The sequence below is a fragment of the Bos mutus genome, chromosome 20, assembly GCF_027580195.1.
Source record: "Bos mutus isolate GX-2022 chromosome 20, NWIPB_WYAK_1.1, whole genome shotgun sequence".
NCBI classification, from domain to species: domain Eukaryota; kingdom Metazoa; phylum Chordata; class Mammalia; order Artiodactyla; family Bovidae; genus Bos; species Bos mutus.
Genome location: NC_091636.1, coordinates 62,419,255 through 62,562,770, shown reverse-complemented (window position 1 = coordinate 62,562,770; position 143,516 = coordinate 62,419,255). Strand labels below are relative to the sequence as shown.

The following is a 143,516-nucleotide window of genomic DNA, read 5'->3' as shown; positions in this document are numbered from 1 at the left end:
AGAAAGGCATCAACTTCAGTTATTTACTAGCCCCTCTCCTAAATGGCTGCCTTCAGAACAGACTCTTTAGCAATCCATCCAAAAGCCCTCCCTCACCTCTGCCTTGTTAGCAAAATATGTGCCCTCGAAGGAAGCAGAAGTCCCCTGGCTTTTGCAAAATCTTTGGTGGCTCAGACAGTAAGAAATCTGCCCGCAATGTGAGAGCCTCAAGTTGGATCCCTGAGTCTGGAAGATTCCCCTGGAGAAGGGAGTGACTACCCACTCCAGGGTTCTTGCTGGGAGAATCCCATGGACAGAGGAGCCGGGCGGGCTCCAGTCCACGGGGTTGCAAGGAACACTTTTACTTTCTTGATAAAAGACACAGACGTGGTCAGAGCCTCCCCTTTTCCCTTCTTGCTGTCTTGAAAGAAGATATGTTGTCTAGAGCTGCAGCAGCCCTTTTGAAACCAAGAGGCAAATAGAAAAGCCCACTGGACAAGAGTCGGAGAAGCCTGGGTCCCTGATGGCTTTGTCCAGCAGTCTTAGACTTCTGGGCTTCTGAGCACACAGGAAGCACAAGGCTGTCTGCGCAGGTGGTCAGGCTCTCTGCACCCAGGACTGCCGGACCTCACCCACTGTCCACTCCCTTACTAATGAACATGTGGCAGGCCTAGTCGTCAGGCAGGCAGGTGGGCAGGCAGGCAAACATAGGCACTGGAAGCATTTCCAAGCCTGAGCTGAGGCTGTTTGTTTAGAGGAAGGGTGGGGAGAACCACAGAACTTCAAGGCTGATAATTCTTGTCTTGGAAGAATTCTAGAATCTAGAGTTCTAACATAATTACGAGTTTCTTATTTAAAAATGCATTAGAGCAGTTGTATACTAACATTTTATATTTGCAAGTGACTCATGTGCTTGGGAGGCTGTAATTTCCTTGTGGGTAGCGGGGAGGGAATGGGAGGCTGGTTAAGACCCCTTCTCAGGGAGGGGTGAAAGGGATCTGGTGTTTAACGTGGGCCTGCTCTGTGTCAGAGACTCCACCCATATCACTTCATTTAATCCCCACGCCCACCATGACAAGGAAGTTTTGTGCTCCCTCTCTCTTTTTTCTTATTAAAAAATTTTTTTTATTGTGATAAAGTCACATAATATAAAAACATACTATGTTAACCTTATTTAACTGCACAGTTCAGTGGCACTAACTACATTCATTGTGCAACTCTCACTATCACCCATCTCCTGGATTTTTCACCTTCCTAAACTGAAACTCTGACCCCATTGAACACTAACTGCCCAATCCGCCTCACTCCCAGCCTCTGGAAGCTGTCAATGAATGTACTTTCTGACTCTATGAATCTGATGATTCTTAGGTGCCTCTTATGCTCACATGTTGGCCGTAACTCTCAGAGAGGTTGGGTAATTTGCCCAAAGTCACACAGCTGGTGGAACAGATCCCTCCCACAGCCCTAACCTCTTATCTTGTGCCTGGAAAGATTTGAGTCACAAGTTTTTGATACAAATCTATCAGAGAAGAGCCCAACCTTAGAAGCCTACAATTTGGGGGTCAGGGGAGGGGAGCCGGGGGCAAATTTGATAACTTCTTGGAAGGCTCTCAAATTTCTCCTCTTGTGTATTAGCTTAAGAAAATCACTGCATTGCTCTCTGGAATATTTATGGAGAATGTGAATTAGGAACTGTTGAAAGAGACATTAATAGATGTGAGATTTCTATCGTGATTAAACTAATGCTGTGCTCACAAGGAACAGACTGAAGGGGCCATCTGTTTAATCCTCCTCTCTTCTTGAGAGGATTTAGCAGATTTATGATTAAGTAACCCCGAAGACAATCACAGCATAGTCTTTCTCATGTCAGATGTGTGGAAAGATAGCTCAAGGTCGGAGCCTCAGATACGGTGTAGAAATATCTGTTACCCTACGGTCTTTTCAGTTAGCTTCATTTCTACCAAATGAATCCTGAAAGCTGTATCATGACCCAGTGAATGGATGTAGGGTATTTGGAGGAAAGTTTAGCGAGCGGTTAAGAGATGGGAACGTACACAGTTTCTTCTGTGTTATTGTCTCAAACGGCCCACCTGGCGTGGGGAGCTGCAGGGGAGAGAAGGTGAGACGCCCACGTTGTTGTTGTTCAGTCGCCAAGTCGTGTCCGACTCTTTGTGACCCTGTGGACTGCAGCACACCAGGCTTCCCTGTCCTTCACTATCTCCTAGAGTTGGCTCAAACTCATGTCCATTGAGTCGATGATACCACCCAATCATCTCGATGCCATCCAACCATCTCATCCTCTGTTGACCTCTTTCTCAGCATCAGGGATTTTTCCAATGAGTCAGCTCTTCGCATGGGTGGCCAGAGTATTGGAGCTTCAGCTTCAGCATGAGTCCTTCCAATGAATATTCAGGGTTGATTTCTTTTAGGATTGACTGGTTTGATCTCCTTGCAGTCCAAGGGGCTCTCAAGAGTCTTCTCCAGCACCATAGGTCTAAAGTTGAATTTTGTCAAGCCCCCTCAATCGCTCAGTTAGGTCCAACTCTTTGTGACCCCATGGACTGCAGCCCACCAGGTTCCTCTGTCCAATGGATTTTTCAGGCAAGAGTACTAGAGTGGGTTACCATTTCCTCCTCCAGAGGATCCTCCCGACCCAGGGATTGAACTTGAATCCTGTGTCTCCTGCATTGAAGACAGATTCTTTTCCCACTGAACCATTGAGGAAGCTCTACCCCAAATTCAGAGCTGAAGCCCTAACCTCCAGTCCCAGAGGATGTGACTTGACTCAGAGATGGGCTGTCGGAGATGTGATTAGCTAAGATGAGTTGATTCTAGAGTCGGGGGTGGTCCTGATCCAATGAGACTGCTACAAAAAGAGGAAATCTGCACACAGACATACACGTGGGGGGAATGTCATGGGAACGTGAAGACAGACGCTGGGGTGAAGTGCCTGCAAGCCAAGGAACACAAGATGGCCAGCAAAGCTCCGGAAGCCGGGAGAGAGACACGGACCAGGTTCTCCCCCACAGCCTCAGAAGGAATCAGACCTGCCCACTGCTGGACCTTGGACTTCTTTCTTCAGACCTGGGAGATGATACATTCCTGTTGTTTAAGTCATCCAGTCTGCAGGGTTTTGTTATGGCAATGTGAATAAGCTAATACACCCCACAAGGAAAGAGATGTTGATAACTAAGATGTCACAAGGAGTTTTCCAAGTCGGAGATGTTTGCTCATTTCTTCATGATTTCTGCCTTCATCTGAGAACAGCTGTGGGGCCCTTTATACAGGCTGGGCACCTTGCTGAGCACTTCAGGAAACTGATCCTGGCTTCCCTGCCCCCCAGGAATCCTAATTCTTGGGAAGAGAAAGAACTCCCGAAACTGAGGGGTCCTGGAGGCTGTCTCCATGCTGAGTGCTGGGTGATTACAGAAGCATGTGTGTGTGCGTGCCAAGTCGCTTCAGTTGTGTCTGTTTTGGACTCTATGGACTGTAACCTGCCAGGCTCCTCTGGCCATGGGATTCTCCAGACAAGAATACTGGACTGGGTTGCCATTTCCTCCTCCAGGGGATCTTCCCCTCCCAGGGACTGAACCCGCATCTCTTATGTCTCCTGCATTGCAGGCGGGTTCTTTGCCACTAGGGCCACCTGAGAAGCCCATGTGCATATGGGGGAGCAAATGAGTATATGTGGGCGTATGAACCTGTGTCTGTTTGCATGTGTCTGTGTGTGCGCATGCGTGTGAATGTGTGCATGTGGGTGTGTGTGTGTGAGAGCGAGTCGAGCGGCAGCTCTCACAGTAAATCCGTCCCACATTTTGTTCCTGTCACTCTAGAAGTGAGGCTGCGTTCACCATTGCAGGAAAGGAAACCCACTGAGGGGTCTCCGCTCTCCTGAGGGATAATATAATGGAATATTATGCAGTCAGTGGAATTTCCGTCTTGAGGAGTTTTTAGCACCTGGGGAGGCTGCCTGTGGTGGGTGGGAGACACCAGGGGGTGGACAGTGGCTATGGGGTCGTGAGGCTGGACGCCTTCCTGGGGTCAAATTCAGGCTCGCCCTATGCTGGCTGTGTGCCCTTGGCAGGCACCTCAGTTTCTTCATCTGTAAAGTGGGAACATCAGAGTACCAACCCCACGGGCAATGGCATGAAGCTAAAGGGGCTCTCAATTCAAGGACCTTGACCTGTGGCGTCTGCTGGTTTCCATGGAGGTAAATATTTCCATAATGACCATTTCAAGCTCCCAGTGGTTTAAGAACTGAATCACAAAATTCCCGAGAATGTAACAGTTACTCTCCTCACATGCTCGTCGGGGTGATGGGGTGCTGGCGGAGCACACCACAGCCGGGGGTACCGCGGGGATTCAGTGAACATGTGCAGGAAACACAGGAGCAACGCCCAACACAGAAGATGAGCATCAGCCGTCATCGCCGTGCGGGTCTCTCCTGAGCCACGTGACAGAAGAGAAGGAGCAGAAGCAAGGCCCCACGATGATGTGCTGGCTTCCCTAGTGCTCAGCTGGTGAAGAATCTGCCTGCAGTGTGGGAGACCCGGGTTCAATCCCTGCGTGGGGAAGATCTCCTGGAGGAGGAAATGGCAACCCACTCCAGCGTTCTTGGCTGGAGAGTCCCACGTACAGAGGAGCCTGGTGGGCTACAGTCCATGGGGGTTGCAAAGAGTCAGACACGACTGAGCGACGACCACTGCCACGATGATGCGTGCTGAACCAAGGGTGATGATGGATCGGATTCTGTAAATCCCAGGTCCAAAAGATAGTTTTCATTTTTATCTTTAATTGAAGTGTGGTTGATTTATGATGTTCTGTTAATGTTTGCAGTATAGCAAACTGATTCGGCTATATATATATATTTATATGTTCTTTTTCGTATTCCTTTCCATTACTGTTTATTCCAGGATATTGAAAATAGTTCCCTGTGCTGTACACTGGGACCTTGTTGTTTATCCATCCTATATATACTTGTCTGCATCTGCTATTCCCAAACTCCCACGCCTTCCCTCCCCCAGCCCCTCCCCTTGGCAACCAAAAGTCTGATTTCTGTGTCTGTGAGTCAGTTTGTGTTTCGTAGACAAGTTCGTTTGTATCGTACAAAAAATATATATATTATCTTTTAAATAAATGGATGACTTCATTCCTTGACTTTTCTCTCTTTATTCATTTAGTTTCATTTTTGACCACACCCTGTGGCAGGTGGGATCTTCATTCCCTGACCAGGAATTGAGACCACATCCCCTGCTCTGGAAGGTGGAGTCTTCACCACTGGACCCCCAGGGAAAGTACCCACCCCCCAAAATAATTTTTAAATATTTAAACGTGGCTAAAGTGGAATTCACCAGAATGCTGAGTGGTGGGATGGTAGTCAAGCGTGGAGGTCTGAGAATTTGTCCAAGGTTTGCACAATGAGCAGATAGAATGATGCAGTCATTTCACTTAAAGATGGGAGAAGTTCTGAAGATGGGGACACCATCTCTTGGGGGGGACAGGGAAGGGAGCCCCCAGGGTGTTGGGAGAGGCCGGACCAGAGGAGACGGGGTGCCCAGAGTGAGGGAAGCTGGCTGCTGGAGGGCCCAGCCCCCGACCCTGGCCTTCAGGTGACTCAGTCTTCATGACCCCTCCATGCCCTCGGGTCTCAGGACTTTCCCTGGCCATGACCGGGCTCTTGGACACATCCTGTGAAAGGAAACCGACCCCTTTCTGTCTGGAGCTGTGGGTGTTACTGTTGGGTGTGTGGGGTTGACTAGTGTCCCCTGTACCTCCAACTCCTGTCTGCTTGGAACCTCAGAACGTGGCCTTATTTGGAAGCAGAGTCTCTGCAGACATAATCAAGTTGAAATCGCAGAGGGTCATGCTGAATGAGAGAGGGCCCCTCACCCAGCGCGACCAGCATCTTTGTAAGAAGAAGGCCATGTGAAGACAGAGCCACACAGAGGGGAAGGCCATATGATGCTGGAGGCAGAGACTGGGCTGATGCTTCTGCAGGCAAGGGAGCCCCAAGGATCGCTGGCAGCCCCAGGGCCAGAAAAGATGCAGGGAATCAACCCTGACGACACCTTGATCCAGAACTACGAGAATTCATTCTTTTAAGTGATAGTGACTGCAGCCATGAAATTAAAAGACGCTTGTTCCTTGGAAGAAAAGTCATGACCAACCTAGACAGCATATTAAAAAGCAGAGACATTACCTTGCTGACAAAGGCTCGTCTAGTCAAAGCTATGGTTTTTCCAGTAGTCACGTATGGATGTGAGAGTTGGACTATAAAGAAAGCTGAGTGCCGAATAACTGATGCTTTTGAACTGTGGTCCTGGAGAAGACTCTTGAGAGCCCCTTGGATCACAAGGAGATCTAACCAGTCCATCGTAAAGGAAATCAGTCCTGAATATTCACTGGAAGGACTGATGCTGAAGCTCCAATACTTTGGCCTTCTGATGTGAAGAACCGACTCTTTGAAAAGACCGTGATGCTGGGAAAGATGGAAGGCAGGAGGAGAAGGGGATGACAGAGGATGAGATGGTTGGATGGCATCACCGACTCAATGGACATGAGTTTGGGTAAACTCTGGGAGTTGGTGATGGACAGGGAGGCCTGGCACGCTGCAGTCTATGGGGTTGCAAAGAGTCAGACACGTCTGAGGGACTGAACTGAAGTCACCCAGTTTGTGGCCCTTTGTTACAGCGCTCGAGGAAATGAATACATGGGGTCCAAGTGGAGAAAGCTCCCATGTGGGTGCTGTCCCTGGCCTGGGCCCCAGGGCGGCGCTGGGGAGCTGGGGCCCCGGCTCAAGGCTGCCCTGAAGCAAGCAGGGGAAGCCGCTTGGTGCCTGAGCCCCAGGCAGGGACCGAGCACAGCTTTCTGAAAACATCTTCCTTTTTCTTTAGAACCTTCTTCTGATTTGCATGGAAAATGAATTCTTCCCGACCAACACGATGCACTGCCGGCGTGATCCTGCGTGAACGATCCCCCAGTGATGCTCAAAAGAGAAAGAGGAAGAAAAGATGCCTCAGGGTGGTGCACCTGATGCTGGCTCAGCAGGGCTTTCCCGGGGACTGCCGGGGATGCCGGGGGCACCGGAGCCCAGGCCACCCCCCCTGGCTGTGCCTTTCCGGCTCCCAGGGGCTCCTCAGAGGCTGGGTGATGTCTCCCTGAGCTCTGGCCCACACCCCGCCCCTTTCCCGCCTCCCCCACCTCGTCAAGGATGATCGTCCTAACCCAGCAGCTTAACAGTCACTTCAGAACTAGACCAGGCGGAAGATTAAGGCTTGCTAATTTGGAACCAGGACTGATGTTCTATAAAAAGCCAAGGCTTTGGGATCTGTTTGGCTTTTTTAAAAGTAAGCCATTTTAGAAACTCTTCCTACATGAAAAATGATGAAGTCAGTGAAATTTGTCCCTTTCCACGCCTGCTTCTTCTTCTGTGCACCCCCTCTTTTTCCAGCATCCCCCCCATATGCCCCTGTCCCAGGCTCAGGATGCTGAGGGCACAGCGGCCACACATGGAGGCTCATTCCGGGCAGGTCAGTGCCTATAAAGAGATGTGCCCCATCCTCACAGGAGTCTAGAATCAGAGAGCACGAGACAGGTTGGGGGACCTGTGACCCTCTGGGGTGAGGGCCAAGGGCCGGCGGTGGACGGGGCCACAGTGGGTGCAGGGAGGGGGTGACTGACCCCAGAAGGCCCTGCCCAGAGTGGCTGCCTTTCAGAAAAATGCTGCAGAGAGAGGAGCCCTTGGGAATGGAAGGAGCCTACTGGTATCACCGAGCCCAGGTGAACCATGAGGACCCTGGAGGCCTTCCTAACCCCTGGGAAGTCTCCCCCAGCACGTGCTCAGGGCCGGGCACAGAGTCAGGCCCTTCTCCAGACTGCGGCCTGGGCTGAGCGAGGCCAGGGAGACACACAGCCTCTTCACACTCTACAGCTCAGTTCAGTTCAGTTGCTCAGTCATGTCTGACTCTGCGACCCCATGAACTGCAGCATGCCAGGGCTCCCTGTCCATCACCAACTCCCAGTGTTTACTCAAACTCATGTCCATTGAGTCAGTGATGCCATCCAACCATCTCATCCTCTGTCGTCCCCTTCTCCTCCTGCCTTCAATCTTTCCCAGCATCAGGGTCTTTTCCAATGAGTCAGCTCTTCACATCAGGTGGCCAAAGTATTGGAGCCTCAGCTTCAACATCAGTTCTTCCAATGAACACCCAGGACTGATCTCCTTTAGGATGGACTGGTTGGATCTCTTTGCAGTCCAAGGGACTCTCAAGAGTCTTCTCCAATACCACAGTTCAAAAGCATCAATTCTTCAGTGCTCAGCTTTCTTTATAGTCCAACTCTCACATCCATACATGACTACTGGAAAAACCACAGCCTTGACTAGATGGACCTTTGTTGACAAAGTAATGTCTCTGCTTTTTAATATGCTGTCTAGGTTGGTCATAACTATCCTTCCAAGAAGTAAGGGTCTTTTAATTTCATGGCTGCAATCACCATCTGCAGTGATTTTGGAGCCCCCCAAAATAAAGTTAGCCACTGTTTCCCCATCTATTTGCCATGAAGTGATAGGACTGGATGCCATGATCTTAGTTTTCTGAATGTTGAGCTCTTAGCCAACTTTTCACTCTCCTCTTTCGCTTTCATCAAGAGGCTTTTTAGTTCTTCACTTTCTGCCATGAGGGTGGTGTCATCTGCATATCTGAGGTTACTGATATTTCTCCCAGCAATCTTGAGTCCAGCTTGTGTGTTCTTCTTCTTCCAGCCCAGCGTTATTCTACATGAACCCCAAATCTAAAGAGGAGGCAGCTCCATGGTGCAAAAATGAAGAATGCTGAGGCTGCCTGGGGAAAAGGAACTTGACTTCCTTTCTCATCTCTATGCATTAGAGAGCAATTGGGCAAGCAGAGTAACTCTGCAAAGCAAGCTATGTGAACACAAACACACACACCCACACCCTGAAGAGAAAATTTATGGTTTTCTCAGCTCCAGAGTGAGCAAAATTAAGTAGGATCTGGGAGCCTTGAGTGAACCAATTTCAGCTCCACTCTGGGGGCAGGAAATAGGTAGTCTTTTTTTTTTTTTTGGCTGTGGCATGCAGCATGTGAGCTCTTAGTTCGCCAGCCAGGGACTGACCCCATGCCCCCTACAGTGGAAGTCCAGAGTCTTAACCACTGGACCACTAGGGAGGTCAGCCTTTTTGTTGAGATTCACCCTCAACTTGTGCGTCTGTCTCACATGTTTTCCCTGCATCAGCCAAGCTATATCTCCCGGGAAAGCTCACACACTGCGAGCAGGCCTCCACTTTCAGTGGTAAATTCCAGGATGTGCTTTTAGGGGTGCAAGTGTCTGCTGTGTAGCTACCGAGTGAAATGATGAAAATGATGAAAAGCCCAGACAGCAGGAAGACCCAGGACACAGTGAGGAAAGCAGAGGTCTAGACCACAGGTCCGGCCACGATCAGCATCACCATCATTAGGAACTGGGACTCCTGGGCTGGGGGTCTCTTTGCCCGAAGATCTCCTGAAGCAAGCACCTCGGGGCGGGCCTGCCTCTGGTCCGTGGGGACTTGATGCCCCTCGGCCTTCTCAGATACAGCTGGGGGGTGTGCGGGTGCTGGAGGGGACAGAACCGGGTGGACGCCTTGGCCAGGGAGACTCTTGAGGGTATCCTTATTTATCCCAGTGTCCTTTTGTTCCAACTGGGGAGGGGTGAGTTGCCCAGATCGTCAAAGTCCCGCGCTAACAGCGTCCTGTGGATGGGGTGGGCAGGTGGCAGCTTTGCTACGAACAACTCTCCCCCGCCTCTGATATTTTCTTTTTCTAAGTCAGCTCATTGAAGTGTCAAACCATTTACACATCACAAATACAATTTATAGACTCGTATGATAGTATAATTTTTGTAGATACAACAATAATTATCTAGTATAATTTATACATAGATAACTTATTTATATATAATATTTTACATGAACTGAAAGTGCAACTTGCTCAGTTGTGTCCGACTCTTTGCGACCCATGGACTGTATAGCCTGTATTATCCAGGCCAGAACACTGGTGTGGGTGGCCTTTCCCTTCTCCAGGGGATCTTCCCAACCCAGGAACTGGACCAGGGTCTCCTGCATTGCAAGTGGATTCTTTACCAACTGAGCTATCAAGGAAGCCCCTGATTTTACATAGAACAATGTAATTTATAATATTATGTAACTTATACCATATACTGGTATATGACTTTTTGCAAATGTGGACAATTATGTAATGATGTCATAATCAAAATACAGACCAAACCCATCACTTTCTGCACAATGATGCCCCCTTTGGGGGGTGGTCTTCCCTGCCCTAAAGTCCCTCACCATCCCCCTCTGCTTTCTGCCCCGTCCTGAGGTCCTGCTGAGCCTGGCTACTCTGGGAGCCAGAGCTGTGGTCATAGGCACTGAGTCCCTGGATTTCCGTGTGCAGCTTTCTCTGAATCCTATCCCTCCTCTAACGCTGTTGTTGTTATGTCTTTTTTTTTTAAGCTTAAATATATTATTTACACCCAAACCAGACTTAATTTTAATTTTGCTTTCCAGGCTTTAAGGGAAGCAAATGCAGTCATAATATTTGAAAATATACTTCTTAGCTTATCTTGTTTTCAGCTGGGAGAACTGCCGTGCTTGACGACCAGTCAAGACACAGTGAAGCTCTTGAATCCTCTTTAATTCACTTCAGCTTTCTGAAATGTGCTTTGCAGGACCCTGCTATGATTAAAAACAAAACAAAAACAATAAATAAACAAAAACAACATAAAGCCAACAAGCCCCACCGAAACATCAAAGTCCAATTCCAATTCCAGATCTAAATTTAGATTGGAGAAGGAAATGGCAACTGACTCCGGTACTCTTGCCTAGAGAATTCCATGGACAGAGGAGCCTGGTGGGCTACAGTCCATGTCGCAAAGAGTCGGACACGATTGAGTGACTAACACATACACACAAATTTGGATCAGATCACTCTAAGCGTGGTTAGGATGAGATGGTTGGACAGCATCACGGACTCAATGGACATGAATTTGAGCAAACTCTGGGAGATGGTGGAAGACAGAGGAGCCTGGCGGGCTGCAGTCCATGCGGTCTCGAAGAGTTGGACATGACTGAGCAACTGAACAGCAACAACCCGAAGCAAAGGCTTCCCTCATAGCTCAGTCAGTGAAGAATCTGCCTACAATGCAGGAGACCAGGGCTCGATTCCAGGGTTGGGAAGATCGCCTGGAGAACGGAGTGGCAGCTGGTATTCTTGCCTGGCGAATCCCATGAACAGAGGAGCCTGCGGGCTACAGTCCGTGGAGTCACAAGAGTCGGACATGACTTAGTGACTGAAACCACCAACCACCAACCCTGAGCAAAGTTCCCGCAGTGTCCATTGTCTGTTCATCCTACACCTGACCAGAGCCACTGCTGTTCCTGAAGGGTCCCCTCCTGGAAGACGGGCCCCTCAGCCACCTGGTGGATGCTCCCTGTCTGAAAGAAATGAATCTCTCATTACTGCTAATTAAAGATCTCACATCACATGTTCCACTGAACTGTACCCGGAAAGCACTGCACACCCATCCTTGCTGATGTTCCTATCCTTGACTGTTTTAAGCAAACGCTTACATAAGGCAGCGCTGGCTCCGTATGGGCCCTGCTCACTCCCAGCCCCCGTGAGTCACTGGGGCCAGGTGACAGCCCCCTGGGGCTCCACAGGCGAGGGAAGGAGGCCTGGCTGCCCAGCTACTGCAGTCTCCTGTGATGGTCCCAGCTGGAAGGTCTCCTTTCAGGCCAGTGGAAGGCTCCTTCTGGGTGCCCCCTTCCCTCTGCCCCCTGGGGCAGCAAATGGTTTCAGGGTGAATCAAAGTCCCTCCTCTGGGGCTTCCCATGGGCGGCTAGTGGTAAAGAACCCACCTGTCAATGCAGGAGACATAAGAGATGCAGCCCCTGAGTCTGGAAGATTCCCTGGGGGAGGACATGGCAACCCACTCCAGTATTCTTGCCTGGAGAACTCCTATGGATAGAGAAGCTGGGCAAGGATTTACAGAATCCGGTCCATCATCACCCTTGGTTCAGCACGCATCATCATCGTGGCAGTGGTCGTCGCTCAGTTGTGTCTGACTCTTTACAACCTCCATGGATTGTAGCCCGCCAGGCTCCTCTGTCCATGGGATTCTCCAAGCAAGAATACTGGAGTGGGTTGCCAGTTCCTTCTCCAGGGGATCATCCCAACCCAGGGATCGAGCCCAGGTCTCCTGCACTGCAGGCAGATTCTTTACCAACTGGGCTATATTCCCAGGGGCACTAGGGGCCCTGGGTCTCTGGCTCTTTGCTGCTGCTCTAGGTGAGGATACTCACATCGCAGGGGGAATCTTCCCTGGCAGTTCCCCAGGCGCCGCCCCCATCCCCCCTAGATGTCCCACTGTCCTGCAATAAAGACCTCGTGAAAGTTGGGCTCAGCCTCCTCTGCCCTGGCCAAGCCTGCTCTGGGCTGTGTGAGGCTCAGAGGAGGGTGGGATTGGGGGCGGCCAAGCCTAGAAAGGAGAAAATTCAAGAAGGTGGGGGAGGGGAATGGCACCCACTGGGGAGTGGGGCGGGGAGGAAGAAAGACAAATTCAGATGCTTGTGACTCAGGAAGTTTGGCTACAGCAGCCTGGAGAGGAGAAGGGCGGGAGGGGCCATAAGGGGAGAGAGGAGGGAAGAAGGGGTGAAAGGGGGTAGAGAGAGCATCACTGGGGGCCGGGGAGGGGGAGGCGAAAGTGCGGAGAAGAGGCAAGGCGGGGCTGGGAGCTGAGAGGTCCAGCTGGGGAGCTGGGGGGTGTTCCCTCCTCCCGCCCCTTGCTTTTATTCTTGCGTCCCTAGGACCAAGCGAGGATTCAGGATGGGGGAGGGGAGCAGGGAGAGGGGGGCGGACAGCGGATGGACCCCGAGCCCCGCCCGCCAGGAAGCGCTGGTTCTAAGAAGGGAATAAAGTTCCTGCTGGAAGAACGCGCTGTGCGAGTGGAAAGGAACAAACAGCCGCTCCCACGCGGCCGCCCGCGCGCGCGATGCTGGCAGCCGGAGGGGCCGCTGCCGCCGCGGAGGCAAGAGCCGGCTGCGGGAGCCGCCCCCCGCGGCTCTGCCCGCGGGTTAGTGTTGATCCTTATTACTGGGCACGGTGCGCTGCTCCAAGGAGTCTCTGTAAACACGCTCGGTGTCCCTTCACCCCCACTCTCCTGGTGGCTCCGACCGGAAAGACTCCGCCTGCAATGCGAGGAGACCCGGGTTCTGTCCCTGGGTCGGGAACATCTCCTGGAGGCGGAGATGGTAACCCACTCCAGTGTGCTTGCTCGGAGAATCCCAGGGACAGAGGGGCCTGGTGGGCTGCAGCCCCTGGGGTCGCAGAGTGGACACGACAGAGCGACTTAACACTTTCACTTTTCACTTTCACCCCCACTTCACAGGCACAGACATGCAAAAGGACTCCTTTAAGAACAGGCTGATAAAATCCCGTCTGGAGGAGCACACAGTAGACAGTTAGCTTCGGCAGATTTTATCAAAGCAGATTCCCTGAAACAGGTTGAACGGAGGTTAACGTTGCATGGAGGAAGTTGGAGGAAGTTGAATGGAGAGGTGATGGAGTTGGGTGTTTGCAGGCAGAATCTTACAGTGGACCACCCTGCTGGTTGCTCCCCACCACCTCCCACACACACACACACACACACACACACACACTCCTCTGACTTCTCTAGATAATTCCAAAAGCTTTGTGACTGAATTTCAGCTGTGAATTAGGCCAGGCTGTTTCTAGGTGTTCAGGTAACATGTAAGCCAGCTTGCTGTCTCAGGGAACTTGCCCCCATTCCAGGCCCTTGCTGACCGCCTTCTGAGCCTCAACCGAGTTGGCCAAGGGTGAGCGGGCTGCTGACACAACAGAAGTGCCTCTGGTTGTCTGCAAAAGGATCGGCACGGAGGGCCTTGATGCAAAGAGAGCCCCAGGTTGATCAGCCTCCTGGTTTCTGGAATTCATCCAGCAGAGCTAAAGGTCAAGGTGAAGACATCATCAGCTGCTGGGGCAGGGCCATGGGGGCCCCAGGCCCATCAGAGTGCTGTGAGGGGGGAGGGGGGAGGACCAGAGAAGGATGTGGGGTGCAAGGTAAAGAATCCAGTGATGTGGATGGCTACGGGGAGATAAGAGAGAGATGGCCAACCTGCCACAGGCATCCCCAAGGCCAGTTCCAGTGTGGCCAAGGCCCAGCCCAATGTGTGTCCTGGCCTTGGACTTTTAGGAGATCCCATGGCTTCCCTGGTGGCTCAGAGGGTAAAGCATCTGCTTACAGTGCGGGAGACCTGGGTTTGATCCCTAGGTCGGGATGATCCCCTGGAGAAAGAAATGGCAACCCACTCCAGTATTCTTGCCTGGAAAATCCCATGGATCAAGAAGCCTGGTGGGCTACAGTCCATGGGGTCGCAAAGAGTCAGACACGACTGAGCCATTTCACTTTCTTTCTTTATGGCTTCCCTGGTGGTCAGTGGTAAAGAATTCACCTGCCAATGCAGGAGATGCAAGTTTGATCCCTGGATCAGGAAGATCCTCTGGAGAAGGAAATGGCAACCCACTCCAATATTCTTGCCTGGGAAATCCCAAGGACTGAGGAGCCTGGTGGACTGCAGTCTATGGGTTGCAAAAGAGATTCATTGCCCCTGTGACAATAAACTCCACCCCCCGACCTGAGGGACCTGAAAGAGTTTCTGCTTCTTGGTTGGGGTTGGGGGGCAGGGCGGGGCGGGAGTAAGTGAAACCCAGGTACCTAAGTCAACTTCTGCCAAGTAGGATTTTTAAATGCAGAATGGGATGAGGTCAGTCAAGATCAGAGCTCAGCAGATTTCTCTGTGTCTCTGAGATGTGGAAAAAAAAAAAAAAAAGATCAGAGCCCTGGCCTCTGGCCACTCCTGCGGGTGGATAGTCACCAGCCTAGCCCATCTCGGTCGGCTCCTGCGGCTTTATCCTTACATGCCTACCAGCATCCCGATTGGTTTTATTAACTCTCAGCTAAAACCCAGTTCTACTCCAAGTCTTCAAAGATTCATCAAGCGCCTACTGTGTGCAGGGCACTGGGTAGGGCCTGTGGGAGACGCAGGGATGATGGAGCTGCAGTGCCAACCTTCTACCAGCGCAGGTGGCATCCAGGGAGGCAGATGGCCTGGGGGCCCTAAAGCTGGTGTTAGTGGTCGCAGCACTTTATCACCTACAGTTCTCTGATCTCTGGAAAAACAGACTAAATAAGAACAGTACACAGTGGAAAGGGGGACAGGGGAAGAGTAATAGCACAGGAGAAAAACTTGACAGATGCTTCCTTGGCTGAGCGACCAAGGTCAACATCAACAGTGATAAGTCATGCTGACAGCGGGGACCTTTGGAGGTGATGAAAACGGAATTTACCTCCGTGACCGTCCTCCCCCAGCCCACCCTCCACGTCTAATCATGAGAAAAACATCAGGCAAATTCTGATAGGCGAGCATCCTACAGTCAGCCCGAGGAGTTCCTCAAAACTGTCAAGGTCATCACCATCAAGGAGAGTCTGAGAAACTGTCACAGCTGAGAGGAGCCTGAGGAGACCTGACAACTGAACGTGGTGTGGACTCCTAGATGGGATTTTTCAGCAGAAAATGAACGAGGTAAAATCTTCGGAAATCTGAATGATCTACAATCATCAGTTAATAATAGGTATCAACATTCGTTCATTATTTTTAATAAATGCCATTGTTGTTCGGTCCCTCAGTCGTGTCTGACTCTTTGCAGTCCCATGGACTATATCACGCCAGATTCATCTATCTCCCATTACCTCCCAGAGTTTGCTTAGATTCATGTCTACTGAGTCGGTGATGCCATCCAGCCATCTCATCCCCTGTCGTCCCCTTCTCCTCCTACCCTCAACCTTTCCCAGCATCAGGGTCTTTTCCAATGAGTCAGTTCTTCGCATCAGATGGCCAAAGTATTAGAGCTTTAGCTTCAGCAACAGTCCATCCAATTCAGGGTTGATTTCCTTTAGGATTCTAATATTAGATTTTATTAATAGGGAAAATGGTACAGGTCTTACAGGAACTCTGTACTTTCTGCTCAACATTTTTATAAATCTAAAACTGTTCTAAAAAGTAAAACCTGTTAAAAAGAACCCTGCAGGAATGAGGTTTGGGATGGCCAGTCTGTGAACCAGAACTGCTGCTCTCCAGGCATTCCGGTGACTTACTCAGTATCTTTCAATAAAGCCCTCTTCTGTTTAGGCTAGCTGCAGTAGGAGTTCGGTTGTTTGCAATCAACAACCTAGATGAATGCACACATTTACATACTTAGAGCATTTAAGAAAACAGCTGCAGGAGGTTTGGTGTCATTTTCCATTTTGAAGCACAGTCATTTTACAAAGGCAAGATAATGTGCATAAAATATCTAGGGGTAGAATCAGAACTAATGAGATCATATCTGCAAAACTCCCTGGAGCTACTAAAAGGCAAGGTACAGGTATTATCATCATGAGAAAAAAACAAGCTTTGAGAACTTTGGCAGAGAGGTGGCTAAAAGTGGAAATCAGTTCAATTACTTCTTTTAAAATAGACAAGTTCTATAAAAGTTAAAGATAAGTGATTTTTTTTCTTGGTAAATTGAATTCCTCCTTACTTCTTCAGTCAAACATTGCTGTCTGTTCTATGATCTCTCAATTATTTTTGGTGCTGGGCTCCCTCTGACAATATATCCAAGCAGCTTGAGTTTTCCTGCTTCCAGATTCTCCAGCACAATATTCTCAAACTTCAAAATCTAACCTCATTTTTGAGGGGAAAAAAATCATATGCTTTCCTTTAATGTTATTGGAAATTTCAAAACAAATAACATTAAAAAAGATCCAACCAATACAAATGGTAATAGTAGAAGAAAGGGATGCTTTTGTCTCTAAAGACGCATTTTAAAAATTGTCAGCTCATATAACACTGCAGTTTTTGTCCATCCTATAGGAGACAGAGACCGGAGCTCATCATGACCTTTAGACACCAGGTCTGTTGTGCTGTTTTGTTTTCAAAGTCTGTAGTAAAGAAAAAATAATGAAATACGTGTGGGTGAAAAATGAGGTCACAATAGGAATGCTTTCATATTTTTTAAAGATATTTTACCTCCAAGTGTTCGAAGTCATCGTGTCAGTGAAAATTCTGTCATGATTAACAGGGATTATAGTGTCTCATTCCTCCTGGTCCACCTTTAACCTGAGCTGTATTTCTTGTTTTTGTTTTTCCTTTTATAACCTTACAAGAGGCTATAAAAATCGGCCAACACATTTCAGAACATTCCCTCCTAAGTTCCCAGATACTATCTCGGTGGACACATGGCCAGTTTCCCAAGATGTAATTAAAGACAGTTTGACCATTTTGCAAGCATGTAGCAAGAACCGTTTCAAAACTGGGCTAAAGACCACTGGCGCCCTTCTCTCCAGGCCGTTTGGTGTCTTACAGTTTCTGAATTTGCCACACTCGCCCCAGGCGTGAAATCCAGATTTAGCAAAGATTCCTTAGGTGGCAAGTAATTAGCAATCCAGCTGAGAGGACCCAGGGGATTCTGTGGCTCCCATAATGGAAGTCCAGAGGTGCGCAGATTTTCCTAAAGGTTGATGTGGGAACCGCAGCTGTCTTCCTCTTTTGGAGACCATTTTGTTCCAAGTTTTGTTCCCCTTGTGGACTCGTAGAAGTCAGAGCCATCTTCTTCCTCCTTCACGTCCAGTAGGAGACACGGTGGGTCCCGTGATTGGATAGTTTCCATCATAGGCTTATTGCTGGTCCCAAGGTGTGACCGGGATGCTGTGCGGGTTAACCAAAGCCCAGCCTCTGGACATGGTATCCCCAGCCCACCCGCAACACCAGGCTTCCCCAGGACAGAGGGCGTGCACCCCGTGAAATCTGTCACCCCTAGAAAGGAGGAAAGGTCATCTACTGCCAGGACCTCCGTTGTGATTTTTGGAAGTTACCTTTGGCAGAAGCCTGAACAAGAAGCATTTCTCCTTGGCGATGTTTTCTGGCAGATACGGAATATGAAGGGAAAAGGGAATTTCTCGATGAACTCTGAAATGAGATTGTTCAGCCATGTCACCTAGAAAGTAGTTCCTGAATTCAGCCTAGACACACACTAGATGCGAGGTAAATTTTTCCATGGAATATTTAAAAGAAAATGTGATTATTTATTTTTGACTGTGCTGTGTCCTTGTTGCTGAGCGGCTTTTCTCTACCTGTGGTGAATGCGGTCTTCTCTCTCAGAGCAGAGCACAGGGTCTGGGGACTCAGACTTCAGTGGTTGCGGCTCCCAGGCTCTAGAGCACAGGCTTGATAGTTGGGGTGTACTGGGTTAATTGCTCCACGATATGCAGGTCTTCCCAGATCAGGGATTGAACCCGTGTCTCCTGCATTGGCAGGCAGATTCTTTACCACTGAGCCACCAGGGGAGCCCTCTAAGAAATATTTTTCAGAACCTTGTCTTTGAAAATTTTAGGTTGAAAAAATATAAAAAGACAGTTTTAGCCATGATTTTTCAACTTCCATTGAGAAATGGACTTGGTTGGGGCGGTAAGTGTTTTAATAAGGGGAAATTTATATTCAAACTTGCAGGTATAATTGTCAGATAGGACAAGATTTGCTCGAGGATATCATTTTAAGAAGTTCACAGTCGTATGTTTTTACCCTCGTATTCCACACATAAGACACCCGCCTCTCCAGCAGGTAAAAATGTTTATTTCCCTTTGCCAATCATCAAACCTCAGTGGAGAACTTTGTGACTGGCATTCAAATCTTCATAGAGAGCAAAGCAAATCATCGGAGGCAACCTTCAGATGCATAGCTGTTCATGTAATTGATTACCATTAGTTGAGTTTTGCTTATCAATTCCTGGGCAGAACTTTGAAATGTAACACTGGTGAAGTGCGATACAGAGCATTCCAAAAATGAGTGATTTCCTTTGATTTTCACTCGGTATCTGCAAAGCCCAGTATTTTGGGAGCACCGCCAGGGCAGAACCTCACTGATGTTTTTTGGCAGTTTGAATCATTTACTTTGGAGAACTTTTACACAGCTTCAAAACTGTCATCAGCTTTCTCGATGATCTCTAAAACCACATTTCTTTTCCAACAGTATCTTGAGCTGTTGTGCCTCATCAAATTATTAAGCTCTTTTCCAACAGTATCTCAAGCCATTATGTCTAACCATATTATTAAGCTCAATTTCCTCGATTGATTTAAGTAATAGGGAAAAAGAGGGTCATTAAATCAATATTTTGCAAAATGTGAAGTTTGATGTCCTAAGCTCATTCGCTAATGATTATTTGATTGAAAAATTGAGCTGGCATGAACAGCAATCTGAATCTTTTTCTTAGATTCTTCTCCAAAGGAAACTTGGGCGGCAGTCAGAATGCAAATTTTCACGAGTTTCTTCACCATGAAAGATGGCTTTGGTTGTTATTGTTGTTTTAATCTTAGTAATGGAAAAAGCTGAATCATACAAAACCTTCTGTGCTTTGTCAATTCCCGATATTATATTCTAGTTCTGTCCAATCTTATGTGCAGCTGAAAGTTCTCTTTTGAAGGAAAAATAAATGGATAAATATAAATGTCCTCTGAAAATATTTTGACTAAAATATCATCTAAATCAAGAATTTCTGTCATAATTACACAGTATTTCTGGAACTCCAACGTACTGGAAAAAAAAATACTCCACCCCTTTGCGTGAATCCGTATATGACAGTAAACGCTGGCAAAAAGTTTTGATGCCATCTTCAGTCACCCAAAGTTAAAAAGGGGAGTAAGCAAAAATGAAAGGTCTTGATGGAAATAGCTGGTCCCGCACTTGCAGAGTGACGAGGGGTGTGGCGGTGGGTCCAGACCCCCAGGGAGGTCTGAGGTTTAGAATGCTGAGATCACTTTCAATTTCCGAGCACCATGCCCTTGGCCTAAGTCCATGGCATTAGATGTCACATTGTTGTCGTTCAGTCGCTAATTGTGTCCGACTCTTTTTGACCCCGTGGACTGCAGCACGCCAGGCTCCTCTGTCCTCCACTATCTCCTGGAGCTTGCTCAAATATATGTCCACTGTGTCCTTGGCCTAAGTCCACCACATTGAGTGTCACCATGGTAAGATTTAAATAATCTCTGGATAGTAGTCTAATGTTGCCCACTCAAGTTCAAGGACAAGCACTAACTTAAACAGAAGACGGTCCCAGAGTCTCCTGTTTTTTCTTTATTCTGGAGTCTACTTCCATACTTTATTACAGTATCTATAAAATCCAATGTTATTATTATTGCTTTTTTTTTTTTGCCTCACCACATGCTTTATAGAATCTTAGTTCCCTGACCAGGGATCGAACTCATGTCCCCTGCAGTGGAAGAATGGAGTTCTAACCACTGGACTGCCTGGGAATTACTTAAATTAAAAAAAGGCGAGGGGCTGCTTCCCAGGTGGCACTGGTGGTAAAGAATCCACCTGCCAATGCAAGAGATGCAAGAGAAGCAGGGTCCCTCCCTGGGTGGGGAAGATCCCCTGGAGGAGGAAATGGCAACCCGCTCCAGTATTCTTGCCTGGGAAATCCCATGGACGGAGGAGCTTGGCAGGATACAGTCCACAGGGCCACAAAGCGACTGAGCACACACACATTTTTAAAAATATAGGCACACTCATATTTAAACAGCAGACTCACATACCGTGAAGTAGTAAGCAGCAGAACAAGTTAGATTTTATAATCCAGGTGAACAGAATATATGGTGTTAACATATGAAAGTGAAAAGTGAAAGTGAAGTCGCTCAGTTGTGTCCAACTCTTTGCGGATCCCATGGACTGTAGCCTAGCAGACTCCTCCATCCATGAAATTTTCCAGGCAAGAGTACTGGAATGGGTTGCCATTTCCTTCTCCAGGGTATCTTCCCTTTCCAGGGATCGAACGTGGGTCTCCCATATTGCAAGCAGACGCTTTAACACATGAGTTTCCTCTAAAGCCTTTCTTGCTTTATTTTCTGCCTATATGCACCATTCAGGAGACTTATTTGGTCTCTGTAATTTGTATTATGCAATAAATATGTTTTTAATTTCCCAAATATAACATTAGATTAGACTACTTAATATGTTTCACCAAATTTCTCATACCTGCCAGCCCTTATTCTGACATTTTCTCCAACTCCCACTAAACGCTTCTGAAGAAAGAGTCCTTGGGAATTAATTCCCTGGTGACTCAGTGTCTAGGACTCCACACTTCCACTGCAGGGGGCCAGGTTCAATCCCTTGCTGGGGCACCGAGATCCCAGAAGCCATGCAGTGTAGGCCAAAAAAACCCCCAAAAAACTGTGCTTAACATGGAATGACCCAGCAATGAATCTCAGAGAACCAAGTTATCTGGTGAATCTTGACTACCCTGATTTTTTTTAAATGGATGTAAAACCAAATTTTAAAGTAGGCAACTCTCAGGTTAGGAAGAGAGACATGTATCAAAACGCAATTTGTCATTTTTTTTTTTTTTTTTGTGGAGAATCATGTTTCCATTAAACAATATGTTACAAAGGGTACCTCTCCAGTGTCCTATATACATGGGAATTGACATAATAATCAAGGACTCAGGTAGATTAAAAGCAGGCTGTCCACAAGTTTGGATGCTAAGGTGCAGGGAACTTTAATAGAATATAGGAAAACCCTGTCTACCAAGGGCACAGCTTTCCAGGTTGTCTGATTCTAGTCTCTCATAGTCTTGGAGCTGTTTTCTATCTCAGTAAGTTGTAGGTTCCCGTGTTAATTTCTCAGGACTATTGTAACAAAATGCTGCCAACTAAGTAGTTTAGAGCAGAAATGGGTTGTTTCAGAGCTCTGGAGGCTAGAACTCAGCAATCAAGGTGTCAGCAGGTCCGCACTCACTCTGAAGGCCTTGGGAGACTCTCCCCAACTCTCCCAGCTTCTCACTCCAGCCATCAGCCACGCTTGGTGATCCTTGGTTGATAGACGCATCACTACAGTCTCCGCTTCACATGAAGTTCTTCTTGGGCATCTGTGTCCAGACTTCTTCTTTTTCTGAGGATAGAAGTCAAATTGGATTCAGGGCTCACCCTCATTCAGGAGGACCTCATCTTAACTCGGTAACAACGAAAAGATCCTCTTTCCAAATAAGGGCCCATTCACAGGTGCAGGGTGGAGGTGAGTTTTTGGTGTATGCTCTTCAGCCAGGCACAGTAACTGAGAGCAATGCAAACAGTTCGTGTTTACAGACATGCAAGTCTGTCCTGTTCAGAAGAGGTTCAACTGCCTTCTCTCCGTGGACCTGGAACAACCAGTGTTTCCTTCATTTGCACATTCATTTCAATATTCTTGATCTGTAAGAGGGTCAGCTCTTCGGAGTCTCTTTTAAACAGGTTCTCATGTGTGCCTAGTTCCTTCATTTGTTGGGTGATATCTTTAACAAGCATTTAATTTAATATGTATGTGAATTCATGGTATTACTTTAAAAAAAATTATTTTTCCCCCTATTATCAAAATGATTATTCTAATACACTGAACCAATCAAAGATAGTGCTGAATGTAATACAATATGAAGGAAATGGCAACCCATTCCAGTATTCTTGCTGGGAGAATCCCGTGGACAGAGGAGCCGGGCTACAGTCCATGGGTTTGCAAAGAGTCGGACGTGACTGAGTGACTAAGCACAGCACATATATGGGATTAGAGTCAGAGAAGTGGATTTGGCATCTGGAACGTTTCAAAGATCTAAAACTGCCTTAAGCCCAGGGAATATCCGTAGTTGCACCTTGGGTGGCTTTTCCATCTTCAGGGTTGGCAAGCAGTCCCTCTGGCAGGAAAGACTAGGCCTGCCCCAGGAAGGGATTGTCAGCAAGTGGAGAAAGGTCGGAGACTCAGTTTCCCCACTGAAAGCTGAGAGTAGGAAGTCACCGGAGCTTCTGGGTTTAATGGTGGGAGGGAGCTGGTAACTCCAGATCTGGCCCGTAGTTACAAAAGTGTGGAAGGTTCTGGAAGCTTTTCTATGTATTTCTGTGCTCGCATTCTGGGCCACACGGAGAGAAGGCAGGCAGGTTGGAGGTGACCATGTCCCACTGCACAGCTGTGCCCAGGTATGGAAGGGTTGCCAGGGTTGTGTTAAAGAGGGACCTACTTAAGGAGGGTGACACCACTTGCCACTGCTGCTGGGAGGTGGCCGTGAGCTCCCTCGAGGTATAGGAAGGAACCTTTGTATTCTGTTACACAGTTCAGTTCAGTTGCTCAGTCATGTCGGACTCTTTGCGACCCCATGGACTGCAGCATGCCAGGCTTCCCTGTCCATCACCAACTCCCAGAGCCTGCTCAAACTCATGTCCATCGCTTCGGTGAGGCCATCCAACCACCTCATCCTCTAAGTTAATCACTAAAGGGATGTTGCCTATAAGCTTATATTATACAAAACGGCCTATCTCTGGGAGCCCTGCCTCCCAGGAAATGAGCATTAAGCTAAAATATCTTTGTTTAGCTCACAGGAAACATTCTGACCAAGCCCACTTGTGAATAACTATGGGGAGGAGGAAATTAACACATTCCCTCTGGAGGCTGACTGGAACCAGGAATGTTTGAGTTTACTCCCCAACCCCCACCCTTTTTAGTATAGAAGAAGCCTGAATTCTAACTCAGGCAAGATGGTTCTTGGGGACACTAGTCCACCAACCTCTTACAAGCTCTGTTCCTTGCCCTCAGAACTCATCTGTTGGTTTATTGGCCTGTGGTGCAGTGAGCACTATGAGCTTGGACTCAGCAACAGAGATGACCCAGGACAGGTCCACCTCAATTTTGTGGCACCTGATGGCACTGGAGGTTTGGAGGGTATGATGATGATATGAGTGTGTGCTCAGTCATGTCTGACTCCTTGTGACCCCATGGACTGTAGCCTGCCAGGCTCCTCTGTCCAAGGGGTTTTTCAGGCAATAATTCTGGATGGGTTGCCATTTTCTTCTCCAGGGGATCTTCCCAAGGCAGGGATCAAACTTGAGTCTCTTGCATCTCCTGCATTGGCAGGTGGGTTCTTTACTGCTGAGTCTTCGGGGAAGCCCGTGACGATGATGTTCCTGCCTAATCTCTTTACCATCTTGTGCAATCAGTTTTCAGTCTTCCCAGATTGTACCTGGGTCTCAGGTGGCTGATACTCTTGGCGAGTTCCAGTCTGTGTCTCTAGTCCCTTCTTCCAGAATCTGGGACCACTGGAGTCTATTTGGAGCAGAGGAAGCCCACAGCTCACCCTTTAGGATAGTTAAACTGGAGGAACCATGAGCTTCTGTTCTGAAGAACAACAATAGTAATGCCAACACTAACGCATATATTCTTATTATGTGCCAGGTGCTGTTTTAAGCATTTTACATAAATTAGCTCATTTACTGCTCATTAAGAAAACTAAAAAGAAGGCACTATTACTATTCTCATCTTTACAGACAGAGAAACTGAAGCATGAAGAGGTTAAACAGTAGTTGGAAGATTATCCTACTTGCCAAGGGAAGCTCATTGTTTCCTTTAGGTGGGGTGGGGATTCATAATGTCCCGCCAACAAGACAAACAGTGTTTATTTCCACGGGACCTGTTGAGGACGGGGAGCTGCTGGGCACAGTCTTCATCGTCAATGTCATTCTTTGGGTTAAAATGTGTGGTAATAGGTCAGCGGGACACACAGTACTAGCATCCTCTCACCGGTGACCTGGCCTTGGGGAATTTGGGGTAAACAACAATATGAGTAGAATGAGGAATGGTTAAGTTTCCAAGCCAAAGAGAAATGCCTGAACCATGAGTAGCACTAGAAACAGTCTTGAATTCCAGACCCCCAGAAGACCTGGAGGTGTGAGGGCCCCACCTCATGCCACTCTACCACTGAGTGGGGTGGAGACACGAATTACATTCTCAGTGGGAGGTAAGGGGTGGTGTGGGCAGTACCCCCCAAGGTTCCCAGGAGGACTTCTTGAGGGGCACAGCCTCCAGTTACAAGGATTAAAAGAATTTCTGGGGTGGGGAGAGAGCTGGGACTCTGAGTTTATCCTTCCTTTCATAATAAATCTTTACTGAGGGCTAATAATAAGAATAGCAGTAGTCATGTATGGATGTGAGAGTTGGATCATAAAAAGGCTGAGTGCTGCAGAATTGATGCTTTTGAACTGTGGTGCTGGAAGAAGACCCTTGAGAGTCCCTTGGACAGCAAGGAGATCCAACCAGTCCATCCTAAAGGAAATCAACCCTGAATACTCATTGGAAGGACTGATGCTGAAGCTGAAGCTCCGATACTTTGGCCGTCTGATGTGAAGAGCCAACTCATTGGAAAAGACCTTGATGTTGGGAAAGATTGAAGGCAAAAGGAGAAGGTGGCAGCAGAGGATGAGATGGTTAGATAGCATCACCAACTCAATAGCCACAACTTTCTACAAACTCTGGGAAATAGTGGAGGGCAGAGGAGCCTGGCAGGCTGCAGTCCATGAGGTCAGACACAAGTTAGCGACTGAACAACCATCACAACAACAATAAGTGTACCCAGTCTCCTGTTGGTGAACATTTGCTTTCTTCTTTCTTTCCCACCTCCTTCTCTTCCTTCTTCCTCTTTCCCATGAAGAAGAAAGCTTCTCTGAAGAGCCCAGTCTGTGCCTTTTGGACATCTGCACGTTGTGCGGGCTACATAACCAGGAGTTGAATTACTGAGCCAGAGGGTTGATTCTAAGTAGCATTTTGAACCCTGATGTACCAACCCTAAACTTAATCATCCTGCTGTGATCCCACTCCCCTCACCCCGTGCAGAATGGACCAGCACCACGCTGGGGATATAGAGGTAAGACCCCAAACAGGTGTCCTGATGTGGGAGGAGCAGAGAGGGAGGGGTGGGGAGCACAAGTAATGCTAGGGAAGGCCTGGGGGTGAGGAGGAGGATCGGGTCTCTTACTTGGGTGTCTGCGTGGCAATGGTGTCACTAAGCGTAAGAAGGGCAGAAGCAGGAGCCAGTTTGGGGGAGAGAAGTATGAGTTCAGGATGGCCCAGGAAAAGTCCTGAGATGCTGAAGGACCTCAGGGGGTACTACTCAGAGCACAGAAGTCTCTGTGTGTTCATAAAGCTTAACTCAGGAGCCCCGTGTATGGGAGAAAGCCAGGGGGAAGATGTGATTACCTGGAGAGGATGGATACAGAACTAAGAGCCTTGGGCATCCCTGACCCTGGAGGGTCAGGGTGCCTGCTGAGACCAGGTAGGCTTCAAGGGGGAGAAAGTGGTGAGTGTCTAGAATGGCCATGGATTGGACAGAGGATTATTGAGGGGCTCTAAGACCCATGCCCAGCTCAGGGTGGAGACCACACCCACATTGGAAAGACCCCTTGATGGGTGGTACTTAACAGGCTTGGTGATGGTATGGGCAAGGGGTGGTGGGCATGACCCCAAGGGAAAGATGAAATGGTTGTGGGTGGTGGAAGGTCAAGGTAGGATCTGGAGGCAGAGTCTGGTTCTAGAAGACTTTGGGTGAGACCTCGTAAAAGTGACCTGAGACCAGGAAAGAAGAAAGAGCGGGAATGACAGTGCAGTGCTGGGTGAACCAAGAAGGGGTTGGAGGGTTCTGGGGTCTGGTAAGGTCTACGAACCAGATCAAGTGAGGCATAAGAGCTGGGGTGGGACTGAGACTGCCTGAGTGTCCACAGCTAGAATGAAAAAAAGGCAGCCTTAGACTTACAGCAAATGTGTTCCACCCGATGTGTAGAACTCTACGATCTCAACGTCAAGTCGTTTTTGCAGCATTTTACCTTTACTCTCTAGTGTCTGCTCCAGCTGAGTGGCAAGCGTTCACACATGACCCTGTGGCAGAACCAGGTGAAGTATTGTCACTAGAAGCATTTGCAAGGGGACAATCCTGCTTCGTTCGAGAGATCTGAGGCTCGGGCACACGGTGCCTGGGGGCAGAGAGACATGTTCCAATTTTCTGTTGTGTGGGTACAGTCCTATTTTCCCCCCGGCAAGAGTCATCCCCAGGGCTTCCCTGGTGGCTCAGTGGTAAAGAATCTGCCTGCCAATGCAGGAGACACGGGTTCAATCCCTGATCCAGGAAGATCCCACATGCCATGGAGCAACAAAGCCTGTGTGCCATGACTATTGAGCCTGTGTTCTAGAGCCCGGGAGAAACAACTTCTGAACCCATGTACCAAAAATACTGAAACCCATGCACCCTAGAGTCTGTGCTTCACCACAAGAGAAGCCACTGAAATGAGACACCCTTGCAGTGCAAAGGAGAGTAGCCCTGGCTCACCACAACTAGAGAAAACCCAAGAGTAGCAATGAAGACTCGGTGCAACCAAAAATAAACAATACAATTATATATATAACAAATAAAATTATATATATATATATATATATATATATATATATATATATATATACTGACCAACGTCCGTATAGTCAAAGCTATGGCTTTTCCAGTAGTCATGTATGGATGTGAGAGTTGGACTATAAAGAAAGCTGAGAGCCAAAGAATTGATGCTTCTGAACTGTGGTGTTGGAGGAGACTCCTGAGATCCAACCAGTCCATCCGAAAGGAAATCAGTCCTGAATATTTATTGGAAGGACTGATTCTGAAGCTGAAACTCCAATCCTTTGGCCACCTGATGCAAAGAACTGACTCACTGGAAGAGACCCTGATGCTAGGAAAGTTGAAGGCAGGAAAAGAAGGGGACAACAGGATGAGATGGTTGGAAGGCATCACTGACTCGATGGACATGAGTTTGAGCACTGACACCCTGATGTCGCAGGGGACACCTGTTCAGTTACTGGTTGGGGAACTGATATCCCACAGGGTACGTGGCAATGGCCAAAGATAAAAATAAAGAATAGAGGGATATAGTTCAGATATCTTTAAAAGGAGAGACTATCTGAGACGCTCCAGCTGGAGAGCGATTTGGTTCCATTCCCCTGACGATCTCGTGAAAGGCAATCTGGGTCCAAGACCTGGGGCTTGGAGAGTGAGTGCAGACTGACATGGTGAGGGGCAGAGAATCATGGTCAGAACTGCTGGGGTCTCTGGCCTCTATGCTGCAGGGGTGGAGTTCCGGGGAAAGATACTCCCCTCCCCAGTTCAGCACGAAAGCTCTTCTGGTTGAGACTGGAAGGTCTGGGGCAAGGGAGGTGGGGACAGCCAGAGTCCATCTGCCTACAAGACAGCAAGGACCCAGGTCCTCCATGACTCAGCAGCAGACACACACAAGCTGAGGCTCCCCTGAGGTTGAAGGGAGTTGAAATACCGACTCTCTTCTATTCTTCCAGATCTAATGCCCATTCATTCAGTCAACCGGCGAGGCAGCCACTGTCTGTCGCCCTTGCCTCCAGTTTGGGTCATAAAGATTCTGATTGGGCTGCTCCCCCACAAGACAAGTATTCGCTGGGCTCTACTGTCTGAGTCGGAGACAGATTCTGTGGGAGAGTTGCCATGGTTTCCTGCTTCAGTTGTGCTTAGAGCATCGGGCCCCCGTCCCCCACCCTAGCCGGTCCCTCAGAGCCAGACCTCCATCACCCTGCTCCCGGGACCCTGCTGTCGCCACCAGGACACCTACACGCCCCCGGTGCACCAGCAAAGACAACAAGATTCCGGATCAACCTGGAGTTCCCCGCCTCCATCTGTGCCTTGTCTACTTTGACCCGATGATGCAGCTTGAAAGAACTTTGCCAAGTACTTTCTTCACTGATCTCCCGTGAGGAGAATGAGAAACTGATGAAGCTACAGAGTCAACAAGGTGGCCAGATCTTCCTCGAGGAGGTCAAGAAACTGGGCCGTGACAACTGGGAGAACAGGCTGAATCTGCTGGTGGTTTAGTAGCTCAGTTGTGTCCGACTCTTGCGACGCCATGGACTGTAGCCTGCCAGGTTCCTCTGTCCATGGAATTTTCCAGGCAAGAATACTGGAGTGGGTTGCCATTTCCTTCTCCAGGGGATCTTCCTGACCCAGGGATTGAACTCAGGTCTCCTGTGCTACAGGTATTCTCTTGCATCGCGGGCAGATTCTTTACCAACTGAGCCATCAGGGAAGCAAGAATCCCCTGGAGCATGCTTTTGACATTGGGAAAGAAAACTGTAAACCAGTCATTACCAGAACTGCACAAACTGGCCACTGACAAAATAACTCCCACTAGGACTTCCCTGGTGGCTCAGACGGTAAAGCATCTGCCTACAATGGAGGAGACCTAAGTTCGATCTCTGGGTTGGGAAGGTCCTCTGGAGAAGGAAATGGCAACCCACTCCAGTACTCTTGCCTGGAAAATCCAATGGATGGAGGAGCCTGCTGGGCTATAGTCCATGGGGTTGCAAAGAGTCGGACACAACTGAGCGACTTCACTTTCACTTTCACTTTTGGGTAACTTCACTGAGACTCGTGACCTGAATGAGCAGGTGAAATCCATCAAAGAACTGGGTGACCACATTAGCAGCTTGTGCAAGTGTCCTGGCTCTGGCACGGCAGAGGGTCACTTTGACAAGTGCATCCTGGGAGACAGTGATGTCATGAGCTAACTAAGCATTACGCTGGTTTCCCATAGACATGGGGGTGACCTGGTCACCAAGGCAGTGCATGTGTTGTCGGGGTTACCTTTAGCTTTTCTAGAAGCAGGAAAAAACATCTACTTAAGTTCCTTCATTTACCTCATAAATAATCTGCTCCCCTGACCTCCAAAATAAATTAGAGAACTTTCTTGAGGTTCTGCTCTGTGATACTGTTCAACCCTTCCAGTCTGGGTTATCTACAGCCCCAGTGGCTGGTAGCTCTGGGACATTCGCTTCATATGTCATGAGCGTATCAACAGGTTCAGGCAGCTTACTGTCAGAAGCAACTGCAAGCTTTCCAAGGCTGTTCTATCCTCCCTTTCCACTGACACATTCTCAAGAAATTCTGCAGACACGGGGAACAGACTTGTGGACACAGGGAGGGGAAGACAGGGTGGGATGAATGGAGAGAGTAGCAAGGAGACATACACCGTTACCAGATGCAAAATTACATAGCCAGTGGGAATTTGCTGTATGATGCAGGGAGCTCACCCCAGTGCTCTGTGACCACCTAGAGGGGTGGGATGGGGTGGGAGGTGGGAGGGAGGTTCAAGAGGGAGGGGGCATATGTATACCTATGCCTGATTCATGCTAGTATAGGACAGAAACCAACACAATATTGTAAAGCGATTATCCTCCAATTACAAATAATTTAAAAAAAAAGAAAGAAATTCTGTCAACAGACTTCCCTGGAGGTCCAGTGGCTAAAACTCTGAGTTCCCAACACAGAGGGCTCGAGTTCCATCCCTGGTCGGGGAACTAGATCCCACATGCGCCAACAATGACAACGAAAGACCGGCATGCCCCTATGACAATCAAAGATCCCGTGTGCCTCAACTGAGACGCGGCGCAACCAAGTTAAGTACCTAAATAAAAATAAATATTAAAAAAAAAAAAAAAGAAATTCTGTCAAGGAGAATGTTTGTGAGGGCTGGCAGGGGAAGAGAGAGATCTGTGCTAAGAGAGAAGAAACCAGAACCAGGTCTCGAAGGGGTGCCGATCCCTGTAAGCATCCTTGCAGTCTGGTGAGGGGGACTCCGAGCCGACTGTTGCCGCAGGGACGGTGGGCGGAGTCACCAGCGGGGAGGAGCCTGCAATAAAATGTGCAGATTGAGATGCTGGGTGTGCGTCTGCTTCCTCAGTAAAACCAGGTGACTGAGTAACTGCTGATGAGAGAGGGAAGAACAGAACTGTGGGGTTTTTAGCATCGTAAACTGGGGGGATACTTTTAGTCCAAGAATAAAATGCCAAAATGTGGTGAATTCTTGAGACAACCTATACCCTCACAGCCAAAGAGTGAAAATGAGCTGATAAAAAGTTGTAAGTGTCGTCTGCACCTCCTGTTGTAAGAGGGGGGCGTGTGGTTCCCCAAAACCTGTGCCCAGGGTGCTGGTCTTTGGAATTGATGAGCTGATTGTTTCCGGGTTTGGTAGGACAATCTAGGTCTGGCAGGGTGGGAGGGTTGTCTTAGGTTTAGGAGCTAGAGAAAGCTGGGATCGAGATTGCTCAGCCATCTCTTATTTATTCATTCAGGAACAGGAGGCATGAATGGATGAGGACCCCACGGCCGGCATAGCTCACACTCCCACTTCCTTTCTGTCTTAATTCCAAAGCTCCTTCCTCAGCAGGACATTCTCTAGCTCTCTCAACTCAAACTCTAACCCCTGGATCCTTCCATTTCCTCTCCTCATTTTAGTTTTTTTCTCGGCCCGTAACACTATTTCCCATGCTATGCATTTCATGTACTTATGTTGTTTATTTTACGTCTCCCCAACAGAATGGGAGCACCCCAAAGGCAGGAGTTATGGACTGAAATGCGTCCCCCTAATGTTGAAGGCTTAACTTCTCTGTTCTCAGAATGTGCCCTGGTTTGAAAACAGGGCAGTGACACATCTAATTACTTTAGATGGGACCACTGGGGTGGGCCCTAATCCAGCATGACTGGCGTCCCTTAAAAAGGGGGGAGATTCAGATCCCCAAACACACACAGATGGAGGCAGGGATGGGGTGATGTTTCTAGAAGCCAAGAGAATCAGAGGGCCAGCAAATCCATGGAAATCCGGGGAGAGCACAGACTAGATCCTGTCTCACAGCCTCAGAAGAAACTCACCTTCTGACACCTTGATCTTAGGCCTCTAGCCTGCCGAACTGTGAGAGAACACATTCCTAGTGTTTAAGCCACCCACTTTGTGGTGTTTTGTTACAGCAGTACTGTAAATAAACTAATGTAGCAGGGAATTAATTTTTACTTCAGTTTAAAAATATTTGCCCAATGACTCTACCATCAAGCACTGCATGTTCAGCCTAAATTCTCTCTGCCCTTAGCTTTGACCTCCTGGGCATGGTTTGACAGGAAACCCAGCCAGAGTTAGGCCGAGTGATAGGTGTAAGCCATACTGAATGATTGATGGTACTTAAAATTCTGATTTAGTCTTTGCTTTGATTATGGGATTTATGCTTGGTTTGGGACAGTGATGGGGCCTGGAGACCCTGCCCTAAGGACTGGTGGGTCCAGGCTCAGAGCTGTGTGTATCACCCCATTCCTCCTGATTGACAAGATGCACCTCTAGAGGCAGGACCACCAGTACTGGGTGAGACCTGAGTCTCCTTGGTGTGTGGTCCCAGCAGTCTGAGTATGATGGTTACATACGGCAAGATATTAATCTGGCTTTATAGAGAACCATTGATAGTCAGAAGTTGGTACAGAATCCAGATATACCCCCAGGGTCCTATTTAGATAGGAAGGGAGTAGGGCACAACCTTTAAAAAAAAATGACATAGCCATTGGATACAACATAAACTGGTTAGACCCAGCTAGGTCCAAGATGGTGGTCGATTTGACTTCCAAGACACCTTGAGCCTTAGTATTTTGTTGTTGCTGTTGTTTAGTCACTAAGTCTCATCCGACTCTTTTTCAAGCTCATAGACTGTAGCCCACCAGTCTCCTCTGTCCATGGGATTTCCCAGGCAAGAACTGGAGTGGGTTGCCATTTCCTTCTCCAAGGGATCTTTCCAACCCAGGGATCAAACCTGCATCTCCCGCATTGCTAGTGGGTTCTTTACCTCTGAGTCAGAAGGAAAGTCCTTTGAGCCTTAACATACACTCATTGTAACACATCAGCAGGCTAAATGACGCACCTACAGGTGCCTAGATGGTTCCGGAGCTGACCATAAAAGGCCAGGAAATAGGCGGTGGTCCAGTTCCTGGAAATACCCATCACTTGCCCCAACTAATTGGAATAACACTCCCACTTTTAGCCTATGAAATTATCAGCTTATAAAAACTAACAACCCCACACCCTGGGGTCACTCTCACTTTCTGTTGATGGAATGTGTCTCTCTCTAAATAAACTTGCTTTCGCTTTACTATGGCTTGCTCTTGAATTCTTTACCGCATGAAGTCAATGATGCTCACTTGGTAGCCTGCCCCAGGGACTCACCCAAGGTCTGGGACGTGACCATCTTGTAACATCTCATTTTTCTTTACTGACACACTGTGTCTTCCTACCTTTGATGATATGTTGCTTTTTAATTCCTGAAGGTCTGAAGACTTAGAAGTAACAAGTTCAGGTTGCTACTCGGTACCTGATCTTGTCTAAATTCAGAAGGTCCCAAGAGATGGCAGAGGTTGGTTTAGGATGCTAAGTCTTCTCCTGGTGGCTCAGAACGGAAAGCCTGCAATACAGGAGACCCGGGTTCAATCCCTGGGTCGGGAAGATCCCCTGGAGAAGGAAATGGCAACCCATTCCAGTATTCTCGTCTGGAAAATCCCATGGACAGAGGAACCTGGTGGGCTACAGTCCATGGGGTCACAAAGAGCAGGACATGACTGAGCAACTTCACTTTCATTTTCAATCAAGACGGTGAGACATCCTCTTAGATGCTGGAGATTAAAAACTAGTAATAAATTAAGTTCCTGTGGTATAGCACAGGGAGCTATATTCAATATCCTGTGATAAACCATAATGGAAAAGAATATGAAAAAGAATGTCTATATAGCAGAATCACTTTGCTGTACAGGAGAAATTAATACAACATTGTAAATCAACTATACCTCAAAAAAAAAAAATCACCTAGTAAGACCTGGTTCTTGAATTTTGAGAATTCTCAAGTTATAAAAAGGAAGACAGTTTTGCAAAAAAATTGTTGGAAAACAGTAACAGAAAGTATTATAGGTGTGTGAACAAAGGGGTAATGATGGGAAAATAGATATTTGCCCTGTTCCTAGGGTAGAAGGCCAGGGTGGGTTGTGTAGTCTTCTGCTGAGTAATTCCTTGAATAGCTTTTTATATCACATATGTCTCCCTAAGTTAACCTTAAAAATCCAACCACTTTTATTCAGATGAGGAGCCAAGGACTTTTGTCCTTGAAGGAAACATGGTTTCTCTGCTGCTGCTGCTGCTGCTAAGTCACTTCAGTCGTGTCCAACTCTGTGCAACCCCATAGACGGCAGCCCATTAGGCTCCCCCGTCCCTGGGACTCTCCAGGCAAGAACACTGGAGTGGGTTGCCACTTCCTTCCTCAATGCATGAAAGTGAAAAGTGAAAGTGAAGTCCCTCAGTCGTGTCCGACTCTTAGCAACCTCATGGACTGCAGCCCACCAGGCTCCTCCGTCCATGGGATGGCTTCTCTAGTTATACCCTTTTATCTCTAATTCCCATCAAGAGCAGGGACAAGGCAGAAGTGTTGGCAGTGAGGAGCACACATGCACATGCTTCTTCCACGTATTTACCCACAAGGGCAGAAATCCTCCCTAAGTTCTTAAATGGCTGCACCAGTCCCGATTACAGCAGGAGGGATCTCATCGCTGTCCACTGAATGGAGTTAGAGGCAGAGGGCGGTTAATCTCTTTAATAGGAGAGCCAGAAATACACAAGAGGCTGCTCCTTATATCTCTAAGTAGGTCAGATGGATAATCTGGCCCAGTCATTCTGTAGATGGACTCCAGGACATGCTAAGTTACTTCTATTTCATTGCTGAAACCAAGCAAATCAGATGGGACTTGAACCACGGGGTGGGACTGGAACCTGGCCAAAACCCAGACTGGGACTTGAAGGTGCAGTCTTTTTGTTATTGTTGTTAAAATATTTTATTTACCTGTTTTATTTGTCTGCATCAGGTCTTGTTTTGGCACAGGGAGCTTCATTGCATCATGCAGGATCTTTTCATTTCGGGTCTTGGACTCTCTAGTTGTGTTGTGTGGGCTTAGTTACCCTTTACTTCCCCAATCAGGAATCGAACCTATGGCCCTTGTAGTGGAAGCACAAAGTTCTAACCACTGGACCAAGGAATTCCCCAAGCTCAGGTTCTTGACATCTTGTAGCAGAAATAATTCAGTGACAGACAAAGTGATAGGTACGAATTGGATTTATTTAGAAAGGCAATGGCAACCCACTGCAGTACTCTTGCCTGGAAAATCCCATGGCCGGAGGGGCCTGGTAGGCTGCAGTCCATGGGGTCGCTGGGAGTCGGACACGACTGAATGACTTCACTTTCACTTTTCACTTTCATGCATTGGAGGAGGAGATGGCAGCCCACTCCAATGTTCTTGCCTGGAGAATCCCAGGGACGAGGAGCCTGGTGGGCTGCTGTCTATGGGGTTGCACAGAGTAGGACACGACTGAAGTGACTTAGGAGCAGCAGCAGAAAGATACACATTTCATAGACAGAATGTAGTCTACCTCAAAAGGCAAGATGGGCCCTGAGAGAAACACATCTCACAGAGTGTGGACCATCTCAGAAGGTGAGAGGCCTGGAAATTTTGGGTGGTTAGTTTTTATGGGCTGAATACTTCTGTAGGTGAAGGAGTGGGAGAATTATTCTATTTCAGTGAAGGGTTGAGAGTTTTCAAGAATAGGGATACCCCCAATTTTGGGTATTTTATGGTTAGCCTCTGATGAACTGTCACGGTGCTGGCTTCCCTGGTGGCTCAGAGGGTAAAGCATTTGCCAGGAATGCGGGAGACCAGGGTTCGATCCCTGGGTTGGGAAGATCCCCTGGAGAAGGAAATGGCAACCTTGGTAGGCTACAGTCCATAGGGTCACAAAGAGTTGGATGCAACTAAGTGACTTCATGATGCTGGTAGGGGTGTCACTTAGATGCTAATGTATTATAATGGGGGCTTCCTTGTTGGCTCAAATGGTAAAGAATCTGCCTGCAATGCAAGAGACCCAAGTTCCATCCCTAGGTCAGGAAGATTCCCTGGAGAAGTAAATGGCCACCCACTCCAGTATCTTTGCCAGGAAAATTTCATGAACAGAGAAGCCTGGCCATGAGCACATGAGTGCATAATGCGTGCATATTACAATGAGCATATGGAGAGGCTCATGGTCCGCTGGAGGTTGGATCTTCCACCATCTTGGACCTACTTGGTTCTAGCCAGTTTCTGGTGTGTCCTCATGGCTGTATCTTCCTTCCAAAGGTTGTGCCCACCCTCCTTGCCTCTTGTTTCAGGTGCTGAAATAAAAGCACAGAATGTAAAATCTGGGAATTAAGTTTTATCGAGACCTTACTGAGGGTATAGTCTGGGAAACAGCCTCTCAGATAACTCCGAGGAACTGCTTTGAAAGAGGTACGGAGTGGAACAGGAAAGTGAAAGTGTTGGTCGCTCAGTTATGTCTGACTCTTTGTGAACCCATAGACTGTAGCCTGCCAGGCTCCTCTGTCCACGGAATTCTCCAGGCAATACTGGAGTAGGTAGTCACTCCTTCTCCAGAGGCTCTTCCTGACCCGGGGATCAAACTTGAGTCTCCTGCATTGAAGGCAGATTCTTTACTGTCTGAGGGACCTATATGTATAATTTGCTGGGAAAAAACCATGGAACTGAACATCAAAAGATCACTGTGAATCACAAAGAACAGACATCTCAAATTAACGAGTTTAGTGCTTTTCTCTTTATGGAAAAATGCAAGAATCTAGGATCATGGAAATTTTCCCTTAGATGTTTATCTTAACCATCTAGGGGCAGACAGCCAAAGCACAAAATATTTCCTTTTTTTCCCTTTCCATTCTGGATTCCCCTGTCAGTGGGGGACTGCAATGCCTTATGACTTGATCCTTGTAGAACTGGAATGGCCAGCAACATTTTTTTTTTCTTTACAGATACAGTAGGAAAATTTTGGGAATATCCTAAGTATCAAGACTAGGAGTTGGTCAAATACAGGTGTAACTCAGTCAAGATCTAGAACTATTATGATTGCAACTCAACAGTGGGGATGTCATCAGAAGTCAGTTTGTCAGATACCACAGTCTGCACTGTATCCCAAGGTGCACTGCCTTCCAAAAGAAAAAACGAAAAGCATTTCTCTTTCAGCTCACGTGGGTAGTTCTCTCGGCAAACAGGGCAACACATTTGGAGCACCTGTTGCCGCAGAGGAGTTTATGTCATACAGCAAATGGATACTCTAACTTTCATAATAACGAAAGTCAACAGTTACTACGTGCTAAAATTCAGACATATGAAATGCTTAAAATCATTCTGCCATTCGTTCTATTCTAGAGGTTGGGACCTTGGTTATTTGATAAGCAATGAACTCACCTGCCAATGCAGGAGACATAAGAGACGTGGGTTTGATCCTTGGGTTGGGAATATCCCTTGGAGGAGGGCATGGCAACCCACTTCAGTATTTCTTGCCTGAAGAATCCCCATGGTCAGAGGAGCCTGGCAGGCTGCAGTCCGTGGGGTTGCAAAGAGTCTGAAGTGACTTAGCACACACGCACGCATGGGGAGGGTTCATGCATGGCTCCACCGTTAGGTCATCTCACTTTGCTTTCTAAACAAATTTTGTGGGGAGTGTGCCATTACAGGTGCATTCAGTTTTCAGTCTTTAAATACACTGCTTGTAATTTTTTAAGACCTTCCTGTTATAGCTATTACAGTTAGGTGGCCTCTTTGAGAAATATAACTAAAATAGTGAATTTTTTTTTTAAATAGCCCAAGGACAAATTATTCAACTGAATCAACCAGCTGTTTAATTGCCATACATATATAAAACTTAACTATCACAACATTGTCAGTTGGCTATACCCCAATACAAAATAAAAAGCTCAAGAGAAAGAAAGAATATTAATATTTAAAAACTTAAACATCATCAATCAAAAGAACAGAATTCAGCTATTCCATTGAAACTTAACTATCTTGGATCAAATACAGTTCTGTAAAATGTTACCTATTAAGAGTTCTGAGTGTGTTGGCAGTTTTGATAAGCTGCTTTCTCCTTCTTGGGTAGATTTTGTACATATAATGTTGACTTAAAATCCCCAAGGCCTAATTGTGTGTTCTCTCACAACACTGAGCATCTCTTGTCTTTGTGGTAAAAGGGGAGCATTTCTAAAAGGGAAAACCAGTTTGGTTTGGAGTTGGATCCCTCACAAAAGGCTAGTTTTTATTTGGAGCTGGCCATTTCAGAAGTTTACCTTTAAAGGTTACACCATGTAGTGATATTTGCAACCGAATTTCCAAGGAAGGAAAGGAGGAAGTGGGGAACCCTGAAGATAGAGCTTAACTTTGGTGGTGAAATACCCAGGGATGAGGGCTGAGGGGTTGCCCACTCCTGGGGGTCCACTTCCCCACTCCAGGACCACAGCCCCATCCCTGGGGACCCCCAGCCCAGCCCTCTGGGTACTTTGATAGGCACAGCTGGCCTGGGGTTAGAGGAGGGGAGGGTTAGCAAACTCATCTCTCTGCCTGGGCAGAGGGGGAGGGTCACTTCAACTTGTAAAAATCCCCTGACTTCATTTAGCCTCTGGAAACACCAAAAACAGCGGTCAGTCTTGAAAGGTGGAAATTTCCAGTGGGGATTTATGTAAATATGGCTACTTAGAAAAGAAAAAAGCAAACTATGACCCGGGGTATTTTTGGCTTCAGAGAGAAAGCCCCGGACTACAGGAGGCCGGTGCGCCCGGGGTTCACTTTCGGTTCAAGGCTCGCTCGGGCGTCCATCTCTCCTGTCCGCAGCCCCACCCCGTCCTCCCGACCTCGGGGATGCCAGGTTCCCAGTCAGCCCGGAGGACACTGGAGGCCACGGGGATCACCACGGGCAGGTCGCACAGAACGCCAGGGCCTCAAGATGCAGAGGCCTAGGCAGTTGGAACCTCACTCAGGCCCCCGCCAACCATCCCCGGTGGTGTCTTTGACCGCGTTCCCCACTGTGGCCCTCAGCCTGCCCGCCCAGGCCTGGAATCTTCTAGTTTGTCCCCAGCTCCAGCGGCCGCCGGGTTTTGTTCACCTTGGTGCCCCGAGGGCCTCTCAGGAGCTGGCACCGGGTAGGCACGCTGTCCAGAGCGGTGGAAATTAAAGAAGGAAAGGAGGGTGAGGAGACAGAAAGAAGCGCTGTTTCACCCGTGGGCTCCGCGTCCGCCCATGGACCTGAGGTGGTTTCTGTCCAAGATGCGACATCCCCCGACGGCCCCAACCCTCACGCCACATCTCCCCCATCCTAAAAGCTTTTTCCATGAGGATTTGGCCCACGGTCCCACGATGCGTCTTCCTGTAGGAGGCCTGAGGCTCCCCGCGGCGGGGCTTCACCCTCTGCGCTGGGACCGACGGGGCGGGGTAGGGGGGTAGGCCAGGCTCTGGCCGGGGGGGACCGGGGTTGAGGGGACGGTTCGGGGATGGGACCCGGGCCATCGCTGCGGGTCGGCTCTCTGTGTTTGGCAAGCAGCAGCGGAGTCTGAGCCGGGGTGGTGGCTTCCGCCTGTGCATCCGTCTAGACTCCGCAGATAAAGGGACCCTGGCCAGGGGTGAGGGAGTGGGGTACCCTTCGGATCTGGAGCCGCCCCTTCTCACCCAAATGTCATTCCCCCAACCCCGGCGGCTCCAGGACAGCGGCTCCGAGGCGCTCGTTGAGAAGCCATCTGAAAGGGATCGCTGGCCCGGGTCTTCTCCCTGGTCTCCCGCCTCGCCTCGGCCTGGGATGTCCCCGGGGGCAGCCCGGAACTCCCGGTTCAGAGGGGCAGGGTCCCCAGCTGGATACCATCTCCCACGCATCCACCCGTCCTCCGTGCCCAGGGCCGTCTTAACCCGGGAGCGAAGTTGGCCTCGGAGCCTAGACTCCCGGAAAAAATGCACAAACAGGCTGGGAGTCTCGGACGATGAGAAACTGCCCCCCCAACCCCCTCCCCACCCCGCCACCCCAGCCCGCAGGCCTGACGCCCGGGGTGGCTCCGGGCCCAGGGATTTGGTGTTACCGACGGCTGAGCCCGCTGCGTCCTCCGACCCCCACCTTCACCCTCATCCCGAGAGCAGGGGCGGGGCCACCAGCCACGAGGGCGTTCAGGTTCTTTAGTTGTCGCTTCTGGTTCTCCCGCGTGCGCATTTCTCAGCTCCCGGGCACAGCAGCCGGCTGCACCGAACCCGCGGGGCCGAGGCGCCCCCTGCTTGGCTCTTAACTTTTGCCAGGATCACGCCGGGTGGTGGGGGGCGGGGGGTGGCGCGGGACCCCGGGGCGCGCACCTCCTCGGGCTCGGCCGTCCCCGCCCGCGCCCGCCCGCCGCGCTCGGAAAGCCCCCGCGGCTCCTCCTACCCCCGAGGGGCTTTCTCCAGCCTCCGGTGACTCGAGTCTTGGAGCGCGGCCGCCGGGCGCGCGTTTCCGCCGAGCTGGAGCGCGCAGAGCCCTTCTGCTTTTCTGGGGCCGCCGGGGACAAGGGGCGGTGACCTCGGTGCGCGCCCGGCGTCCCCGGCTCCCGGCCCGCTCCCCGGCCCCCCGGCCCGCGCCCCGGCCTCCGGCATGGTGCTGCTGGCCGGGCCCGGGCCGGAGGGCGGCGGGGCGCGCCGCGTGTCCCCAGAGCCACCGTCCCCACCCCGGGACGCGCAGGCCGGGGAGGACCCAGCTGACTACGAGGAGTACGAGGACTTCTCGAGTCTGCCCGACACCCGCAGCATCGCCTCGGACGACTCCTTCTACCCTTACGGAGATGAGGAGGAGTACAGCTCGGTGAGCGCGGAGAGCGCTCCGGAGCCTGTTCCGGAGGGCGTCCCGGAGGCGGCTACCCTCCTGCGCGCCGCCTGCGCCAACGACGTGGGGCTGCTGAGGGCGCTGGTGCGGCGAGGGCCCAGCGCCGAGGAGGTGCAGGAGACCGATCGCAACGGCCGGGTAAGAGCGCGCCCGCTCGGGGTTCGGGGCCCCTCCGCCCTCCTCGGCCCCGGCCCGGCGATGACTTTGCCGCGGCCGAGAGTGCCGTTTCCCAGCTCCATGGGAACGCGGGACGCCCGGCGCCCTGGGCGGCCTGCCCATACCCGGCTGGAGGGAGCCGCACAATTGCTCCGTGGTCACAGCGCCTCGGGGACCGTCGCCAGACCCGCGCGCGTGCTCACCGCAGCCCCTTCTAGTTTCCCGCCCGCGGAGTCTTCCATGCTCCCCTGGGGCCCGCGCTGGGATCTGAGCTGGGGCGTCTCGCGGGTCCCTTCACTCCGGGTCCCCTCTGACCGTCAACCCTCCTCGCCTGCAGGGGAAACCCCTTCTGCAAAATGCCCCAGTCGCCCCCAGTGCCCCCAGGGTTCGGCCCTCTCGCTGCCCCTGCGCTTGGCCTTTCACGCCCGAGCGCGGATCGGCTTCTGCTCGCCTCCCGGGTTCGAAGTTGGTTCTGGGACCCCCTCCTTCCTCGCATCCCTCCCCCTGCCCAGGCGCGGCCGCGCCCGATGACCCACGCGGTGGCCGGCCAGCGCGATGTCCGACTGGGCTATCCTCACGGTCACCGCGGAGAGCCGAGGGCCATCGCGCGCCCCCTCCCCGGGGCAGGTCCCTGCAGGGGAGCACAGCGGGGCGGCAGGAGCACACCCGCAGGGCAGGCGGGCGTGGGGGTGGGGAGAAGCACGAGGGATCCATGAGTCATGACAAGACTCAGGGACGATGAGAAACACTGAGAAAAAAAAAGAAAGAAAAAGTTGGCTCGAGAAGGACTGGCTCTCGGAACGCAGCCCACCAAAGCCGCGGGAGGAGACAAGCCGCAGGGTGAGCGCAGCGGCCAGGTGCCCGTGGTCGGTGCCCAGCGGACAGTGGCCGCGGTCTCCCTGCCTGTTACGGTCCCCGGGTCCCGCGGGATGGGCAGTCTCTGCCTGGCGCGCAGCCGGAGGGAAGGTACCTTTGCTGGGGAGGTCCCATACTGATGGGAAGGATGTGCGTCTCCTTGGAAACCGGGGGAGCCGGGTGCCTTTGGTTTATCGCGGGGGGTGGGGCTGTGGGGCCCCGGGGTGTTCCTCCCCTGCCTGTGGTCTGGACCCGGCTCAGGCAGACTGGAGCTCCTGCAGGTATGGTCGAACTTGACACCGCAGGTGAACTTGGGGAGGGCTCTCCGCTTGGTGTAATGTGTCAGGTGGTGCTGGCCCCTAGATCTCGAAGGCTCCCAGAGCTGGAGAGGGGCCCGCGTGGGCAGCATCACCCCGGTGACCCTGGGACACCCCAGGGATGTCTGCACCCCAGCCCTCCCTCTGGCCGCCAGGAGGCCCCGGCTGACTGTGCAGCTCTGCTTTCGCTTTTACCAAGGTGACTTTTCACAGATGTTCACGGGAAACCTCAGTTTCCTGAAGCAGGTAACCGGGGGCTGCCTTAAAGGAAGCTCCACAAGGGTTAGGAAGGGTCAGGGATGGGGTGGATCTCTCCTCTGTTGGAGGCAGCTTGGGGTCTCCTGGGGCCTGGGTTGCCCAGCCCCCACTCTGGGCTCCACTAGGCTGTGCTTTGTTGTGTTTCCTTTGGGGGCAAAAAATAAAAGTTGGAAAGCAGCTGTACTGGAGACCACTGAGGACAACATGAACCATCCCCAAGGGGCTTGGGTCTGTTGTACTGAGTTTTGCAGCCTCTTATGAAAGCCTCGAGGGCTTCCCTGATGGCTCAGTTGGTAAAGAATCCAGCTGCAATGCAGGAGACCGGGGTTCGATTCCTGTGTCGGGGAGATCCCCTGGAGAAGGGAAAGGCTACCCACTCCAGTATTCTGGCCTGGAGAATTCCAGGGACTGTATAGTCCATTGGGTTGCAAAGAGTCGGATGCGACTGAGCAACTTTCACTGTGAAAGCCTCTCCCTCAGTGCAGAGTCAGGGGTGGCCAGCTCTGGTCTCTGCCTCAGTTTCCCCGCTGTGATGTGGGGCTGATGGCAGCTTCAATCTGCCAGGTTACTGAACACTAGATCCCTAGCGCACAGCTCTCTGACGTGGCCGTGTTTACTGTCTTGTCGTGTTTTTCACTCACCTACCTTCTCCATGCTCAGAAGAGACATCCTCCAGGTTTTTTTTTTCCTGAGATCAGGCAAAGCTATTTTTCTCTGTGCTTTCCCCCTTGATTACAGAGTCTCCCTTCATTTTTCTGCTCTGAGCCTCCTCTCTGCTCCCCACCAAATCAGGATGGAGAAATGGCCCACAGCCCATCAATGACAAAGGCCCACAACCCATCAAGCCCTTTTATCTTCTGATCAGAAGAAGTGGGTCCTGTGTTCTGGGCTTTGAGGGGGTGAGGCGAGAGCTTCTGTTCTTCCTGGTGGCTTCTTGATCTTGTTATCAAACAGCCTCTGTCTTTCTGAAGCACTTTGAAAGAATGAAGTGTCACAAAGGCCAAAACACAACCCTGTAGCAGATGGGGTAGTGAGTCACTGATGAGCGTTCACTGCAGACCCACTGTGTGCCAGGCACGAGTGGGCACTGCAGGGTCTCCTGAATCAAAGGGTCTCTGCCTTGAGAGTCTTCACCTTTTAATTGAGGAAGAACTCAGAGTGATAGTACCAAGTGCTTAGACGATAATAATAGTACCCAGTGCTTAGAGAGCAATAATACCCAGTGTTTAGAGAGTAATAGTGCCCAGTGCTTAGAGAGTAATAGTGCCCAGTACTTAGAAAGCAATAATACCCAGTGTTTAGAGAGTAATAGCACCCAGTGTTTAGAGAGTAATAGCGCCCAGTGCTTAGAGAGTATTAGCGCCCAGTGCTTAGAGAGTATTAGCGCCCAGTGCTTAGAGAGTACTAGTGCCCAGTGCTTAGAGGGTAATAGCGCCCAGTGCTTAGAGAGTACTAGTGCCCAGTGCTTAGAGAGCAATAGCGCCCAGTGCTTAGAGAGTACTAGTGCCCAGTGCTTAGAGAGCAGTAGCGCCCAGTGCTTAGAGAGTATTAGCGCCCAGTGCTTAGAGAGTATTAGCGCCCAGTGCTTAGAGAGCAGTAGCGCCCAGTGCTTAGAGAGTACTAGTGCCCAGTACTTAGAGGGTAATAGCGCCCAGTGCTTAGAGAGTACTAGTGCCCAGTACTTAGAGAGCAATAGCACCCAGTGTTTAGAGAGTAATAGCGCCCAGTGCTTAGAGAGTACTAGTGCCCAGTACTTAGAGAGCATTAGTGCCCAGTGCTTAGAGAGTACTAGTGCCCAGTGCTTAGAGAGCAGTAGCGCCCAGTGCTTAGAGAGTACTAGTGCCCAGTACTTAGAGAGCATTAGTGCCCAGTGCTTAGAGAGTACTAGTGCCCAGTGCTTAGAGGGTAATAGCGCCCAGTGCTTATAGCCAGAGGCAGGATGTGAGAGGAGCTCTATAGAAGTGCAGAGCAAACATCTTGGAAGCCGGGACGTGAGGACAATCAGGGAAGCCCAGTGAAGGGTGACTTTTGGAGGTGGTGGTGGGAGGACCTTCTAGGCAGGCAGATGGCTCCAAGGCGGTGGTCGGTCACGGTGCGGGACAATGTGGTCGCTGAAGCCAGAGGGGCTTTCCAGGGCTAGCTGCTGAGGGGCCGGCCTGGAGCTGCTGGTTAAGAAATGGGAAGCTGGGAAATCTGGTTTCAGTGTGCTGGTGTCCGGTCTCGGGGCCGTGATACCCCTCCGCACACGGCCACACGACTCGGCTGCTCACAGCCTTCAGCTTCAGGTCTTCAGGGCGTCTCCTCAGGGAAGTCTTTCCTCCCATCCCCAGCCAAGCCAGCAGCTCCTGGAACCAAGGGAGGACAGTCCGGGTGTTCAGCAGTTGAGGCCTGCAATGGCAGGTAGGGTGGTCATTCGAGAGAACCGGTGACGTTCTAGCAAAGACGTAGAGAAGAGGGCTTCGTTGGTGGTTCGGGGGTTAAGAATCCCCCTGCCGATGCAGGGGACACGGGCTGATCCTGGCCCGGGAAGATTCCGTATGTCAAGGGGAAGCTAAGCTCGTGTGCCACAGCGCTGAAGCCCGAGCACCCTAGAGCCTGTGCTGTGCAACACGAGGAGCCACCTCAGTGAGAAGCTTGCACGCTGCAAGTAGGGAAAGGCTGATCGTAGCCATGAAGACCCAGCACAGCCAAAAACAAAACAAAACAAAACAAAACAAACCCGAGTCACATTATTTAAAACGAAAAGATGCAGAGAAGAAAACTCGGAAAGAGCACTTCAGGAAGAGGGCACAGCAAGTGCACAGGTCCTGAGGCAGGAGCTGTTCAGGGGCTGGTCTGTGATCAGTAGCAGTAAAAAGCTTATGGAAAGTCTGAGCGTTTTTGCTGGAGGACAAGGGGAATTGCATTAACTAGCAGACTACTCAGGCCTTCCTGGTGAGTCAGTGGTAAAGAATCCACCTGCCGATGCAGGAGCCGCTGGTTCCATCCCTGGGCTGGGAAGATCCCCCAGAGAAGGAAATGACTACCCACTCCAGCATTCTTGCCTGGGAAATCCCACAGACAGAGGAACCTGGCAGGCTACAGTCCATGGGGTCACAAAGAGTCGGGATAAGTGACTCAGTGATATCTGAGTGACTAGATAACAACAACTGAACTGCTCACAGGCTGCAGATAGTAGCTTCCCAGAAGGAAAATGTCTCTAAAGGCTTTTTAGGGGTTGTGTTTATTGAACTGTTGATCTCTGGTCCATTAAGAAGAGAGTTTGCCGAGATGAGTGAGGTTTCATTTGGCTGGAGTTAACTAAGGATCAGACTTGTTTTGTTTAAGAAGGTGTGTTCTGGGGACTTTGCTGGTGGTCCAGTGGTTAAGACTTCAGGTTTCCAGTGCAAGGGATAAGGATTTGATCCCTGGCCAGGGAACTAGATCCCCTGTGCTACGCTGCATGGCCAAGAAAAAAAAAGGTCTGTTGTTTCCTGGCTCCTGAGATCGGTAGAATTTTGGACCTAGCTCAGCAGAGTCTCCTTCTAAAATATTTATTGTTCTAAAAGGATTGCATAACTGAATATGCAACATGTAAATATTTGTCAAACAATCCTTCAGAAGTATTCAGAGTGTGCTCTGCTGTCTTGTAGATTTATGCTTGTTTTGTTCCCGCTGACTCGGGGACAGTTCTCCTTGTTAATTCTTCACTTCTCTCCTGAGGTAAGGCCCTGACAACTCTGCAGAGAGGACTGCAACCAAAGGAAATGTTTGTGCTGTGTTCATTGTTACAGAACGGTGGTTTGAATGTCAGACAGCTCTTGAACCAAATTAGGCCCAATTCTGCTACCTTGAAAATATTGTACTCTTTCCTTTAAAAAAAAATAATTAAATTTATTCTGGTCATGCCACGTGCTTATCAGAACTTAGTTCCATGGCCAGAGATTTAACCCGGGTCCTCAGCAGTGGAAGCAGAAGCCTTAACCGCTGGACCACCAGGGGAGTCCCCCTCCTCTCTTGATGGGACTCTTATCTTACATGTTTAAGTTCCAGTTCCTCTTGCTGAAATGTTTCAAAGACTACTTCACCCATTTCCTCAGTTGGCTCAGGAATGGCTGCAGTCACCATCTGCATGATTTTGGAGCCCAAGAAAATAAAATCTCTAACTGTTTCCATTGTTTCCCCATCTATTTGCCATGAAGTGATGGGACCGGATGCCATGATCTTAGTTTTTTGTATGTTGAGTTTTAAGCCAGCTTTTTCACTCTCCTCTTTCATCTTCATCAAGAGTCTCTTTAGTTCTTCACTTTCTGTCGTAAGAGTGGTGTCTTCTGCATATCTGAGGTTATTGATTTTTCTCCCAGCAATCTTGATTCCAGCTTGTGCTTCATCCAGCCTGGCATTTTTCATGATGTACTCTGCATATAAGTTAAATAAACAGAGTGACAATATACAGGCTTGAGATAGTCCTTTCCCAATTTGGAACCAGTCTGTTGTTCCTTGTCCAGTTCTAACTGTTGCTTCTTGACCTGCGTACAGATTTCTCAGGAGGCAAGTCAGGTGGTCTGGTATTCCCATCTCTTTCAGAATTTTCCACAGTTTATTGTGATCCACACAGTCATAGGCTTTGGCATAGTCAATAAAGCAGACGTAGGTGTTTTTCTGGAATTCTCCTGCTTTTTCTATGCTCCAGCAGATGTTGGCAACTTGATCTCTGGTTCCTCTGCCTTTTCTAAAACCAGCTTGAACATCTGGAAATTCACGGTTCACGTATTGCTGAAACCTGGCTTGGAGAATTTTGAGCATTACTTTACTAGCGTGTGAGATGAGAGCAATTGTGCTGTAGTTTGAACATTCTTTGGCATTGTCTTTCTTTGGGATTGGAATGAAAACTGACCTTTTCCAGTCCTGTAGCCACTGCTGAGTTTTCCAAATTGAGTGCAGCACTTTCACAGCATCATCTTTTAGGATTTGAAATAGCTCAACTGGGAGTCCATCACCTCCAGTAGCTTTGCTCATAGTGATACTTCCTAAGGCCCACTTGACTTCGCATTCCAGGATGTCTGGTTAGAGGTGAGTGATCACACCATTATGATTATCTGGGTCGTGAAGATCTTTTTTGTATAGTTCTGTGTATTCTTGCCACCTCTTCTTAATATCTTCTGCTTCTGTCTGTCCTTTTTTGTGCCCATCTTTGCATGAAATGTTCCCTTGGTATCTCTGATTTTCTTGAAGAGATCTCTAGTCTTTCCCCATTCTGTTGTTTTCCTCTACTGATCCTCATTGATAACTGAGGAAGTGATATATTTTTAAAATGTTTATTTATTTGGCTGGGCTAGGTCTTAGTTGCAGCATGTAGAATCTAGTTCCCTGACCAGGAATCCAACCTGTGCTCCTTGCAGTGGAAGCACAGAGTCTAAACCACTAGACCGCCAAGTGGGTCCCCCATTTCTTTCATTTTCTGGTTAAAAAAGGACAGGACTTCCCTGACAGTCCAGTGCTTAAGACTTCATGCTTCCACTGCAGGGGGCAAGGTTTGATCCTTGGTTGGGGAACTAAGATTTCACATACTGTGAGGTGTGGGAAAAAAACACAAAGTGGGAAAAAAAAAAAAAACACGATTTTTTAAAGAATAATTTTAGGTTCACAGCAAAATTGAGGGGAAGGAGCAGAGATTTCCCTTATATCCTCTACTCTCCCGAGGCACATCCACCTGCCCCCATTGCCTACATCCCCCACCAGAGTGGTAGGTTTGCTGTAGCTGATGAAGTTACACTGATCCATCACAATCAGCCAAACTCCACAGTTTACCTTGGTTACCCTTGGTGTTGGACACTGTATTGTTGTTTCATTTCAGTGTCATGTTCGACTCTTTTGGGACCCCATGGGCTGGATGTAGCCCGCCAGGCTTCTCTGTCCATGGGATTTCCCAGGCAAGAATACTGGAGGGGGTTGCCATTCTGTGGGTTTGGACAGATGTGTAATGACTCGTATTCACCACTGTAGTGCCATAAAGTGTCCCTTGTGTTCTTCATGTAAGTGTGTCAGTTATCTATGGCCACAGCAATGCTGCATAACAAATAACTGAAACCTCAGGGTGTACACACCAGTCACATGTTGCTGAGGGTGGCCCAGCCCAGCCCATCTCAGCCAGATATGCTTTTAGCTGGGGGTTGGCTGCAGATGGCAGGACGGGGACGGTCTTGGCTGGGGTGGCTGGTCTCTGTCTGTGTGGTTTCTCCTCCTGCAGCAGGCTGGTCTGGGCCTGTTCTCCGAGGCAGGGGCTGAGTTGCCAGGGAGCCAGCAGAGCAAGAAAGGTTCAGCGTCAGTTCTGCTGAAGCAGGTTACAAAGCCAAGCATGAATTTACCCTCTAGTGTGAACTTGCTTTTGCTTGTAGTCGATGCTGTTCACTAACCCTCAGCATTTCTGTTTATTTAAAATGTATCTTTATTGAGGAATATTTCAGATAGGTGCCTGAGGAGAAGGTATCAAGAACCTCCCATGTCCTAACCGTCCAGCCTCAGTGAGTATCAGCTCCTGAAGGCCTGTTTTAATTTTGAGGGACAGGATTATATTTAATGCTGCTTTTGGTGTGTGTGTGTGTATAGGTTTCAGAAACCTAGGAGAAGCATTATCAGGGGGTCTTGAAGCCGGGATGGATTTTGGAGCTTGGTGGTCCCTATCATTTTTTAGTAGAAGAAAGTGGGGCTCAGGGAAGAGGGCCTCTAGATACATCAGGAGAGCTGGCTTCTAGAATGACCCGGCAGCTGTTCATGGTCTGCCTTTTGACCCCTGTGAGCCTCCCCAAGGGGTTTCTGAGCCTTCCACCTTTGCCTCCTGGCTGCACTTGAGGAATGGGCTACCCAGAAATTCTGTGTGCTGATTTTATACTGTTGATTTCCTTTCCAACCTATGTTTGTAAAGGAAGACTAAGACAGAGATGTTACAAAAATCTAAAGCAGTAAGATGGTTTAGAAATTCTTTTGGAATCTCATTTATTTGCCCAACCTTCATGTCAATATGATAAGTGAGCTATTAGTTAAAACTATTTTGAATGACAACTTCTAGTAAATATGGCTACAGTATAGGGAAGGCTTTACAGTATAGGGAAGGCTTTACAGTATAGGGAAAGCTTTAAGTGTGATTTAACTAATTTTAAGTTTCTAAAATTCAATTCCTCTGACCAGACCTTTAGGTCAGTAACTGATGGTTATAGGATTATTCTGATTTTCTCTTTCTTCCTGAATCCATTATGGTAATCTCTGTTTTTCTAGGAAGCTGTTCCATTTTTTTCTCCTAAATTTTAAAGATTAGTAGTATGAGCTTTTTACAGAATTCTCTTTTTAATCTCTGCTATAACGTATTATATCCTGTATTTTTGCATTTTTTGCATTTAAGCTGTTTCTCTTTTGTGGTGTTGCTTAGTCACTCAGTCGCATCCGACTTTGTCTCTTCAAAAATATTTTATTGTCTTTTCAGAGAATCAACTTTTGTTCTGGATCTGTTTCCTTGTTCGCTATTTCATTAATTTCTGCTTTCCTTTTTATTATTTCCTTCCTTCAGGTTTATTCTACATATAACTTTCAAAGTATCACTTTCATTTTTCCCCACAAGTTTTGATATGTAACATTTTATTATTGTTAGGTTTTCATTTATATTAATGATTTCTTTTTTTTTTGACCTAGCAGTTATTTAGAATGGTATTTAATTTTTAAAGTATATATTGTTAGGCTTTATATAAAATAACCTTTGAAGCCTGATTCAGAGACTATGGTCTGCGTGATACTCTGAAAATTTTTGAGACTGACTTTATAGCCTGTTGGGCCAGTAATTCTAAATCATAATGAAAGTCGATCAGTCACGTCCGACTCTTTGCGACCTCATGGACTATACAGTCCATGGAATTCTCCAGGCCACAATACTGGAGTAGGTAGCCTTTCCCTTCTCCAGTGGATCTTCCCAACCCAGGGATTGAACCCAGCTCTTCCACATTGCAGGCAGATTCTTTACCAGCTGAGCCACAGGGGAAGCCCAAGAACACTGGAGTGGGTAGCCTATCCCTTCTTTAGCAGATCTTCCCGACCCAGGAATCGAACTGGGGGTCTCCTGCACTGCAGGTGGGTTCTTTACCAACTGAGCTATGAGGGAAGCCCCAACTATCTAAATCATAACCATGTGATATTTTACAATTTCTCCAAATTAAGTCAAAATAATTCCATATGTAAAAAATATGTAATTTCCTTTAATTAAAAGAAATAAGAGGGATGTAGAGAAGTTGTTAAACTATGTGAACAAAGGAAATATGTGAACAATGGAAATATGTTTCATTCTAGATAGTTGGGAAGTAATTCTTTTAGACAACTGGTAGAATAATGGTGTATGTGTGTGTTTATGAGTTCAGGTTTTATGATGAAGTAGGATATTAAAAATCCTTGATGTCACTCGATGTATGTGTACAGAAAGAATAGAGACTATTTTTTAATGGTATTTCTGAATTTTAAAGACAGTTGAAGGTGGCATTTACTTATTTCTACTAAGTCAGAGACACGGAAATGAAGCGAGACGTGAAATCCCGAGTGCCAGTTGGGTAGGTGGCAGAATTGGATTGGAAGAGTAGGATTTGAGAGCAATTTCCAAGTATCAGAAAAGCAGTGTATGCTTCTAAAGGCATATCGATGTCAGCTGTGAATGAGTTCAGATCCAGGGCAGGCATGTGATGGGTAGGGGGAGATGAAGGAATCAAGCATTTCCCTCTGGCTTCTGTTTCTGAAATGTAGCTGGCTCATGGGCGAGAGGTCACACCTGGTGAGGGACATCCCAGCGGAGAGAGGTGTGCAGGCGAGGGCAGGGGAGAGGCAGGACCTCTGCTCAGGGCTGGTGCCCGCCAGTGAAGGGTGTCACATTTATAGCAGCACACTTGCTGGGATAAGGAAAGACACGTGAATTCAGTTGAAAATGAAGGGCTTCCCTGGAGGCTCAGTGGTAAAGAATCCACCTGCCAGTGCAGGAGACATGGGTTCGATCCCTGATCTGGGAAGCCCCCACATGCCTCGGGGCACCTAAGCCTGTGAGCCCCTAGGGTTGAGCCTGTTTCCTAGAGCCCATGCTCTGCAGCAAGAGGGCAGCGAGAAGCCTGTGCCCCACAACCAGAGAGGAGCTCCTGCCTGCTGCAGCTGGGGAAAAGCCCACGCAGCAGTGGAGGCCCAGCACAGCTGAAGAAATGAATAAAGGAAGGAAGGAAGATGGAGAAATTAGGCTGAGTGAAAAAAAAAAAATCTCTGAGGATTATATGCCATGTGGTTCTATTTACGTAATCTTCCCAAAGTAATGCAGTTGTAGAGATCAGACCTTCTCTTGGGCTTCCCTGGTGGCTCAGCTGGCAAAGAATCCACCTGCAATGCAGGAGACCTGGGTTTGATCCCTGGTTTGGGAAGATCCCCTGGAGAAGAGAAAAGTTACCCACTCCAGTATTGTGGCCTGGAGAATTCCATGGACTGTGTAGTTCATGGGGTTGCAAAGAGTCGGACACGACTGAGCGACTTTGACTTTCAGAGATGCAGAACAGACGGGGGGTTGCTGGGTTAGGGCTCTGCGGGGAGGAGTGGATGGTACTCTGGCTGGGGCAGGCCTGCTTCTAGATCGTGGTGGTGGTTACCCGGAGCTGCACGAGGGTTACAATGGCAGAGGACCACACACAGACACACACACACACACACACACACACCAGGGACCCCTGAACAAGCTCTGTGGAATGCAGCAGTGCCCCTTTCCTGATGCTCTTGCACTATAATTATGCAGATGTTGATACTGGGGAGACAGGCTGAAGGGGTGGCTTCGTGTCAGTTGACCACTATTTCAAAATCAAAAATTTAGTAGAAATGAGGGGAGGCATGCATTACCTTTTATCTGCAGCCCTACCACATGAATAGACTGGATTTTGGAAGCTAAAGCAAGATCAGATGTGGTTAATATGGGGAGATGAGACTGATGGGAATGTTGGGTGTTTGAATGTTGCTACTCAAGTGTGGTTTAATGAGGTGCTCATTTAGGGTTTTTCCCCAAATGCAGGATTGCAGGCCCTCCCTAGATGTACAGAACCAGAGTCTGCGCTCTTGGTGATGGGCATGTTCACTTGTGGGAAGAGCTATGGAACTTTATTCTGAGAGGAGAAAGCAAGTGTGGTGGCCAAAGATGGTAGCCTTAGGTCGGTCACATGACCCTGGACAAGTCACATGGTCTTCCCAGCCTCAGTTTCCTCTAGATGCTCATCTAGAAAAGGGGGTGCTTTTTATGAGGCTCACAATAACCTCATGGAAGTTCTAGGCAGAATGAATCAGTGACTTAGGCATAACAGGGGGTGCTCAGTGAGGGCAGCTGTTGTTTCTGTGGGTGAATTAACCTCAAGATGGGTTTCTAGTCCTGCAGCTTCAATTTCAGCCAAGGGAAAAGGTGGGAGCAAATTAACCATCTAGCCAAAGAGGAGCGGTCAAGCCAATAGTGTGTCTGTCACTTGGTAAGGGCCTGTTTGTAAATGTAAACGTTAGTTAAGAGGGTAGATCTCGGGTTATGCATTCGTACCTTGAGGACAGTGGCGGCTGGGGCCATGGGTGCAGATGAAGCAAGGTGGGAGGGGAGGGCCGGGGACTGGGACCCCATCTCGGGAGCACCTTTGACTGTGGGCGGTGGCGGTGGTGGCTTGGAGGAGAATGGACAGAGTCCAAACTCATTTCCTGTGAGTTCATGGTCATGCAGAGCCCTGGCTGGGAGCCCTGGTGCATCCTGGGACTCTCAGTGCCTGACCCAGTTGTGACATTCTGCTGTGAACAAGCAGCTGCGGTGGGTTCCTGAAGTCCCCTTCCACTTCTGTTTCACCTCCCCAGCATCCCCAAGGACCTGGCCCTGCCTGCTTCTGGGCAGGAGGGTCAGGCTGCATTGCTTCCTTCTAGACCTTCCAGCCTTTGTATTTGGAAACACAATGGTCATGTGCTAAAAATAGCAGCGGTGACATAGCCACCTGGATGGTTTTGTGGATCTGTGAGTCAGGCGTTTTTTCCTTGGTCATAGGAAATGGGTGGGTTTCTAGGAAATGAATTCTGTGTACTGTAGCTCCGGGATGGTCCGACGGCTGGACCAGGGCGAGGAGTCCTGGTATCACCCAGAGACGCTCCTGCCTGCTGACCATCTTGTTTCAGAGGACCAGTTCTTTGGGGAGCCTGTGCTTCCGCAGTGCAAAGGGACATGGAGGACGCCATGAAGCAGGGGAGGGAGTGACTGATGCGTCGTTACCCACAGGCCCAACTCTGTTGAGGGGTGCTGGCACAGGTCACCTCTGAGGCCCCCAGGCTCACTCTCCATGTGCGCTGGTGGGTGGGAAGCACCCACTGGTGCTGAAGAGGGATCGGGTCTCTCTGGTCTGCCCAGAATTTCCTTGTGTTGGCATCAAGGTCCCACATCCTGGGAAACCCCTGTGCTCCTGGCCAACCGGGATGGCCCATCATCCTGCCTAGGATGTGTGTGTGTTTGTTGGGGCCACACACAAAGTGTCACCTCACAGAAGCTGAAAGGCCCACTGACCACAGAATTCCTCCTTCAGCAGAACCTGGAAAAGCTACTTAGGAGGAAAGCTGTTCGTTAAGTTCTAGTTGGACCACAAAGAAGCGTGAGTGCTGAAGAATTGATGCTTTCAAAGTGTGGTGCTAGAGAAGACTCTTGAGAGTCCTTTGGACAGCAAGATCAGACCAGTCAGTCCTAAAAGAAATAAACCCTGAATGTTCATTGCAAGGACTGATGCTGAAGCTGAACTCCAATCCTTTGGTCGCCTGATTCTAAGAGCTTACTTACTGGAAACAACCCTGATGCTGGGAAAGATTGAAGGCAGGAGGAGAAGGGGAGGACAGAGGGTAAGATGGTTGGATGGCATCACTGACTCAATGGACATGAGTTTGAGTAAACTCCAGGAGATAGTGAAGGACAGGGAAGCTTGGTGTACTGCAGTCCATCGGATCATAAAGAGTCGGATACAACTGAGCGACTGAACAACAGTAGTATCTGGGGCACGTCCACTGAGAGGGAAGCATCTGCCTGAATGTAGTTGTTTAGACTGGGTCCTTTGATATCATGAGAGAGCTCTCAGACATGGGGGATACAGCACAGATGCATCTTCCTGGGAGGATTTTGGGAGACCAGAGAGCCCTTGATCTGTGTGGACCCAGGGCAGGAGGCCCTGGAGTGGGGTTACTCTCCACTGCTATACCTGAAAAGCAGAATAAATGCATTTCTCTAAAAAATTGAGCGACTTAATCACATAGACATATATACACTACCACGTGTAAAGTAGGCAGTCAGTGAGGAGTTGCTGAGTAACACAGGGAGCCCAGCCTGGTGCTCTGTGATGACCTAGAGGGTGGGGTGGGGAGAGAAGGGAGGCATAAGAGGGAGAGGGTACATGGATAATTATGGCTGATTTGCACTGTCGTATGGCAGAAACCAACACAACATTGTAAAGCAATTTTCCTCCAATTAGAAAATAAAATTTAAAAAATTCAGCTACTTGTCATAAAATGCACCAGGAAATCTCTGGTGAATTTGTTTTAAACAGAAATAACGATTTTAAAATATCTGGCGTAAACAAATCTAAATCCTTTGGTTTATTTAGAACGAGGTACAAGTACATGGGGGCCTTCCCTGGTGGCTCAGATGATTAAGAATCCGCCTGCAATGCAGGAGACCCGGGTTCAATCCCTGGGTCGGGATGATCCCCTGGGGAAAGGAATGGCAACACACTCCAGGATTCTTGCCTGGAGAATTTCATGGACAGAGGAGCCTGGCGGGCTATAGTCCAAGGGGTCACAAAGAATTGGACATGGCTGAGCAACTTTCACTCACTCACTCACAAGTGCAGTGTGTTAACCTACTTCATTTGTACAAGGCAGTGACTCACAGTGATTCTACTAATAATATCATTGGGCCCAAAAAGTACTTAAGGTACTGTTACATTATTTCTTAAAGTTACCTAAGGTTAATTGGCTTGAGGGGCCTTTGAAAATAACTGAAAACTCATCAACATTTTGTTTGCATCTGGCAAGTTCTATCTATCAATCTGCAGATGGCTTGATTTCCACGTGTTTCTTAAAAAAATATATTTATTTTATATATATCACCTATTTGGCTGCATTGGGTCTTAGTTGTGGCACTCAGGATCGTCACTGCAACATGCCGGATCTTCCGTTGCAGCGGGTGGGCGGGCTGTCTAGTCGTGGCGGGGGGCTCCGTGCTTTCAGCTTGAGGGCTTAGTTGCCCTGTGGCATGTTAGTTCCCCACCGGGGATCAAGCCCGTGTCTCCTACACTGCAAGGTGGATTCTTCACCAGTGGACTACCAGGGAAATCCCGCAACATAAGTTTTAGCAAATATGTGCAGGCTCATGTTTCCTTGTCAATGACACGAGTACTTTAGAAGAGAGTCAAAGTAAGAAGAAAAGAGGGACTTTTTTCTTAAGTCACTAGCACAGGTGGTGCTAGTGGTAGAGAATCCGCCTGCCAATGCAGGAGACATCAGAGATGTGGGTTCAACCCCTGAGTCATGAAGATCCCCTGGAGGAGGGCATGGTAACCCTCTCCAGTATTCTTGCCTGGACAAACCCATGGACAGAGGAGCCTGAAAGGGCTACAGTCCATGGAGTCACAAAGAGTTGGACACGACTGAGCGACTTAGCAGGCATGCAGGCAAGAAGAAATGAGACCTTTCCCAACCCCCAAATAAGTGGATATTACTGAATGTTAGCTATTAAAACCTGTTTTCATCCATTTGGGCTGCTGTGACAGAACACCCGGCCGAGTGGCTTATAAAAATCAGATATTTATTTTTCACAGCTCTGGAGGCTGGAAATTCAAGATCAGGGCCATGCAGATTCAGTATCTGGTGAGGGCTCGATTCCTGGTTCACAGACGGTCATCTTCTCTGCATCTTCACTTGACAGAGCCAGGGGAGGAGCCCTGTGGGGTCTCTTTATAAGAATACTCATCCACCTTCATGATCTAATCCCCCAAAGGCCCCACTCCTAGGACCATCACACCTGAGGGTTAGGATTTCAGAATATGAATTTTCGGGGGACACAGACATTTAAACTATAGCAAAACACATCAACTGCTGATGCATTTAAAGTGTCTTTCCACTTGCAGAAAAGGTACATAGTTTTTTTTTTTTTGAATATTTGTGGAAATATTTGTGCAGGTCTTTTACTCAAAAAATTCCTGAGTCTGTATGTGGACCATGGGATGGGTTTACATATAGAGAATCTCCCTCTCTAAAAATAGAGAATTCTGCTTTTCTGGGATTTTAAACAGAAGTTTAGATGCGTAAAACAAAACAGTTCAAAATTAAGTGGTCAGAAGATGCCTAGAAGTAGAAAAAAAAAAATCTCAAAGGAAACTAAACCTTTGAAGCTCTACGTGATGGGAAATCCCCAAAACGCAAAATTAAAGGAAGTAATCAAAAGGAAAGTGAAGAAAATGTATTTAAAAAAAAAAAACAACAGTGTTGATATATAATTCACACAGTATACAATTCACTCATTTAAAAGTTTACAATTTAGTGCTTTTTAGTATATTCACAGATGTGTGCAGGCATCACCACAGTCCCCTTTAGAACATCCATCGAGGAAAGAAACCTTGTACCCGTCAGCTGTCCCCTTCTATTCCATGTCCCCTCCAACCCTAAGCAACTAGTATCTCCTTTCAAGATCTTAATTGCAAATTTCTGGTAAATTACAGTATATGGTAAGAAATCACATTTTTTGAAAAAGTATGCAAAGCCCCAAATTTTAGCCATGTCACAGTGAGCCTTGGGCAGAGCTGTCCTTTTATTCACCTCTGCTTGCGTTTGCTGATCTGTCACTGAGGTCCTCAAAGTGTGGTCCCCATGCAGCAGTGTCTGTGGGGACCTGGGAATTGGGAACTCTGGAGTGGGATCAGCACTGTGTTCACAGCCCTCCAGGGAGTTCTGATGTGCACTCTGGGTACTCCTTGTTGTTCAGTCGCTCAGTTGTGTCTGACACTTTGTGGCCTCATGAACTACAGCACGCCAGGCTTCCCTGTCCTTCACTGTCTCCTGGAGTTTGCTCAGACTCATGTCCATTGAGGTGATGATGACATTCAACCACCTCATTCTCTGTCACCTGCTTCTCCTCCTGCCCTCAATCTTTCCAGCATCAGGGTCTTTTCCAATGGGTCAGCTCTTTGGATCAAGTGGCCAAAGTATTGGAACTTCAGCTTCACCATCCAATGAATATTCAGGGTTGATTTCCTTTAGGACTGACTCCATCTCCTTGCTGTCCAAGGGACTCTCAAGAGTCTTCTCCAGCATCACATTTTGAAAGCATCAATTCTTCAGGGCTCAGCCTTCTTTATGGTCCAACTCTCAGATCTGTATCTGACTACTGGAAAAAAACATAGTTTTGACTATATGGACTTATATGGGGATTCTCCAGGCAAGAATACTGGAGTGGGTTGCTATGCCCTCCTCCAAGGGATCTTCCCAACCTAGGGATCACACCCAGGTCTCCCACATTGCAGGTGGATTCTTTACCATCTGAGTCACCAGGGAAACCCTGGGTACCCCTGGTGGACTGCATTTCCATCTCCATTAATGTTTCTGCCAACTCCTCCCGGAAGAGTCTGTGCTTGGGCACGGCCTCGCTGTCTGGTCTGAAGAGAGGCTGGAGGTCCGCGTCCTCAGGCTTGTCTGGCTTCCCCACCTTTTTTGCTCTTGCATCAGGGGATAATGGTTGTGTTGAGAGCAAGACCAGCCTGGTTTTGTCCTTGACCGGGTCTCCGGGGCCGAGGACTTGGGAAGTGCTCAGTGAAGGCCGTGGATGGCTTGTCACCGCATCCCTGCCCCGCTGAGAGAAACCCCTTCCAGGGTGGACTTGGCCCCACTTGCTCCTGCCTTGGCGGCTGTCCCTCGCCGCCTCTCATGACCTTTTCCACCTTTCCCTGTGCTAGTTCTTTCCCTTCTTCTTGCAACATCTTTGGATCTCTCTGGTCCTAAAAAAGAAAACACACACACGCACAAACTCCAAATCAAAGAAACCCATGATTCACTTGCTCGCAGGCACCTAAAATTCCTCTGCTTCTGAAAGCCAAGGGCATGTGGAGCTGGTGGGTACTTGCCCTGGTGACTGATGTCCAGCCTCGCCCCAGGGGCTGGGGGGCTGTTCCTGCACCTTCTCTGGTTGCCCCTGCCACTCAGTCTGCAGTTTCATTGTTGGGCGTCGGAAAGCATCCTTTCCTGGGTTCTGGCTTCACGCTCTGAAGCTCTGATTACTTCTCTCCCAACCCACCCTTGGCCTAGGACAGGGCTGCCTGTGCCTCGTGTCCCCGTCCCTACCATCACCTGGAATCAGAAACTGACACCCCTCCCTGGGGAGCTGGGGGGTGGGGTAGAGTGCCCATGGTGGGAGCAGCCCACTGCATGATCTTGTCTGTGGCCTGACCTGGGATGACAGTATCCGGTCCCTGAGGCTGGGATCACACCCCTCAAAGCCACCTCCTGAGACTCCTGGGTCCCCCGCACACTGCTCACTTCCAGTCTCCCCTGGACCTTCTGGTTTCTACTTCTTTGCTCTGAGGCTCTTTTAACCAGCTTGTCTCTCTTTACTCCCCGGCTGTGGTTATTTTTAAGTGTCAACGTGGTTAGGCTATCGCACCTAGTCATTTAACCACACTAGTGCTGTTCCGAGTATCTTGTGCACATGCTTAACAGCCACCATCTTCTGGCTTGAACTCAGGATGACCACTGATGATCTGGGTGGGTCTCGTCCAATCAGTTGAAAGCTTCAAGAGCAAAAACTGGGTTTCTGGGGAAAAAGAATTTCAGCCGTGAAACTGCAGCATTGGCTCCTGCCTGAGTTTCCAGCCTGCCAGCCCCCGCCATCATGTGAACCAGTTCCTTAAAATACATCTCTTTGTGTCTCTATCCCCAATTGGTTCTGTCTCTGCAGAAGCCATTCCTTGAGAATCTTACCTGCTGGCAGAACCCCCACCCTGCCCCCAGGCTGGTCTAGCTGATGCCAGCTCTCAGCCCACGACTGCTCTCCCGAAGTCAGCCTTGCAGTCAAGATCAGCTGCAGGGTTTCTCCCGCCAACCTCCCAGCAGCTCGGACTTTCCGTGAACTCATCGTGACCCCCAGCCCCAACTTTTTGGCACTGCTTCTGTTTGCAAGCCTCTGTGAGCATATAACCACCGCAGCCCCGGGGCTCTGTGCTTGAAAGGGTCCATGTTTGAGGTACTGCTCTGCTGTTGCTGTCCTGAAATTCTTAATGATTTTGAATCTGGGGCTCCTTATTTTCCCTTGGCATCAGGACTGCAAATTACGTAGCTGACTCTGGTTGCTCCATGCTGGCTGGCTGCTCATATTTGCAATCCAGCAGTTGACCCAGCCTCACTCATCTCTCATATACAGTCGTGTTCTCAGCCCTGCACCATCTATGGTGACGGTGTCCCACTTTTCACTGGGGTCTCACTGCCTCTCTAATCTGGGGCTTGGAGACATCTCACCTTAACAAACGTGGTACTTCCCCGTGGGTCTCCCCACCGCATCTCACCACTTATCAGTCTGTTCTGCTACCACTGGATTTATTTTCATTTGTGTAGCTTGTGTTACAACAGCATCATCTTCAGAAGCTCTTTCTTGGACTTCTCAGGGGCTCAATGGGTGGGAATCTGCCTGCCAATGCAGGACACATGGGTTCAATCCCTGGTCCAGGGAGATTCCCCATGACATGGGGTAGCTAAGCCCGGGCGCCTCAACTACGAAGCCCTTACTCGAGAGCCAGTGAGCCACAACTACTGAAGCCCGCGTGCCTAGAGCCCTGTGCTCTGCAGCAGGAGAAGCCACCACAACGAGAGGCCCACGCACTGCAAGGAAGGTTACTAGAAGATTACTGTCCGTAAGTAGAGAAAGCCCGCCTGCAGCAGCTAAGACCCAGTGCCTCCAAAAAAAAGGTTAAAAAATAACGAAGCAGCAGCCCTTCCTTGAAGATTCCCCAGCAATACTTGATTTTCCAGTTTCCTTTTGTGTCACAGAAGCAGGTGATGTGCTGTCCCCAGAATCACGGCTGATCCTTCTTCTCCCGAGGACAGACACGTTCCTCTCTACTATTGCAAGGCAATCTCAGTGCCACCTTCTCTGAGAACTCCCACCCCCCTCGCTGGGTGGCTTCTCTCTGAGGCTGGAATCTCATCACTTTTGCAATTTGTTGATGAGATTCCTTTCTTTCTGCTGTGTTTTTTAATGATTGGTTGATATTGTCTCTCTCTACGCTTGATGAGCTCCATGAGGGGAAGTCCTTGGCCTCATTCATTCAGCTTGTGTTCTCTTGAGTCAAGCAGAGTTAGTTGCAGATAGTAGGTGGTTTGTATCTGCCTGTTGGATAAAGTTTGGCTACTGTGTCTTGCTGCCAGTTATAGAACCTTGATTTGAAAATACAGTTTCAGGTCTCACATTTAAGTTATTAATCATTTTGAATTGGTTTTTGTGGTTGGTGTAAGATAAGGGTCCAATTTCATTCTTTTGCAAGCGAACACATTCCCAGTACCATTCATTAAAGAGACTATCCTTTCTCCATTGTGTATTCTCCACTGGTGTCTTTGACTAAAATTAGTTGACCATACCTGTTTGGACTTCCCTGGTAGCTCAGCTGGTAAAGAATCTGCCTGCAATGCAGGAGACCCAGTTTGATTCCTGGGTCAGGAAGATCCACTGGAGAAGGGATAGCCTACCTACTCCAGTGTTCTTGGGCTTTCCTGGTGGCTCAGGTGGTAAAGAATCCGCTGCCATGTGGGAGACCTGGGTTCGATCCCTGGGTTGGGAAGATGCCCTGGAGGAGGGAACGGCTGCCCACTCAAGGCCTAGAGAATTTCAAGGACTGTATAGTCCATGGGGTCGCAAAGAGTCAGACACGACCGAGCGATTTTCACTTTGACTTTCACACATGGTTGGGTTTATTTTGGGCTTTCTATTCTGTTCCATTGATCCATGTGTCTGTTTTTGTGCCAGGATTATACTGTTTGGATTACTATTGCTTTGTAATAGAATTTGAAATCAGGAAGTGTAATGCTTTCAACTGTGTCTTCTTTATCAAGATTGAATTGGCCAGTTGGGGTCTTTTGTGGTTCCATACAAATTTTGGGATTGTTTTTCTATTTCTGTAAAAAAATGCCATTAGAATTTTGATAGGGATTTTGTTGAATCTGTATGTCACTTTGGATAGCATGGACATTTTAGCAACATTAATGCTCCTGTATCTTTCCACTTATTTGTGTCTTCTTCAATTTCTTTCACCAAAGTTTTATAGTTTTCAAGGTACAGATCTTCACCTCCTTGATTAAATGTATTCCTATGTATTTTATTCTTTTTGATCCCATTGTAAATAGGATTGTGTTCTTGATTTCCTTTTTCGGATTGATCTTGGTTGATACAAAGAAATGCAATTGATTTTTGCAGGTAGATTTTTGTATCCTGTAACTTTACTGGACTTGTTTATTCTAACAATTTTTTTTTTTTGGTGGAGTCTTTAGGGCTTTCTCTATATAAGATCATGTTGCTGTTGTTTAGTTGTGTCTGACTCATGTGTGACACCATGGACTGTAGCCCCCCGGGCTCCTTTGTACGTGAGATTTCCCAGGAAAGAATACTAGAGTGGGTTGCCCTTTCCTTCTCCAGGGGTTCTTCCTGACCTGGGAATCAAACCATATGCAGACAGATAATTTACTTGGTCCTGTCTTATTTGGATGCTTTTTATTTCTTTTTCTTGTCTGCTACTTCTGGCCGGTACTTCCAGTAGTGTCTTGAATAGATATGGTGAGAGTGGTCATCCTTGCTTTGTATCAGAAGTTAGATGAAAGACTTTCAGTTTTACCCCATTGATTAAGATGTTAGCTATGGGTTTCTTATAAATGGCATTTATTGTATTGAGACTTCTCAACCTTGGCAGTACTGATGTTTGGGGATGCCTGATTCTTTGTTGTGGGAGCTGACCTGTGCATTGCAGGTTGGCGAGCAGCTGCCCTGGCCTCCACTCACTAGCATACCTGTCCTGCCCCAGGGTGACAACCAAAAATGTCCCCAGACATTGCTAAATGTCCCTCTATAGGGACAGAAGGGAAAAACTACTCCCTGCTTGAAAATTACTGAAATAGAGAATAAAGGCACCAAAATTGTTTAAACTGTATGTAGACATGAGTGCTTTTTTATATGGAGAAATTCTTGAGGCTGTAGAAGGATCTAGAGTATTTGGCAAGCCTGGTTGCTCTCTCCTCCCTCTTCTCAGTGAAAGTTTTGTCAGATGCTTTTTATTTTTTAAATTAAAAAAATTTTGTTTACTTGCCAATTTTCATTATATGAAATGTGTAAGCTAGAGAATTAATTCTATATACATTTTTTTTTTTTTTTGGTCTCACCATGCGGCTTGTGGGATCTTAGTTCTCTGACCAGGGATTGAACCTGGGCCCTTGGCTGCAAAAGTCTGGAACCCTAACCACTGGCCCACCAGGGAATTTCCTGATTCCCTGTCAGGTGTTTTTTGGAGGGCTTTTTTTTTTTTTTTTTTTTAAAGTTAAAGAATTTACATGGTGACTGCAGCCACGCAATTAAAAGATGCTTGCTCCTCGGAAGAAAAGTTATGACCAACCTAGACAGCATGTTAAAAAGCAGAGACATTTCTTTGCCAATTAACGTCCATCTAGTCAAAGCTTTGGTTTTTCCAGTAGTCATGTATGGATGTGAGAGTTGGACTATAAAGAGAGCTGAGTGCCAAAGAATTGATGCTTTTGAACTGTGGTGCTAGAGGAGACTCTTGAGAGTCCTTTGGACAGCAAGGAGATCCAACCAGTCCATCCTAAAGGAAATCAGTCCTGAATATTCATTGGAAGGACTGATGCTGAAGCTGAAGCTCCAATCCTTTGGTCACCTGATGCGAAGAACTGACTCATTTGAAAAGACCCCGATGCTGGGAAAGATTGAAGGCAGGAGGAAAAGGGGATGACAGAGGATGAGATGGTTGGATGGCATCACCGACTCTGAGTAAACTCTGAGTCTGAGTAAACTCTGGGAGTTGGTGATGGACAGGGAGGCCTGGCGTGCTGCAGTCCATGGGGTCAGACACGACTGAGCGACTGAACTGAACTAAAGTGACTTAGTAGGAGATTTGTATTTACCAGCTCTTCTGAGAGCTCCTATTCCATGAGAAAGAAATCTATGAGTAGAATGCCTAGCACTTGTAAACACTTCTCAGTTTCTTATTTGGAGTGTTTGTTGTTAGAATCTTGACATTTGACTGTTATTTTCCTCTTGAAAAATACTCGTAATTGGACAAGTAGTGCTTTTAAACATGTAATACGAGGAGGTTTCCCCGGGAGGCGTGACCCATCCACTCCATATCCACCGAGCCTGCCGATCATGATGATGACTCCGTCTTTATCCTCGAGCCAGGAGGACCTTGGAGGGCCCCACATGCTCGGTGGAGATTTAATTGCTGATGAAGCATATAAGGAGCCAGAGATGGCCATTTCACACCTAGAGGACAGCATGAGGCACATTCTATCAGGAAAACAAGCAGACGCTGGGCAGCAGTTCCTCCTTTAAAAAGAAACATCAGGATAAAGTGTGTGCCCTGCACTGGGCACTCTTCTAGGGAACTGAGCGCTGAGTAAAGGGGAAATAACCATTCAGATGGAGCTCCCGTGCTTTTGGGCAGGAAGAGAGGTGCTTCCCTTGTGGCTCAGTCGGTGAAGAATCTGCCTGCGATGCAGGAGACCTGGGTTCAATCCTTGGGTCCGGAAGATCCCCTGCAGAAGGAAATGGCAACCCACTCCAGTATTCTTGCCTGGAAAATCCCCATGGACAGAGGAGCCTGGTGGGTACAGTCCATGGGGTCTCAAGAGTTGGACACGACTTAGCGACTAAACCACCACCACCAGGGGTAGACCAGCAGGTCACGGGTTACACAGCTTCGGGTGGATGCTCTGGAGACAGCCTTTGAGTACAGACATTGTGGAACTGAAAATCTTCAGGCATGGGCATCTAGAGGAAGAGTGGTCCAGGCCGAGGGAGCAGCAGGAACAAAGGCTATGAGGTGGAGGACCTGAAATGTTCTGGAACAGCCAGGAGGCCAGACAGGCTAGAGCAGAATGAAGTGGTGGAGCCGCTAGGAGCAGAGATGAGAAGTGACCGATGACCTCACTCAGAGACAGACTTGGGCAGCGTGTTAGAGGAGAAAAGAGTTGCTTCCACTCTGAAGTGTAAGTTTCAGTAACATCTCCCTGAAACTGGTGCTTTTTCAGGAGGACAGAGTGTTCCAGGCTAGAGCTTTATAAGGACTGGTGGTGAGCTTGCCTCTTATATTATACTTAACTAGATTGATGCTTTTTCAATATTTATGTCCCCAAATCATCAAGTATTTCACAGATGCATACGGCATTTGCAACTACTTTCCTCAAACACTGTCCTTGATTGACAAATCCCTTTTTGGGCTTGCCATCCAGTATCCTTAAGCTTTGGCTTTTAGTTTTATTTTTCTATTATTTTTTTTGGCCCAACGCAAGGCCTTCAGACTGACAGCCTTCTTGGTGTCAGAGCCTGGGCAGGAGTCCCGAGGCCCCGGAGAGCTACACATCCTGGGGCTCTGTCTTCAAGGAACCGGATCAGTGAGAAAGTGGTTTGGAAAGTTTGTCCTACGGCTCAGCGCCATGCTGAGTATTATGGTTGACCCTTGAACAATGCGGGGTTCGACCAGGGATTGCTGCAGTCCATGGGGTCGCAAAGAGTCAGACACGACTGAGGGACTGAACTGAACTGATAGCCGATGAAAGACCAATGCTGTGATAGTTTCAGGTGAGGAAGGCAGGGACTCAGCCATACATACACATGTATCCATTCTCCTCCAAACTCCCCCGTCCTCCAGGCTGCAAGCTCTGGCTTCTCAGATCTCACTTCAGGTCTGGGTTGTCATTTCCACTCCACACAGCAAATCTGAGAATGTGATTATGTGAGTCTTTGGAGCATGAGGCTTCGCTCTTGTGAAAGGAAACCCCAAGAAAACCCCCTTAAATTAGAAAACAGTTCCTGTGAGCTTGTGGCTTCTCCGGTCGGCCTGTGGCCTGGCTGCCCAGAGGTTGTCTGCCTGAGAAGTATGGTGGGCGCCCCCTCGGAAGGGGAATTGCTGGGTTTCCACCAGGGATTGAGGGCTCAGATGCGTGCATCAAGCACAGAGATAGTTCTGGGGCCAGAGATACAGGAAGGCACCTCTGAGCACAGCGAACCCCTCCCACCTCCTTGCTCACCTGCATGGATGCTTCCTGATGCCTTCTCAGGGTCGGGGCCTGGGCAGGAGTCCTGAGGTCTGGAGAGCTACATGTCCTCGGGCTCTGTCTTCAAGGAACAGGATCAATGAGAAAGTGGTTTGAAAAGTTTGTCCTTTGGCTCAGCGCCATGCTGAGTAGTACGGTTGACGCTTGAACAATGCTGTGTTAGCAGCTCCACCCCCTGTGCCGTCAAAAATCCGCATGCACCTGCCGTCTCTGCCTCAAAAACAAAGGAACTGATAAGTGACTCGCCCAAGTGCAGGAAGATGAAACGGTCTGGACAGTCTGCACTCACACCCTACCTGTTTTGCTTCCATATATTGTGATGTCTCATGGGACAGAAACTTTCCCCTCACCCTTACTTGATTTCAAGATCTGTAAAATGAAAATACACACTTTATGAACTGTATTTAGTATGTGTGTAAGTGGACCTGGGGCTTCCCAGATGACTCGGAAATCCCATGGACAGAGGACCCTGGGAGGCTACAGTCCATGGGGTCACAAAGAGCTGGATATGACTTAGGGACTAAACAACAACACAGCTCCAGAAAAGTGGACCTGTGCGGTTCAGACCTGTGGTGTTGGCGGGTCAGCTGTATTTCTTTTTTCCATCTTGTGACAGTGGGAATCGTGCAGCTCTGCAGGAAGGAGAAAGAGCCAGGAGGTCTTTGCTAAGTCGCTTCAGTCGTGTCCGACTCTGTGCGACCCCATAGACGGCAGCCCACCAGGCTCCTCCGTCCCTGGGATTCTCCAGGCAAGAACACTGGAGTGGGTTGCCATTTCCTTCTCCAGTGCATGAAAGTGAAAAGCAAAAGTGCAGTCACTCAGTCATGTCCGGTCTTTAGCTGGTTGGAAATCATTGTCTGAACCTGATACACTGTGGAAACACCGTGTGTATGGGACCCTGTAACTCAGTGTGTGTATGTATGTGTGAAATGCTTTCTTATCTCTATTTTCCATCCACTTCATTACAACATTAGACCAACCGAATGGTTCTCGTTTTTTCATGCCAAGTTTTTTGGTGTGCTCTCTTAATGCATAATTGAGGAAATTGCTATTGGTCTCCTGTAGTCAGCAGATTCAAATAGGGAAGGATTTTTTTCAGTGCAAATGCGGGCCTTTTCCAATAAATTTACATCTCTCTGGACATTTATTCTTTGCTTCCTGGCTTTCAGCAGCAGTATGTGCTTGGCTCAGAGGCTGGGAAAATCTTCTGCTTGCTGGATTTCCAGGGGCACTGACGTTGGGGGTCCCAGAAGTTTTCACTGTGGCTGATGCTTCTGATACGAGTAATTTGTGAAGGCTTTTCGGGATAGAACTTGATTTTTCCCTGGGAATGATCACACCAACTTCTGTTAACATTTGGTGCGATCTGTCAGTCTGTGTATCTGTAAAGTTGATTTATAAATACAGTTCTGGACCCTGCTTTTTTTTTTTTTTTACTTATGAGCATACCCTGAGCTCATTTCTATATTAAACTGCTTTAGAATCTTGAGTTTTCAAAACCTGTTTCTGTATACGTCATCGTTTTGTTAGTCATTTTTGGGTATTTTGGTTGTTTCTGAGATTTATGAATAATGTCCTGACGAATGGATGTCTTAGTATATTTTCTATTGGCACTTGGAGCATTCCTTTTTAGATCAGTCTTAGAAGGTATATTATTAGTTTTATGAGTATGCGCCTTTTAAAGGCCATCTTGCTTTCTAGGAAGATTGTACTAATTTCTCCTTCCACCCACACACTATAAAACTGCCTGCCTCTTTTGCCGAGTCCTCATCATACAGCACATTGATTATCAAAACTGTTGAAATGGCTTATTGGTCTTTGCAACATTAAAAGTTGTACAAGCTTATAGTCAGATAACATAGGTAGGTAGTCAAATATGAAAATCACTGATCTAGAAGAATTAAATTTTTGATATACCTTGAGTCATTTGTTATAATACTTGTCATCTGCTTTTTTCCTTAGCAACTTATTGAGGCTATGTTTTAATATCTGCATATACACATCATTATTTTTCATTACTGCAAGATATCTTGTTTTTTGGATAGTTTTCATTTTTAGAAAATGCGTGACTTCCTTTTTTTTTTTAGAGTTCGGCATAAGAAGTGAGTCATAATTAGTCTTTGGTGCAGGATTCACAGTCAGTTTCTGTGAGTTCTGGCTCAGGCAAATACACAGGAGGGAAAGTGAGAATGAGGATAAATACATTCAACTTTTGCAAAAGCAGAAAGATTAGAACTATTTTACTTAAACATATTAAGAGGTGATTTGTAGTTTGTCATTTATGGGCAGTATAGTGGTCTGCATATATCTTTGCCAATTGATCTAATTATTTTTAAGGAAATTGTTGGGTCTTGAGTTTGGAGCCACATGGTGGGTTCTATTATTTTCACAAATACTCCTGCTTCTCCCTGGAGCAGGGGTAGACTTCTCTTCCTGTGGCGTCTCACTTGGGTGTGCCTCTTGCTTTGGCAAATTCAGTGTGAGATCTGACTTGTGTAACTCTGGTCATGATTTCTAAGACCCAGCGTATGACTTGCCATACCTTCTTTTCCCTCTGTGACGAGACCCATAGTATTGCAATCAGAGGGAGAACAATTGGGAAAGAGCCCACCTGCAGTGGACATGTCCTGTGGGAAAGTGGACTTTTGTCATCAGCCTTTGAAATTTAGGGGCTGATTGTTACTGCCATACAACCTACTTATCCTGACTGACTGGCTGTAACACATGGTAATTGATCACCTTCAGAAGAGTGAGCCTGCTTGCCAGTTACAAGAGTGCCTTTTCTTCCATTTACCAAAGCTAGTTATGTTCACTCTTTTTAATCTCTTCTAACTCATGGTCAGAAAATGATAACTCACTTTAATATGTGTGTCTTTGATGACTACTGAGGTCAAACATCTCTTTCTTTTACTTCTTTATATCCTTTGCTTTTTTGTTGTTGTTAATCTGTCTTTTCTTCCTGAGTTCTAAGAACTTTAAAAATATGCTAAAAGTATTATTCTTTGTCGACCATATGTTCCACATTGCTTTTCTAGTTTGGGTTTATTTTCTAAATCTTATTTGGGGCTTGCAGAATTTTTTGAATTTATGGCTTGATATCTTTTGTCAGTTTTGAAAAATTTTCTGCCACAGTCGTGTCAAATATTGTTTTGTCCCATTCTCCTTTTCTCCCCCATTCTGTGACACCACATTCCAATATACTAGAACTTTCTACCCTGATCCATTTTTTCCTCCTTATCTTTTCCATCCTTCCCCTCGAGCCTCCCCCCCCCCCCCCGCCCAACTGTCTGGGCATTTCTGGTTAACTCATCTTCCAGTTCACTAACTCCCTCTTTACTTTAACCTACTTCTTCATTCCTGTTAAAATTCTTAGTTTTAGTTACTATATACTTTATTTCTAAAATTTTTTGTTCTTCTTTACAGATTCTCTGCTAAAATTTTGTTTGTCATTGTGTTCTGTTATATATGGGCTTCCCTGGTGGCTCAGAGGTTAAAGCGTCTGCCTGCAGTGCAGGAGACCTGGGTTCAATCCCTGGGTTGGGAAGATCCCCTGGAGAAGGAAATGGCAACCCACTCCAGCATTCTTGCCTGGAGAATCCCTTGGGCGGAGGAGCCTGGCGGGCTACAGTCTGTTACATGTGAATTACAGCCTCATACCTTCAATACGCAGCTCTCAGAGAGGTTTTCTGTTGTCTGTTTTTCTCCTGGTCCTTTCGCCTGATACTTCTGGTAATTTTTTTAATGTTAGGTACTGTAAGTGAAAAATTGAAGTAGCTCTAGGTGGTGTCGTCTTTCTCCAGAGAAGATTTAATTTGCTTCTGGCAGCTAGAGTGGGACAGATGATAATAGGCTACGTAGGTCTCTGTGAGGTCTGGTCTGTCTCTGGCTTGCCTTTCTTGTGGGCCTAGCCCATCGGGCTTCCTAAGAGAACATGCAATGTTCAACAGGCCTATCATCCTTGGGAGGCCATGGGCTCCAGTGGCATCTCCTTAATCCCTGAGACTGTGGTTTATCGTCTGCTTCACACCTTTGGTCATCGCTGCTGTTCTCTGCTTGGTTTCTCAGCCTCTCAGCTTTTGTTGTTGTGTAGATGCTGAGTTGTATCTGACCCTTCGTGACCCTATGGACTTGTAGCCCACCAGGTTCCTCTGTCCATGGGATTTCCAGACAAGAACACTGGAGTGGGTTTCCATTTCCTTCCTCAGGCGATCTTTCTGACCCAGGGATCAAACCCACATCTCCTGCATTGGCAGGTGGATTCTTTACCACTGAGCCACCAGGGAAGCCCCTCTCTGCCTATATGAATCAGCAAATACCATGACAGGGACAGATATGAGAGTGGAAGCTTATCTCAGAGCTTTCACCTTCTTTCTGGGATGTCAGGCCCACAGGTCGCAGTTGTCTTGGAAGTCTGATGCCTCCAGATAGATTTAAAAACAAGTTATTCCCTCTTACTCATTGTTTTCAGTGGGAGAATGAATCTCTCGAAGCAGGGTTGTCATGGCTGGAATGGAAAGTTCTATCATTTGCCTTTTACTTTCTTTAGACTGTTTTGCTGAGAAGGAATAGATTTCTGTTTAGTCAGATTTCTCTTTTTCTTTATGGTTTCTGGCTTTGCTATCATGCTTCAAATGCTTTTTTAAAGCAATTTTGTAGAAATAGTTATCTAAATTTTCTCCCAGCGTTTTTATGGTTGTATATTATTTAATGACTCACTTTGGCATAAGACATGAGGTAAAGATCCAACCTTATCTTTTCCCATATGGCCAGGGCATTTGTCCAACACCATTAATTGAGTAATCCATCTTCTACGAATGTCTGAAATGCAATTTTTTTTGTTAAGTATGTGGTGTCTCATTAATATTTTAATTTGCTAACTAGTATTTTTTTTTTAATTTTTCTGTTCTTTATCCACTTAAAATGTTGTGCTTTTGGTATATTTATATTGATATTTAATACATTTGTGCTTCTCAGTTGCTCAGTCATGTCTGACTCATTGTGACCCTGTGGACTGTAGCCCACCAGGCTCCTCTGTCCATGGAATTTTTCAGGCAAGGATACTAGAGCAAGTTGCTAATTCTTATTCCAGGGATCTTCCCAACCCAGGGATCGAACTTGCCTCTCTTGCATCTTCTGCATTGGCAGGTGGATTCTTTACTGCTGTGTCATCTGGAAAGCCCCCATACTACACTTGATCTTAGCCAAAAGGCCAAGAAATAATGTTTGTATGATTACTTAAATAATCCTGCATTAACTTGGTTGGTATTTTAAAATTTCCTTTTAATCTTCCTTATAATTCTTTCTGTAAATGAAAGTTGTTTTTGTGTACAATAAAACTTTTATCTTTTATTTGTTATTTTATTCATTGTTATGCTATTGAACGGAGAAGGCAATGGCACCCCACTCCAGTACTCTTGCCTGGAAAATCCCATGGATGGAGGAGCCTGGTGGGCCGCAGTCCATGGGGTCGCTGAGTCAGACATGACTGAGCGACTTCACTTTCACTTTTCACTTTCAGGCATTGGAGAAGGAAATAGCAACCCACTCCAGCGTTCTTGCCTGGAGAATCCCAGGGATGGGGGAGCCTGGTGGGCTGCTGTCTATGGGGTCGCACAGAGTCGGACACGACTGCAGCCACTTAGCAGCAGCAGCAGCAGCAGCATGCTATTGAAATCTTTCCTGTCTCATCAGTTAACATTATAGAATATAAATGTATCTGTCTATATTTCTTTTTGCTCTTAATTTTTTAGTCCTTTTAATCTGTGTCTTGATACATGGAATGTGTGTTTCCTGCTTAATAATCAATTTTTTCAACGATGTTGGTTAAATAACCTATCCATTGTCCAGATTCTTCCTTAAATACACCTTGACCTTTGTTAACAAGGATCTTATTTTGGGCCATCTGCTTAGTTTTTACCATTTAAGATCCTTTGTTTTTCATTCTTAGTACTTTGCTCTCCTCTTCCCATTAAAAAACACTGAGCTATACTTGACATATAAGACTATATTAGTTTCAAGTGTACAAAATAAAAATTAAATATTTTTATATACAGTCATCTTTCTGAATCCATGGGTTTTGAATCTTCAGACTTACATCCATGGATCAAAAATATTTGGAAAAAGAAATTCCAGAAAGTTCCAAAAAGCAAAACTTGATCTTGTTGCCAGGTGGCAACCATTTATATAGCATTTACATTGTGTTTATAGCTATTTACATAGCGTTTACATTGTGTTAGGTATTAGAGGGAATCTAGAGATGATTTGAAGTGTAAGGATGATGTGTGTGGGTTGTATGCAACACTGTCATTTCGTATAAGGGAATTGAGACTCTGCTGATTTTAGTAACTGTGGGTGTCTGGGAACTGATTCCCTGTGGATACTGAGGGACGACTGTATTGTGAAATGACCACCACGGTAAGTCCAGTTAACATCCATCACCACACATAAGCACGATACTTTTTTTTCCCTTCTGATGATACAGTGTGTAAGATCTTCTCTCTCAACAACTTTAGAACAAAAAAATAGAATGTTGTTCGCTCTAGTCACCATGCCGTACGTTACATCTTCATGGCGCATCTGTGTCTTAACTGGACGTTTGTGTCTTTTGATCTCCTTCCTCCTTTTTTTTGTTAAAATCGCACACACATACACAGTGGAAAAGAGGATCTTACTTACACATGCGCTTGTGTGAACAGCTGCGGCTGCTCACCCCAGACCCTTCCCCCTTCCGCCTGCTTCCCAGACCTGATAACCATCCCCCTTCCATTTCTTCTGGTGGCCACGCCCTGTTGATGGACAGCTTGCTCGTAATGGGCGTTTTGATTGACCCATTTGGGACAATACTATTGACTGCCTGCAGCAAAGATGGCGTTTTTGCTGACCCACAGCTCTCTTTCTCTAGGGGCTTCTCTAGTGGCTCAGAGGTAGAGAATCCGCCTGCCAGTGAAGGAGACGTGGGTTCCATCTCTGGATTGGGAAGATCCCTGGAGAAGGAAATGCCAACCTACTCCCATATTCTTGCCTGGAAAATCCCATGGACAGAGAAACCTGGAGGGCTACAGTCCATGGGGTCACAAAAGAGTCAGACACGATTGAGCAACTAAACAGCAACTCCCCTTTCTCTCCCTTCTTTACAATCACACACACACACCCATCATCTTTTATATTTATGGTTCTAATACCTTTGTTTTCTGTGTCCTCAGCCCATTGAGAGTGATGCTCTCAGCTTGAAAGGCCTGGGGCCCATCCTTCCTGTGGCGGCCCCCACAGACATTCCCCCAGCGGAGCCCAGGTTGTGCCTGGACCAGCCCTTGTGGTTCTCCTCAGGACTGTAAGACATACCTCAGCAACCACTGTCAGGAAGCTTTGAAAAAGCAAGTTTTATTACTTCCAGGACCTGTTGGGCACAGGGTGTGCCTGGGCCCACATGGTGGGGGGCGGGGTGCAGGTGGGGAGAGAGAGAGATGACCACCTGGGGTTGTGCTTCGTTGGCAGGGCAAGGGCCAGGGTTTCTCACGTTCACTCTTTTTTGGTGAATTTAAAACAAAAGAGTGGGAATGAAAGTGTAGGAAGGAAGGCACCCATCTGGATAGATGGGCTGCTATTTAAGTCCCCTAAAGCTTTCTAAACAGAACATCATGTGGGGGACTTCCAGCCTCTCTTTGTAGTTGAATTGTTGGCCGTGTGTTTATCTGAGATGGATATCTCTGAAATATTAATGAATGTCTCAGCAATCCTGGAGACCTGGGTTCGATACCTGGGTTGAGAAGATCCCCTGGAGAAGGGAATGGCAACCCACTCCAGTATTCTTGCCTGGAGAATCCCATGGACAGAGGAGCCTGGTGGCCTATATAGTCCATGGGGTCTCAAAGGGTCAGACACGACTGAGCGACTAACACACACATGGCAGTCTAAAGCTTGAGGTCAGACACTTACGTTACAAATCAGGAAAGCTAGTTGTGGACTTCCCTGGAGGTCCAGTGGTTAAGACTACATGCTTCCAAGGCAGTGGGCACAGGTTCGAACCCTGGTCAAGCTAACTGTCCAGAACCTACGCACATATTTTACTTCAACCTTCCTCTTTTGCTTCAGCTCTAGTCAGTATTTCTGGACTTCTTCTCCTTTAAGGAAGGTCATTCCTGACCTTTCTGACCTCCTCTGCCCACACCACCTCTCTCTGTGCCCTGACAAGATTAATAACATTTTTTTCCCCTCTGACTGTAATTATTCTTATGTACACCTTGACTTCATCTGTTGACTGAGTCTAATGGTTGGAGACAAGTAACATTTATCTCACTGTTATAACATTATATAATGTAGCTCTTGTTAACTGAAGATTGAAGTGTGTTCAGACCACCTTTCCTTTTCTAGGCAATAACCCATTTAAAAATGGCATATATTTTTTTATGCTATATTTCTTTTCATTTGTTTTTTGTAGAGCTTTAGCTATTAACCCATTATGTTCTTAAAAAAAAAAAACCAAAAGGCTGGTCTTAGCTATTATAGCTGTACTGTTGAAATTTGAGTGTAGCAAAGGACTTCCTTTTCTCTGGATGTCATTTGAGATAATGAAACTTTGCACATGGGAAATCTCTGAACCTTCCATTCAGTGTGGCCGTGAACCTACAATTCCTCTATTTTTATTTTTCATTTTATTCTTACATTATTATTTTTTGGTCGTGCCGCATAGCCTATGAGATTTTAGTTCCCCGACCAGGGATTGAACCCCGGCTCTTGTCAATGAGAGTGCAGAGTCCTAATCACTGGACCGCTAGGGAATTCCCTAAAACTGCTCTACAGAATAAAATCTACTGAAACAACAATAGGGACAAAATGTTGCAGGGGTGAGTTTGGAGTATTTGATCAACTTTCAGGCTGCTGATTTTGGAAGGACCCCAGGCATGTGTCATTCTTAAGTAAGAGACCGGAAGCCAGAATGGATTACATAAGGCAGGAGAGCATCTTAGCCGTCTGTTAGTCTGTGAATTGCATGTGTGTGACATGCTGTGGCAGCATCTTCCTGTGGGTAGATAATTCTTGGGAGTGTAAAATTCTCCTTAACAGGGAACCAGGAACTTGGAACAGTGAGTGAGCTGCAAGCTGGTGGGCTCCACTCAGAACTCATGTTCTAGGGAACCATAAACTCGCTCTTCGTGTGGATTGATACACTTCCATGGTGTCAGTGGCCCAGGTGGTGGGTTTTCTTTGCATTCAGCCACTCTGAAGGAGCAGGATTTGTATCACCTACAATCTATTTGCAGGTTATTCTTTCTGTTCATTTCCATAACCAGCTGTTTTTTCCATTTGTTAAAAGTTGAGGTTACCGGTAGCAGGAGGAATCAAAAAGTTAAGCAAATTACCAGGCATGTTGAGTGTTTTACTGCCCGGCCTGGTTGGATCTTATTTTTGCAAATGCACCAAGCGATGCTTGCCTCTACCACAAAGGTGTCTCAATCCAGACTCAAGTTGACAGCGGGTTTGTGCGTCCTCCGCTGACCCTAGGAGAGGATCCTTCCTGCCTCTCCCAGTCCCTGGTGGCCCTGGGCATTCTTGGCTGGTGGCTCCATCATTCCAGCCTCTGCCCTCATCTTCACATGGCCTCCCCTGCCATGCCTCTGCCTCTCAAATCTCCAGGATGACCTCACCAGGATGACCTGGTGGTCAGTGGTTAGGACTTCACCTTACAATGCAGAGGGTGAGGGTTTGATCCTTGGTTGGGGAGCTGAGACCCCATATACCTCGAGGCCAAAATACCAAAAAAAAAAAAAAAAAAAAAAAGAAGCAAGATTCTTGACCTAATTCTATCTGCAAAGACTCTGTTTCCTAATGAGAGCATGTCCACAGGCACCAGGGGTTAGGACTTGCGTATATCTTTTTTTGGGGGGATATATCTTTTGAGGGGGACTCAGTGGGTAGGTGAGGAAGAGAGGTCATGGCTCAGATGTCTGAGGGGAAGGAGACGTCTCAGAAGAGGGCTCTGGGGGGCGGGGTGTGCTAAGGGTGGGGGTGTCTTGACAATCCCCCCAGAGATGAATGAGATGCTGCCTTCTGGGCTCATCCCTGTGTCCCACCTGGATGTTTTGTCCCATTTGTTTCTCACCGCCACCATCCAGATGATTATGACGCTGGAACTCTGGCCATTGTTCATTTTTTCCCTTCTTGCTGGATGGGCGGGCATGAGGTCGGAACCGAGGGTGGAGATGGTGGAGATGCTGGGGTGTGGAAGGTCCCGAGTTCTGATCCTTGGTACAAAGGACACTGTACTCACTGACTCACGGGAGACTCCAGGGTGACCCTGTTTGCTGGGAGGGATTGGGGGCAGGAGGAGAAGGGGACGACACAGGATGAGATGGCTGGATGGCATCACTGACTCGATGGACATGAATCTGAGTGAACTCCGGGAGATGGTGATGGACAGGGAGGCCTGGTGTGCTGCTATTCATGGGGTGGCAAAGAGTCGGACACGACTGAGCGACTGAACTGAACTGAACTGGGGAACATACTGGTTTTGGCATGCGTCAGGCCAACTGTTCCCCGGAAGGAAAAAAACAAACCCAAAGAAGCCAACGAAACGATTCCACAGGGAGTTCCCTGGTGGTCTAGCGGGTAAGAGTCTGCCTTGCAATGCGGGGGATGTGAGTTTGATCCCTGGCCAGGGAACTAAGATTCCACATTCCTCAGGGCAATGAAACCTGTCCTGCAATGAAAGATCCTGTGTAACATAATGAAGATCCTGTGTGTTGCAACTAAGACCTACACAGCCAAACAATAAATAAATGTTAAAAAAACCAAACAAACAGCTCCACATGCAAAGACCCAACACAGCCAAATAATACATAAATATTTTAAAAAACAAACGACTCCACATGCGTCCGTTCCCTTTGAAATTAACTAGACTTTGTGTTCCATACCATGAACCTCTGATTCAAGTTGAATGTCTCTCGTGTGTCCCTGCGAGGCTTCCTTTAACTGGCAGCAGATTTCTGGGCCTTGATTTGTTTACCGAGAGTCCTGAATGCTCTTGATGTGTTTCTTTTCTGGGCAGATAACGGATATTTTCTTAGGGCCCCGAGTCAGAAGCCAGCTCCCTCTCCTCTCATTCTCCCTGCCCCCCATGCCTGTGACCTCATCACTCTGGGGCTGGCTTCCCACGGCCTCGGTGGAGTCCCATCTACCCCGGCCACTCAGAACGAAAGGGAAAGTGTCAGTCGCTCAGTCCTGTCTGACTCTGTGACCCGTGGACCTCAGCCCGCCAGGCTCCTCTGTCCGTGGAATTCTCCAGGCAAGAATACTGGAGTGGGTTGCCATTGCCTCCTCCAGAGCGACTCAGGAGGTTTCTCAGCCCTGGTCCGGTTTTTCCTTCATCACACCCTTCCCAGCGCTATCAATGCCTTTCGGCTTTTTAACCAGGCTTCGTGGGAATAATTGTTTCTTGAGACATACTTTACTTACAGTAGAGTGCATAATAGATTCTTCTTGGGCAGCTGGGTGATTTTTGACACATTCTTGCTCTTGTGCAGTCATGCCCCCAGCTCTGGTTAAAGAGCATTTGCTTCACTGTGGTAAGTTTCCTCTTATTCCCTCCTACCCAGGCCCGCCCTTCAGATTTCTTTCGCCATGGGCTAGTCTAACCAGCCTGGGGGCGGCCGTGGAGTCAGAGTGTGTACTTCTTCCAGGTGAGACAGAATGGCTTTGAGATCTACCCAGGTTGTGTGCGGGCTTCCCAGGAGGCACAGTGCTAAAGAACCCGCCTCCCAGTGCAGGAGACGCAGGAGATGTGGGTTCGATCCCAGGATTGGGAAGACCCTGGAGAAGAAAGCGGCAACCCACTCCAGAATTCTTGCCTGGAAAATCCCATAGACAGAGGAGCCTGGCGGGCTCAGTCCATGAGGTCACAAAGAGTTGGACATGACTGAGCATGCACACACACACACACACACACACATGCACACACATGCACACACACACACACACACACGTATGGGTATCCTCAAGCTGCTTTCTTTTCTTTTTTCATTTTCAACAGCTCTATTGAAGTATCATTCATAGTCCATATATTTGTCCACTTAAGCTATAGAACTAAATTTTTTTGGCATATTCCATTATGAAAAATTTTAATGTGTAAAGAATATAACATAAAACCCCATTTTTAATGACTGTAACCAGCTTTCAGTTCAATGGCATGAATTGCATTCACAATCTTGTTCAGTTGTCACTGCTAGCTGTTTCCAAGATTTGGTCATCACCCCAAGCAGAAACTCTGTAACCTTGGCAACAACTCCCCTTGCCCTCCTCCGCCTGGTTCTAGTAGCCTCTAGTCTACTTTCTGCTCTGTGCATTTGCCTAATCTAGATATTTCACACACACGGACTCATGCAACATTCACCCTTGCACGTCTGGCTTTTTTGACGTAGCACAGTGTCTTTAAGGTTCGCCATGTTGTAGCAGGGGTTAGAATTTCATCACTTAATTTAAAGGAATAGTAGTCTATTGGGTGGATGGAGCACATTTTGCTTATTCATTCATCTGTTAATGGACTCTTGGGTTTGTCCTGACTTTTGGCTACTATGAATAATCCTGTTATGAACATGGGTATACAAATATCTGTTTGAGTCCCTGCTTGAAATCCCTTTGGGCGTTTACCCAGGTGTGGAACTGCCAGATCATATGGTACTTCTATGTTTAGCCTTCTGAGTAATGCCCCGGCTGTTTTCCATAGTGCCTGCACTATTTTACGTTCCTATCAGCTGTGCCCACGGGTTCCAGTTTCTCCATGGCCTTCCCTGTGGAGAAATTGCGCTTGGTAATCTCTGCTTGTTGTTGTTTTATTTTTATTTGTAACCATTCTGGTAGGCTTCTAAGATGTAGCCTGGTATGGGCAGTATGGAATCTCATTGTGGTTCTGGCCATTTGTGTATCTTTGGCTAAGTTGTCTTTTATGACATATAGTTTGCACACGGAGAAACACAAAACTCTTAAGGGTATGGGTCCATAAATTTTGACAGATGAATATAAGCATATAAATATCATCCAGATCAATATATATGATGTTTCCATTAACCGGGAAATTTCTCCCATATAATCACCCCCTTCACTGTTTTTTTATCACCATAGATCAATTTTGTCTGTCTTTGGATTTCATTAAATGGAAACAAATAGCAATGTACTTTTTTGTGTTTGGCTTATTTCATATCACGTAGTGAGTTTGAGTGGAGAAGGCAATGGCACCCCGCTCCAGTACTCTTGCCTGGAAAATCCCATGGATGGAGGAGCCTGGTAGGCTACAGTCCATGGGGTCGAGGAGAGTTGGACACAACTGAGCGACTTCACTTTCACTTTTCACTTTCATGCATTGGAGAAGGAAATGGCAACCCACTCCAGTGTTCTTGCCTGGAGAATCCCAGGGACGGGGGGCCTGGTGGGCTGCCGTCTACGGGGTCTCACAGAGTCAGACACGACTGACGCGACTTAGCAGCAGCAGTGAGTTTGAGATCTATTGGTACTGTTGCCTGTATCAGAATTTAGTTTTGGTTGCTGAGTGGTGTTTCTAAGCTTGACTATAAGACAGTGTGCTTATCCAGTCTCTATCTCTCTTTTTATAACAGCTCTTTATTTTATTTATTTATTTTGGGTGCACCATGTTGCATCTGGAATCTTAGTTCCCTGACCAGGGATTGAACTCAGGCCCCCTGCATTGGGAGCATGGAGTCTTAACCACTGGACTGCCAGGAAGTCCCTGCTGAATGAATGTTTGGATTGTTTTTGATTTAAAGCGTCCCTAAACATTGGAGAGGGAAGTGCAACCCACTGCAGTATTCTTGCCTGGAAAATCCCATGGACAGAGGACCCTGGCAGGCTGCAGTCTGTAGGGTCACAAATAGTCAGACATGACTTAGCAACTGAGCATGCAAACATTCTTGTACACCTTTTTGTGTGGACATAGACTTTATTTCTTTTGGGACTATGCTTGTGAGTGGAATTGCTGGATCAGAAGGCAGACATGTGGTGTGTTTTATTAGAAACTGCCAGTTTCCCCATATGGTTGTCCCATTCAACACTCCCACCTGCTGGGCGCCCCATACCCTCACCAGCATTGGGTGTTGTCAATTTTTTTAATTTTAGTCGTTTTTGTGGGTGTATGGTGGTATCTCAGTGGGGTTTTAATTTGCATTTCCATGATGACTAATGATATCAAGAACCTTCATATTTGGAAAAGGTTACAATTTAAATTTTTGAGTTAAAAAAAAAAAATCAAGTTACAAGACATTAATGAACACCTGGAGAACAGACATCCCTAAGCCCAGAATGTTCTGTTGAAGCTGTCCGCCCTGACAGCTATGAGTCAGACAGACAGATGTCAGTTTCCATTACATCTTAAATCACAAAGGAGTAAAAGGCGAGCGGGGAGGGCACAGATTTAATGAATATTTTGGAAATAAACAGCAGAAAAGGAGGAGGAGCTCCCCTTTCACCACCCCCACCCCCACCTGGCCTCCCATTTGAGAGGCAGGATTTTAGAAGGAAAATCTGCTCATGACACACCCTGCCTCAGACCGTGAGTGGTTCTCCGCTAGTGCTTTGGGCACAATTCAGATTTCTTAGCTCCTGTCAACACTCAGGACTTGGAGAGCTGTCTCCTCCTCTGTAGGCAGCCGGGTGAATCTGCTTGTGAGTTTCCTGATTCCCCACGAGCTGTCAGTCCCCAACCTTTGCTCATCTGACACTCGGACCACCATCTCCATCCTCCCTAGGACCCTGGGACTCCTGCCTTTGTTTGGCTGACCAGGCCCAGCTGTGTGGGTGCCAGTCCTTCCCCCGGTCTGGAAGTGTTTCCAGTCTTCTGTCCCCTAGGGCCAGGCTGGTCTTCATTGTAGACTCTCTTGTCTCTTTCTCCAGACTGAATTTCCTAAGGGGGGCAGGCTGTCTGATTCCAAAGTTCGTCTTTGTCTTCTCAATACCACCCCACCCAGATACCCGCAGAGGTTACTAGCTTGTTGGATGGTGACCAGTGCTCATGGTTGAGGGAGAGAGAGTTCTGGAAGCAGCGTGATCCTCCTCTCCTGGGAGCCTGCCTTCCACGGCGCTTGTTCTGTTTCATGCACTGTAGGGCTAACAGTCAGAGCAGAGCCTTGCTATCTCACATTCTCTCTGTGGTCCCTCTGTCCTAGCCCAGGGATGCAATTTGCCAAAGGATGACTCAGGGTGAAGGATCAGAGAGCAGGTGGCAGACAACCAATCGGGGGTCATTTAAGGAAGTGCTGTCGGCACCTGGGCCAGGACTAGGAGAGAATTTGATACGCATATGATGGGAACTGGACATGACGAGAAAGTGGATGCGCCTCCCAGAACCAGTCGGAATGCAAATTAACAGGGAAAGCAAGCTGAGCTCTGTTTCTGGGATCTGGGAGAAGTCTGTACCGTAGGCTCCCAGGTATAGCGATAGCAGCCATCATTCTTCCGAGAGCCCCAGCCTGTGCCCCGGGGGCTTCACATCTTTTGTCCTTTGGACCAGCCGTGGTCTTGTGAAATGCAGGTTCTGACCCATTAGGTCTGGGCCGGGGCCCAAGGATCTGCGTTCCTAACAAGCTCTCAGGTGATGCTGCTGCTGCTGCTGGTACAAGAACCCTCGCTTTGAGTGGCCAGGGTCCAACCTGAACCAATCAGAACACAATAGGTGGACTGGGGGAATAATTACCAGGTTGTTTATTCTTCATGCATTGGATTGGATTGTCCTAATCCCAGGTGGTGCTAATGGTAAAGAACCTGCCTGCCAATGCAGGAGACATAAGAGACGCAGATTCGATTCCTAGGTTGGGAAGTCCCCTGGAGGAGGGCACGGCAACCCACTCCAGTATTCTTGCCTGGAGAACCCCATGGACATAGGAACCTGGTGTGCTACGGTCCATAGGGTTGCAAAAGTCTGACAAAACTTAAGTGACTTAGTACTTAGCACAATTTATATCACTTTCTATGTGACCCAAACCCGTGTTTGTGCATCACAGACCTAATATTTGTGAAAAAGTGGCCTTGAAAAAAGTCGTAGAGTTTTATTATCACAAGTAGAACATGCCATTGTCAGAGCTTACAGCAGAGCAGCTGGAGTGAGAGGCACTTAGCTGAGTAAGTTAAACATCAACAAGGGTTTCAGTTCTTTGAGGTCAACATAATGGACAGCTTGGATTTCTTTCTTGAGACCTCATGGGGTGTTTTTGTAAGAGATGCATAAAGCTGATCATGATGTACAGATCCTGAAAGGTCCAGTTGGTTTTTCCTGTATCGATTGCTTACTCGATGGTAAAGTTATGTAAACTCTCCCCAATTCCTTCCAGAAAAGGAATAAGTAGCAGTTTTATCTTGCTTCTCCAGTTTCTTCCTGGTCTATGAATTTGCCACCGACTGTAAGCAGGAGATTGGGAAGCTTTATCAGAACTTTTCTTCCTTAAAAATTTTCTGATTATTAAATAGAAGTAAAGTCATAATAGGAAAACATGGGACTTTTTTACTACAGAAAAGTATAAAGAAAAAGAAGTCACCTGTATGTCACCATCCAGAATCTACTGAATTCTTGCTGCCACTTTTTTTGCTGCATTATTGATACATAATTTTACAGACTAGTTTATTAAAGCATATATTTTCATTTTATAGTATGATTTCAGTCTTCCCTCATAACTGAAATTAATCTTTATATAACCTCATTTTTATTATTTGATCACATACAAGATTATGTAATAAAAATGTTCTTCAACTTTTTTAAATTTCTAAAGGAAAAAGTTTTTGGAAAAAAAGGGAAAAAATGGCATTGTTTTCATGCGTTCTGAGAGTGTAATGAGTTTTAAGCCCCAAAGGGGAAATATTCTTAGCTGGTTTGTAGCATTAACGTATGTCTCTGTAACCGGCATAATATTTAGTAGCTCTCAATAGTTATTAATGAAATACTAGTACATTTTATTTATTATGTATTTCTTTGTAGAAGCATATGTTCAACCTGAATCTAAGGATCCAGTTCTTAGGATGAATTTGTTAACATATGTGAGGGCTTCAGAAGACTGTGATCGGATTTTGAAGTCTATCCTTAGGGCTTGCTGGTGTTTGGATTACTTATCTAATGCTGCCTGACATTGTAACTGAAAGTAGGTTCCAGCTGCTCACTACTCAAAAGCCAATAAAGAGGCCAAGTTGGTAGACAGGAAACTGACGTCTGTCCAAAGGTCGACTCCCCCCACCCCGTCAATAGTCAGGGGGCTAGAGCTCTTGTATGCAGAGGGAGGGGCTCCATGCAGAAACAGCACAGTCAGCTCTGACAGTCATGGTGAAATTGGGCATCGGTGGTCTGACCAGCGTCATGTTGGTTGTTTCGGGTGCAGTTAATCTTCAGTTCCGGGGTCCTTTTCTTCCAGTTTCTTTGAGGCCAATTCTCAGAACTGTGGCAGCTTACGTCATGGCTACAGACTGGTCACCATGCAGTTAACTTCTCCACCTGGTGGGGGTTTCAGTATCTACAAGACAGCCCACAGGAGGTGGCTCAGAATGTTATCTGTAGCCCGTGAGGAGGAAAGAGCCTTGACTACGCTTGATGATCAAACTATTTTTATGTGGTCCCCTTTGCCTGTTTTTCTCTGTTTCTGCCTGTTCCCATTTCTCTGATTAAACTTACTCTTTGGCCAAAGTTTTTCCATAGACAAAAGGAATGCAGAGGGCATGAGAGACAAGGACCATAGGGTCCTTCTCTGTTTCAACATCACCCCCAAATACAGTGACTTGAAAGACATTAGGGGCTTCCCTGATAGCTCAGTTGGTAAAGAATCTGCATGAAATGCCGGAGACCCCAGTTTGACTCCTGGGTCGGGAATATCCACTGGAGAAGAGATAGGCTACCCACTCCAGTATTTTTGGGCTTCCCTTGTGACTCAGCTGGTAAAGAATCCACCTGCAATGCCGGTGACTTGGGTTCGATCCCTGGGTTGGGAAGATCCCCCGGAGAAGGGAAAGTCTACCCACTCCAGTATTCTGGCCTGGAGAATTCCGTGGACTGTATAGTCCATGGGGTTGCAAAGAGTCGGACATGACTGAGCGACTTTCACTTAAAAAGATAATTAGCATTTATTTTTGTTCACAGTTTCCAAAACTCAGGAGTTCAAGGGCACCTTGGCTGGGCAGTTTTGACCCAAGATCTCGCATGAGATTGATATCAGATGTTGGCTGGGGCTGTAAGATCTGAAGGGGTGAGTGGGGCTGGAGGGCTACGACCCTGGTGTGTGTTCAGGTGAGGGGGCAGCCCACCCTGATGTGACCTCTTTCTCACTGAGAAGGTCAGTTTCTGCTCCTTTTTGTCTTCCGTATTTTTGCTCTTTCTGTTCTCTTTAAAGATCTCTGTTGAGCTTTGTATACCCATCATAAAAATTCCAAGCTTAAGTTCACATAGATTAAATAAATAAATGGTGAGAGGAACATGTTATTATTGACAGTCATTGCCTTCAGGTCAACTGTTTGCAGGTGTGGCTTTCCAATACTGAATGCTTGTAAGAAGATTGTCTTAAAACCAGATATTATTGAGAAAATTAAACAAGCTTCTGGGGTATATAGCCTTTGGAATAGGAGTTGTTTTGTCAAAAGTTTTCACTTTCCTCTCAGGTTCAAAGGATTTGTTAACAAAATAAGCCACTGTTTGTATACAAATAAATACTACGAATATTTATTAGAGAATTATCTAGCATGCTTTCAATCTACTAACATTAAAAGAAAAGAGACCTATAAAGAGCAGAGAATATATCGCCAGATTGGGTTTTGACCAACAGTTCTGGGAAGTTCCATGTCTCTGCACATCTGGAGTTCCAATTGGGAAAGGGTCCCAGGTAGCACGTCCATTCCGTGGGTGAGACTTCAAAGACTGCAGTTTGGGGTTCCCATTTGTAATTCCACAACAGAAATGCAAACTGATATCATCATCAATCTGTGACTAAATTGCAAGCCTGGTTTCCTGTGAATGCTGTTTGTTTTGTCTTGTAAAATTTGGGATGTTACTAAGCCTGGGGCTTGGTTGGCCAGGTCTCCTCCAGGGGCTCAACAATCTCAAGATTTCTCTCCCGTCTTATCTACAGCGCTGCAAGTCCTGTACTCCCAGCTGGCAGGCAGTCACAGTCACCCACCGTCAGGGCAGTGTCCAGGCAGGTTAGAAGCAAGGTCAGAGGCCTGCTCTGCTTTGTCTCTAAGCCTAAGCGAGACCATTCATTTAATTTCCCTAATAGGAGTATATACACAAATTAAAAGTATTTGGAGTATTAAAAGTATCTGTATGTATGTATTTGGAGATATATATATATATATATATATGCATATGTGTGTGTGCTAAGTTGCTTCTGTTGTGTCTGACTCTTTGAAACCCCATGGACTGTAGCCCACCAGACTCCTCTGTCCATGGGATTCTCCAGGCAAGAAGACTGGAGTCGGTTGTCATTCCCTCCTCCAGGGGCTCTTCTGACCCAGGGATTGAACCTGGGTCTCCTGCATTGCAGGCATATTCTTTACCATTTGAGCCACCAGGGTGGCTTCCTATATACATTTTATATATAATTAATTGGATTTGAACAAGAGACTATATATAATTGAACAAAGTAGTTTCCAAAAATCACTAACAATCTAAGATTATAAATCCAAACAAGTGGTTTGCATTGATAATAAAATTCACATTTTATGCAAAATTAGTCTACAGGGAAGTTGTTTTGAATTATAACAATCTTGAATTTATCCATTTCTAATCTGAAGATAGAGGCTTCCTTGGCAGCTCAGTTGTAAAAATCCACCTGCCAGTGCAGGAGACCTGGGTTCAATCCCCGGATCAGGAAGATCCCCTGGAGAAGGAACCGGCAACCCACTCCAGTTGCCTGGAGAACACCATGGACAGAGGAGCCTGGCAGGCTCAGTCCAGGGAGTTCCAAAGAGTCGGACATGACTTAGTGATTAAACAAAAACAACAAATCTAGAGGTAAGCCCTGCTGCTGAGAGAATTCTCCTGCTATAATTTTCTATGTTTTGTGTTTAGTAATATTTGTTTTATTTCTTTATTTAAAACAATTTATTAAGCATCTCTTTATTTAAAGCAGATGAGTGAAAATTAAGTATCACCTATAACCTCACTGCCAATATCATTTTCTTTGTATAATGAGAAAATGAGTGTGCCTCAAAAGGACATTGAAACAGATTTCAAATACAAAATACAGCCTCGAAGGCTCCTCTTTGCCTGTTTGTACTGAAGGTGACCAGTTAAATTTCTTCTATCCTCTTTCAGAAAAGTAAAAGATCTTTTACTAACAGTGTCATTGCAGGCACCATGCACACATTTTAGAAGTTCACTCCAAAAGAGGTTATGTCATACAACGCTGTCCCTTGGTATCCAAGGGTTAATTGGTTCCAGGACACTACCTCCCTCATTACCAAAATCCAAGGATGCTCAAGTCCCTTAAATAAAATGATGTATTATTTGCTTATAACCAATACAATTCTCCTATGTACTTTTAAATCACCTCTAGATTATGTATAATGTCTAATTCAATGTAAATGCTATGTAAATAGTTGACAAAACATAGCTATTCAAGTTTTGCTTTTGGAGCTTTCTGGAATTTTTTTTTCCCCCAAGTATTTTCCATCTGAAGTTTGTTGAATCCAGGGAGGTGGAATCGTGGATATGTAGGGCCAATTGTTCACTGTTCCTACCTGTGGTTCTTCTTTTTTTACTTACTGCTACCCTGTGAAGCTCTTTCCACATCAGCACGTGCTTTTTTGCCTCCTATTGGGGTCAACAAGTACCCCACAGTGTGTCTTCCATGTATATTTGGGTGGTTTTCAGGTTTTTGCAGGTATAGATCTCTTGATGTACTTTTGATGTCCCTAAGAAGAAGCACAAGCTGGAATTAAGATTGCCGGGAGAAATATCAATAACCTCAGATATGCAGATGACACCACCCTTATGGCATAAAGTGAAGAGAAACTAAAAAGCCTCTTGATGAAAGTGAAAGTGGAGAGTGAAAAAGTTGGCTTAAAGCTCAACATTCAGAAAACGAAGATCATGGCATCTGGTCCCATCACTTCATGGGAAATAGATAGGGAAACAGTGGAAACAGTGTCAGACTTTATTTTGGGGGGCTCCAAAATCACTGCAGATGGTGATTGCAGCCATGAAATTAAAAGATGCTTACTCCTTGGAAGGAAAGTTATGACCAACCTAGATAGCATATTCAAAAGCAGAGACATGACTTTGCCAACAAAGGTCCGTCTAGTCAAGGCTATGGTTTTTCCAGTGGTCATGTATGGATGTGAGAGTTGGACTGTGAAGAAAGCTGAGCGCCAAAGAATTGAAGCTTTTGAACTGTGGTGTTGGAGAAGACTCTTGAGAATCCCTTGGACTGCAAGGAGATCCAACCAATCCATTCTGAAGATCAGCCCTGAGATTTCTTTGGAAGGAATGATGCTAAAGCTGAAACTGCAGTACTTTGGCCACCTCATGCGAAGAGTTGAGTCATTGGAAAAGACTCTGATGCTGGGAGGGATTGGGGGCAGGAGGAGAAGGGGACGACAGAGGATGAGGTGGCTGGATGGCATCACCGACTCGACGCACGTGAGTTTGGGTGAACTCCGGGAGTTGGTGATGGACAGGGAGGCCTGGCGTGCTGCTATTCATGGGGTCGCAGAGAGTCAGACATGACTGAGCGACTGAACTGAACTGAACTGAAGGTGAATCCTTGCAGTGGAATTCTGGGAACTGCTTTCGTTTTCTTTGCTTTTGGATGTTGCTTTCATATCTATATTATCCAGCCTCAGATCTGGCTGTGCCAGCCTAGGGTGATGCTTACCACACTAAAGGCAATTGTCTTCTTTGAGGTCTTCCCAAGACCTTGAGTCATTTCCTTACTTAAAGGTGGAAGTAAGATAAAAAGCCCAGAGCTCATGACACCTCATGTCAGTGCTGCAGTTCAAAGTTGAGTTCTTGTCCTGGTGGGAGATTCTGACACATCTCAGGGGTGTTTCATTCATTCAGAAAGTGTTCATTCAGTGTCTTGTAGATACCGGGCACGGGGGGAAAGGTTAAAAAAGCTCCATGATGAGCTCTCCGTTTTGAGTTCATCTTCCAGTAAGGAGTGGAGTGTGCGGGGAAGTCCAATGAGAGCATCAGAAAATAGGCAGTTAAAGGGTTTGACCCAGGATGTGTAGGAGAATCTGATGAGTGACAGGTGGGCTGAGTGATGAAGGCTGGCAGGTCTGCAAAGGTTTGAGGCAAGAAACTGAGGGAGGCATAGTTACAAGGCATTACCCTGGGGAGAACCCAACCAGGGGGCTCAGTTCAGAAGCCTATGCTCTGGCGCTAAATGGTATTCATGGAACAGTGATTTCCAGGCTGGTGTGCTGGCCTTGTGTAAGATGTTTTTGGAATATGTGGCATGACATCGTTACCAAATTTTCATTTTTCATGCCAGGAAAGAAATTAAAAAGCTAATAATAAATTGCCTATCCCTGTTATTTTATAAAGGAAAGTACATTTTATGGCCAATTAAGTAGTAAAGACATAATCTTAAAGGACAATTCTTCCCAAGGAAAAAATAGTGACTATTGGCACGTTTATAAATACATACTACTATGTTGTAGATGGTAACTGTTGACACATTTATAGATATGCATATGTGGTTGTTGTTCAGTCGTTAGTCATGTTTTACTCTTTGCAACCCCATGGACTGCAACACACCAGGCTTCCCTGACCTTCTCTATCTCCTGGAGTTTGCTCAAACTCATGTCCATTGAGTTGGTGATGCCATCCCGCCATCTCATCCTCTGCTGCCCTCTTAGTTTGCCTTCAAACACTTAGGTCTCATCAGCTACATTAACAAAAGCTGATATTTCGTCATAATTGTTTCAAATTTCTGCCAGAAATCAACAGGCCAGGGGACTTCCCTGGTGGTCCAGTGGCTAAGACTCCAGGTTCCCAATGCGAGGGGCCTGGGTTCCATCCCTGGTCAGGAAACTAGATCCCATGTAGGTGTTTGTTATATTTCTGTTTTAGTTTGCTCGGTGTTGGAATTTTTGCCACGGGGTTGGTGGTAGCCAGTGCAAACAGGTGGTCAGGTGCTGTATCTGGTTCTGTCTGGTTCCCCAGGGTCAAGCTGATCCCTGGCACAATCAGCCCTCAGGAAGCGTTTGTTACAGGAGCTGTGCAAAGCCTGCGGGGTTCCTTATTGTGATGGGCTGCTGAGAATGCTGAGGCCACATCCTGCAGTGGGAAAACCCCTGGAGATCTGCCTGATGGCCAGTGGTCACCCCCATGCCCCACTCCCCCTGCACCAGACCTGGACATGCCCTTTTCCCTTCCTCCAGACTTGTAACAGCACTCCGCAGAGACTAATCCAGCTCAAGTGCGTTTACAGGGAAACTGATGTCATAGCATGTAAATTGCATGCAAATCTGAATGCCTGGGGAGTCGAGAGGAAGCTTGCTGCCTGTGCTTAGTGGTTGACTTCATTCAGCAGCCCTGGCTCAGTCGCCAAGGGTTTGCCTTCCCAGCACCATTTCATAAAGAAGAATTTAAGACCTGCAGTGATGGGCTTCTTCACAAGCTGTGTGTGTGTGTGTGTGTGTGTGTGTGTGTGAGTGTATTCCCCACATGACAGTGGGCACCCTCTCTCACAATCATTCCAGACTGTGCTCAGTCACTAAGTCGTGTCCTACTCTGTGACCCCATAAACTATATCCCGTCAGGCTGCTCTGTCCATGGGATTCTCCAGGCAAGAATACTGCAGTGGTTTGCTATTTCCTCCTCCAGGGGATCTTCCCGATCCAAGGATTGAACCCACGTCTCCTGGGTCTCTTGCCTTGGCTTTACCACGGAGCCATCTGGGAAGCCCCATTCCAGGTTAGGCCCATGTAAGGGATTCCTGTCTGCAGAGCTGACCTTATAGCCTCTTTATACCCATCATTTCTTTCTATAATACGTTGAAATAATGAGCTAATGTCATGGGAAATTAGAATTATTAAGCCCTTTATAAGATACCCCTTTCCTTCGGAATCTTGTTGGGAGAAGAGCTTAACAAGATGGTTAGAAGGTGTTTTCAAAAGACTTTCAGAATGGAGAATGCAAGTCAGCCTTCTTGCACGATTTGTGTATCCACATCACTGAGCCAGGCTGAGCCACAAAGCCAGTCCCTCATGGGGACCTTGTCTCTCTTACAACACTGTATTTGCTGTAACCAAGTAGTATAATTTATTTTCAACATGGATCTCCACCTTCATCCTCCAGTGGAATATATTCTTTTCTTAGGCCTTGATACTAATTTGCATTGTCTTTCAAGTTAACAGAGGAAAACTTTGCTGCAGTTTTTTAGTGCTAGAAGGCCAGCCCAGCAGCTGTTTTATGATGTTTGTCTGACAGATTTTCAGGCTCACGGACAGCCTTTCTCTGAGGTTACGGGCTTTACTGCTCACCTGCCATCTGTCCCCTGACTGCATCAGCTATCCCAGCTATAAACATGGCTCCGGGGACCTGGTAACAGGTCTCAGAGTGCAATGTCCTGTCACACGTATCAGCAAATGTGGGTTTTGTTTTTGTTTTGTGTGCAGTTTTGTTGTTGTTTTGACTGCACCTCGTGGCTTACAGGATCTTAGTTCCCCAATCAGGGATCGAACCTGGGCCCCAGCAGTGAAAGCACCGAGTCCTAGCCATTGGACTGCCAGGGAATTCCTGCCAATGTTTCACGAGATACATGAAGCCTAACCCACACTGACAAAGTAATAGTTTCGATGAGAGTTATTTAAGTCTGCAAGTTCAGGCTGTTGATTAAAAAAAAAAAAAAAATCACCACCTGAAAGTTGAGAGTTGTGTTTTATTTGGTGGGAATTTATAGGACTTTAAGCCTGGCAGAGAGCATCTCAAGGAACCCTCGGGGAGGAGCCAGGTTATGTAGAAGTTTTGCAACAAAGGACAAAGTCTGAACAGCAGAAGATTATTGTTAATTAAAGAAAACCAGATAACCCGAAGTATGGAATTTAGTGCTTTTCTATGTATGGGAAGATGCAAGAGTCTGGGCGCCCTGAGATCATTCCTTTGATAGGCACCTCAGCTGTCTGGGGCCAGTGTCCTGACTTTTCACATCCTCAGTTTCCTTGGGGCTCACCATAGGGAGTGGCTACAGTCTGATGGCTGCTAGATGGCAGGTGTTCTTTCCTGGCTGAGTTCCCCCTGGGTTCACCAACTTGCTGTCCCTGGTGGCTGCAATCACTGGTGACTCTGCCGTCCTTGTTTACTGATATGGCAGGAAATATTCCTGTTCTCAAGGCAACGTTACTGTAATAGCTGCTGGGCTCCTTTGATGTTGTTTACTTCACTAGGTCTCCTCCGACTCTTTGTGACCCCACTGACTGTAGCCCACCAGGTTCCTCTGTCTATGGGATTTTTCAGGCAAAAATACTGGAGTGGGTTGCCATTTCTTTCTCCAGGGGATCTTTTTGACTCAGGGATTGGACCTATGTCTCCTGCATTGGCAGGCAGATTCTTTACCACTGGCGCTACCATTGGAAGCCCTCACCAATGAAAGTGATGGTGCAAAGTTCAAATCCATTTGCCGTCTAAAAAGAAACTGTTTACCAAAGTTCTAGTACTAGTTTATGTATTCAACAAGGATATATCAGCCTAGCTGTGTTCTTGGGGCCAGGGACCTGGCAGTGACCATCCTGGAATTAACTTTCTTGTCATGATGCTTAATCATAAATGAGATTATTGAAACAATGCCCAACACATTTTACCTAACAAATCATGCCCACGATAGTGGTCATGCATGGTCGCCTTTTAGAAATATATCTTGAAGAGCCGACTCACTGGAAAGGACCCTGATGCTGGGAAAGATTGAAGGCAAAAGGAGAAGAGGGTGGCAGAGGAGGACATCTGTTAGATAGCATCACTGACTCAATTAGACACGAATTTCAGCAGACTCTGGAAGATAGTGAAGGACAGGGAAACCTGGTATGCTGCAGTCCATGGGGTCGCAAAGATTCGAACACGACTTAGTGGCTGAACAATGACAAACATCCTTAGAGGACCAGAATCCTGAATTTCTTTCATAAGGTCACATAAACTTTTCCCTGCTCCTATTGGTGGTATTATTATGGAGAAAGGAATTTTATAGAAATAAAAAATTTTCGATTAACTGACGTTTACTATCTTTCTTCTGAACTTTGAAGAATTGCACTATGAATGGTGAAATGTTTTCTTACAATTGGAAATGGGCAACGTCCCCTTTCTTCTGTATTATCAGGGGAATTACTCCGTTACGGTGCCATATGGCTGTGGGGTTTGCATGTGCATTTTGGTGCCTCAGTCTCTCCCCTCGCTGTTTGTGAGCTCCGGTTTCTCCTGCCCACTGCCCCCCCTCCCCTCTTCACAGATGGTTCTCTCTCTCTTTTCTTAGTTGTTTACAGTTGTTGCGATAAAACTGTATTTCCTTATGAGACTTATTAATGTAAATACTGTTTGCTTTCTTGTTTTTCATTGTGAATTAAAATCATGTAAGTTCCTCATGAATATGGCTTTGTTTTAGAGGATTCTAATTGTACCAAAGGGTTTCCCTGGTGGTTGAGTGGTAAAGAATCTGCCTGCCAGTGCGGGAGACATGGGTTCAATCCCTGAAATCAGGAAGATCCCTGGAGAAGGAAATGGCAACCTACTCCAGTATTCTTGCCTGGGAGATCTCCATGGACAGAGGAGCCTGGCAAGCATGGTGTCATCCATGGGATGGCAGAGAGTCCAACTTGACTTAGCAACTGAACAACCAGTGACTAAACAACTGCAACAATTATACCGAAACTGTGAAAAGAGAAATGAGTTCTCTGAAATGTTCCATCCCCAGTGACCTTGTATTCATCAGGGGTCTCCAGAGAGCTAGAACCAGAAGAGAGTGTGTGTATCTACAGATATATAGAGATACACATAGTTAGATGTGTGTGCTCAGTCGCTCAGTCATGTCTGACTCTTTGTGACCCTGTGGACAGACTGTAACCTGCCAGGCTCCTCTGTACATAAATACACACATGTTGATTTAGAGAGATATAGCCATATAGGTGATGAGATTTATCCATAGCTGTCCATTTATGTCTGTATTTCTATATATGAGGGAGGGATAGAGAGATTTATTTCAAGGAATTGGTTCCCACAATTATGGAAGCTTGGGTAAGCCAAAATCTGCAGGTTAACTGGCAGGCTGGAGACTCGGGAGAATTGTAGTTTAGGTCCAAAGGCAGTCTGCTAGCAGAATTCCTTCTTGCTTGGGGGAGATCAGTCTTTTTCTATTCAGGCCCACAACTGATTGGATGAGGCCCACCCACATCATGGAGGTTCAGTTCAGTTCAGTTCAGTCGCTCAGTCGTGTCCGACTCTTTGCGACCCCATGGACTGAAGCATGCCAGGCCTCCCTGTCCATCACCAACTCCTGGAGTTTACCCAAACTCATGTCCATCACGTTGGTGATGCCATCCAACCATCTCATCCTCTGTCATCCCCTTCTCCTCCTGCCCTCAATCTTTCCCAGCATCAGGGTCTTTTCCAGTGAGTCAGTTCTTTGCATCAGGTGGCCAAAGTATTGGAGTTTCAGCTTCAGCATGAGTCCTTCCAATGACTATTCAGGACTGCTTTCCTTTAGGGTGGACTGGTTGGATCTCCTTGCTGTCCAAGGGACTTTCAAGAGTCTTCACCATTTAGCATCTACTGATTTAAATGTTAATCTCATCCAAAAAATGCTTTCACAGAAATATTTAGAATAATGTTTGATGAAATATCTGAGTACACATAAAATTAACTCTCTTCCATTCCCCTTTTATCTTGGTGTAATCCTTCTAAGTGTTTTGTGTCCATTTTCATGTGTGTGTGTGTATGTGTGTGTGTTGAGAGGTTTAACACATTTAGAGGATGATCTTTTTTCTCTCCCTCCCCCTTAGTCTGTTAATATAATAAATGATGTTGTTAGAAAATGTCAGACACTCAGTCGTGTCAGATTTGCAACACCATGGACTGCAGCCCTCCAAGCTCCTCTGTCCATGAGACTCTCCAGGCCAGCATACTGGAGTGAGTTGCCATGCCCTCCTCCAGGGGATCTTCCCAACACAGGGATCGAACCCAGGTCTCCTGCATTGCAGACGGGTTCTTTACTGTCTGAGCCACCCAAGGAAGCTAGTGTTATACATCCTTTCTTTATTTTTTTTCTTTTAAAATTTTTTTGATGTGGACAATTTTTTAAAAACCTTTATTGAATTTGTTAAAATTTTGCTTCTGTTTTATGTTTTGGTTTTTTGTCTATGAGGCATTAGCTCCCTGACCAGGGATTGAACCTGCAGTCTGTCCATTGGAAGGTGAAGTCTTAACCATGAGACTGCCAGGGAAGTACCTATATCATCCCTTCTTCCTGCAAGGAATGGGGTTTTGGTTTGTTTATCTTTGTTTTTTGATGTACAGATGCTTACAGTTTTTAAGCAAAAACAGTTTGACATTTTGGTTGTTGTTGCTCAGTCTTTTTCACTGTATGTGGGCTTTGAAAATTAGGGCTGTACTTTGAGGACCTCGAGTTTCTAGCTGATCTCCATATGGGGGCTTCCACTTGTAGGTAGCTTACTTTTATTTTACTCTAATAACATTTTATTCTCATAAATGCTTTGCTTGTAATTTAAAAAATAAACTATCTGTGGCTTCAGAGAACCACGTGCCAAGTGGGCTTCTGTGGATTCAGCAGGGGGACAGTACTTTCCTTTGCAACAAGTCCTTTGTTGAATGGTGTTGGGAGGCCACGGTCTGGGGTTGCCACTGTACCTCTCCTTCTAGCTTCCTGTAAGGGGTACCAAGATGCTCCAGACGAAACAGAGTTTGTGTGTGTGTATTAGTTGCTCAGTTGTGTCCGACTGTTTGGGACCCCATGGACTGTAGCTCACCAGGCTCCTCTGTCCATGGAATTCTCCAGGCAAGAATATTGGAGTAGGTAGCGATTCCCTTCTCCAGGGGATCTTCCCAACACAGGGATTGAACCTGGGTCTCGTGCATTGCAGGCAGATTCTTTACCATCTGAGCTACCAGGGAAGCCCCCCAAAGAGTTTAAGTTATAGCTAAATGCTAGTTTTAAAAATACAAATGTCAGATATTTGGGACAGATTCCCAGAAAATAGGAGAAAAAGGCAATGATTTTTTGTTGTTGTTGCTTTGGGTTTGTTTTAAAATAATTGTATTTGTTTTTGACCGTGCAGAGTCTTCTTGCTGTGCAGGCTTTTTCCTGTTGCGGTGAGCGGGGGCTGCTCTCCAGTTGTGGTCCGCAGCCTTCTCACTGCAGTGACTTCTCTTGTTGTGAAGCACGGGCTCTGGCATCCACAGGCTTCAACAGTTGCCCACCTGGGCTCTAGAGCACGGGCCTGATAGTTGCTCCGTGGTGAGCGGGATCTTCCTGGACCAGGGATCGAACCCGTGTCTCCTGCATTGGCAGGCAGATTCTGTACTTCTGAGCCACCAGGGAAGTCCCAGCTAATGATTTTTAATATTGTGGAAGTTTCTGTGGAGACTAGAGCTACTACTTCTGTGTTCAGCACCATTTTATCCTGAGCCCTTATATTTCGTTATCTGTGTTTTTTTCTGATAATCTTCACTTCTGACTTAAGGTTATGCTAAGAGTTCCAAGGCCATTCTCAGGAGGGGCCTATGTACATTTGGGGAAGGCTTACCTTAAGGGCTGGAAGGGTCGTGATTCTAGAAAAGACCCTTCTTGTTGGGGTAGAAGAGTGGGGGTGAGGATGATTCGAAAGAATCAAGAACTTCAGGAACCCTGGGGAGCATTTCTCTATTCATTACTTGCCAAAAGAAATTCTTCCTTTTAATATGGAATTCTTTTTTTTTTTTTTCCTTTTGGCCACACCACCACATGGCTTCTGGGATCTTAGTTCCCAGACTAGGGATTGAACCTGAGCCCTCCCCAGTGAAAGTGTGGCTTCTTAACCACTGGACCGCCAGAGAACTCCCCAAATCTTACCTAAGCGTTGGATGGCAGGATTAGCAAAGGCAGATGTCCTTTCAGATGTTTCTGAAGCACAGGTTTGCAATATATATTTAAAAAAAAAACAAACTTTCAAAATAACTCTTTCCTTTAATCCAGAAATACTACTTCTAAGAATGTCTCTTGAGGAAAATAAGAAATGATATGCACACAGCCTCAGCTCTAGGAATTTTCATGGCAGGTTTGACTCATAATAGTGAAAAATGGGAAACAATCTCAAGAGTCCAAGAGTAGAAATCCATTAAATTACTAAGATTCTGCCATATGTATAATGTCCCACAGCCGCTGGAAATGTTGACACACAGGTACTTTTGTTACTGTGTATTTCTGACAAACATACAGCAAATAGTCTTGTGTTTTGGTTTACATTTTTTTTTTTAAGTATGTGTGTGATTGTGTGTCTGGACTGAAAACTTTTTTTTTCTAATCTATATTTTTGGATTTTTTTTTTCCTGTGGTTAATCTGAACTTCTTATGGAATTATATAAAAAGGAAGTGGCTATATTTTGTACAACATGCCTCATTTGTAAGTCAGGAGGAGATTGTAGAATATTTGAGAAATACTATCATCCAAAGAAGTTCAAGGGGAGTCTCACGTCTTCTGGGCCATTGCAGAGAGTTGACAGGTTAGCTGGTGGGATGGAGGTGTTGGTAGCAGTGAACTCTGGTTATCAGAGACAGAGAAAGCTTGTAAGTTAGAGCCTGGCTGGGCTGACTCCATGCTCCTTTCTCCTTTAAATTAAATTATTGTGAAATATTTCATCCTATAGATAGAATGACCTGTTTCAAAGAATGCATAAGCAAGAAGGAATGAAATAGCCTTTACTGTAGTCACAGAATTATACAGCTCATTTGGCTGCAGTATGAATGTCAGCATTAAAGAATCAATAGTGTTCTTTAAAACTTCAAAAATTGTAATGCTTGACATTTAGTATAGTATATTGGGAGAGCAACTTGGAGCCTTATTGAAATAGGCAGGGGGGTTGCTCACCTCTTCTCCTCATTCCATGAAAAAATACATTCTTATTAAAAATCTGGTACAAATAACAATTACTGAAGCCCGAGGGCCCTAGAGCAGGTGCTCCACAACAAGGGAAGCCCCTGCAGTGAACAGCCTGGGCACCGCCACTAGAGAGGAGTCCCCGCCCACCGCCACTGGAGCAAAGTCCCCGCCCACCAGCACTGGAGAGGAGTCCGCCACTGGAGAGAGGAGCGGAGTCCCGCCCACCGCACTGGAGAGCCCGCCAACTGGAGTCCCGCCACGGCCTGGAGGAGTCCCCGCCCGCCACTGGAGAGGAGTCCCGCCAAAGAGTCCCCGCCCACCGGCACTGGAGAGGGGTCCCCGCCCACCGCCACTGGAGCAAAGTCCCCGCCCACCGCCACTGGAGCAAAGTCCCCGCCCACCGCCACTAGAGATGAGTCCCCGCCACCGCCGCTAGAGAAAGCCCCAGTGTCAGCAAAGAAAAAAAAAAAAAATCTGGTAAAAAGAGCTGGGCCACCTGGGGTTGTCCTAAACTTCAGCTTTGCATCCCCAAGCGCTGGTGGGTGCGGCTGGCAAGGCTCAGTCACCTGCTCATTCACTCCTGATTTCTAACTCTGGGGTTTATTTTGGGATCTCACTGAATCCTTTGTTGCAAAGTGCCTTGATCACCTTTGGCCGCTGTAAGGAAACATCATAAAATAGGTTTTTGTGACCCCATGGACCATACCATCCATGAAATTCCCCAGGCCAGAATATTGGAATGGGTAGCCTTTCCCTTCTCCAGGCGATCTTCCCAACCCAGGGATCGAACCCACGTCTCCCGCATTTCAGGCAGATTCCTTACCAGCTGAGCCACAAGGGAAGCCCGACAACAGGAAGCTTAACAACAGGAATTTATTTCTCAGGGTTCTGGAGGCTAGAAATCTGTGGTCAGGGTGCCGGCACGTGGGGCTTTTGTCCTGATCCTGGTGCACAGTGACCACCTGCATTTTCGTCTGTCCAGCATCTGCAGGAGTCCCTTGTGGGGTCTTTTTTTCTCATGCCAAGCATGTGGATTTCTCTGACACCAAATCCATGTTGTTTTTCTACACCAGTTCTCTAGTTCTCCAACCTCAGCAGGGTGTCCAACAGTCCAATTCAATTCTGACACTGTCTAGAGTCAGTGGGGACCCGTGGGTTCAGGGCTCAGTCCCACAAGGCCGCCCCCACCTCAGATGCAAGTCGCAAGAATCAGGGGCCTCCTTCTGACTGACTGGCTATAAATTTAGGGGTTCCCACAGCCCTTCCTCGGGTTCAGTAATTTGTGAGAATGACTCACACAACTTGAGAAAGTGCTTTAAGTCCCACTGCGTGTGTGCTCAGTTGCTCAGTTGTGTCTGACTCTGTGCGACCCCATGGACTGTAGCCCGCCAGGCTCCTCTGTCCATGGGATTTCCCAGGCAAGCATACTGGAGTGGGTTGCCATGTCCTCCTCCAGGGGATCTTCCTGACCCAGGGACCGAACGTGATTCTCTTGCATCGGCAGGTGGATTCGTTACCGCTGAGTCACCAGGGAAGCCCCTTAAGTCCTATTACTGCTTTATTATAAAGGCTGCAATCGGGAACAGAAGCACAGATGGAAGAGAAGCACCAGGTGTGGGGGCAGGGTTGTGGGACGTGCTTACCCTCTCTAGGAGCTCCCCCTCCCAGCACCGCGAAGTGTTCACCAATGCAGAAGCTCTCTGCACCCTGTTGTTTCAAATGTTACGGGGGTTTCATTAAGTAGGCATGGTCTGTACAGCTGTTGAATCATTAGTGATTGGTCTCAGTTTTCAATCCTTCTCTACTCCACCCCAGAGATAGGAGTGGGTATGTGGGGGGAGCAGTGGAACTAACAGATCAACCTTTCTAAGCTTTCTAGAAACCAGCTCCAACCTGAAGCCACCTGGCACCCACCTCCACCGTGAGTCATCTCATCAGCATACAAAAACTGAATTCCAAGGGCCTTAGGAGCTGTGTGTGTGGCTGAGGGGAATGGGAACACCACACCCCTGACTCTCCACTCTTAAGTCAGTCAATTCAGTCACTCAGTCGTGTCTGACTCTTCATGACCCCATGGACTGCAGCACGCCAGGCCTCCCTGTCCATTACCAACTCCTGGAGCTTGCTCAAACTCATGTCCATTGAATCGGTGATGCCATCCAACCATCTCATCCTCTGTCGTCCCCTTCTCCTCCTGCCTTCAATCTTTCCCAGCATCAGGGTCTTTTCTAATGAGTCAGTTCTTTGCATCAGGTGGCCAAAGGATTGGAGCTTCAGCTTCAGCATCAGTCCTTCCAATGAATATTCAGGACTGATTTCCTTTAGGATGGACTGGTTGGATCTCCTTGCAGTCCAAGGGACTCTCAAGAGTCTTCTCCAACACCACAGTTCAAAAGCATCAATTCTTCAGCGCTCAGCTTTCTTTACAGTCCAACTCTCACATCCATACATGACCACTGGAAAAACCATAGCCTTGACGAGACGGACCTTTGTTGGCAAAGTAATGTCTCTGCTTTTTAATATGCTGTCTAGGTTGGTCAAAGCTTTTCTTCCAAGGAGCAATCATCTTTTAATTTCATGGATTAAATGAAAGTGATTTGATTTTAATCAAATCTGCAGTGATTTTGGAGCCCAAGAAAATAAAGTCTCTCACTGTTTGCATTGTTTCCCCATCTATTTGCCATGAATTGATAGGACTGGATCCCATGATCTTAGTTTTCTGAGTTTGAGTTTTAAGGCAACTTTTTCAGTCTTTTCTTTCACTTTCATCAAGAGGCTCTTTAGTTCTTCACTTTCTGTCATAAGGGTTGGTGTCATCATATCTCAACCATCATATCTGAGGTTATTGATATTTCTCCCAGCAATCTTGATTCTCGCTTGTGCTTCATCCAGCCTGGGATTTCGCATGATATACTCTGCATATAAGTTAAATAAGCAGGGTGACAATATACAGGTTTGATGTATTCCTTTCCCGATTGGGAACCAGTCTGTTGTTCCATGTCCAGTTCTAACTGTTGCTTCTTGACCTGCATACAGATTTCTCAGGAGGCAGGTCAGGTGGTCTGGTACTCCCATTTCTTTAAGAAGTTTCCACAGTTTGTTGTGATGCACCCAAAGGCTTTGGCGAAGTCAGTAAAACAGAAAACTGTTACTACTTGAATAGAAAACTCTGTTGATTTCTACCCAACAGCCAGAATTTAATGCAGGTAATTGACAGCGGACTGCCCCAATCACTCCCCATCTCACTGAGAGCAAACTCTAGTGTTGCCCTGACCACTGAGACCACCTGTGGTCAGCAACCTGCAGGCTTGTCCCTGGGTGGCCAGACCTGGCCCTCTGTCTGCACCTTCCCCCTCCACGTCCCCTTGGCATCTTCTTCCACCTCCTCTGTCCATAGCCAATGTCCCGTCTCAGTGAACCCTCCCCTGCACAGTGGGCCCTGGTCTCACAACCTCCCTGACCCGAGGAGTCTACTTTATAACACATTCACGTCTTAGGTCTGTAGCGGATGCCTTTTCCTCCGGTTAGAATGGAATGCAAATTATTGATATCTGGCAACTCTGCAAGGAAGTAAGAGACTTCCGTTTGGCAGGCTTCCCCAGCTTCTGGAGCTGGATGAGAAATAAATCTATCAACATAGGTGGGATCGTGATAAAGGCAAGAAATAGTTAAATGCAAGACATTTTATAAATAAATATTTAAGCATAATGAGAGCCAGTTTTCTCACTGTTGACAAAGGGAATTGCATTCATGGCAAGGAAGAAAAACTAGAAAGAACCCAGTGAGGTTGGGTTAAAATCAGTTGTTGATATGAATGTAAAAACAAACAACAGCAACAACAAAGAATGGAATGCAAGTGCCCTGAGGGCAGGGCATACCCGAAAGTGTCTGGGCACAGCGCTCCGCACACATGTGAGAACAGACCATGGCCGGCTGCTCCAGCTGGATGCTGAGAACCGAAACTGGGTCCTTGACCTCTCACCCCTGCTCGCCCCGCCCACTGGGATGCTGGCAGGGTCTGCGGTGATGATACTCGCTCTGCCCTTCTGACCTACTTCCCTCTTCATTTCTAGACCGGCCTTATTGTCGCCTGCTACCACGGCTTTGTGGATACTGTGGTGATCTTAGCAGAGTGCCCCCATGTTGATGTCAACTGGCAGGACAGCGAGGGGAACACGGCCCTCATCACGGCTGCCCAGGCAGGTAAGACCGAGCTTCACCTTCCCTCCCCAGAGCCCGCGAGGTCGGACCAGGGCCCCCAGGCCGTGGGGGGCCTGCACTTGACCTCAGCTCCTGAGACTGGTGTTGCACGTGTGTCACTGATCAGAGGTCATGCTTTACTGCTGAGAAGGACAGGAAAGGGTCGAGGGTGGGTGCATTCTGTTTGTGCATTTGGGAAGGTGTGTTGCTGAGTCCACGCCTGCACTGCTGTCTGCAGGACAGGACAGTCAGTCCGGAGACAAGGGGTTGGAGCAAGGAATAGTGACTTTATTCAAAAAGCCAGAAGACCGAGGAGATGGTGGACGAGGGCCCCCAAAGAACCATCTTACCTGAGGTAGAATTCAGGCTTCATTTTTACTAAAAGGGGAGAGGGGTGTGTGTGGCTGGTCACTTACAACCTTCTTGGTGCTAGAATCCTCTGTTCTTGTGGCTGTCTGAGCAGGTCTGGTCACAAGGTTCCTGTAAATCTCCACCAGGACAATTGTTATTTTCTGCTCTGCCACCCTTAATCTCTATATGAATGGAAACGTGTTACACTTTTAAAGGTCAGAGCCTTGAGAATGGGCCGTCCTGTACAGTTCAGGCCTAGGCAGCATTGTCTTACAAAAGGTGGAGATCCAGCATGACTAAGCACAGGCCTTGGAGCACAGGGGTTGCGGTGAAAGGAATAGATCCAGTATGGAGTCAGGTCTGTTCTCTGTTACAAGTGCAGTTTACCCGCTGGTGCGGGACTCAGTGTGGGGCGGAATTAGCTCTGCAACTGCCCAAAGCCTTTGAACGTGAAACTGTACAGGACACCCAACTTCCACGTCAGCTCTCCTAGAGCCTAACACCCCACCAGTGCTCGGAGACCCAGGGTCCGAAAGATGCTGGTGAACTCATGAGTGGGAGAGACCCTAGTGACAGTTAATGTATAAAATGTGGACACATTTAGGAGATAACTTTGCACTTTGCCTGGAGATGTAGAGAAAAACCAGGGGCTTCTTGCTGAGAGGGTGTTAGCATGACAAGGTGGGGCTTGTTAGTGAGAGCACCTTGTAAAGGGTAAACATCCTTCCTGCCCAGGATTTTTATCTCTAGAGGTGATCCTTACACCAGCATTGCCAAGCGAACTGTGCACAGCTCTCCGATTTGGAACTGGACTCGGACATTCCTGGTGGCTCAGATAGATGGTAAAGAATCTGGCTGCACTGCAGGAGATCTGGGTTCGATCCCTGGATGAGAAGATCCCCTGGAGGAGGGGATGGCAACCCACTCTAGTGTTCTTGCTTGGAGAATCCCCATTGACAGAGGAGCCTGGTAGGCTACAGTCCATGGGGTCACAAAGTGTCCGACAGGACTGAGCAACTTAACTTTAACATTGTGAGACGAACATGAAACTATGCTTGTTCCTTCAGACCCACGCTTTATTTGTAACTGTAGCATTAACTGGGTTTGTAATTGACCGCTTTCAAAATTCTTGGCTTTCAAAATTCTATCTATTGCATCACTTGGGTTCTCAGCTTCCAGGAGAGAAATTGCTTCAGGCTGAGTTCAGAAGAAAGGGCGTTTGTCTATGAAAGGAATGTGGGCCACTATTTAGTGTTGCTGAGTGTTACTGAGAGCTGCAGAGAACTGGAGTCAGGGCCGGAAGCTGCAGAAAATGCCCCGGAGCAGACTGCATGTCGATTCTGGAAAGGGAACTTCTGTGGGGGCCACCCGAGGCGGACCCTGCTATCCCACCCTGCATCACCGACTCCCATGTCTAAGCCTGCCTGAGTGGCTGATCTTGGAGCTCGGGCGAAGCAGAGACTCAGTGTCCTGCCGTTTCATCCTTTTAACGGGAAGTTGTCTGAGCACACCTGCTTTTCAATCAAGACGCCTAAGGTGGAAAACCACCAGAGTCAGCCAGGTGTTTCGACTGTGCTCATTCACACCTGTCCGCGTGAAGCCTTCCCTCATATGGAGGCACTCCAGACTCTGAAAGCCCAGGTGCAAAAGAGTAAAAGGATTTTGTGAGAAGCGTTCAGTGACCGAGGCCTTATCACTGCTTAACTGCCCACTGACCAAGGACCAAGGCAGGGACCAGGGGTAGTGAAGTGAAGGGCGTTTCTGCCCTTGAGTAATTGTCCAGCTCAATAGCCATCTGATGGGGCTCTGATGGAAGGTGTGTCCGGAGATGTGGGGTGAGAACACCCCATCTAGCCTGGTGCTTTGGGACTGGGGTCATGGAGGAGGGGGCCTGTGCTGGGCATTGCAGAAGTCAGAGGCAGGCAGTGCCTGTTCGAACACCATAAAGCCCGGGGACCCAGAGGGAGCTGGCTCATCTTAGGAAGGGCAAGGACTGCACGCCTCTAGGATGGTGGAAGAAGTGGCCCCATGAGGAAGCAGGACCAGGTGATCAAGGGTCTAGATCCAAGGTGAGGAGGTGCACTTGGGTGGCATGAGGCTGGGTGGGTGGTGACGGGGGCGAGATGACCCTGGTGGACACGGAGTCCTTGTCACAGAGCAGAGAAGAAACACAGGCCGTGTGGCAGAAAGCTCAGGTCCCAGGGGTTGAGATGTAGGCCACAGGGGGAGAGGTGGGTCTGGGCTGGCTTTCAGCCCTTCTGGACGGTGGGTGATGCCAACTCAAAGAGGTGTGCGTGAAAGGGTAGGTCATGAAGGGACGCACAAAAGGAGAAACACCATCTCCACTTGGGTCCCAGGCCTTTGAAATGCTGAGCCATCTAGGTAAGCGGTCTCCACGGCCGGTGGAGAGTGTGGAGTGCCAGGCTCCAGTTCCCTCTGGGATTGCCACAGGTTGGCAGGCATCTCTGGGCAGCGGGGCCATGGCATGGACTGGAGCCCAAGTCTCATCCTAGAGTATGAGAACGAACAGGAAGAAGAGGTTACTTAGTGATTTGCAAGAGCTCTTTGTGTGTGTAAGGGTATTAGTGGTGCCTATGCTATCAATACCCATGAGGCCCTTTCTGAATTCTTGCCTATTTGAAAATATTTTTATTTTGTAGTCACACAGAAAATAACAACTTGCCGTTTTCCTGTTTAAAAAAAAAAAAAAGGACCGTGTTGCAGAGGAGCAATCCGAGTGCAGCCTGATTTTTGTCTTTGTGACACCCTGATGTGTCTTAAACTGTGATGATGCCTGCCCCCCATCCTTGACAGGGCACAGAACCCAACCAACCACCGCCAACAAAAAAACCCGAAAACAGCCATACCGTGTATTTCCATTCCTTCTCTCTTTGTTTGACTCATGTTAGGCATATTTTTATTTTCGGGAACACTTTCTTGTTACTTCTTTGAACACTGCATCAGCCTTGTTTTATTTTTTCTTTCCGGGATTCCCTCTTAGGTGTAGCTTAGATCCTCCTCTCTAAACTCTTTGTCATCATTGTTTTTTCTTTTCTCTTCTTTACTCTTAACATCTTTGGAAATGCTCCACATGACTTCATTAGTTTGTTTTAACACTATTCGTTGGGTTGTTGTTGTTCAGTCGCTCAGCTGTGTCCAGGTTCTTTGCAATCCCATGGACTACAGCACACCAGGCCTCCCTGTCTTTCAGTATCTCCCAGAGTTTGCTCAAACTCATGTAGTTTTTTCTTTATGAGCATACTAATGTCTTAGTCCATTTGGGCTGCTATTAACAGAATCACCATACATTAGGAGCTTAAACAGCAGAAATTTATTTCTCACAGTTTTGGAGGCTGGAAGTCCAGGGTCAAGGTGCTGGGCCACTTGGTTCCTGGGGAGGCCTCTCTTCCTGGCTTGCACGTGGCATCTCCCTGCTATGTCCTTGCATGGCAGAGAGAGGAGATCCAGGGGTCTCGTGTCTCCTCGTGTAAGGACACCAGTCCTGTTGGATCGGGGCCCCACCCATATGACCTCATTTAACCTTAAGTTACCTGCACAAAACCTCCATCTCCAAGTACAGACACAGTGGGGACTGGGGTTTCAACATAGGAATTTGGAAGAATACAAAGTTCGATTATCTTTACGCAGGGCTCGTGCTTCTCTGACTGGTTTATTTAAGTCAAAGATGACATGGCTAGTGGGAAGCTACTGTACAACACACGGAGCTCAGCTCGGTGCTCTGTGATGACCTAGAGGGGTGAGATGGGGCCTCGTGAGAAGGAGGCTTAAGAGGGAGGGGATATATGTATACATAGAGTTGATTCACTCTGTCGTACAGCAGAAACTAACACTACATTGTAAAGCCATTATCCTCCAATAAAAAAACAATAAATTAAAAAGATGATGGCGTAGGTCCTTTCAAGGTTAGAGAGAGGCCCAGCAAAAAGAGAAGAAAAGGGCTCCGTGTGTTTTCCAGGCTCTGGGTCTGAGCCTGGGACCTAGAGGGAGAAACCCAGGCAGGCTGGGGTCAGTCACCCCAGCTGCTCCTCTCCCTGGGCTGCAGGCGTGAAACCCCAGCTGCTCCCCGCCCTGGGCTGCAGGTGTGGGACCCCAGCTGCTCCCCGCCCTGGGCTGCAGGCGTGGGGTGGGCCAGCAGCCTGTGCCATCATGGTTGAATGTCCCCTGCCCCCTGCCTGGTGTCATCTCTGCAGCAGTAGGAGCTGGGTGTGGGAGCACCACGGGCTTGGCTCATGTGCCTGGGGGTTGGAAACGGCATCAGTGGCTCTCCATGCATCTCTGTAGCCCCTCTTTCTCTGGGGACACTGGTGGAGCCCCCAGAGGTCTCATACCTGTACATTACAGGTCAAATACCTGTAATGCCCTGTCCTTGCCTGCAACCTGCTTCTGTCTCCACTGCATTTGACAGAAATTCCTTCCAGGAATTCTGGCCAGTGGATGGTGTCTTTCTGTGGTTTCTGGTACAGATAAGTCTTCTGCCCGTTGCTTTTGTGGGAAGTGGAGACAGGGGGCAGACTCCTGTGTTCATGGACTTCCTGCTCTGCCCTCAAGAGAGCTGGTGGTCCCTGGTGGAGCCTCCCCTCCAAAAAGCTTAGACTGCAGAGCAGCTGGTGGGACGCAGATGGCTGGGGTGTGTTGAAGTGTGCAGGTACCAGCGGTGGGGGTGTGGGGGGTTGGGACTGCTACCCAGACTGGGTCATGCCGGAGGAGGCTGGCAACGTGGCGGCCCTCCTGGTGCTTTCTCCACGGAGCCCTGCCGATGTTCTGATAAGCTGATTGTAAAATATAGTAGATAATGTTTGGAAAATAAAACACACAAGCAATTAAAGTTAAGGGTGAAAATCACTTAGCTCCTCACTGCCAGGTCTTTCCGTTTTTACTTTCTGGAGGGAACCATTGTTAACGATTGGACGTGTCGATGGATTCTGTTTATCTTCTTTTAGAAACAAAACGTAATGTATTTCCTCTTTTTCCTGGCTTCCACAGCCCTTGACCTATTTAACTGATTTGTTCATGCTCTGTATGGACTTCCCTCCCCCTGGCACGGTGTCCGCTCCCTCCACTGGGGCCCTGACCCACCCAGGCCTACAGGGAGCCTCCTGGCTCTGCCCACCAAGGTTTGGCACTGAATTGTTTGGGAGCAGGGAAGGGTGGAGTGTAGTTTTTGTGCTATTCAGTTCAGTTCAATCGCTCAGTCATGTCCGACTGTTTGCGACCCCATGGACTGCAGCACACGAGGCCTCCCTGTTCATCACCAACTCCTGAAGCTTGCTCAAACTCACATCCATCGAGTCGGTGATGTCACCCAATCATCTCATCCTCTGCCGTGCTATATTTTAAAGAAAACAGTGTTTCCTTCTTTATCTTAATTGCCTCCATGTGAGGACATGATTTTTCCCGAATATATTGATACAGCTGGGGATGATGACTTGCTGCCCTCCTCCCTGAGAGTATCATGACCTCGGAGCACAGAGCTTGGTTGTCAGACTTGAGCTTGTTTCTGAACCGAACTTGGGTCCGCTTGCCAGCACACAGTAAAGCCAACCTCCTGACCCTGGGTTGTGGTGAAGGAACGGGCAGCATTTATTGCCGGTGCCAAGTAAAGAATCCAGGCAGGTAGTGCTCCAAAGGCTGCAACTCCTTGCAGGCTTTCAGGGAGGGGTTTTTAAAGACAGGATGAGGAAGAGGGGTTTCGGGTGTCTGATCAGCTTGTGAACATTCTGCTGATTGGCTGGTGGTGAGATAACTGGAAGTCAACCTCATCAACCTCTAGTTCCAAGCGGTCTGGGGTCTCGTGCTTCTGGGCAGCATACACTTAAGTTCTTCCACCTGGCGGGGCTTTCAGTGTCTGCAAAACAGCTCAGAGGACGTGGCTCAGAATATCACCTGTGGCCCTTGAGAAGGAACTGAAGGTCCTTGACTTTATTTAATGGCTAAACTATTACTCATTTGTTTTGCTTGACTGTTCTCCTTTATTTCTGCATTTTCTCACTACTCTGATTAAATTTATTCTTTGGAACTTCACTTTCATGCATTGGAGAAGGAAATGGCAACCCACTCCAGTGTTCTTGCCTGGAGAATCCCAGGGATGGGGAAGCCTGGTGGGCCGCTGTCTATGGGGTCACACAGAGTCGGACACGACTGAAGCGACTCAGCAGCAGCAGCAGCAGGAGGCTAACTTTTTTTTTTTTTGTACAAAGAAGAGGCTGGCAGAGGATGTGGTCGGGGTGGGGGTGTCTGTCCTGGGAAGGCCCCGGAGGATCCTGCTCAGTTACAAGCTGAATCATCATAATCCATAGGTGGATAATCTGTGTTTTAACCCAGATGGCTGGACCCAGTCCCCAGAGTTTTGGATTGTGTAGGTCTGGGACTTCCCAGGTGGCTCAATGGTAAAGAATCTACCTGACAATGCAGGAGACTCGGGTTCAAGTTCTGGGTCGGGAAATCCCCTGGAGCAGAAGACGGCGACCCACTCCAGGATTCTTGCCTGGAAAATCCCATGGACAGAGGAGTTTGGCGAGCTGTCGTCTGTGGGGTCACAAAGAGTCGGAAACGACTTAGTAAACAGCAGCAAGGCCTGGGGTGAGACGCGCAGTGTGTGTTTCAGCGAGTTCCCAGGTGAGGCTGGTGCTTCAGGGCTGGGGACCTCACTTTGGGAACTGGAGTGTCACAGGTTCCCATACAGAATGGTGGCCCAGGCGCCTGTCAGCGGGCCTCGGAGCTGGGGCTGGAGTGGTTCACGGAGCCGGGTGAGATGTTATCACAGGGACACAGCCATCACTAGATCACAGCGAGGATAAAGGACAGCAGTTGAGAGCTTCTGTTACGACTTTCACGTACTGATATTTTAACCAAAGAGGCTGTTTGCAATTTTAGTGGATAGAATCAAATGATGCCCCGTTTTAATCCAATTCTATAACCAGCTTTATTTATTTGATGATTTCTTACTACCAAAAAACATATAGTAATAAGTGCTTATGGTGAAAAATCACTACAGAAGTATTGTTTTAAAAAATCATTAGAAATTTCCCAGGACTCTCCTGGTGGTCCGGTGGCTAAGACTCTGCACTCCCAGTACAAGGGGGTCTGGGTTCGATCCCCGGTCAGGGAACTAGATCCCACATGCTGCAACTAAGACCTGGTCCAGCCAAATAAACAAAATAAATATTTTAAAAAACTGTTTTAAAAAAATAAAAGAATTGTCCCTTCTCTCTCTCCCCAGGTCTCTCATTGACTGGCTGCATTCCAGCTGGTTACTTTGCCAGAACTCAGTCTCTCCTTTTCAAACACAAAGCGTGTGCAGGCACCTTTTATTTACTTGGATGGGGCAATTCTGTAGAGACTTGATTTTAATTGTTTTCACTCAGTAGACCTAGGAGATCTTTCTGCATGGACCAGTGGACACGAGATTTGCCTGGTTCCTACAGCACACACCTGAGTGATGGTGTGTTCACGTCCGTGTCCCTGGCGTCCAGTAACTGAGAAAGTCAGTCAACTGTGGCTCATCTTTCTATACAAGATCTTCTTTTAAAACATATTTATCCAGCAGTCACTTCATGTCCAATGGCTGTGTTAAGTGCTGGGTCTACAGGGGCAGTCAAGGGCCCACGTAACCCCATCTCCTGAATTTAAAGTCTCATGCTCGAGGGTTTCTGAATTAGCCGGTTACAGACAACGCCAGAGTGCAGCCGTTCGTGTCGGGGTCAGGGCTGGTGGGATGTGAGGGGGACAGTTTGGAGCGGGGGGCTTGTACCCGCCAACATCCTGGTGGTACAGTAGAGCAGCAGGTGCACTCAGAGGCTAAACCGAGCAAAGGTTAAGGGGACTGTGAGTGGAGATGGGGCCCGAGCTCAGGGAAGGGTCCTGGGGGCGGGGGAGAGGGGAGGGCTGCCCCCAGGAGCTGGGGCCTGGGTCACCTGAACCCCCTAGCTAGAAGGCAGGCGGGGACCAGAAGCACGTCCCCTCTGGCACCTTCCACAGGGCCCCTGCTAAGTCACACCCGAGACTTCAGGGCTAAGGGACCCCGCAGGTGTGGTTTGTGGAGGTCAGAGCAGGGCGGAGAAGGAAAGAGGGGAAATGTACGCACAGATTCTTAGAACTCAATCGCTTCATCAAAGGACCGGCACGTTTTCAACCTGTCCGTTTACGGAGCCCCTGCCAAGTGGCTTTCTGTTGTTGTTGTTGTTGGCCTTGCCACAGGGCCTGTGGGATCTTAGTTCCCCGACCAGGGACTGAACAGGCGGCCCCGGCAGTGGAAGTGTGGAGTCTTAACCACTGGGCCACCAGGGAAGGCCCTACCAAGTGGCTTTTAGGAGAAGCTGTGCCAGTTTCAACTTCCCAGCATGTCCCCCAGGGCTGAGAACGCGTCAGCTCAAATGGACTTCGCTTACTGTTTGCACTTGTGTGTGTGTGTTAGCGCTCAGTCGTTTCCGACTCTTTGCAACCTCATGAACTATAGCCCACCAGGCTCCTCTGTCCATGGGGATTCTCCAGGCAAGAATACTGGAGTGGGTTGCCGTCTCCTTCTCCAGGGGATCTTCCCATTCCAGGGATTGAACCCAGGCCTCCCTCATTGCAGACGGAGTCGTTACCGTCTGAGGCACAGGTGCAGTTGCGTTTCTGTGATTTTTACTGGCGCCTAGGATAGGACACGACTGAAGTGACTTAGCAGCAGCAGCAGCAGGATCTGCTCTGGCTTTTGGGTGCAGTCTCCTGAGTGTCCAACGAAACAAGCTTCCACGATGAGAAAACGGCCTTCTCTTGCAACATGACCTGTCTGAAGGCAACAGTTGGGAGTGAAGGGTGGTTGCTTCATTTTGTGGTGTTGTGTTGTCAGGACCTGGGCCCGGCTTCTCAGAAATTCTTGACCTTTTCCCTCTGGGCTCAAGATGGCCTGGCAGCTCCAAGCAGCGTGGCTTCACGTTACAGCATAGGAAGCTTCGGGAAGGAGCAAGTCCCAGTCCATGTTCTGTTCTCTGAGATGGGAGAGCATTTCCAGAAGCCTCCAGCACAGCTTTGGTTACAGCTGTCAGGCTTGCCTCACACGCCCGGCCCTGACCAAACAAGTCACTGGCCAGGGCGGTGCAGTGACCCCAGTTGACTTGACCTGGTCAGCGTTGGCCCCACCGAATCTGTGTGGTTAAGGAAGACTGGGAAGTGACCACACGTTTGTATTATTTGATATCACAGCTGTGTATCTTGGCTGAGAGTCAGGAGCCCGGCCTCGGAGTGTAAATTAGGATGCAAATGCCTGATCTGCCTGTCCGGTGTTCTCTTCAAAGCCTAACCTCCTCGAGTTCTGCAGAATCAGGATACAGCTGAGGGACTTCCCTGGTGGTCTAGTGGTTAAGACTTTGCCTTCCAATGCAAAGGATGGGGGTTCAATCCCTGGTCGGGAAGCTTAGATCCCCTATGCATTGTGGCCGTGGTCAAAAAACCAAAACACAAAACAGAAGCAATATTATAACAAATTCAATAAAGGCTTTTTAAAAAATGGTTCACATAAAAAATAAAATGTAAAAGAAAAACACAACTGAACCTGAATTAGGCTTTTTCTATGGTGAAAATGTATGAAAATAAAGCCTCCAAGAATCCCTAAATATCAGTAATACCAGTAATTTTAACCTCTACCAGACTTGCCCGAACAAAAATATAAAGTGAGATAATGGAAGGAATGAATTACATCCCGGAGGGTGGCTTTGTTTATTGTTCAGGCACTTGATCTCGTCCAACTCTTTGCAACCCCATGGACTGCAGCATGCCAGGCTTCCCTGTCCTCCACTATCTCTGGAAGTTTGCTCAAACTCATGTCCATTAAGTCAATGGTGTCATGCAACCATCTCATCCTCTGTCATCCCCTTCTCCTCAGGCCTTCAATCTTTCTAAAGCATCAGGGTCTTTTCCACTGAGTCGGCTTTTTGCATCAGGTGGCCAAAATATTGGATGGCTTTAGGTGTTTCCTTTTCCTGTTTCTTGTTCCCCTTTAACAGAACGGCAGAAGTAAGATGAAATCAGAAAACCACAGGGGTCTTCTGAACTGGTGATAATATCAAGTTGATTCAGCACACATAGCCTCTGGTGCATCCCTGAAGCCTGTTATTCCTTGAACATATCTTTAAAGTTCTGCAGGAAATGCACTGAGAGCCAGTCTGGCATTATTTTTTAACTTCTTTATTTGGTATTTTTGCCTGTGCTGGGTCTTCATTGCAATGTGCTGACTTTTCTCTAGTTGCAGAGAGTGGGGACTGCTTTCTAGCTGTGGTGAGCAGGCTTCTCATTGCAGTCACGTCTCTTGTGGAGCACAGGCTCTAGGGCTCCTGGGCTTCAGTAGTTGTGATTCCCAGGCTTAAAGAGTGTGATCTAAGTAGTTGTGGTGCATGGGCTTAGTTGCTCCATGGCATGTGGGATCTTCTTGGACCAGGGATCGAACCTATGTCTCCTGCATTGACAGGTGGATTCTTTACCACCGAGTCAATGGCAACCCACTCCAGTATTCTTGCTGGAAACTCCCAAGGACAGAGGAGCCTGCAGGCTACAGTCCATGGTGTTGCAAAGAGTCAGACACAACTGAGCAGCTAACCCCAAAGAAGCCCTTCATGACATTCTTCATGTCACTTGCTGCTGGAGACAGGAGGCTTCAGGCAGCGGCCGGGGGCTCAGGCTGCCCGTGTGTGTTCTGACTTGTGAACTGGATCTGGGGAGGGCCCCACTTTCGAGGAGAATGTATGACTTGGCCTGAGCCGGGGATAAACGCCTCTTCATTGTATTTATCTTATTTTATTATCACTACACCCGATCATGATTTGAGTCTGACTTCACTGTGATTTTTATGGATTTTTGAAGTGTTTTGCTTTTACTTGGTTTCTGTTTAAAATAAATTAGGGCTTGGCACATCTCTCAGGTTTCCTAGCACTGCCTTGCCTTTTCCCATAAACTCGTTTTCCGAGCCTTTCTGACCGTGCACAGCAATGCCACCTCCTTTGAAGCTGTTGGCCCTGCTCCCCAGTTAGAGAGGATGGTCCTGTTCCCCAGTTAGAGTGGATGGCCTGTGTGTGCTCCCCAGTTAGAGGATGGTCCTGCTCCCCAGTTAGAGAGGATGGTCCTGCTCCCCAGTTAGAGAGGATGGTCCTGCTCCCCAGTTAGAGAGGATGGTCCTGCTCCCCAGTTAGAGAGGATGGCCTGTGTGTGCTCCCCAGTTAGAGAGGATGGCCTGTGTGTGCTCCCCAGTTAGAGGATGGCCTGTGTGTGCTCCCCAGTTAGAGGATGGCCTGTGTGTGCTCCCCAGTTAGAGAGGATGGCCTGTGTGTGCTCCCCAGCTAGAGAGGATGGTCCTGTTCCCCAGTTAGAGGATGGCCTGTGTGTGCTCCCCAGCTAGAGAGGATGGCCTGTGTGTGCTCCCCAGTTAGAGGATGGCCTGTGTGTGCTCCCCAGTTAGAGGGGATGGCCTGTGTGTGCTCCCCAGCTAGAGAGGATGGTCCTGTTCCCCAGTTAGAGGATGGCCTGTGTGTGCTCCCCAGCTAGAGAGGACAGCCTGTGTGTGCTCCCCAGTTAGAGGATGGCCTGTGTGTGCTCCCCAGCTAGAGAGGATGGCCTGTGTGTGCTCCCCAGTTAGAGAGGATGGCCTGTGTGTGCTCCCCAGTTAGAGAGGATGGCCTGTGTGTGCTCCCCAGTTAGAGAGGATGGCCTGTGTGTGCTCCCCAGTTAGAGAGGATGGCCTGTGTGTGCTCCCTAGTTAGAGGGGATGGCCTGTGTGTGCTCCCCACTGCTGCTCCCACGTGCAGCCCCCCGCCCCCACTTCTGGATGGGAACAAAGAACCTGTCCTCTTCATTGGTGCTGCTGGAACCTGATATTTCCAATCAACAGTTCCCTCTACTGGCCTCATTTGGGAAATTCCATTCCGAGTACCTGCTGTCAGAGCAATCAAGTCTCGGTGTGTGCGTGCTGGGTCACATCCAACTCTTTGTGACCTTTTGGACTGTAGCCCGCTAGGCTCCTCTGTCCCTGAGATTTTTCAGGCAAGAATACTGGAGTGGATTGCTATTAGACAACCCTAATTTGGTAACGTTTTCCCATTTTTAGAGCAGCACGGGTTTATTGTCTGTTTCCTTTCCTTGAATGAAAGCATAAACAAGATTTTTAGCTTATAATTGGTACCGGTTACGTGTTGAATGAGTCAAAAATTATTAACTGTGATGGCCCTGTGGTCTTGATAATGTGTTTTTATGACTTGTGCTTAGTTGTTCAGTCATGTCTGATTCTTTGAGACCCTGTGGACTGCAGCCCGCCAGGCTCCTCTGTCCATGGGGATTCCCTAGGCAAGAATACTAGAGTGGGTTGCCATGACCTCCTTCAGGGGATCTTCCCAGCCCAGGGATTGAACTCAGGTCTCCTACCCTGCAGACAGATTCTTTACCAACAGAGCCACCAGGGACTTGAAAATTAGCAACTTTTTTGATACGTGAACATCTTTCAAGGGAGAAGTAGGAATCCTTCAGCTTTTTTACTTACTAAATATTTACCAAGTGTGCTGTCCATTGAAAGTTTTGGACTTGAGATCAGGGTCATGAGGGTTATGGTGGCTGTGGGAATCCATGGCCACATGGAAATGTGAACTGTGAGGCATCATGGTTTCGGTGCCTGATTCAATCTTGGGGGACGAGAGCTTCCATTGGAAGCAAAGGAAGAACATATCTGGCAGGGGGACTGCAAAGACCAGTAGATTAGAGAAAGCATGGCACACGGGTGAATGGAAAGAGAGTTGTGGTCTTCCCTGATGGCTCAGTGGTAAAGAATCTGCCTGCCAATGCAGGGGACTTGGGTTAGATCCCAGGTCGGGGAAGATCCCACGTGCTGCAGGGTGACTGAGTCCGAGCACTGCAACTACTGAGCCTGTGTTCTAGAGCCCAGGAGGTGCAACGAGAGAAGCCATCGGAATGAGAGACTCGTGCACTGCGGCTAGAGAGTAGCTCCTGCCTGCTGCAACTGGAGAGGAGCCCGAGCAGCAGTGAAGACCCAGCACAGCCAAATATATAAATAAATTACAATTTTAAAAAAGAGAGAGAGTTGTGTGATTACAGAGTCCATGCGTGCAAGAGCTGAGAATAAAGAGGGGATATAGGGAAGGAAAAATAACCTTCTCTCTACCCTACTGGATTCCCAAGTGAGACCCCTGTAATAAAAGACTAACAAGAGAGAACCAGACACCTATAAACACATGGACCTCATGTGTAAGTGGGGGACACCCAACTAAAGATGAGTAACTCAAGCTGGTGGCTCAGAACTCTGGCTTATATGTATCTTCCTTAAAGACAGAAGATGGAAATATATGCCATCTCCATATATTTATGGAGAAATACAGGACAGAGGAAAGCAGTTTTTTAATGTCTCATTACAAAGAAGAAAAATTGTACCCCTTTTTGGGTATGTGAATGAAATGATGGATGTTAGCTATACTTACTGTGGTAATATTTCACAATATATGGAAGTCAAATCATTATGCTGTACTCCTTAATTCAGCACAGTGCTAGATGTTAATTATATCAATAAAACCTGGGAAAATAAAAGAATAAAATAAGAAAATGTATGTCCTGCTTTTAGGCACATGGGGGAGGACAGGGAGCTTTTCTTGTATCTGCTTCTCTGTTGTCTTTGGCTCAAAATAATTCTTATGCCACAGTTGCATGTTTTGGGTGGTGTATTCTGCTACCCTTCAGAGAGCAGGGCTAGATAGAAAGAAGCTAGCTGGTTAAAGAGTCAAGAATTTATCTAAAGAGTAGAAAGCATGAGAGGGTTTAAGTAGTAGTTGTGTCGATTGGAAGAGTTTCTTGCTGATAGTGTAGAAAATGGAGCATAAATGGGACAAGTTTAGTTAGGAGAGGAGTGGACCCCAGGAAGGATATGGTGGTGGCTGCCATCCAGGTTAGAAGTGGGGATGGGGAAACACGGACAGGCTTGTAAGATGTTTAAGAGGTGGCTTTGGCAGAATTCCTCCATACTTGGATGTTGATGGGATAGGGGAGGGCTGAAGAGAAAGCCCAGACTTCTGGCTTGGGCACTTTGGTGGGTGATTGCTGATATTCATCATTGACAAAGAATGTGGATGGGAGGAGCAGGTTTGGAAGAAACATGTTTTGAATTTTATATGTTGAATTTGATTTGTTGGTGGAACGCCCAAGATGAAATATCCAGTAGATATATACTTAGGTAAGAAACTCAGGAAAATAGATTAGCTAGAGATAAGTGATCTGGAAGTTTTAGGATGATGACTTGATCCGTGAGGGTGGATAGGATCACCGAGGGAGGGTATATGAGATGAGAAGAAGGCTTAGTCATGCATCCGAGTAACAGTGGCATTTCAGAAAGCAGAGAACAGAAGAATTCACAAAGAAAATTGAGGGGTGGCCAGAGAGCTAGGAAGAAAATCAGAAGGGTGAGCTATCAGGACATTTGCAGAAAGTGTTGGATGGAGCAGACACGTGGTTAATGGCTATGGAAATGTCTAGTAAGGTGGGAACTGACTCATAACTGTCAGATTTTTGGTACAAGACAGTCATCGGGGAATGAAGGAAGATGGTTTCAGGAGGATTGGTGGGGGTGTAAGTAGCAATAGTGAGAGCAGGTGACTGGAATTCAGACTAAAAAGATGTCATATGATTGGCAGATGACTGGAGTGCAAAGACAGGGCCACAGGGATTATTGTTGATCATTGCAATGGACTGGATGTTTATGTCCCCCTCCAAATTCATATGTTGAATCCTAATCTCCATGGGATGGTAATACGAGATGGGGCTTTAGGGAGATAATTAGGTCATGAGGAGGGGATCATTCATGAATAGAATTAGTGCTCCATAAAAGAGACCCCAGAGAGCTTCCTTACCCCTTCTGCCATGTGAGAACACAATAGGACAACTATCTATGAATCGGGGAGTGGGCTCGGAAGTGGATTCTCACCAGAGAGAATCTGCTGGCACTTTGACCTTGAACTTCCCAGCCTCCAGCACTGTGAAAAAATAAATATTTCTTGTTTAAGCCATTCAGTCAATGGCAGTTTGTTACAGCAGCTTGAATGGACTAAGACAGTCGTGTATTTTAAGCCAGGAGATCCTTGAGCATGTGTACCAGCTTATTGCTGCATAACAGTCTCCAGCCCTAGTTTACCGTGTTTATAGTTGATGCGTCTGTGGATGGGCTGGGAGCCGGCTGATCTAGACGGCCTTGGCTCACGTGTCTGTGAGTGAGCCACACCCGTCTGCCTGGATTTCTCATCCTCTTCCTGGAACCATCACGTCATCTTGGGCACGTTCTCCTTAGGCAGATAGTCCTGCCAGCGTGTGTGTTTCGAGCTTCCACAGATGTCAAGTGGGCCAACCCTGTTTTCTTTGCCTGCACTGGGTGTTAACCTCTATGCTCAGGCTTTGTCTGCTGGTGGTGCGAGGGCTTCTCATGGTGGCGGCTTCTCTTGTGAGGCATGGGCTCTAGGGTGTGACGGCCTCAGTAGTTGTGACGCACGGGCATACTTGCCCCGCGGCGTGGGGGATCTTCCAGGACCAAGGATGGAACCCGTGTCCGCTGCATTGGCAGGCAGATTCTTAACCAGTGGGCCACCAGGGAAGTCCCAGTGTTCTTAACTGAAGAATGTTGAAGCCACATGGCAAAAGGTGAAAATTTAAGCCATAATACAGTCTGGTGGGAATGAATTTGCAAGGTGGGAGAGGTTGAAGAGAAAGAGGAAGTAATTTGTAGCGTGAATGTATTCTCCAGCAGTGGATGGGGAATGTCTTTAAAGCACTGGATGGGGAGGAGAGATTGGCATTTCAATAGGAGAAGAACCCTCCCCTCTTTTCTAGGAGGGATGTGGGGAAGTTTGGGGGTGATGGGGGGAAAGTAGAGGGAGTTCCCTTCTGTGGTTTCAGTTCCCTCTGTGAAGTAGGAGGTGCAGAGGGGTTTCCTGTAACAGTGGGAAAGTTTAGGGCTTTCCTGATGGCTCAGGGGTAAAGAATCCGCCTGCCAATGCAGGAGACACGGGTTTGATCCCTGGTCGGGGAAGATCCCGCATGCGGTGGAGCAACTAAACCTGCACACCACAAACTATTGAGCCTGTGCCCTGGAGCCAGGGAATCACAGCCCCGCCACAGCCACTGAAGCCCTCGCCCCTGGAGCCTGCACTCCGCGACAAGAAAAGCTGCCTCAAAGAGAAGCCCACTCACTGCAACTAGTGAGCAGCCCCAGCTCACCGCAATAGAGAAAAGCCCAGGTGGCAGCAGGCCCAGTAAAGCCAAACAATAAATAATTTAGAAAAAAATAAAAGAGAGTGGGAAAGTTTAAAATTCCCCACTTGGGGCTTGGGGTATCGTCACTCAATGGAAATCAAGGGTGGACATGATGCTTCTAAGAATGTATAGATATTAACCTTTTCTCTTTGAAACCATGGCAATGATCCAAAGGGAGCTTTGCTTTTCTTCCGCAACATAGACAGATAGGAAGTCAGACTTGGCCACCATGGACTTTTCCACCCTCGTGTACCCTCAGGGAAAACACCACTGGCCAACTAATCAACAACAGCAGCAATATCCAAAGTAGAGTCAGAACCCTGGGGCTGGGGTGTCTCCAGGAGTCACCTTTGGCTTTTCTGTTGTTTGGCTCAGCCCAACAATTACCGAGACGTGTCCATTCACTTCCTTCTGAGTCAGCATCTCCTCTCTACCCTCCTGTCCTGCTGAGGGTCCAACCACGTCTTCTCTGTCCATTGCACGCCCACCCATGAGCCCCCCTCCCCCTCCACTGGTGAGGCTTGTGTATGGCGTGGATAGGATCCGCACCTAGCAGCCGGATGAGAATCACTGTCCCTACCTTGCAGTCTATTGAGTGGCCCTTGCCTAGATTCCCCTTTCATAAGACAAACTTTTGATATTAGAATAGTTCAGACTTACAGAAAAGCTGCAAAGATTGTGCAGAGAATTCAGAACACCCCACACCTGGTTACCCCTGTGGTAGAATCTTACACTATTATGACACAAATTTTATTATCGAACAAAATAAACCCGTATCGATGCATCTTTATTATTAACTTAAGTCCATCTCTTAAAATTCAGACTTCCTCGTTTTTCCACCAAGGTACTTTTTCTGTTCCAAGATCCCGGCTAGGGTCCCACGTGATGTTTCGTTGTCGTGTCCCCTCAGGTTCCTCTTGGTGTGACAGTTCCTCAGATTTCGTGACCTTGACAGTCTGGGGAGTGCTTGTCTAGTAGTCTGCAGTGTGTGTGCTGAGTCACTTCAGTCATGCCTGACTCTGCGACCCTGCAGACTGTAGCCTGCCAGGTTCCTCTGTCCATGGGATTTCCGAGGCAAGAACACTGGGTGGTAGTAGTCTGTAGCGGGCGGGTCCCTCAATTTGTGTGTGTCTGTTGTTTTTTTCATGATTAGAGTGGAGTTGTGGGTTTTTCAAAGGAGCACCACAGTGCTAGTCTCATGATGTCCCATGAAGGGTTTTGTTTTTTTTTAAAGTGTTCAATGACACTAGTTATAGACGGTCAGGCTGACTTTGTTCAGAATCATCAGACAGGCGTGAGCACCATTGCAATGGGCAAGTGGGAATTTATAGCCACGGAGCAGAATGGCAGGGGAGGGGTCTGTGGATGGAAAATTACTAAGGCGGAAGGAACATCAGAGGGATTCTGGCTAAACCACCCTAGCAAGATTCTTGATGAAGATGGGCCGGGGTGATTGGATATCCCCTGCGGGGTGGTGGGGGATGAAGAACAGATCAGATACTAGAGTGGAGCAGGGGTGAGTTAACCAGAGTTCAATTGACTTACTAGCTGGGTTCTTGCTAAAGTGAGATTTTGCAAGGAAGAGCACAGATGCACCTGGGAGAAGGTTCAGGAGCCTGACTGAAGTTTGATCAGCAGAGAATCTTTGTCCATCCACCTCTGGACACGACTGTTGACCCCGATCACCAGGCTGAGGTCGTGTTGGCCAGACATCTCTCTTGGAAGATTACTACCCCCCCAACCATCTTCATAGTTTACTCTTCGGAGTGGAGTCTGTGCACAGCCCACGAGTGAAGGAGTGGGTTCTACTGTGTCACCTCCTTGGGACTGGAGCACGTGTATAAGTTATTTGGAGTTTTTCTGCCCAGAGATTTGTCTATTAGGCACTTTTTATACATACCTTGTCTCTCGTCATTTTCACCATCGTGAAGTTGATATTATCTCCGTTTTCCAGTTGTAGAAACAGATTCAGTGACATTGACTGACCTTTCCAAGGTCACCCGGATTTTAAGTGGCAGGCTCGAAGCTTGAACTTGGGTGTTCTCAGACCCAGCTCTCTTAAGTACTCAGTTCTCTGTCCACATGGCTACTTAGTCACCCCACTGAAGCTGAGTCATCAAGAATTAACTTACTCCCTGGGTCACTTATGCCCTGCTTTTAGGCAGGGTAAGGCTCACAGGGTCCATGGGAGGGGGTGTTTTTGAGCCGTGTGTGGTCAAAGTCCACTCTGAGGACTTCAGGGACCAAATCCTATTCCATATGGTCCATGGTGACTAGGCTCAAACTAGATTTTAATGTAAGACACATTCTGTTTTATAAGGAAGTTCAGTTCAGTCACTCAGTCATGTCTGACTCTTTGTGACCCCATGGACTGCAGCACGCCAGGCCTCCTTGTCCATCGCCAACTCCCAGAGCTTGCTCAAACTCATGTCCATCAAGTTGGTGATGCCATCCCACCATCTCATCCTCTGTCATCGCCTTCTCCTCCTACCTTCAATCTTTCCCAGCATCAGAGTCTTTCCCAAGGAGTCGGTTCTTCGCATTAGGTGGCCAAAGTATTGGAGCTTCAGCTTTAGCATAAGTCCTTCCAATGAATATTCAGGACTGATTTCCTTTAGGATGGACTGGTCGGATCTCCTTGCCGGGTTCTATTTAGTTACCTACCATCTATCCATCTATCTATGATCCATTCATCAATATATGTACCTACCTATCAGTCTGTCTGTCTTCCCTGTCTATCCATCTATCATCTATCTATTGCTTACCTATCTATCATCTGTCCCTGTATCTACTTACCTATCATCTATCTACCTACTTATCATCTGTCTATCTTTCTTACTCAAGGAGAAAGCTCCTTTTGGTTAATTGTCATCTTAAAGAAGGTTAACATTTATTCATTCTTAGCAGCATCAGGTCCATCTTCTGTTTCAGCTGAGTGAGGTTGTCTGTGCGATAAGAGGTACTGTTCTGTCATCCTGAGGAAGCCAGCGGGACCTGGGAGTGATTTCACGGGTCATGACAGCTTGAGTCCGAGTTGTCAGAACGCATGGGCTGCGTGTTGGTTTTTCCGATCTCTACATAACACACAGGACAGATCTATATAATGGACCGTTTGCTTTGTGGATCCTAGGTGTTCCTTCTCCCTGCCTGTTCAGAGCGTTTAGCATGTCAGTGCAAAGGACATCCTGCTGAAAATGCGTCCGACACACTCCTTCATGTTTTTTAGAAAAAATGGCTGTAAACAAATTGCAATTTGTTTCACTACGACCCTGGCTAAATCTAACTGACAGGTGCTGCAGAGCGCTTAGCTGGCCCACAAATGCAACTGAGATCAAAAGACCCCCTCCCTCTGCCCCCGCCCTGACAGTTTGCCCCAGTTAAGCTGCTTTGGGGATCTGACAGCCAGCATCCTTCCTGGGTCGGCGGGGGCGGGGAATGGCTGGGGTGGCGTGGGTTCTGTAAACAGCAGAGAGTCAAAAAGTGTCAGCCTCTGGTTGGAATCTGTGAGTCACAGAGCGGAAAGGTCCCGCTCATTTGTTTCTGGCTTGTTAACCCTGTGACAGGACCGTGTTAGTCAGTGCTCATCTCAGAAAGTCAGCGAAGTTTCACCTTTTCATGCTGGCAATGAGGTCAGGAGGCGGGCTGAAGTCTGCCACGGGGAGCAGACCACACTGCTTCTGTTAGAGTCCACACCCTGGTTTTTGCTGCTTGTTCGTTTTTAACCCGGAGGCTGATGAGAAGGAGGTACTATCGCTCGGCCAGCAGCCTGCAGCGTCTGGTGCCTTTCGAGGAAGGAAACCCAGTCCCACCTGTACATCTGTCTTGATCGGGGTGCGACGACAGGGAGGACAGGGCTCCCACGTGGGAGGAGTTAGTTACTGAGGGGTGTGCACGTATTGGCAGGGCCAGGGTGGAGCCCAGGCGATGCCACTGCGGCAGGAGAGGAGGCTTCTGCCTGCCGCTGTGCTGGGGGCCTCTGTTCGCTCGGCCTCCCAGCCTGCAGGGCATGTGTGTGTGTGTGTGTGTGCACACGCGTGTGTGTATGTGATTCTTAGGAAGCACCTTGTGGCTCGTGCCTGCCGTCTTCCGGGGAGGTCTTACCTCCTCTGCCATAGCCCCAGTCTCACGCAGTGCCCTTCCTGGTACCAGTCAAGGAAGGAGCCTCAGGTTTCCTGGCCTCTTCGAGGTGCAGAAGCCTCCCTGCGAGGAGCTGGTGGTGCCCAGTTAACAGCAGAAAGTACAGTTCAGTGTCCACCTGGCCCTACACCTGCAGCCCTGACAGTGAGGGGGGTTCCGAGGGACCTGCACGGGTGGGGATGAGGGGCTTTCAGAGCTGAATCCTCAGGGTAGAAGGATGGAGACTGGGGACTTCCCTCATGGTCCGGTGGTGAGGAATCTGCCTGCCAGTGCAGGGGCCGTGGGTTCCTCTCCGCTCCGGGAAGATCCCACATGCCGAGGGGCAGCTCAGCCTGTGCCCTGCAACTCCTGAGCCCTGGAGCCTGGAAGCCACTGCAATGAGAAGCCCAACACTGCGACTAGAGAGTAGTCCCCGCTCACGGCAACTAGATAAAGCCCTCATGCAGGAACCAAGACCCAGAGCAGCTTCCCCCTCAAAAAAGGATGGAGACTGGTACCCAGGCCCTCGTGCAGACTGCCCGCACTCCCGAGGTGTGTTAGCCATCATTAGGGCCAGGATGCAGATGGCAAGCAAGAGGGGCTGGGGGTGCCAGGGTCAGGGCGAAGGGGAGCAGAAAGGGAGGCTGTCCTCCACCTTGGTCCTGAAATGGTGACATCTGAGCTTCTAGGACAGTGGTTCTCAACAGGGCTGATTTTGCCCGCAGCGATACTTGGTGAGGTCCAGAGACACTTGCGGTTGTCATGCCTGGGAGGGACGGAGGTGTGGTAGCTACGATGTCTAGTGGGCAGAGTTCAGGGAGGCGGTTGACCATCCTACAGTGCACAGGACAGCCTCATTACCCATCCCAGGTGTCGGACAGCAGCTTCGGACAGCTCGGGCATTTGACCCCAGAGCCTCTTTGTGTGTTGTCTGAGGATCTTTCTCGGGGTGAACCAGGAGCATCCTGGGAACACAGCTTCTCACATGATGTTCTCCTTATTCACCGCTACCTAAGAGTGTGCAGGCTTTTTGAGAATCCTCTGAGAATGAGCAGAAAATCCGGCCCTTTTTTTTGAAGTACAGGGCGATGAAGTGGAGAAATTTATATTCTGATATGAATATTCTTACCTGCTTGGGTTAATGGATGAGGGTCTGGGTAGCAACACTCCCTGTGTTCTCTGTGGGTGTGTGTGTGTAAGAGAGAGAGAGAGAGAGAGAAAGGACCTTCTGAGCCATGCCAGGGTGGCAGTATGCACTAACACATCCTGTTGCTATGGTGATGAGATGCAGACTGTCTCCTCTCTGAGGCTCTGGAATTCTGGGAAATGGCTCCTAGCTTCCTTTTCTGTTCTGCGTTGCCCTCTCCTGCTGGGAGCTGACAGAATCCACATGCGACCAGCTCAGGTGTGCCCCCGCAGCCTCCCTGCTCCCCATGTCCACTCCTTAACAGGTTGCCTGGACAGCTGGCCTTCAAGCAGGTTGGCAAAAGGGAACTCATGTGAACCAGAGGCAGCAGCGCTGTGGCCCAGGCAGGGTCCTCCATCGCCTCGTATCCTGGACTCCTGAGAATTTTTTCCTGTGGCTTAGGAGGCAAACACACACGCTGCCCACCCTCCCAAAGGTGGTCCAGCCCTGCAGGTGGACGCTGCCCCATTTCGCTCTGTGTGTAGGAAGCCCTTCTGGGATGCCCGCTCTTTGTGGAGGGTGGTCCATCCACGTGTGCATTTCTCTTTGCAGGGCACGTCACCATCACCAACTACTTGTTGAACTATTTCCCTGGTCTTGACCTTGAAAGGAGGAACGCATTCGGGTTCACGGCCCTGATGAAAGCAGCCATGCAGGGCCGGACGGAGTGCATCCGAGCCCTGATGCTAGCAGGTACGTCCCCACCTTTCTTCTGTGGTCTCAGGGCCCCAGGCAATGCTGAGTGTGCTCCTTAAAAAATATGTGTTGGGACTTCTTGCTGGTCCACTGGCTAAGACTCCACACTCCCGATGCAGGGGGCCAGGGTTCGATCCCGGGTCAGGAAGCTAGATCCCACATGCCACATCTAAGAGTTCACATACCACAACTAGAAAGATCCCGTCTGTTGAAGTGAAGAGCGAAGATCTTTTCCTCCTCATGCTAAAAGAGAATCAGTGCCCATCAGTAGACCACAGCCTCCTTGAGTTATTCTGACAATTAAGTGAGAAATGTTCATGAAGCCCGCACCCAGGGTCAGGCACAGAGAGAGCAGCATCTTCACATCTCAGTCAGTGGGAGACGCTGTTGTCGCTGTTACTTGATTTCATCATCTTAATTTATTTTGGTTTTGTTCTTGGCACTGGCTTCAGCTGATCTCGCTGGACCCTACGAGCTCCTAGAGAGAAGGCGTGCCCTCCCATCTCAGTACCTTGTGTGTGCACGTGTGAAGTCACTCAGTTATGTCCGACTCTTTGCCACTCTATGGATGGTAGCCCTCCAGGCTCCTCTGTCCATGGGATTCTCCAGGCAAGAATACTGGAGTGGGTTGCCATTTCCTCCTCCAGGGGATCTTCCAACCCAGGGATTGAACCCACATCTCTTATATCTCCAGCCCTGGCAAGTAGATTCTTTACCACTAGCGACACTTGGGAAGACCCTTGCCTTGTGATTAGATTGGAGTTAGAGGATTCCCAACTGACTTTGGATTGTTTTTTATTTTTTCTCCTGCTTTACTTAACTGGAGTGTTTTAGGAGATGCTGTAAGAAAAATAAATTCTGTAAGCAAAGACAGGCTTCAAAGATGAAAAACTTTTTTGTAACTAAAAAAGATCTTAATTGAAACTAATTTCATTGATGGTGCTTTTGACTCAATGACAGTTTCATTTTTTTTTTTTTTTTTAAAGAGCAGTGGGCTTCCCTAGTGATTCAGCAGGAAAGAATCTGCCTGCCAGTGCAGGAGACTTGAATTTAATCGTTGGGTCGGGAAGATCCCCTGGAGGAGGAAGTGGCAACCCACTCTAGTATTCTTGCCTAGAAAATCCCAGGGACAGAGGGGCCTGACGGGCTTCTCTGTCCATGGGGTCGCAAAGAATCAGACACGACTTCGCAATGAAACAACAACAATCAGTTTCCACGAAGTTTATCGGGGACGTTGGGGAGGGATGGTTCCTCCTAATTAAATGGTGATTATGATGCTTTTGTGTTTGGGGGGTCCTTCATCTGCTTTTACTACTTCTGGATCTTATAATTGAGTGTAGCTATTTACTTTTACCACCAAAAACTTACCCTGTCGATCCAGGAATTTTCCCCATGTGAATTCATTTGAATTACAAACCCTCTTGCTCTTAGATCAATTGCCTGCTAATCACTGTAGACCTTGCATGGGATTTCCTGTCTGTCTTTTTTCCTGGGTCTGGTGCAGGTTTCAGGCAGTTACAGGATCTCAGAACCATTTTTCAGATATCAGGAGAGATGGGTCTGCTTAAGACAGTGTATTCAATGCTAATGTGTTTCCCCCTTTTCCTCTGTTATTTGGTTAACAAATTTGGCATTAGGTTTCATATACTTTCCCTTTCCTGTTCCCATCTGCGTGATCACAACCCCATCAGTCTAGAATAATCCCTCATGAGTACAAAACTCTAGGCCTGCATCCCTGGACTGAACGTGGTCAGAGCAGAAAGACGCATAAAACCAGCTGGATCCTGGTGTCAAATTCCAGCTCCTCCGTTCAGCCTCTCTACAGCCAAAGCCAGTCACCTCCTGCCCTAGGCCTGTTTCTTCTGTAATATTCAGTGGACGTCAGTAGTTACTGCAGAGCGTCGTGATGGGGACTGACTGAGTTCACACATGACACGGACGGTTGCCTGGAATGGAGGAAGCTGTCGGTAATGGTTGAAAAAGTAAAAAAGTGTGAAACTGTTAGTTGCTCAGTCGTGCCCTACTCTTTGTGATCCCACGCATTGCATCCCAGGCTCCTCTGTCCATGGGATTCTCCAGGCAAGAATACTGGAGTGGGTTGCCATTCCCTTCTCGGGCATCTTCCTGACTCAGGGATTGAACCAGGGTCTCTTGTGTTACAGGTGGATTCTTTACCATCTGAGCCACCAGGGAAGGTTTGGTTATCATTATTGTTATTACGGATTTTATTATTTTTTTAATTAATTTACTTATTTATTTTTGGCTGTGCTGGGTCTTTGTTGCGGCGCATGGGCTTTCTTTGTGGCGAGTGGGGGCTACTTTTCCTTGCAGTTTGAGGGTTGCTTCTCTCCTGTGGAGCACGGGTTCCAGGGCACACGGGCTTCGGTGGCTGTAGCTCTCGGGCTCCAGAGCACAGGCTCAGTAGTTGTGGTACGAGGACTTAGTTGCTCCAGTATGTGGGATCTTCCCCGACCAGGGATCGAGCTCGTGTCCCATGCCTTGGCAGGCAGATTCCCCTCCACTGTAACACCAGGGAAGTCGGTTATTAGTGACTTTGTGTGTTTAATATGATTTGTTAAATGAAAAACTATGGTATACTTTTCCCTTTGAAAATATGCTTATGATGAGATACTTCACTTTCTTACTTCTCAATCCTGGTCCTGTCGACACTGGGGCCGGGTGACTCTTCAGGGTGGGCTGTCCTGTGAATTGCAGGCTGTTCAGCAGCACCCCTGGCCTCTGCTCGCTAGGTGACTGTAGCACCTCTTGGTTTGGACAACCAAAAATACCTCTGGACGTTGCCAAACGTCCCCTATTGGGAAAGTCGACTGTTGTTGAAAGCCACTGATGTGATGTAAATGGGAAACGATGGGGAAAGTGAAGAGAGAATCTGACACCTTCTTCAGGAAGCTTTTGACTGCCCTCTAAGGCTTTTGTTGTTTAACTTTAGAATATTTTCATTTTCTGCTGTTGCCACTAAGTTAGCTTCTACTTTTCCCCAGGAAAGTGGGTTACATTTTTCTCTTACAGTAGATGTGTGTGTGTCTGTTTTAGAAGAGAAAACAATATGTGATTGAATGTCTTTTCTGAATTTGATACATAGCAAAAAGGATACTTGTTGAGATATTTAAATAATTGGCATCAGTATTTTAAAGTCTTCTTATTTCCATTTGAATTTATTAAGAAAAACTAAAGCCTGTAAAGATCCTAAAATCTGAGTATTGCTTTTGGATTGATGTTTATGTACAGCTAAGAGCAAAGTACAGAATCAGGTCATCCTGTGATCATTTTAAAAGCAAAAGGCATTTTTGCATTACTACATAATAATGGTTAGGATAAAATTGTGTATCTCATTCTCATTTTTTCGAGTGCAATATTCTTCTGAACCTGAGTGTCTTTCTGAATCTGGGTTGAATTTCATTATATTTAATAAGAACTATTTCCTTTTAGAAATAATGAATCATTGAATTGAATGCCACCCCTAAACTGTTTAGATTTTCTAATAGTTCATAATCTATGAGTGCCTATGAGCTCTTATCTTACCTTGTCAGGCAGAACAAGGTAATGTCAGAATTACCAAAACTTAGGCTTTTAATAAAAATATAACTAGGTTCTAAAAAGCTGATCTGTTGGCTCTTTCGTTTTGGGCTTCCTAAGGAGAACTGTCAGCTCTGCTGATATCACAGCGGGGTTGGAGCTGGGTGGTGCTGACTGCAGAACCTTGTTAATTCAGTGGAATATTAATGCCCCACAGTGATGGGTGTGTTTAATAAGTGGCTCCGAGAACCGTACAGAGGATGTGATTATCTCTGAAGAGAAGCAGAACCCGGCGGAGGTTGGTTCCAGACTTGCTTAAGAGAGCTGGCTTTCATACCTGACGTGTGTCATTGCTGTGGCATTTGGGGAGCAAACACAACCAAACAAAAGCCTCTAGTTTCCCTGTGATTGTGGGGAACAAAACAGACAGAAAGGAAGGTGGAGGAGGCTCATCTAATGAGCAGAGAGCAGAGGCATTACCGCTACTGATCATATCCTCATCCTTGTTGTAGGCAAGCCCTGACTGTGTGTTTCCGGAAAGCCAAAGGATACGATGTCCCCAGAGAGGTTTCTTTCTTCTTGTAGAGGAAAACATGGATTTCCCATAATTAAGTTGGAATAGTTTCAAGTTATTAAGAAGAGGAAGGGCAAAAAATCAGGGATTTTATATCACCAAGGGCACAGTCTCAGCTTGGGCACCCATGAAAGCCAGCTGTGAGACAAGGACACAGAAGTACTTGTTCTAGAAAGTGAGACCAGGGGCAAGTATTTGTTCGAGAAAATCACCCCAGAAAGCCAGTCAGGGATAAGGAAGCCAGACTGGGAAGACTGAAAAACCAAGCCATGTGAGTTACCAGGTGGGCACGTGGGAATCAGCACTGCTGAGATCTCTCAGACTGAAGTGCCTGGGGATGGGGTGGGATCCCTGCCTTTAAGGGCTCTTCCTGATGACCCTGCCTCCTGGTTTATCATATTGACTATACCCCAAGATATCATATTGATTAATATGTTGAATATATCCTATTCATATTTAATATCATATTGAATACCATATCATATTGAGTATATCATATTGATTATACCCCAAGATGATATATTGATTATATATTGAATATATGATATTCATATTGAACAGCATATCATATTGAATATCACATAGAATATCATATCATATTGAATATATCATATTGATTACACCCCAAGTGCCCAAGATACAGGCTGGAGGTGGCCCAGGACAAGGCCAGTAAGGGCTGGTCCCCACTGATCTTGTGTGACCGTCACCGCCAGAAAACAGTGATTCCCTCAGTTCTTGTCCTCTTGATGAGAAAGAATTCAATTAAGAGACACGGATCAGTTTTAAGGAGCAAGAGTTTCACTGAGCAAAGCAAACCTGCGCGCCTGAGAAAAGAAGCGAAACCAGACGCCGCCCCAGGACAACGGGGTAGCATTGCTTTTGCAGGGTGGAAAATCCCGCCTTTTCTGCGTAATTTGACGACAGGTTGATTGACAGCTGTAGGTTGTGTAACTTCCTCCTTGCCCGCAGGCGCTTAGTCACAAGCACCCAAGTGAAACCCCAGGGGTTGGGGGGCGGGGGGAGGGCAAACAGCAATGCTAACTTACTACAATTGGGCATAATAAACCCAGGGTTACTATGAGTCACCTTTTAGATCTCGGTGCGCCTGCGCCGGCCTGGGCAGGTGGTTTTATCTTGTTTTGTTCTGATAAGGCTGGAAACTTAGCGGTCCTTGACCACAAAAGGGGAAGCTCTCTGGGTGTGTTGTAATCACCTGTGTCTAGGTGGGGAGGGAAAGATGACCCCCCCCCCCCCATCCAGGATGGAGCAGGGACCCACTCCTGTCTAACATGAGCAGAAAGGCCTCTTGTGGGTGTGGGTAGAACTGGAGTGGGGCCTTCATTTGAAGGGTAGGTTGCTCAGGGATAGGCTTCCTGGGGTGGCTCAGATGGTAAAGAATACGCCTGCAGTGCAGGAGACCCAGGTTCAAACCCTGGGTGGGGAAGATCCTTTGAAGGAGGGTATGCAACCCTCTCTTGTATTCTTGCCTGGAGAATCCTATGGAGAGAGGAACCTGTCAACAGTCCATGGGGTTGCACAGAGTCTACAGTCCATGGGGTTACACAGTCAGACATGACTGAAGTGTCTTAGCACATCACGTGGGGTTGGGGGCTTACAGAGACATAGGAAAGGAAGTGATGCATCCTGGGCTCTGCCTGCCTCCTACTGGTCCCATGGACCTGGCCTTGACTCTCGGGGGAAAGGGTCCTGAGAATGAGCAACAGAAGGTAGATTGTCTTCCTTTAGTCCCTTTTAGGGGAGAAGGCAATGGCACCCCACCCCAGTACTCTTGCCTGGAAAATCCCATGGATGGAGGAGCCTGGTAGGCTGCAGTCCATGGGGCCGCTAAGAGTTGGTCACGGCTGAACGACTTCACTTTCACTTTTCACTTTCATGCATTGGAGAAGGAAATGGCAACCCACTCCAGTATTCTTGCCTGGAGAATCCCAGGGACGGGGGAGCCTGGTGGGCTGCTGTCTATGGGGTCGCACAGAGTTAGACACGACTGAAGCAACTTAGCAGCAGCAGCAGCAGTCCCTTTTAGGAGGTTTGCCTCTTCCAGTAACAGAAATCCCGACTTGACAGTTGATTAAATAAAGCAAGCATCTATTTGTCTCACCTCACTAGAAGTCACCCAACAGAGCCGGCCCTGACTCCCTGAGAACATACAGATCCAGGTTTCTTCCTCTATGCTGTTCTTGACTCAGCACTGCCCCCACACCCTCCACCCCTCCACCCCCCCCCCCTCCACCTTCCAGTGTGTTGACTGGTCACCTCATGAAGAGTTCGGATGCTCACTGGAGCTCCAGCCTCAGATCCGTGTCTCGGACAGGAAGCAGCATCACTGATAACGTGACCCCTTTTTCTAAACTTAATCAATTTGTTCATTTATGGCTGTACTGGGTCTTTGTTGCTGTGTGTGGGCTCGCTCTAGTTGTAGCAAGCGGGGGCTACCCTCTAGTTGAGGTGCGCAGGCTTCTCATCGCTGTGGCTTCTCCTGTTGTGGAGTGTGGACTCTGGAGCACGTGGGCGTCAGTAGTCGTAGCTCTAGAGCAAGCCCTCAGTAGTCTCGGTGCCCGGGGTGTAGTTCCCCGACCGGGGATTGAACCTGTGTGACTCCTGCATTGGCAGGCGGATTCTTAACCACTGGACCACCAGGGAAGTCCCAAGGGTCCCTTTGATGAGGGATGCAATGGCCTTCTCTTTGGGGCTCCCTGACCAGTTGTAAGGGAGGCTGGGAAAATGGAAAACAAGATTGCAGGTCATAGAGGTTAGAACTATGATCCTCAGTGGGGTGGAGATGTGTGTGGTTCCTTGGGGGACATCTTTGGCTGTCACAGCTGGTGGAGTGCTAGTGGCATCTAGTGGGCAGAGACCAGGGGTGCTGTTTAAAGTCCTGCAATGCACAGGAGAGCCTCCACCACATACAGTCATCTGGCCCAGATGTCAGTGTTGTTGCTGTTCAGTTGCTCAGTCATGTCCGACTCTTTGTGACCCCATGGACTGCAGCATGCCAGGCTTCCCTGTCCTTCACCATCTCCCAGAGATTGCTCAGACTCATGTCCGTTGAGTCAGTGATGTCATCCAACCATCTCATCATGTCATCCCCTTCATCTCCTGCCTTCAGTCTTTCCCAGCATCAGGGTCTTTTCCAATGAGTTGGCTTTTTGCATCAGGTGGCCAAAGGATTGGAGTTTCAGCTCCAGCATCAGTCCTTTGAATGAATATTCAGGACTGATTTCCTTTAGGAAGGACTGGTTTGATATCCTTACTGTCCAAGGGACTCTCAGTCTTCTCAAACACCACAGTTCAAATAGTTCTGAGGTTTTGAAACTCAGGGTTAGACCAGTGATGAGGGACTGCCTAGAACTGAGTAGTTGCTGCCTTGAACAAAACAGAGGATCCTGTATAGACAACTCACAGCACCCAACTTGGTAGCAAATGAACTAACTGTCAGGAGCTCAGCTCTTGTCTACACTGCTGAAGCCCTGGTTGAACCAACAGGGAGGTGGGGGTGAGAATACCAAGAGTCTCCTGGTCAGGAGACTGGTACACTGGCCTTTCAGAGCTGCTCCATACTCTCTGAGAGGTATGTGCATAAAATGCTAATCATCAGTACTTGTCTGTCATGATTTAATGACTGTGTCCAGGCCTTTAATATTACCCTGAATCACAGTGATTTCTTAAGGAAGTGAATCCCTTGTTTGTAGCAGGACTAGACTCTTGCACGGCACTACAGTCAGAATGGCCTTTGTTCTTTCAAGTGTTTGTATTTTCCAAGATGATTTTGGAGAGGAAGAGGCACACTCAACTTTTGACAGCTGTTCCTTTAGTTTTCCATTAGCATTTGAAAAATGTCTCTTTCAGGCAGTGTTCATTAAGATTTTAATTTTGCAGTTTGCTCCTTTTCAAGTGACATGCAATTAATTAAGGCTTAATGTGTCATCTATTTTTTGCAATGACATTTTTACTGCCCCCTTTTCATTTGAGTCAGTTTATAAATTGTACTCTAGCTAATGAGTTCCATCCTGATTTCCAGTTTCAAATAATTATCACTCTTCTAATATGGTGATTCTTTCATGTGTCACAGAATTAAGAGTGTTACTGGGCGAACTCAGGTGAGCTGGGTCTGCCTGGGCCATGGGCCATGGCGGCTGCAGGGCAAGGAAGCCACTGAGACCCCTACTCCTCTTTTCAGTGCTTATTCACCAGCCTTCGAGTGTCGGACACTCCAGTCTATGTGGGACATACATGCAGAAGCCTCTTCCAAGCCTGGTCCCTACAGAGCATGCAGGCTAGATAACTGCCCTATTTCCCCACATTGTTTTGCCAGTGGAAATATGACTAAGGGGACTTGAAATCCTGAATGATTTTTAACTGTATATGCAGCTGAGATTGGACCAAGCTTAACTGAACAGCAATTCCTTATTAATTTCTCTTTTACTGAAACTTACAAACATTTCATCAAGTTGAATTGAAGATTAACTTTGCAGTATCAGGAGGGGCAGTGGGTGGTATGGGGAGATTTGTGAACGAAGTGACTTGTGTAAGGGAGACTGTGAAGATGTAGGAGGCAGATTTCTCCAGAAAGACAGAACAGGTGGGAGATATATAGTAATAGAATTATTTTAGGGAGGTTTTTTTCCAGTAGTCATGTATGGATGTGAGAGTTGGACCATAAAGAAGGCCGAGCACTGAAGAATTGATGCTTTGAAACTGTGGTTCTAGAGAAGACTCTTGAGAGCCCCTTGGACTACAAGGAGATCAAACCCATCAATCCTAAAAGAAATCAACCCTCAATATTCATTGGAAGGACTGATGCTGAAGCTGAAGCTTGAATCCTTAGGCCACCTAATGTGAAGAGCCAACTCATTGGAAAAGACCCTGATGCTGGGAAAGATTGAAGGCGGGTGGAGAAGGGGACGACAGAGGATGAGATGGTTGGATGGCATCACTGACTCAATGGACATGCGTTTGGGCAAACTTCAGGAGACAGTGAAGGATAGGGAAGCCTGGCGTGCTGCAGTCCATAGAGTTGCAAAGTGTTGGACACGACTGAGCAACTGAACAGCAACAACAATTTTACGGAAATTGGCATTGGTAAGCCTGGAATCTGTAGGACATGCCAGGATCCTGGAGACTTGGGCAGGAGTGGATGCTGCGATCTTGAGGCTGGATTCTTTCTTCTCCTGAAAACGTCAGCTTTTGTTCTAAGGTCTTCAGCTAGTTGGAGGAGGTTCACCCACATTTTGGGTGCTAATCTCTTTGACCTAAAGTCAAATGATTGTGGATGCTGATTGCATGTACAAAACACTTTCACAGTGCACTTAGATTACTGTGGGATTAAAGCCCTGAGGACCTGGGCCGTGTCGACACAGAAAGTTCACAGAGGAAGAGGCCTCCCTGCAGGGTGGGGGGAAGTGCGGACTGTTGAGGGTCAGGACCCAGGTCTGGACACTTCTCTCTTATCAGCTTCGAGGCTTCAGGCAGTGCCCTCAGCAACCATGACTGCCATCCATTGTAACAGACGTTTATTAAAATCATGCCTCCCACCAATCAGAATGATATGTGTTCAGGAAGCAAAAACAACTAAGATGTGCCTCTGTCCTGGAAGCCCACAGTCTGGTAAAGATGACAGACCCGTGACCAGCTAACCTGAAGCACGAAAAGTGAACAAACACACACTTCCTGCAAAAATAAGAATCATAACCTCCGAGAGTGAGATCTTGGAGGAAAAGGAGAGTTGATAGATAAATAAGACAGCAAATGCTTTGCCAGTGACAGTTACTGGTAGTATTTTTAGAACATTCTAGTAGCATCCGCCAGGTGTTACAAACCACCTGTCTCTCCATTGCCAGAAAGCCATGAAGTCTCATTTCTATATTAAAAAAAATCCACAATTTAGGTGCTGAGTTTAAGCGGTTTTCTTTATAGGAAAGAGGGGCTTTTCAAATGGTGCTAGTGGTAGAGAATCCACATGCCAAGGCAGAAGACCCAGGTTTGATCCCTGGCTTGGGAAGATCCCCTGAAGAAGGGAATGACAACCCACTCCAGTATTCTTGCCTGGAGGATCCCATGGACAGAGGAGGCTGGCAGGCTATGGTCCATGGAGTCACAGGGTCAGACACGACTGAGTGACTAAGCACAGCACAAACCATGAAGTCGGGCACTTAAAGGTGGGTTGTGTTATAATAGTAAATGCCAGAGGTGACACTCAGGTGTGGGTTCGCCCAGGTGGCCCAGCTCCAAGGTAGAGTCAGCTATCTCTGTCTCCTGTTGTCTTTTGTTTTCTGCCTGTGGAAGGGAAAAGGTCTGCTTGCACCCACCCATTCCTATTTTCTCTTTCTGGTTTTCAGGGGCGGATGTCCACGCCAGGGACTCCCGCAGGGGTATGTCCTCCCAGGAGTGGGCTACCTACACTGGACGGTTTGAAGCGGTTCGGGTCATCCAGAGGCTACTAGAGCGACCCTGCCCGGAGCAGTTTGGGGTAAAGTACAAGCCAGAGCTGCCACTGGCCCTGGAAGCAGGTCAGAAGCCCACAGGCTCCAAGAGCTGCTTGCAGAAGCTCACGGATTTTGTGCGGTCCACGCTGACCTCCCGCTCGCGCCAAGGCATGGAGGACGGGGGAGCCCTGGACCACATGGTCAAGATGACCACGAGCCTCTACAGCCCCGCCGTGGCCATCGTCTGCCAGACCGTGTGCCCTGAGAGCCCTCCCTGTGTGGGCAAAAGGCGGCTGGCAGTGCAGGAAATCCTGGCGTCGCGCGGGGACCAGGACACGCAAGCCCAGGAGAGGGACAAGGGGGAGGGCCCCGAGCCGCAATCCCAGACCTCCCAGGCCGTGGGGGTCTCCAAAGAGGAGGCCCCCAGAGCCGGCCTCGCGTCTTCGCAGCCGCCAGTCGCCCCCCGGAGGGCCAGCCTCCTGCCCCTGCAGCTGTTGCGGCGGAGCAGCGTGCGGCCCGGCGTGACCATCCCCAAGGTGCGCGTCAGCAAGGCGCCCGCTCCCACCTTCCAGCCCGAGCGGGCGGCCCGGGGCAGCACCAAGGACAGCAGCCACCTGCAGCTGCCCAAGTGGCGGTACAAGGAGGCCAAGGAGGAGAAGCGGAAGGCGGAGGAGGCGGAGAAGCAGCGGCTGGCCGCGGCGCAGAAGGAAAAGCGGACGTCGTCCTGGAGGAAAAGGACGTGAGGGCGGGTGTGTCCGGCGCGCGGGGGCGAGGCAGGACGCAGAGCCCGCCAGCCGGGCATACGAAGCTGGCCGGAGCCCCGGGGGAGGCGGCGGGGACGCTGGGTGTGGTCCTCCCTGGAAGTGTGCGCCCCTGCATTTTACGCACAGCACCTCCCAGGGCGCACAGAAAACGTTCCTGTTTGTTCAGGCCGCACCCAGGAGTGAAGTGGGCCAAGCCCTAATCGAATCGCCTGAAACCAGTTCCCCCAGCAATCAGTACTCGTAGTGGGCATTCTACCTAAAACTCGACCATTGAGCCACCCGAGAAGCCCCCCTTGGAACCTCAGTGCAGAAAAATTTAAGACCAGTTTATCCAAAGGACATTTTCTGTATAGTTCTGTATTTTTCAGTTATGATCAGACTTAGAGCACTTGACCAGTGATAGGGCTCTTTGTAAATAATTACGACGGTCTTAATGCATTTGTCTGAAGACCCTTTGTTCAAAATACTGTTTCTAGCAGTAATTATTTGTGCTATCTCTATGATTTCACATAGAATCTGTGGCATTCTCCTCCTGTCGACCCCCTTTTGCTTTTTTTTATTGGGGGGGCTTTGCCTTTCCATCTCCTTGGGGGTGCTCTAAAGCACCATACGTCCTTAATTGGATTAAGTGATGTTGAAGATTTCTATTGGATAAAGGCATTTGCTTTACCGCAAAATACTCAAGTAAGACAGGGGAGTCACATTTCCTTTAATTTCTGAAGCTCTCTTTTCCATCCAGTGGTAAAAATGGAGAAAACCCAATTGTCAAAGTATGAGACTGCATAGAAGAGTGTGTATTTATTGCTAGAACTAAGCTCATTTTAAGCAAGGGGTTTTAGATAATCTGCATATGAAGTCTTGAACATACTCAAAAATAGAAAAAAAGTGTTTAAGAAGATGGGGGCAACGCTAATAAATTATTACTAGAAATACAAAATTAAGTTATGTGCTCTTAGACAATTGAATTAAAATATCCTTAAGATGTAAAAAGAAATGCTAGATGTATAGAGTTCTGCAAAACTACTGACACGGGTGGGCCATACATTTTTTGAGAAATAGGGATTAGAGCTGAATGTTAAGCAAACATGTTTTTGGCAAATTCTCCTGGAGTGAGCTGGGTTGCTTCCTCCTCCCGACTCAATTCTGACAGATACCTGGTGTGGAATTTTATTTTTCCTTTGATGAAAGCCCCTGGTGTTCAGTTTATCCTCATGCAGGCTTTGTAGACTTGCCAAGATTCGGGAACTTTGGCGGTGCACGGGTGTGGTTTGCCCCAGGCCCTGAGCGCTCCGTGGGAGTTTTCTGTCCATACTTTTATCTCCAAAAAGCTGAGAAATACTAAAGAATCTCTGGCTCTCTGGGTTGCAGAGTCTCTCTCACATATGCACTACCAACAGCACTTTATTTAAATATTATCCTGCATATAAGCCATAGATTTAAAACATTACAGACCAATGGGAAGCTGTTTATTCTGTCTCTGGATTGAAATCGTGCTCCCTGGCCACGTGGTGACGAGTGCCCATCCATCTCATGATGTGGGCAGCGTGGCACTGGCTCGCCCTCCTTTTCCCCCCGCCCCCCACTATCAGACACTGAGCATCTTACACTCATCTCTCCAAAAACCTCAATTAACAGACCATCAGGCTGCACCCAGGCTAATGGGAGGCAGATGTGATGATAATCCATCTTTCAAAGTCAGATTTTAGTGAATTCTTCCCTTGTTCCAGAAGGGCCCAGGAAGAACGGCCCAGAGGTCTGGACCTGCTTTGAGCATCACTGATGTGGTTGGCTGTAGGTCACCCTTGAGCCTAAGAGTTGGGCTTGGCCAAGTGCCCTTGGATGAGATGAGCGCTGGTCCCCGAGGTGGAAAGAAACACGTCTTTGTTTCCCTGATGGGCCAGTCTACACCCTACATTGAGATTATGTTTTGTGTTGATATGTTTTGGTTGCTTTGAATGGTTGGCTGCACTTTCCTCCCCAAGGGCTCACCCCTCCTTCTCCTCCAGTGTCGGTCAGGGATAGGGGCACCGACGGGCAGTGTCCCCCTCAGCTCTGTCACCACGTAAGTTCCCTGCTGGCCCTTTTGCCTCCTTTTTCTTTTTTCTTTTTGTTTTCTGCCTATCTTCTGCTCCAGATTTAGCTAAAATGCCTTGATCATCCCTGGCGCCACTACTCAGAGGTCTAAAAAGAGCAGAAAACTGTGGAGTCATGAGAGATCAACAGTGTCCCTGATGACTTACCGTGTCGTGCCCTCCAGACACTCAAGAGTGAATGGACAGCAGATTTCACCTGCTGCTTCTGTGCAGAATTCCACCCCACCCACCACCTTCTTTTCATTTAGGGAGGGAGATTTAGCTTGCTCTCCTGACAGTTGGGGCTTCCCTGGTGGCTCAGCTGGTAAAGAATCTGCCCACAATGAGGGAGGCCTGGGTTCGATCCCTGGGTTGGGACGATGCCCCTGGAGAAGGGAAAGGCTACCCACTCCAGTATTCTGGCCTGGAGAATTCCATGGATTGCATAGTCCATGGAGTCGCAAACAGTCAAACACGACTGAGCAAACTTTCAGTTTCACCTGACAGATGAGAGCACCGCCCTGCTGCACAGAACAAGGAGGATCCGGTGTCTGCTTTGCACTCCTGATGTTTATTAACTGTAAATAGTGAATTTCAACTTGACAGGTACCTTCTCAGGGATTTATATATAAATAGAGTTAGGGGGAAAGGTGAAGTATATTTTAATACTTTTTAGCATCTGAGTGAGTTGTTATCACACTAGACAGAAGAAATATTTCTAAGATAATGTCAGTGCTGCTTTTTCCCCAGGGCGATGCCTGGGAATCACCCCTCCCATTGAGACTTCTTGATTCTTAGAACCTTGGGACTCTGGTGGCTGAAATGGCTTTGGAGTGGACGTGAAGTCACTTCTCAGGGCCTCTCAGTTGCCTCTCGTGGAAGCGAACCCTTGTATTTAGGAAAAAAAAATTCAACCTCTGTGTATGAAGAGGTGGCTGTGACAACACAGATGGGCCACCCATCGATTTTACCTCTAGAAGTGGTTCCTCCCCATCCAATACCTGCGTGTGTGGTGTGAGAAGGATGGTGTTTCTCTCTGCTTCCGTGAATCACATGTTCTACAGTCAGCCCTGTGCCAGGCTCACTGCCGGGAGAGGGCAGGGAAAAGCTGGAATGACCATGGTGTTTAGAGACCTTCCATGTCTTCGGCTACACCCAAGGAATGCAACGTGCAACATTATGAACCTTTGTGACTTTTTTCTGCAGCGCCTCCCCACGGGCTCCTGGCGGCACCAGAAACCTGAGAAATAGGCTTGGAAATTGCACTAGGTCATCATCTCAACTTCCGGCCCTCCTGCGACTCGCTCCTTCTGCGGTGGAGGGTTGAGTTTGTGATGTCAGTTGGAAAGTGGGATTTGTAGGTGTGGGGATGGGCGGGCCAATCCAAGCTGCCTCTGCCCACTTCCTTCCGGGCCATCAGTGGCCAGCCAGGTCTCTGGAAAGTCCAGTGAGTAGAGATGAGGCTCTGAAACTGAATCCCATGAGGTGAGGGCCAGACCACAGTACTGAATTGGATGCAGAGCCCTCAGTCTCCGGGAAGAGTCACAGGTACCCAGTTACTATGAAGTGAAGCACTCCTAAGGGATGGATGAAGGAGCCAAGACTAATAAGAAGGGCTGATCTGTTTCCCACAGCCTCTGGCAGGGGCACAGTTTTCCCCCCTGACCCACACTACATTAAGACAGAAGACCGTCTCTGCATCCTTCACCCGAGCTTGCTCTGCGAAATGAGCCCTAGTCCCAGGCTCACCTGGGACCCCTCACTGTTTCATCCTCCATCCTGATATCTAATACGATGCAGGTATTCCATGCAGTGCTGAGATTGATCAGGAACTATTGTAAGCTTCTAGTTGCAACTGTCTTTTACCAAATGAAGTGCTGGCACTTTTTAAGTATTTGCGGACATTCTAACTCACCCCCCACGCTCACGAGCCCCATGGGGAGCTGTTTGGATTCTGCCCTTGGCTGTGGGTGCCCAGCTCACAGTGATCCCTCAGGACTCTGGCCTGTGTGTCTCGTCCTTGCTGTTCTGGGCAGCAGGCTCACACTGAGCCCCTTTCAGCGGGGCCTGGGGGACCATGTCTTCTTGGGAAGGAAAGCGGGAGGATCCATCAGGAGCGATTAAACAACAAAGTCCCATTCACCTGGACAACTGGCATTGATACATAAATTGATACATAATCGTGACCACGGTGGGGGCGGGGTGGGGGGGGGGGAGGCTGTTGCTATAAAGAACTTGCAACAAAACAGCTCTTCCTGAAACCCTGGTTGCCCTGCCAGTTCAGCATGGAGAATTTGTTTCAAACCTCTGGGTAACTCTTGTGTCAGGGATGAATTCGTGTGTCTTCATTAACATTTAAAATCAGCAGCTAAAAAAAAGTTCACTGGAAGTTTGTTTTTTTTTTAAGAAATAGAAAAGCAAACAAAATCGCCCCACTTCCCCAAACCATCACAACCTGGTTTGATTTAGCTCATTTTTGAGGAACTCAGTTGAATGAGATGGCTGCTGTTCAATCTCTCCTTCCCCTGACCCAGCCTGAAATAAGGCTCTTGTGAAAGGCAAGCCCTGCAGTGGTCTGACGGCTCTCAGCTGCAAGGGGAGGCGTGTGACGTGATGTGAGCGGGTGCACTCATACCCACAGGAAGGAGTTTGGGTTTCGTGCTCACGAAGGGGACTGCCACTATAGCTGCCAGGGAATATCAGCTATGACCTGGTGTATTTGAGGATGAGACAGCCCAAGACCCCACCGGGACCCCTCAAGTGTGTCCAGTGTGGCACAGAACACAACCAGCGTGTCATCACCCAGGTGTCCTTGTCAAAAGGTGGTGTTGGCCTGGGCGGCTCCTGGATGAGGTTGTGTAGCCGGGCCTGGGTCCTCTCTGCTGTTGGCTGCATCCCTGGCGTGGAGTGGCAGAATCCAGAGGGGATTCTTGGGGGGAGCTCCACCAGGTATTCGGCCTGGGGTCACAGATGGTTCGGTACCAGGCTAACTTAAGAAGCAGAACCAGGAGGCTGCTGAGAATTCCCCGAGTCTGTCCAAGTGTTGAGATGCCCTAATCGATCACTGCTCATGCAGTTTGGTTTTTGAGAGAATCACTTCATGATAACGGGACATTTTTCTCCTGTTTTTGAAGAAAATGTGGATGAGAAACTAAACGAACCCAGGCAGGCCCAGCAGTGGCCTGTGCTGATGCTTTATGAGATTTTTGGGAGGTCGCATTGAAGCACTTTAACACCAGTTTCTGAGCAGACGTTCTGGAAGCTGGTTTGGAAACTCATGGCTCTTTCAAAACTGGATGAAAACCAGAAAAGGATGCTAGAAACCTGGCAGTGTTACCAGCAACCCTGTGAACCTTTGGGACATCCCAGGGAATTTGAGTAATAGACCCCATTGAAACAAACAGGCAAGGCAAATCTCATTGGAATCCTTTTCATTCAAACCCTCGTTCTCCCTGGCACACGCTGGGTGTCTGAAGATATGTGTCTTTAACAAGGGTGATGAAGAATTGTGTGCACTCTGCACAGGGGCCAGGCTTCAGGTTATGTCACGTTGGTATAAGCTTTGTTTTCTGAATGTAAAACTATTTTCATTGTCATTTCTAAAAATCCGGTGGGTTTCTGGACATTGTAAAAATGTTGAATAAGGATATAATTGTGTAAATTTCATAGCGTTTTATTTTGAGGTGAGAGTTTTGTTACGGTTTATAAAAGATATTTTCCTATTTAGACCTCAGGGCTATTTGGGGACCTACAAATAAAGGTGACCTCAGCCATTTCAATTCTTGATATCCAAAAGGTTAATCATCTTTAAGTTAGATGGGATATATTGTTCAGCAGAAAGAATGTGTCTTTCCCTTTGACCTTTGAACAAACTCTGTACCTAAAGTTTAAAAAGTATAACAAGATGTGGTCATGTAAAACTGTGGCTACAGAATTAAAAATCACTTGTGAAATAAACAGTCTTATGGTACAACAGTGTTCTATTGGGATAAACCTAAGTGTGTATAAATTAGGAAATGATACTATGATACCAGTATTTTTAATGTTACTCATTTTGAGCGAAGTAGGTGTGCACTCCCTTCATCTGACACACTCTTATTTTTCACATTGTATCGCAAAGGGAAGATTTTTTTTTACATGTGAAAATAATCTCTTTGCATCCTGCCTCTTCTCAGAAGTGCCCACTGGTGGGGAGGCATCCTTCGGCCATGCCCCTCTGTATTTATTTACATGTCTTCTATGACTCTGGGAAAGACTGAGGGCAGGAGGAGAAGGGCGAGACAGAGGATGAGATGGTTAAGTAGCATCACCAACTGAAAGGACGTGAATTTGAGCAAACTCTGGGCGATAGTGAAGGACAGGGAAGTCTGGTGTGCTGCAGTCCATGGGGTCGCAGAGAGTAAAACACGAGCTAGCAACTGAACAACAGCTATATAGAAACAGAAATGTAGTTTTATTTTTATCTGTGTCCTTTTATGTAAGTGGCACAGCATAATTGCATTTTAGTTTCTTTTCTTTACCCAAAACACATCCTTGGAAAGCTTTTTAAAGAATTAAACAATTAATTTCATTTTCTTCTAACAGCTAAAAAAGTAATGCACAAAAACAAGAGAAATCCACCAAATACAATAAAGGATGAAAAATGACTCATGCTCCCTCAGGGTAGTCCCTCAGACACTTGTGCATCTTTCTAGAAATGCACTTATATGTGTGTTTATTTATCAGCTGATTTACAGTGTTGCATTCGTTTCAGGTATACAGCAAAGTGATTCAGATATATATATGTGTGGGTGGGTACAAAATTTATATGTAAGTATATATTGTTGTTATTGTTCAGTCACTAGTCGTGTCTACAGCAACCCCATGGACTGCCAGGCTTCCCTGTCCTTGAGAGTTTGTCCCTCTCCTTGAGAGTTTGCTCAAGCTCATGTCCGTCGAGTCAGTGATGCTATCTAACCATCTCATCCTCTGTCGCCTCCTTCTCCTCCCGCCTTCAATCTTTCCCAGCCTCAGGGTCTTTTCCAATGAGTCAGTTCTTCACATCAGGTGGCTAAAGTATTAGAGTTTCAGCTTCATCATCAGTCCTTCCAATGAATATTCAGGGTTGATTTCCTTTGGGATTGACTGGTTGGGTCTCCTTGCAGTCCAAGGATTTTCAATACACAAAGGACCCTCCTTATTAGGAAATCTGTGAGCTGACATGAAAAGTGAGAGAGGCGGTCTTTATTCTCCTCACTGACCCTGGTGATGGAACCTTCTTCCAGCATCATGAGGCTCCAACGAGAGGGGTTGGGGGGTGGTGACTGGGGGAGTGAGGAGGGGTGAGAGATGGCCATAAGGCACGGTATTCCTGGGATGTTCTTCGGGCCTGCCGGCCAGGCCCCAGGACCAGTGCCTCTGCTCTGGGCAGTCCTGCGGTAAAGAAGTCATGCCCCTTGAGTTCCTCAAGGGCTTTTGCATGCAGCCCTTCATGTGGTCAGTGGCTCCCAGCAGGTAGTTCCTGCTGTCTCCCATAATGATGACCAGGCTGGTTTCCAGCCAAGGATATGAAAGGTGACCCGGAAAACCCCTAGTCTGCTGACAAAATACTTTGATGTGAAGATGGCTCAGGTAAATTGTCAGCTCGCCCACAGCCCCCTGTCCCCCAGGGACCACTGTCCCTGTGGCAGGACCACCCTGCCCACCTCTCATTGTCTGCCTGTTCATCGTGCCCAAGCTCATCACTGCTCTCACTTAAAAACCCCCAAAACCGAACAAGATGTTGATGCATTTTTCTGGATAAAAAAATTATAAGTATATAAATGAAACTCAAATCCACCTTGCTATTTCAAAAGTGTTATTTAAAACACAAAATCAAGAAGTCATTTAGCTGCAAGGATATGATGTCAGCTTTTCATGGTTTGGAAAAAGAAGCTTTAATAGGACCAAGAACTGAGTGGAAAAGATGAACCAGGAGGGCTCCGCTCTGGGCCACCAGAGATAGGAGGGTTTGGAAACACGGGTTGTGGTGGGGAGGTTGCCACCCTATTGTGAAGAAGGCTGCCAAATGTCCCCACTCCTGCCAGAGGAGTCCCTGAGCCATCCCACAGTCCCCCCACTTCTTGCCCATGGGGTTGGGGGGACCAGTTTTTACCTTCTAACCTGAGTGATGGTTGAAAGCTGCAGACTGGCCATCCTTCCTGACCAAGCCCCATTGCAATGGGTCTCCCTTGTTTGAAGCGTATGATGTCCTTTGTGAGGTGAGAGGTCAGAGGTTGGGGGTCAGAAAAGCAAAAATTCCTGCCTTCTCCTTCCCACTGCTGTGCACATACTGGGCCTGTCCTGAGCCCCAGTCTGTGTTTCTCTGACTCTATACACTCTTGCTTCCTTGGTGGCTCAGGCAGTGAAGAATCTGCCTACAATGCAGGAGACCTGGGTTTGATTCCTGGATCAGGAAGATCCCCTGGAGAAGGGCATGGCAACCCACTCTAGTATTCTTGCCTGGAGAATCTCATGGACAGAGGAGCCCAACGGGCTATAGTCCATGGGGTCACAAAGAGTCGGACACCACTGAGCGACTAACACTTTCACTCACTTTGCCTTTTCACACACTCCTAGTCCTAGTACCAGGCCAGGTGGCTCTTGTGATATCTGGGAAACTCTTGTGTTCTCCTGGAGCCAGCAAATGGACGTCTGCAGTTACATAAAGCAATGATGCTCCAAAGGCCAGGGTTCCCAAGGCTGCCAGCATCAGCACCACTTGGAAAACTGTCAGAAAGACAGCTTCTCAGGCTGCACCTGGATTATTCTCCTGTGATTTCTGTAAAAGGTT

At 47.7% G+C, this 143,516-nt stretch overlaps 1 protein-coding gene across 2 annotated transcripts; it reads left to right on the top strand.

The window, feature by feature from the left end:
- Positions 1 to 39,906: 39,906 nt before the first annotated feature.
- Positions 39,907 to 139,109, top strand: ANKRD33B (ankyrin repeat domain 33B). 2 transcript variants are annotated; one of them, XM_070357714.1, is made up of 4 exons: positions 39,907 to 40,629; positions 100,553 to 100,682; positions 123,172 to 123,312; positions 133,783 to 139,109. In XM_070357714.1, the coding sequence occupies exons 1-4, from the start codon at positions 40,264 to 40,266 to the stop codon at positions 134,610 to 134,612; spliced, it is 1,467 nt and encodes a 488-aa protein (XP_070213815.1). In that variant the 5' UTR covers positions 39,907 to 40,263; the 3' UTR covers positions 134,613 to 139,109. The 2 variants fall into 2 exon arrangements, with proteins under 2 accessions (XP_070213815.1, XP_070213816.1); XM_070357715.1 differs by lacking the exon at positions 123,172 to 123,312.
- The last annotated feature ends 4,407 nt before the right edge of the window (positions 139,110 to 143,516 follow it).

Excerpts from the sequence above, each read along its gene's own strand:
- ANKRD33B (XM_070357714.1), top strand. The coding sequence starts at position 40,264 with ATGGTGCTGCTGGCCGGGCCCGGGCCGGAGGGCGGCGGGGCGCGCCGC. Across the intron at positions 40,630-100,552 it reads AGACCGATCGCAACGGCCGG|ACCGGCCTTATTGTCGCCTG; the intron begins GTAAGAGCGCGC and ends CTTCATTTCTAG. Across the intron at positions 100,683-123,171 it reads CATCACGGCTGCCCAGGCAG|GGCACGTCACCATCACCAAC; the intron begins GTAAGACCGAGC and ends TTCTCTTTGCAG.